Raw genomic sequence first — 137,152 nt, 5'->3', positions numbered from 1 at the left:
ATCAGCGAGCCAAATCTGGTCTCACAGCTGCCAAGATGTTGAGTCCCTGTATGAATGAGCGGTGGCGCAGTGGTTAGCGCACTTCGCTATGTACCCAGTGATGTGAGTTCAACTCCCGGCTTGCATCAGTGACGAGTAATACATTAACCGTCACGTGCCCCTCCCAACGAAAACTTCACCAACCGGTTCTGACCAACGTGGCGAAGTATGGTCAAAGAACCGTCACGTGACCGACACGGCGTTACGACAACTTTCATCCAACGGTGAATTGATATAGGGCCCTAAAGTTTTGATATGGATGTAGTGGACCGGCGCTGTACAATAAGTGTTCACCGATATGTCTCTTCGTTATTGAGCTCGTTCCGCATCAATCCCCTCGGCCCGGTGTAGCCCTTCGAGTCATCACTGAGGCCCCCCTCCCTCCCATACCCCATCAGTTTTATTAAAGGTGAAGTGCGGTTTGCCGTTCAGTGCGTTCGCCAACGGAAGCACTGGAGCCTTGGAGCAAGAGCGGCAGCACCCAAACAATCTATTTAATCGCAACCTCAGTTCGTTTCTTAACGACTCCCAACAAGTAACGCAGTTGCGCTCGCCGTCTTTTGCTGTGGAGGAGGGCCGTTGTCCGAAACGTCGGCATAGTACAGTATATACGTTCTATTGTAACGACACGTGGGTGAGCTGTTGGTTCGTGCATCGCTGCCGACCTCGTCGCGTGTCATTGCGCTCTTTAAATGTAAGTTGCCTCCATGCAAAGCCGCTCCCCCGAGCTTGCTTTTTAAAACGAGCTCCTTCAGCGAACGATATTCCAATCGGCGGCCTTTTTGTTTAACTTCTCAAACAGCAGGTGTCGTCGTGTTTCAGCCAAACGCTGAGAGAGGGCGAGAGATAGAGACCCCGGCTCACGTTCTGAAGAAGCTCCCAGCGCGTGGAGCGAAACGTCGGACACGCACGCCGAACACGACAGGCGACGCAACCAGAGAACGCATCAGAGGGATTAAACAGCAGAGCCGCTAAAGCCCTGCGCGCCAGAGTTTGCTCTCACGCAGATCTCGCTCGGCAGACAACGAGGGGTCAGTGACGCCAGAGTGGTCGCTCCTTTTAGAGTGACCGACTCACTCCGACCTCTCTCCCTGCTGACCCCCCCCTCCCCGCATCCCCTGGGCCCATGTGGTGGGGTTACGGAGTCGGGGTAAGGAAGGTCGGGGAGGAGGGTGCAGGTCGGCCGTGCACCTTGCCCAAGGACAGCCGATAAACATCAAACGGCTGCTTCGCGTAATCTCGCGTGTTTGTAACAAACGGACAGCTGAAGGCAACCGCCATCGCCACCCATCATGCAAGGGGGCCGCTCTCACGACGTCTCAACGTCTAAACAAACGCCACCATGTTATCTTTGTGTTGAGTCGTTTCCCTTATTCGCCCCCCCCCCCCCGAATGTGAATCGTTTCACCCACTCTAAACAGAACCCCGGCGGCAGCGAGATGCCCTCCCCACGCTTCTTGACACCTGCTTCTGACCGAGTTTTCTTCGTCGATTCCCTTCTAAGCCCGAAATTAATCGGCGTTGTTAATTCCACTAAAAGTCTGGAAAATCGATCGGACGACTAAACGTGTGCAGGTACTGTAGAGTACTTGCAAAAAAGAAAACCACGTTCAGCATTTCATATTCAGCACTGGGTGCGTTCGGGTCCAGTGATGCTTCACGCGACGGAGTCCATCTGATCGCAGCTACAATTCGGCGAACGGCGCTCGCATTCAGGCATCGCTGGCCACTAATTGGTGACCGTTGCCGGGTCGCGAACTCGGGCGGCCGGGTTCATAGGGCAAGGTCCAAAGTTTGACGCCGCTGTGTTGTCTGGTAAGTGATGAAGTGAACACGTGAATCGGGTGGTTAACCGCGTGAGACCACCGGTCGGGAGTGCCCTCCAAAAACAAAACATGCAAATTTCCCGGAATGCTAGAGGGTGTTTCGGGACAGCTTCGCAATCCATGGAAACATTCCGGCCAGACTGTCTGAGACGCAGAGGCGTTCTGCTGCTAGCCGTGCCGTGTCTCGCGAAAGGCCCCGGATCGTTTGCTGTCAGTGTCGTGAAGAAACGTCGCCTGTTTTATATGTTCTCTTAAGTCCATAGCGTTTTTGAGAAATATGTAAGGCGACAGCACTCACGAAAGACATTGGCAGCAAATGCAGAGGTTATTTTCTTCAAACGAGATTGGAGAAATATCGTCAGGAACGATAGTAGAGAAAGGAGTAAAGTAATCGTCCAAGACTTGATGGTAACGGTCACCATGACAACCGATAACAAACAACTTCAGAAGATGATTGATGAAATTAACAAAGAGGAGTCCAAAGCTGGGCTCAAGATAAACAGGAGCGAAACATATGACACGTGCACTACAAGTTTCCTAAACAAAATGAAATTATCTTTTGAGGGAAACGACTGGAAAACAGCAGAATATGTACAGCTATCGGGCAATTATCAAAGGCAGATTAGAATCCAATTATGAAATAAAGATATAAACAAAACGAAGTGAGTTAGTTAAAAAAAACTTACTTTGATAACGCAAAGCAACACACCGATATGCTTGAAAAATAAAGATTTCAATCAGTGAATATTGCCCGCTATAATATCGCACCTGGGATTAGCACGGTTGGCTACGTGCGGTGCGAACGAAATTCAACATACAGTACATACGTATCATACGCACGGACACTAACGCAGGCCATAGAACAACAGTTGGAATGCCCACGTGGGGAGATTCATGTTTGGAATTGCACCAAGAACACGTGGCTCAGAGAACAAACGCAAACCAGAGGCATCGTGGTATTAGCGCCACGTGAATATGAGTGGGCTTGAGCAGGACACGCCACGAGAAGGAATGATGGCCCGATGGACAAGACTGGTGGAAAAATGGCAGGGCAACACCGAAACCACCGTGGATATGGAACAAATGAGATCGTCTCCCGTGCAGGCGTGAGACGGATTGTGGCATCGCAGTTCCGCGTGGGATGGCGACTGCGTGAGGAGGCATTCATCCAGCAGTGGATAAACCATGGCTGACGGTGCCGATGTTGACTCCACTGTGCCCCCCCCCCCCCACGTGCTCACCAATGTGCACTCGTGGAGTTGGCCAACACTTCCGAAAACGGGTCCTGAGGTTCAGCTGGGACTCTGGGACTCTCCGAGGCAAAGGGCATTATTGGTATTATGTTTGCGATAGCAGCGACCCGCGACCCTCCTGTCACGACGATCCGTCACTCGGCAGCTCGGCGCGGAGTTTATGAATGTGCAATCTCCGTCGTGAGTGATGCTTCCTGAATTCATCCGCTGATTTATAGTTCCTTTGCATCGGTGCTGCTGTGCGCATGTGTCCGACCGCTGTACTTCATCTTTAAACGATACAGAATCTGAAGCCTCCCTCCGGTGCCTTATCAACACCCAGAGTTCCCACATCACCCGATATAGTCTTCGAAGTATGCTTATAGAGCTATATATGTATACATACACATACTTTGTCAATCCACGACTGGATGAAGGCCTCCCCCACGCCGCTGTCGGTCGTGTCAGCTGTTTGACCATACTTCACCACGCTGGTCGGTGTGGGTTGGTGAAGGGGTTCAGAGTACAGTGCGCTAACTACCACGCAACCGCCCCACCCCACAAACATTGACTCTGAGTGAGAGACAGAACATGTACGGTTTTTGGAAGACATAATAAACGTTTGTTATAACGTCCAGCCCTTTGTCAATCTACTGCTGGATGAAGGGCTCCCCACACCATATCGGTGGTGGAGGTTGTTTTCACCATACTTCACCATACTGGTCAGTGCGGATGTTAACCGCGGCTGGTAATGGAATTCACGTCGCCGGGTTCACATGGCAGTGCGCTAACCACTGCGCCACCGCTCTAAGGCCCTCTCGGGAAAGGCACGCGCTCTGTGGACGAATACAAACTACGCAATCATACGAATGGCCGCTGCTGCCGGAAGCTACTGCCACATGCACGCATCACGCTTGTGGTCACTTCGCTATCGAACGGCCATCAGCTCGTTTAACGAGTTCATTCCTTTATCGCGGCGTTTGATGAGCCGCACGCCCAATTTTAACAATTCATTTTATTGATCTGTAAAGGAGGGCGAGGGTTTCCTCTGGCGAGGGAGATATGGGAGGTTTTATATGCGCGGGAGACATTTACCATTGTTTTATTTTAATTGAGTATCATTTAAAGATTTGGGATTTTTTTCAGTGATTTTTCATATGACACCCACCCACCATAACTTGCTCTCGTAAATCACGCCACGGGGTGTTTAACGTCTGCTTTACAGTTTACGGTCAATCAGCTGTACGGGATGATCACGTAATTTATGTATTTTTTCCAGGCAAGCCTCAAGGCTGCTTCCCCTCTCCCGCGTAAGGAGCGCTTGCTTCTTGTGGGACAGAAGCGGAATATCCAGGGAACACACCACCACCACCACGCTCAACAAGGAGATAGCGCTCACATTTACGCACAGACGAGGTTCACGCAACCCAGCAAGCTGGCTTTTCCCTGCCACCTCCTGGCCACTTCGCAGCCTCGGCGTGTTTGGGAGTTTCACTCCAGATCTTTGCGTGATCTTTGCCCGCACAGAGCGCCCAACTGGGAGTTGTGCGAGTCGCCACGCCGGACTTGCGCAATCGGTCACAGCGCCGCGCCGGCCTCGCACAAAAGGCGTTCTCGTCGCTCGCTGCCGTTAATCGCAGCCTTTATCTCGACACCCCCCCCACCTCCAGCCACTCCCCCCCCCCTTTCTTCTCCCCCACCCCCCCCGTGTGCAGGAAGCCGCCGAGCGTCTGGAAGCTCAAGATGCCACGGGGGTGGCCTCCCCAGCGAGCCGCACATTTGGTGAAGGCTCTCATTACCCCGCGCAATCTGCCCGTGACACAGACGGCCCGATACAATCGCGCGAGTCGCATCCAAGCACTGCCACTTCCCCTTGCGTTGCAATCGATGGACGCGTGCGCGCCGCAGGAATGAGTGGCAAGCTGGACGACACTTACGGATTTTGGGTCACGTGTTCGCGTCGTCTGTGCGAGTAACAACACAGCCAGTGGCTTTTTTGGACGAGATGAGGCCGGGAATTCGATCCCGACCCTGACTATGCCTGCTGTATATTTGAAGTTCGCGAGTTCTCTCTCACAGTGGTGGTCACGTGAACTTTTCTCCAGGTTCTAAACATGGGTTTAGATTATGTGGCCGCTATTATAAATCCCTACGTATGTTAATAGAGCCACTTCGATTAGCTATCACGTGTGGCCAGATCGCCTATGAAAAAGAGATAATAGCTCAGTGGGCTTTAGCTGGTAAAAAATAATGGAGGTGGAGGGGTGTCTGTGGGGGAACTGCAAGGCTGTGTTTCTTGACGCCGAAGCCAATTGCCTTTGCGGCCACGTGGCTGTAATTGTCATACGTCGCTGCTTCAATAAATTAATTAAAACGCCACACGTGCCCTCTACTGCCCACAACGCCTACTATACATCAGTATTTTTGCGCACGATAGCCGCCCATCCAAGCACTATCCAGGCTCCTAAAAAAATCCCGCTTAGCTTCCAAGGTCCAACGGGATGGGGCGCATTCCGGGGTTCTATTATAGGGCAGTGTTCTCGCGGTAAAACAATGGTACCTTCTTTTTTTTAATGAGCGCCAGTCGAGACTAATCACTGCTGCCATTATTACTATTGCCACGATAGGTTTCTCCGACATCACGGTTCATTAGGTCTCATAGCCCGGTTGAAATTACGCATTGCAAAGGAGGTAGGGTGCAGACAGCAGGCGGGACGGGTGCAGCAGAGGTCCCGCCAGATGCTTTTCAGCCTCGACGCGGGTCTGGAGAAAGGTTTGATTTCGGGGGATGGGAGGAGGGCGGGAGGGAGGGCGAGGGGAGTCGTGTCTCTGGCGGGGGAGGAGGAGTGATGGAGGGAGGAGAGAGGCAGGGAGACAGAGAGAGCGGCTGGAGATTTTGGAGGAGAGAGTGGGGGCGGAGGGGAGAGAGATTGGGGGGAGGAGTGAGCCGCATTGGGTAAGTACTAAGACTCGAGAGGGCTGTGGTGGTGGTGGAGGAGTTTGGGGCTCCATCTGGTGGTGACGTAACCGCTCCCAATAGGCAGCGTGGACCAATGGGATCGTGGCCTGGAGTGAGATATTCACTGCGCCGCCCGAGAGTGGGGGCTCAGAGCGCGCGCGCAGGTACACGGAGCAACATCGACGGGGCGCAGATGATCGCGCTGTGACACCCGCGCAAGTGAGTCAGTGGCCACGGGAACAGGATAGACGCGGTGTTGGCAGTAGCAGCAGCATGCAAGACGCCAGCAGCAGGGTGGCCACTGCGCCCTGCGCTCAGGGACCCGGCTGCTCTTACCCGGCCACGCTCGTGGCGCAAAGCGGAGCGCAGCGCGGTCCTGGAGCGGGAAGTCCGGAGCGTAGCCGAGCGAGCGAGCGTCTGGAGGCGAGTATGGCCGGCTTGGCCGAGCTGGAGCTGCTGCGGAGGAGGCACGAGGCGCTGGTGCGGGGCGTCCTGGAAGCCCCCGCGAGTGCCGACCAGGATCAGCATCAGCGCCATCAACATCCTCATCAGCACCACTCGGGGAGCGTGAGCGCACGGCAGCAACCGCTGGAGCGCGACTTCGTGGAGTCGCTCAGAGCGATGAAAGAGCAGCTGGTGAGAACAACTCTGTGTGTGTGTGTGCGTGAGAACAACTCTGTGTGTGTGGGTGCGTGCGTGAGAACAACTCGTGTGTGTGGGTGCGTGCGTGAGAACAACTCGTGTGTGTGTGTGTGCGTGAGAACAACTCTGTGTGTGTGTGTGTGCGTGAGAACAACTCTGTGTGTGTGTGTGCGTGAGAACAACGCGTGTGTGGTGCGTGAGAACAACTCTGTGTGTGTGGGTGCGTGAGAACAACTCTGTGTGTGTGTGTGTGCGTGAGAACAACTCGTGTATGTGCGTGAGACAGAGATGGGTGTTCGCAAAACAGCACATAGCCCACTCCGTCTGTCAGGCTAGACCGCTAGAGGAATCGTTATCTGGAGCGCGGCGGTGTAGTGGTCAGCGCGTCGCGCTTTACAAATTCGACCACCCGGGTTCGAGTCCCGGCACCGGTCGACGTCAGTGGCGAGCGATCTTCGCAGGCCCTGGGCCGCCCCCCCTCGCCAACCCCGCACTGACGGGCGTGGTGAAGTATCGTCAAACAGTTCCCACAACCCACGCGGTGCGGAGAAGTCTTCACCCAGCAGCGGCTTGGCAAGCCGTGAATGACTACGACTATTATTATTATTATTGAAGGGGCCCCTTTCCATGGTATTTTGGGCTACTCCACGCCGGGCAAATTCGTGGTCGAGGTTCGAGTAGCCGCACTGTGCCCCACCACCACCACCATCACCACCACCATCACCACCATCACCACCACCATCACCACCACCACCAAGCTGTGCGACCTGGAGATCCGCGTGCTGTGGTGTACCCGCTCGTGTACCCATCGTGTACCCGCTCGTGTACCCGCTCGTGTACCCGCTCGTGTACCCACTCGTGTACCCATCGTGTACCCGCTCGTGTACCCGCTCGTGTACCCATCGTGTACCCACTCGTGTACCCATCGTGTACCCGTTCGTGCTGCAGGATTACAGTCACCGGCTGTCGGGCGGGAGGGTAGTAGGGGTGGCTGGGAGGGAGATGTAAGAATGTTTCACACTGCCGTGCCACGGGAGATCGAAGCGGCGACCCCTCTCTCTCTCTCAAGTCGCAGTCTGCTGACCGCTCGCTGCACACAGCGACAGAGGCACCGCAGACGCCGCCAATCCCCAAACGGCGGCTCCGGCTCAAGTTAGCGCGGCGCTGCTGCGGAACCCCCCGGGGTCGGAGGGCGCAGCGAAGCTGCGGGGCAAGGGGCGTGGGCGGGTGGGTGGGGGGCAAACTTCGCAGCGCCTCTCGCCCTCGGCTATCGGATGCCATTCCTTATTTTGCACCTTAACGGCCACGGTGTGCGTACGGGGTCAGTGTGTGTGTGTGTTTGTTGGGTCGGTGTGTGTGTGCGCGTCACTGTGTGTGTGTGTGTTGGGTCGGTGTGGGGAGCGGTGGCGCAGCGGGTAGCGCGCTGCGCTACGAACCCGTCGAGCCGAGTTCGAATCCCGCTCACGGCCTCCCCCAGATCTACTCAGCCTGAATTGAGTACCGTGCGCGATGTGTAAAAACATCGCCACTAGAGAGACAAAGGCGGCCGGGCGTGGTGTTGGCCACCCACCTCCTCGTGTGCCGTGCCGGCCTTCGTAGGTGCTCGCTAACGGCACTCGCCCCAACAGTCTGCTAAGGCTATACGGGGGATCTTTGTCTCTGTATGTGGACTAGTTGGGGGGGGGGATGAGGGTATTCACTGCCCCCCGCGTTGACCCCTAGGGCTGCCTCCCCCAGCGCGACCTCGGGCTCCTGTCGCGGCTTCGTCACCTGAACGAGCAGTTCAGCGAGCTCAAGATGGACATGGACAGAGCGGCCGTCAAGCAGTCGGAGACGGACAGCCGGCCCAGCTCCGGTGCGTGACACACGCGCGGACACACGCGCGGACACACGCACGGGGACACGCGCGGACACACGCGCGGACACACGCTGAGACACGCGGACACACGCTGAGACAAACGGATAAAGACAAAGATCCCTCGTGTAGCCTGTAAAAGACTGTTGGGCCAAGTGTTGTTTGCGAGCATGTGTTAAGGGCCGGCACAGTGCACGAACCACATGGTGAGCAACATCACGCTCAGCCGTCTTCGTCTCCCCAACAGTGCCGATGTTTGCACAAGGTTCACATTTAAGGCTGAGTCGACCTACAGGGGAGGTCCATAAATAACGGACACGTGGACAGCGTCACTGAGTCGGAGAGTCCGACTCGCACGGTCAATCCGACGCGAGCGCATTTGCATCGGCGGTTCAATAGCGCAACCCCCTCGCCACACTTTGATCCCCGTACAACACGAAATAAGAATGAGATGCATCTTAGAGAACGTGCGTACATTTCCACCGCAGTGTTCTGCGGTGGCATTACCGATTGCGAAGTTAACACCAGCGCGTGCAGAATGCGGCACGTGCAATGCGCAGAGTGATGTTCACGTGCCATATTTAATGTGCTGCTCCAACGTGATGGGTGCTCGGTGTTTTACATTCTGCACGCATAGCAATGCGGAGCCTATCACGTGAAGGGGAAGCTTCACATTCCTTAGACGAGTATTTATGATTCATAACCACAGCAACTTACGACTAACCACTCAATACTGAATAGGAATAGCAATGCGCATCCCGTTGTAAATCCACTGCTGTATTCTGACGTGCCCACGGGAATTGTTTAACCATACTTCACCACGCCGATAGGCAGCGGAGGTTGGGTGGGGCTGGTAGGACCGGTTTAGATAACAATCGCCACTCACGTTCGCCGTGGCCGGGAATTGAACCCATGTGCGCCAGACACTGCGACACAGCTTGCATGCTTTATTGTATACTGTAATACACACGGCAACTTTTACGTTGAACATCACACGAGCTCTCTGGGACCCGAACCTCGCAACAACAACAAAAAAACAACCTCTTCACCGTAGTTTATTAAATAGGGTATATACTATTAATATTATAGAGTAATCGTAAATGCAGTTAGTCGTCCAGTTAGTCGCATAGTGCATCGTGGTGCGAGATGTTAATTCGGTTCCAATGGCACAGAGGAGGAGTCTGCCTCCGATACACTCCGTAGTCGCTATCGTCTGAGTTGTATTCATTGCGCATCGCCAGCACAAAGGTTGTTGTAGCCTCCCGCGGCCGAGGAGGGGATAATGGGGCACCAGGAGACCGAAAGGTTGTCGCCCGGGAGTTCCCGGACCGAATGCAAGCGGATTCCCCGCATTCATGACCCGTGATCAATGGGGGGAGCCAATTTGAAAATTCAACGCCTACCCCCCCGCTGTAACGCGCGCGTAGGGTGGGTCACCTGCGGGCATCGGCTGCTTGGAAAGGGACGGGGCTGGCTCGCATACAGGGTGCCGACGCGGGACTCCGCCGTAATACACAAGGCAGTCTGGTGGGAGCGCGAGCAAGGCGGGCAGCCGTGGCCAGCGCTCTGCCGAGGAATTATTATAAAACAAAACAAAAATACAAATACCCACTAGTTAAAAAAAAAAATCTCACCCTATCGTGAAACCGATGTGCTAATTGGCGTAGATGCGCACGACAATGAAAGCTGTACAATGAGAGAAATCTCCATCCCGACAGATTACATTTGTGCGGGCGAGAAAAGACCATTGGTTTCAAGTGGGACTGCAAACACGTGTGAACAAACAAGGCACGCAGACGATTTATTATGCAAAGTGGGCGTGCATTCATCGAGTGGCATTACATCTCAATGGCCGGTGACGCTGACATCAGCCTTATTTATATTTGCTCCTCTTGATAGTTGTCCAAGGAACTGATTCGACCACCCATTCGCCCGAACCATAAAAATGTGGAATTTCCCCTTCTGCGACCGAATGGATTAACTGTGTGAATGCGCACTTCTTTTACAGTATCTATATTTGTGTACCAATGTATGCCTTGAACCCAGTGATCTGAGTTTGATAATTACCAACCACGACTAGTGAGTGATACCTGTGACCTTGTCCTGGGCCTCCCCAGGCACGACTCAGCCTTAAATGTGTATGTGTAGTGATGTGTAAACATTATCACTGGGGAGACAAAGGCGGCCGGGCGTGGTGCTGGCCACCCACCCTCCAGTGTGCCGTGCCTGCCTTCATTGACCCTCGCTAACAACACTTGCTCCAAGTATGTTAATGGCTATATGGGGGGGATCTTTCTCTTTGTGTGCATGTGTGTATACTGTACTGTATATGTTGTGCATATATCAGTCATCTCAATCGGTTAATCCATAACACCTGGGTCTGTCCCGTGACCTCTTGCCAAGCAGCGAGCCTCTGGGCACTTAATTCACCTCGCCTGGCACTCATGCTGCGGAAACATCACCACCACCCCTTGGCGCCTTAGCTGCTGCTGTCGTTGTTGTTGTTGTTGTCGTTGTTGGTGTTGTTGTTGGTGCACCATCGCCGGCTGACTCTTGAGCTAAATCGCCCGTGGTGTTGCTGGTGACGGATGCAGGCTACTACGACCTGAGCGACGGCTCGCTCTCCAACTCGTGCAACTCCATCTTCAGCGACTGCCTCTCGGGCTCGCGCTCCAGCCTCGGCTCGTGCTCCCCACCGGGTCGCGCCGCCCCGAGCCCGGCCAGCCCCGCCGCTGTCCCCGCTGCCGCCGCCGAGACGCACCCCGGCTTCACCCCCGAGCTGCCGCTCTTCAGGGGGCCCGGAGAGCACCCCCGGGAGATGTGCGGCCTTCTCCCGGCGGCCGGGGCCACCGCGGCGGCGAAGGCGGTCCCTTCCGTGCCCCCAGCAGCAGGGCCGGGCCCGTGAGAGGCCTCTCTCCTCGGGTAAATGCCTCCCCAAAGTTACGTTTTGAAATGTGTAGAATTTGCTTATTCCTATGCTACTTTGATCCTGTACGCTATTATATTTTGACGCCGTATTTGTGTGTGGTATAATAGACTGAATAGTTACTGTCATTGGGATGCTGCCCTGGTGTGATGGTTAGCACACCAGTTCCATTCGCGGCAGTAGGACAATGGGGCCAGTTTTTTTAAAAATTCCCCACCTCCGTCTCTGTCCAGCCAGCAGTATACAGTAAAATGCATACACCAGTCGCGATCAGTGGCTCGTGTGCGGTGGGATAAAGTGTGGGTACTCCCATCACCTTCCAAGATGTCTGACCAGCATGGAAGAGTAGGCCAAGTGCCCTCTAGACAAGCGATTCCCTCTAGTGGGGGGCCTTCCCTTGGGCAGTCGGTGGCGCGAATCGGACAGAGCAGGGCTCCACCTTTACCTTTGTAGGTGATTGCGCTAAACGTGTTGATGGACTTGCATACGCAGCTCAGTGGATACGGAACAGGAAAAAAAATCTCTTCAAATTTAACCAGTCACAATTATATTCGATTGGTGAGTTATGATTTGTGTCGAAAATATAAACATGTCTAAATAACAGCCAGTATATGTGTCCTCCTGTTTAACAATAATGTAACAATGTTTTTTGGTAAAAAGAAAAAATAGCACTGGTTGGTATTGTTTTTGTTTAGCTATAATCAATCACAGCCGTGACACGCCTGATTCCCTGCCATGGATGCAAACGCGTTTTGTTGTAAGGTCACACGGTAAACGTTCGACTATTCATCATGAGCTCATCTTCCTCCTGTGTACAGAGGGCCCACTTGCACACAGCAGTCGAGCAAATAGACAAAGCTTTCCTGCAAATTGAAATCCCGAGCAAACTGGGTGGTGCTGTGATTTGAGCACACAGCTGCCGATCAGAAGGTTCAGGGTTCAAATCCCGTTGGGGGACAGCGCAAACCTTCACTTCTCTGGGCTATGTGGAATGAGTACGGCCATGTGGGAAGTCGATCGCATCAGTCAAATCATAATGAATAAATAAACTAAATAAATAATAATGAATAAATAAACTAAAGACAGTTGACAATCCACTGCTGGATGAAGGCCTTCCCACACACTGCGTTGAGTCATTGTTGGACCATACTTCATCACGCTGTGGAGTGTGGGTTGGGCAGGGAGGGGGGCCCGGGACAGGTTCAGAGATCACTCGCCACTGGTGTTAGCCATGGCCAGAAATCAAACTCGCGGAGTCTGCTTACGACAGCACCACTGCTGCACCTCCACCCCTCGGTTAAATGGTTAATATTCTACAAATATGTTTCTGTACTCCATACAAGAGTTATATTTATTGCCATTCATCCTGATTATTTACGGCAGCTTGCTAACGTACCATAAGATTCCATAAGGCAGGGAGTGTTAACACAAACTCTGCGGGGGTTGTCGTTGCCGAGCAGGCCTCTTTCTATTTCACGCCTTACCGATGCGCTCGTTACGACTCTGACGCGTGCCTTGGGCTTCGTGCCCCCCTCGTCGTCCACAGGGGACCTGCTGCGGATCCGGAGCGATACCTCGGGGGCTGGCACAGCGACCCGCCGCTCCCTGCCCGACGACCCCACGCCGGGCCCCCCGCCCCCCGCGGCCTGTCCCTCCGCCCGCGGCACCGAGGCGAGCGGCCGTTACGTCTCCGACCTGACGTCGCGAGACGGCAGCGACGTGTACCGCTACCCGAGCCCGCTGCACGCCGTGGCGATCCAGAGCCCGCTCTTCCTGCACTGCCCCGGCGCCGCGTCGGCTCCTCACGACGCCAGGACGTCTCGACGTCTCGGCGGAAGCGCGCAGAGGCCGTGCTCCGGGTTCGTTCCGTCGCCGGGGCCCGTGCCCCTCTCCCGGGACGGTGTCGCGAACGAGAGGGTGAGCGGGTACATTTGCAGCTTGCTTGACCGCAAACGCGTGCCAGGTGCGAGCGGAGGCACCGGAGCGAAACTGAGCAGGATGGAGAGTTTTAACGCCGGTCCCAACATGCCCATCACGAACGGGCGGCTCAAGCCCAAGCATGAGGAAAAGGCGGTGACTCCGGAAAACATCAATCTGGGAGCAGATCCTAAACCGGACACTTTACAAGGCGTGGACAGTTGCAAAGAGGTAATTCCAGAGAAAAACGTGCAAACGATTAATGAGAGTGAAGCTCCGAGGTGCCATCAGCAGAGGTCCGAACCTTCGCCAAGCCCAAAGTCCAAAGAGCAGACGAAGCTCATTGCCAATGTGCTGCCTCTGAGATGTAACGATTCTCCAAAAAGAACCGGAGGCCTCCCCTCACATTTGAGCCGTGTCAAAGGCTCATCGCGCGTGGAGAGGTATGAAGAAGACTCTAAGCCGTCGTCATCAAGAGTGTCCCATCAGGTGCCCAGAGGCATCCATGCCACACCAGGAAAAGGAGTCGAACCGAGGTACAGGGATGCCATGAGCAAGCAGCAGATCGTCGAGGAGCGCTTCGCTCTGCCAAAGGACAGGTCCAGAGCACTGAATGTGTCGAACCACGGAGCGGTCGTCAAAGCGACTCATGGAAAATTGGACAAACGGACGGGTGGACGCAACGTGGTGCCACGGGCCCAACCGAGGGCCGACGCGGGTAACTGCAGGACCAACAATGGGCATGTGCTTCTCAAGGGAAACAGGCAACCGCATCACCGCAGCATGGAGAGCGTGGAGAGCAGACGCAAAGGGAGCGGACGTAAAACTGCCATTAAGAGCAGCAAGAAGTACGGGGCGCACGCGGACTGGAACGGCAACAAGAGGCTCGGCCCAACAAAAGCGAGGCCCCCGAAGGTCGAGGAGCCGCGTGCGCGCAGGAGGGACGAGGACAGGATGCAGAACCCGGCCGCTTGCGCCGAGCGGTGCTGCCGAGACGTCGTGTCGAGGGCCGATGGACGCGACTGCCGCAAGAGCGCCGCTGCCGCCGCTGCCGGTGGCGGCGGCCGAGGCGTCAAACGCTTGGCGCAGCAACCAAAGGGTCACTCCCGGGAGCTCGTTCAATCGCACGGAGCCGCGCACGGCAGAGTGCCGGCGCCGCCGCCGCCCCAGCAGCAGCCGCCGCATCATCGCAGGCGGCCGGCCCCCGCACGCGTCCGCGTGCATCCGCCGGCGCTGGCGCACGCGCGCATGGCACGTGCGTACGTGACGGCCGTGGCGCGGGCGGACAGTGACTCTGAGCGCTCGGAGTACTCCGCCGAGTGCGAGTCGTTCTTCCACGGCACGGTGATGGACACGAGCGAGGATGAGATGAGCGACCACACGACCAACCGCTTTGGAGACGGGGAGACGAGCGCCAGCGAGGGCGTCCCGTGCTCCGAAGTCGACGACGACTATCGCGACGACGACGAGGAGGAGGAGGTCGCCACGGACAGCGACAGCGACGGCGACGCCGGCGGCTTCAGCGTGAGCACGGGTTCTTCCGCCTCGGACGAGGACGAGGAGGACGACGTTGACAACGGAGGGCGGCAGCAGAGCAAGGGAGTGCCCCTCGCGGGGAGACGCGGCGGTCAAAAGGCTCCGGCGGTGGCGGCTCCCGTGGCGGCGAGGGGGCCGGAGGCGCGGGGGGGCGGCGGCGCGCGGGGCCAGCAGCACGCCGCGTGCCGCATCAAGGCGTCGCGGTCCCTCAAGAAGAAGATGATGCATTTCCGATCGGGCTCCCTGAAGGTCATCACGACCGTGTGACTCGTCAGCTCTCGTGGACGAGGAGGAGCCGAATGATGGACTGCTGCGAGCCTTTCTGAGATGGAAGCCGTTGCTTTATTTACCTTGGCACACATTGTTCCACGATTGCATTTTGCACACAGCAAAAACAGTAGTAATAATGAACAACAAACCTTTAATATGACATTACAGTATGCAGTACTTAGGAACATGCAGTGCGTATTCATATTCGTCCGTTGAGTTTTGTTGTAACCCATATGGGCCCTCGGTGCTTTGTCTCACGCAGCCTTTCGTATATATATACATAGTTAGCAATATGACAATCTTATTTAAGATAATATCCCCTTGTATAACTGCACATTTACAAATGTTTATGTTTGCATGGTCATGGAATGGAGTTTTTTTTGTATTGTGTACAAATGTACATTCGTATACGTTTCGCTCGTGCTGTTGTTATGTCGTATTGTAAATCGGTAATCGTGCGTTCTTACGATGTCAAGAAGCCAAGAGGTTAATAAATTCCTACAAAAAAAAAACCTCACTGCATCTGCCCGACATTGGTTGCCTGACGTGATTCCTTGCGGACATTCAGGCACCCTCGTTTAAAAAAAAAACGTAACGGTGAATTCCGCACCCCACCGTACATGGCGAAGACGCCCGGGCCCCGTGTGTGGTTTTGAAGACATTTCAATTATGCACACTCGGCCTGACGCGTCTATTTGCGGCGGGCGCCACAAACGGGGGGGGGGGGGGTGGTGGGGGCCTCGTTAGGGAGGTTGCCACGTGTCCCCCCCCATCGACTCTTTCTCTCTCTCGTGGCCTCCATTCATTTCCATGTCTCTTCCGACTCCCTCAATCAGTTTGACTCTTGGCACGAGCAGACCCATTCCCCCACCCCGCGTGCCATGGCCGACGCAATCTTGGTGGGCTGGCAGTGGTTAATTAAAGTTGCAAAGAAATCGGAGGCATCCCATCTTATTAACGATCGCCTCTCAGGGGGTGTGGTGACACGGTGGTTAGCGCACCGCATTATAAACCCAGCGAACCCGGTTCGATTCCTGGCCACGGCTAACATTACTAGCACCTGCCCTTCATCAATCCGCACTAACCAGTGTGGTGAGATATGGCTAAACACGCACCTTTGGCAGACGTGTTTAGTTGTCCTTTCCCTGCACCTCCAATGAATACGATTGGCTACGTATGGTGCGAAAGAAGTTCAACATAAATATACGGCATGAGGACGCCTCCATCCAGCATTGGAATGGAAAATTGGCTGCATTATTATAAATTACAGTACTAATAATTCAGAAGGAAACGTGTTTTCCATGTCCAATAAGGGTAAACACGCAAATGTATTTTTCAGAAGTAATTATGCACTACTTTGTTTGCGTGTGGGCAACAGAGTAATACGCTGATACAGGTCTGTTTCTTTGCCAAAATAAAGTAACATTTAAGTCCAACATTGGCCCCTCTGGACCAATGTTTTCCAGAAGTATTTGCATAAGCCAAGCAAACCTGACTTTATTATGATTCCACTTTGAGTAATTTGTTCATAGGCTGTGTTCAAAAGGGAAACCCTTTCAACAACTGCATTTAGCTCACTTGATGCTATTAATTACAAAAAAACTTACACCACTTCCACCTGTGAAATGAGCACACTTAATTTTCGTGAAAATTGCAGAAGCAATTGAGACAATTGACTGAGTGGGAAAGTGGCCTTCCTTAGACAGCAGAAGAGTGCTCGAAGGGCAGCATTAAACGGGGGTGTTTGTACACAACTGCAAAAGCAATTTCAATAATTGAACTGTTCCCAATTTTCTCATTGTTTAGATTTACAACTTCAGGGCGTGATACAGAGGGGGTCTATAACAGCACTGTGTTTTAAGAAGGGATTTTCCAGGAAGGGACCCCCAGACTGTTTGTGAAACTGTGTGACACGTGCAAGCGGGTTTTGTTTGCGTTAAACAACAACAACAACAAGGACCACCGCTCGCCACGAAGTTGTGGCGACGTAACCACGGCTGTAGGCCACTGCCAACGCAAAGAATCGTGTCCCGTCCGCTGCGGGCGGTATGGTTTTTGTCGCGTCTTACGCGCGCGAATATCCATTTAAAAATGTTTTTAGTCGGCCGAACGCTGGAACGTTGGAAAGCCGCATTGACGATGAGCATAGCGAAAAGACCTGACCAATAAATAAACGCACGCACGCACGCAGCGCACCGCCCTTCTAAACCTCGACCGGGCCCCTATGTAAATGATCATCGTCGGCACCCCGAGGGAGGGGGGGGGGGTTGGCGAGTCGAGGCCGTACCCCTCGCTGGGGAGGGGGGGAGGGGGAGGTTGGCGAGTCGAGGCCGTACCCCTCGCTGGGGAGGGGGGGGGGTCCAATCTCCGCGCCGCCGTTTCGAGTGAAAAGGAGAAGGCAAAAAAACGAAGGTGAAGCGTTGCGGTTCAGTGGTGGATCAATGGAGCCGCTTTCATTGACTCCGCAGACAGCGTGCGAGTTGCCGCATCAATTCGCTCGCGCGCCAATGAGTGCACAAACAGCCGTCGCACTAACATGGATTACATCATCGTCGTCGTCATCATCATCATTCTATGTTGCGATGTGATGAGGTGGGTAAAGCGGGAGGCCTAATCTTATCGGGGACTGAAAATGTAGCCCCTCGGTTTGCATGATCGCCAGCCGTGGTCTGTCCACTGCTGGATGAACGCCTCTCGTCCCCACAAACACAAAGATCCCCCGTGTAGCCTTAACAGGCTGTCGGGGCAAGTGCTGTTAGCGAATGGCACACGAAGAGGAGGGTGGGTGGCCAGCACCACGCCAGGACGCCTCGAGATCTCCCGTGGCGATGTCTACTACACCACCGCACCAGGTGCTCATTTGAGGCCGAGTCGACCTAGGGGAGGAGGCCCGGGACCGGTTCGGACAATCGTCACCGATGTCGGTGGCCGTGAGCGGGAATCGAACTCGGGTCGCCGGCCTCGTAGGCGCAGCGTCGCGCCAAGCGCGGCACCAGCGCCTCCGACACGGGCGCATCATCTCGGAGGAGCGACGCGTGGCGGTGCGCGGAAAATCGAAACGCGATCAGCTGCTGTGCAGGTGCCGGCTCGACGTCGGCTGTGTTTGGATGGCAGCTGCTAGGATCGCGAGAGACGGCTTTGATGATGATGACCAAGGCGCCTTGAAACGACCCCCTATACATTGGCGAGCGAGCGCGCTTTTTAACGGCTGCGGCGTCGCACTCCACTGAGGGGGGTGGGGGGGGGGTAAGAACGCCTATGGCTTAGCTAACAACACAACGTTGTAATGGCCGGAATACAACGCCATCAAACAAATACACGCGGGTAGCTTGGCGCCAGAAACGTGGTTGTTTTTAGAACTGCTGTTGGTGCCCGGCGTGGGTGAAGTATGGTCAAAATCTCCCAGAAGGGATTCATAGCTGTCAACCCATACGGCTTATCCCGTATTCTTGTACAGGGAAATTTGTTTTTTAGGTCCATACGGCGCACGGCCGTTGGAGTACGTGCAGTTTTGTGTCTGCTTGTGTTTCTCCCTTGTGATGGGAGTTTGTAGGGCACGGGGTTACCAATCAGGTCTGAATTGGTCTCTAATAAGGGAGGGCACTGATAAGGGGTTGACAGGGATGGGGATTGGACGTGTACACACCCTTCCAGGTACAAACCAACGTTTAGCGAGTATTGCGTTAACCACGCGTACCTGTGATGAACATGCAAACAAAAACACGCTCCTTAGAAGGGAAACAAATACCAATGAATAACAATTGAATGATTACCAATCTATATAATTACAATACCCTCCCCCTCTTTGCCTCGAATCACTGCACCAGATTTAATTTGAATTAAATGATGACGTCACCCTGATGCTGCTCTATTTAAGACCGGAAGCAACAGGAGAGCTTCACCATTCTTGCCCGATGAAGCTGATTGTAATTATCAGCGAAACGTTGGACTACTCAAATTTAAAATGCTGTTGATTTTCTCTTCAACACACCGGTGGGCTAAAGAAGTGAATTATTTTGTCCTTTGAAAAACGTGACACATTTTTACTGTTTGGCCGTGTCGGGTGGTGGAGGGTTACGACACATTTATAAATAACGCGATCTGACCCAAAAACCTATATTATGAATAATATGTGGCATAGTCTTTTAAACTAATTGGCCTACACCAGAGACAGCCTTTTATAGGGCTTAGTCTCAACAGTGTCAGATCAGAGAACGCCAAGAGGCGACCAGTACAAACACAATGCCACTGTCAGCGCATTGTGGCTCAGGTTTCGCAGCTACAACGTGGGACCTATTTGGTGTTTGAACATCTGAACATCTGTCTTAGTCAAACCTACTCTTATTTTTTCATACTATGATAGTGGCAACAAAGGTCCCATGTTGACTATTGCAGGTGTACACCAGCAACGCCTTCTCGAATAACCTTCGAAACGCACACACGTGGTGCCCCTATCTGTGACTTAAAATCGAAAGCGTTTATGGGACCTTTGCCTCTTGTGCATTGTCCTTGAGGGGGGGAGCAGGGGGGCGGGGTTATTTTGTTGCCCTGTTCTCAAGGAGCTGATGTGAGGTTGCAACAACAACAACAACAAGTCGTGCGATGAGCAGCAGGGGATATGTTTGTGCCGTTCGATTACATGTGGTCATTTCAAAGCGACCCTGCAGTGTGCCTGTTTTATTTACTCATTCAACTGCAGTGGCCTTTGATTCAAACAATAATAGTGATGATACGGAAACCTGGGAATACCTATGCAGCTTTTTCGTGACTGCATATGTCACATGTCTAGGTCACGGTGGGTTAAAGGTCGACCTTGTTTTACGAAGATACGGGTGTTCGTGCCGCTTCATGTGTCGCGTCACATGTCGACTGCTTGAATCTACGTTGTGGTGACTGAACAGAGAGTCGGGGTCGAATGGAACTTGTGAAGAGGGACCCGCCCACCGCCTGTGATTGTAACGCGGCTTGGCGGTTTTAGCGTTGGCAAAAGTGAATGTTTGAAATGTAGCTGCTGCTGCTGTAGCTGTAGCTGTTGCACTCATCTCGAGATGCCTGTAGATGCGTTTGTTTTGTTAAATAAAAATTGCTCAAGCGGTTTCGTAAGGTCGAGTGGATTCCTTTCACTTTCAGCCACGGTCTTGAACCGCACTTTTGCCAAAGTAGGACTCACGTCTTCCGCGCACATTTAAGAAATTAATAAGATGTCACTTTTGGCCTTTGTAGTGCAGACGTTTGCCGAAATATCTCGTGGTGGCTGTTACCCAGGGTCTGCTGTTTGCCATTCACGATGCACCAACATTTACCCGGGACCCCTGAGGGTACGACAGATGGAGGTATGATCGTGTTTAGGTGGCAAAAATTTTCCCCGTCCACTGTATAATAACAAAAATTGTTTACAATGTCGATGTAGGATTTGTGCGAGAGGGTTACTGGCCGCGTGGAACTGCGTGGTAAAATCCGGCCTGTGAGCGCGTGACAGGCTTAATGGACTTCATTCCCCTTTCCCAGTGTTTTCCTCGGTCTCGGTGTTCCAGGTAACAAAACAGGGGGGCGGCCAAACACACAAAAGCAGCAATCCGGGGAGACACGTGCTCAGCCCTTGGCACATGGGACAGGTGCCTGAGGAGCCACGGGTTGGAGGCAAAGGGCAGCGGAGACCAGCGGGGGGGCAACGTGGCAAGAATTACGACCCTTCCCGTAATATCCTCATCCACGTTATTGATGCTCAAGTTAGGGCAGCTCGGTGTGGCTGTCCCAACATAGCTTCACATTCATAGCGCTCCTCGTGCCCTTCACGGTGGGTTTTTTCTCGCTCCTTGCTCTTAGTAAAACGCAAAGTGTAAACAAATAACTTGATTTGAAGCTTTCGTGACTGCAGGAATCCATACTCTTTGGTTCTTTCGGTAAAGTCACGTAGGTAGAAAAAAAAATGTATCACGACGTTTCGATCGCAACACAAGCAGTCGTCCTCAGGCGGATATTTTTTTCCGCCTGAGGTCGAAACGTCGTGATATATTATTTTTGGTTTTATTTTTCTACCTACGTGACTTTACCGAAAGAACCAAAGAGTATGTAAAGAAAAGTGAATATAGAAAATACAACGGGTGTGGAGGAGCCGCGGTGGTGCAGTAGTAGGCGCACAGTGCTGTATATCCACAAACCTGAGTTAGATTCCAGGCCGTAGCTGATATCCGTGGTGGGTCCTCCCACCCTTCATGAACCCACAACCCCCATGATCCTTGCAGCACAGGGAGGCCTTCATCCAGCATTGGATAGACGAAAGATTCTATATTATTATCGTGCATTGAAATGTGCAATGTAAGGGTAATCACATATGTGCATTCCTTACAATATTGCAAGTAAAAATTGCATCCTGACAGATTTATACGTGAAATTAAATTATCAAAATAACCATTTAGAGCCCTTTGTCAAACCACTGCTGGATGAAGGCCTCCCCACACTTTGTGGGTCATGGAGGTTGTTTTAACCATACTTCACCCACGCTGGTCAGATGTGGAAAATGAAATCTCACAAATGGTTAATTTGATGCTCCAGCGCTCCAGAGTGAAGAGGCAGTGTCCCATTCGGGTGATCGAAACTGTTATCACGATTCAGTGGCTCCCTTAAAATATTCACCATTGGGTGCGGTAACCAATGTTAAAGACGCATGCCTGCCTGCCTGCCTGGTTTGTCTTTCTGAGCCCTTGTGTTCGAGTATGTTTTGTATATGGATTTCATTTATTGGCGATTTTAATTCGAAGCGTGGAAAATACATCGGAACGTTTAATTACTTGCGTGTCTATTATTTATTTGTTTTTTACTAAAGGACCGCACATGGCAGTAAAACTGGGAGCTGTTAAGTGATCCCAGCAGTGACTGGGCAGCAAAAGGCGGTGTTGGTGCTTTTCCTGCCATCGATCGTAGCCTCCATTAAACTTGTCATTTTCATTGGTAAACAACGCCTCTGCCATCGATACAAAGCGACGAGACATTGGCTCCGTGATCTCGTGTCGCGTGGTTCCCTTCGACACGGGACGCTCTTTTCACTCGCACAATGGCCGGCCGTGGCGTGGGCGGTTTCCGACAATAAATATGGCCCCCGTCACCATGCCACGGCCGCCATCAATGGTGCCTGTTTAGCGGCATCCAGCAAGTTTACTCTCTCCTCTCTGTGTTTACGTGAAGTGATTTACGTGATAAATAAACTACCCCCCCCCGCCCGCCCGCCCGCCCCCTCAACGTTTGCCCACCTGCTTTAAATAGATATTTTACTTGCCCAACTCTTAATTAATGTAAACGATAGTGAGCAGTAAAATGTCTACTTTAAAGTTGACACTGTTTTCATTGGTAGGAGATCGCAGTGCATGGGGCCCACGTTTGAACGAGGCCGCTCGCTGTTGCTGTGGGAGGGCCTGTGCCCATGGGGGGCCTGTTGGGACATGCCCCCCCCCCCCCCGCTGGGATATGATGTCCCTTCACCCGAAGAGTCTCCCACGGTTACCGTCCTTCCTCAATGTGCACATCCCCGCCACCGTATTCCTGCGCCCTCATATCAGCTGGCCATGTCTGTCTGTGGGCTTATCCTGGCGTGTCGAATCTGCAGACCAGCCTGGCCTCTCAGGTTTAAAGAAATTGGCTTCATACTATTAAATGTTAAGGAATCACCGGATCTCTACTGACTTTGGATTAAATTGGGACCCCTGGGAAAGTGAGGCATTATAGATGGTCTTTTAGCCACCCACAGGCTTTCTTAAGAGCAAGGAGCTGCCGAGGTGTGTGGTGAGGCTGCTTGTGAGCGGTGAGCTTCATTGGTGTTGGGGTGACGGTACACATTTTTTGTTACGAATAAGTGATTAAATAATGTTGAACATTTGCAAACTGAGTGCATTTCGAGTATTTTTCCTCAGTTGTAACGTCTTGATATTTATTCACTCGTAGGGAATATCCAATGGGTAGCTGTAGGTCAATTTTTAAAGCGAGAATTATTGTTGAAAATGAATCCTCGTCTGTTATCGACAGGGCACTGTCTTCTCTGATAATATTTTACCATGTGTCAAGAGGTGGGTGTGGATATGCACACGTTGCATGTGCTAATGCACCGATCCTCCCAATGCATCCGTTAATGTTTTTTCATCCCCATTATTCTCGCACCCAAATATAATTAGTGATGCACCACTGGACCATAGTAATGACCTCAGAGATAATTTAGGCCATCCTCAGCCCTGCAAGGATGACTTCACGGCATTGTGCCTGGAGTCGGAGAATGTCCATAGCTCGGTGTCGCTGTGGTGGGGTGTGCGCACAGATATTTGTTACAATGCAATTACAACGTGGATTTATATAGCACAGTCTAAATGTGACTGCGTCTCAAGACACTGTGCAGAAACAGCTGGCGCATTTATTTTGAGACACAGTCCTCTCCCCATGGTGTCATGTGGTCGTCCGCTTTGTTGCATTCTTGCCGGAGCTAAAAACATGCAAACGATACGGGCAAAGTCTTCTGCCAACCCCGCTCATTGTCGTTATCGCATTCCGAACTGCAGACGCGTGAAATGGATGCGTTTCCGAATGTGCATGATTAACGCTGTGCATTTGAATGAGAGAGATAGAGTTGGTGGGTACCGGGGTGGGGGGGCATCTCTGTACGTGGGGGGCGAGGATCAGCCGAGTAGAACTGAGCTCGCCTGGGCGTGAGCACGCAATGTGTGGCCCCCTTTTGTCATTGCCACACCGAGTGTCCTCACGGTGGCACCCACGGGGTCCTGTGTCACCTGTATTTACACAGACGGCCGCCGTCGTGTTTACAGACAGGACAACACAAACAAGGGGGCCAAGAGGGGGGTTTTTGGAGCAGCCGGAGGGAGGGCGGCAGATTGGGAAATGAGCAAACAGCCCAGTAATTATTCTCACGCGGACGCACCGACTTTCACAGCTGCTGGTTTCACTGATGGCTCTTTCATCTTAAGAGACGAACGAAAACAACGCAAAACCACTTGCCAGGCGGATCTGTGCCCCGCGTGCATTTTCTGCCTTGGTTTTGTGTTAGCTGACAATCGTGGTCACATTTACTAATGTCGCAATCTCCGCTCATCAGTGAATGTCTGCGTGTTACAAGAGGGACACACAGAGCATTCCTCAGGTGACAATATGGAGAAACGAGGAAGAGGCAGTTAAGAGTTTTAAGAATGTTTTGTCTTTGTCCAGAATTAAAGAGCTGATCTCCTTGGTATATGTTGTCACCATTGTGTGAACATGGTGGTTGGATTCAAAACGGAGCCAGCAAAACATACATTTTCGCACAACTGAGTAATATAAAATAGTAATGTGTAAGCAGACCAATTCCATGTTTTAATCTTCCATCAATGCATATGATGGAAACTGAGCTGAAAATGAAGAAAAATGTTTTCTTTAAAAATAGTATACAATGGTCAATTCCTAATTAAAGCTTTAACAAAAAATGAAAAATGCGTTGTCCACGCGCTCGGCCACGCTCATGGATAAGAATGTGGGTCAAAGATGACACATGGGGCAGTTTAAACATTTTCCAAATTTGCTTGCATAATTGGAATTAAATTGAGCCATTAAGAATTTCCAGGGCATTTTATTTGGATGTTACTGGCTGTGGGCTGCTATGCATGAAATGTAAAACCTGAAACAGATGTTGGTGGCACTCCACTGCACTACAAAATCACCTGCCTATTGCTGAGAGCGGATGATGTTGGTTATTTCAGTTACGTTATAAGTTCACAGGAAATGTGACCGCAACTTGGGCGCCATAAGAGAATGCCAATTAAAGAAGTCGCATATAACACAGATCCAGTAACATTATCCTGTAATAGACTGTCTTGGGTATCGGGTAACATAATAAAAAATGCAACTGTGGGTGTTGGGTTTTGCTCGCGAGGTTGCGGTGACGCACAGCTGCCTGGCCACGCAAACTGTTCTCACCCAGACTCGAGGGTGTCGGGCTCGGCCACGGCAGGAGGCCAGGCGTTCCAGCGCATCTCCAGCAGCTTGAAGTGCGGCGGCCCATCACGCCAGGCCATCGAGTGCAACCAGCAAGCACCGGCTGGGGAGTGTTGATCAAGCCGAGTGACCGGCTGATCTGTGGAGTTTCTAATCTGCAGAGGCTCACGCCTGCCGTTCTTTAAAGAGATGGCCCCGGTCCCGGGAACAACACTCAAACGGCGCTTTGTTCTCCCCCCCCTCTCTCTCTCCCCGCGCTGTGGCTGCTGTGCCACTGCTGGGCCCTGTCGGGAAGAGGAGCCGAACGGGCCTTCTCGGCGGGGTCCGCCCTGCGCCATGGATTCCGCGCGATCTCGTGTTATTTACCGTTTGAAGTGCTTAATTTGCAGGACTGTGTGCGCCGCAGGAGTCTTCAGAAGTCCGTTTTTGCTTGATCCGAAAAACTTAGTTTAAGCCTGTAATGGATTGGGGTGTAATTGACTAATTAAAAATGTTCTCAAGTTAAATGAACAATATCTTTCAAAAAACACACACACGTGCATACAAATGCACACACACAATTTGTACAATTGATACAATTATAGATCCGTTGATATTAAGTAAATATACAAATAAAGTTATAAAAATGAAAAAAAAATCTGGAGTACAATAAAATAGAGGATTTCACTTTTGAATTTTGGGTTCCAATCACTGGAGCAAGCTGCGCCCAATTTATTTCTAGCCATAGGGTGTGGCTGAGGTGTGACTGGCAAATTGGTTTGTAAGTTGAAGCGTCGTGGATGCTGTGGATTACAGTTTATGATCATCTCAATGTGTGGCTGCATTTGCCACCCGCTGTGAAATATATTGCTTGACTCCTAGAGGTCAAGAAGGAGTGAGAAGAGGAAGGGAGGGGCCTGGTGATTAGCCCGAAGTGTTACAACCACTGCTCATCTAAATCTGCCAAAGCTCAAATTAAATTCATGAATATTTAGCTCCTACTCTTGTTGGGGAAATAACAAAATTAGGCCAAAGCCTGTGTCAGGGATTAGCAGTCATATGTTGGATAAACATGTGTACTTGTTTGCAGAGCTAAATGTAATAAAAAATGCTTGTGAAGTCTTAACCTTTTTAAAATAAAATGTAATTCGCCGATTTAGTTTTTTGTTATTTTTGTACTGACCAGTGAAATTTTCAACATGCACTGAGCCACGTCTCCCGTAAGTGCCAAACGTTACTGCATCCTTTGTCGTGCCCTTCACTGGACTGCTGGTAAACGTATCCAAATGAACACGAGTGTCTATACAGTGCATCGCACATCAATAAAGGCGTGTCGGAGTAATTTACATGAAGTAAAAATGAACACTCTTTGGTCAAAAAGTAGAAAATAAGAAATACAAGATATGTTTAGAGCGCGAATAAATGTTGGAGACACGGGACAATTGTTGTGACTCGTTACTCGCATTCGGTGCACCCGAGTGCAAAAGCTTCTTCTACAGAAGCCCTTAAGTGTGGCACATCTCCTGCGAGCTTTCCATCTGCAGACACTCCATCCGTCGCTGCGAGTGGCAATTACGCGGGGAGAACTCTGTTGACCCGCTTGTACAAGGAGGCTGGTGCTGTCGCCCGTCTGACCGAGATCTGATTGATAAACTTTAGACCACCAGCTCGCAATGTTTGCTGGGTTTTTTTTGGGTATGCCCCCCCACCCCACATTTTCTGAGCAGGGATAACAACCGATTATCAGAATGTACGCACCAAAATGCCCATTGTTTGTTCATGTGTGTGTCTGGCTTTGTCAGTAAGGGGGGGGGAGGTTGATGGTTGAAGCTGGAGAGCCACCTCCCTGTGAGCCCATTAATGAGCCAATAATGAGGATGTTTAAAAGTCAGAAATGTTAAGCACACGTTCCCTAAGGTCACCCCGAAGAAATGCCACGTTCAATAAATGCTTCTCCCCAGCTTTGTTTTTTTTGTGTCTGCGTTCGTAAATAAGGTAGGTGGCATTTAATTCCAGATTATATATTCATTATGAAACCCGAGCACATCGAGATAAATCATGACTTATTCATGCATGTGTGCTGGAACACCTGAGCTTGGTCTGACATTAACAGGAGCCCGATTTTGAGGCTTAAAATTTTCTTAAGAACATGAATATGAATCTATTAAAATGCGAGTCTTTATATGAGTCTGCACACGTATACTATAGATATGCTGGATAGTTACCGTGCTGCATGATAAGCACATGGTAATTATTGTCTTTTTAATAATTTCCATAATCATACCTTCCTTCAAACAAATGCAATACATTTTATTTAACTTTTATTTGGCTAAGTAAAGTACATTATAAAGCAGTTGTACCTTGCATATATTCAGACTTTAACGTACACATAATACATTGTATAAATGACAACTCGTATTTAATGAACACCTACATGAACGGCTATTTTATATGCACATCACAGCAATTGAATTTAATCTGTGAACAAATGTAGCAAACTCATGCGAATTTACGATTACCCTAATAATCCCCAGCCCGACGCATCATTAGCCACCCAATTTGAATTACTGATCAGCATGTTCCAGGAGTGAGAATTACGGCTTTTGTGACCGTCTGTCGACGAGGTGTGGGCAGCGCTCACGGGCGGAACTGTGTCCGCACGAAGGGGGGGGGGGGCAGTTCCTGGCTAATGGAGTGATCACGCCCGGGGCGGTCGCGTCTTCTCCACTGAGTGTTGATTACACCAAAGATGTTAACCCCTTGCTCTTCCGTGGAATTTACCGTTACGGGATTTAATTTTGTTTTAATAGGCTGTTTATTTGCCTGCTTGCAATGTATTTTCCGCCTACGTATTTCTTTTAACAGCTAAAATAGAAGAGTTGATGCGATCGGTGTCTGGGTGAACACATTCCATAGAGACATTCTTGACGTTTAAGACAAACATGTACACTTTAGCCTAATTTTATCCCAATTGCGCTATCGGTGGCATGCCGTGCGTAGAAGAATCCATTCGGATCTCTTGCAGAGCAGTGCAGCCATTCGTGACGGAGAGCGACCCACAGAAGCGGACACCTTCGAGATTTGTAGAAATAATTCTCAAGAATGCTATTTCGTTTTTATTGATGCACGAAAGCCTCACTGGATCTTAAGACTTTTTCAGGAATGTCTTGCCGTGGAATGTTTGTCAAAATTCCATTTGTGAGCATTTGGCATCGGCCTGTTCTTTTGTTCCTCTAACACAGCCAATATGGTTTGTACCTGAGTATATGCTAGCCATGATGAGCAATAGTGTCTTTGTACTTCATAATTTGGGCTGAATGCTGTAAAAAAAAAACCCCATCAGACTTGATTAGGCAACAAGTTTCCCTTCATTTCCTCTTTGGGTTGTTTATTTAAAGCGGTCACTGCGGCGGGCGCTATTATTGTGGAGAAAGCTCGTAAATAAAAGGGGGTCCCCGCGTTGTTCCTTCCGCGCGCGGCGTCTCTCGCGACGCGGCACGCGCGCATTGTCCGGGCCATTCGAGGGGCGCCGCTCACGCGATGCTCTCGGCCGCTCTCGTGCGCGAACCTTGCGTTGGAGTTCACGCGACGGCTGACCCCTCCGAAGCCCCCCCACTCCCCCCCCCCCGTGTTGCCACGGCCAGCCTCCTCGTGACCCCCCCCACCACCACTACCACCACTCCCCGTCCCCAAAAAGCGTCGCCACTGCTTTTTTTCCACCCTCAGCCGCCGTCTGAGCAGAGTGGAGGAGGCAGTGTTTGCGTGGGGGGTGGGGGAGAAAAAAAAGCCATTCTTTACTTGTGCTAATTTATGATAAAATGCGGTTGGCTGTCTGAATAGATTGAGCTTATTCTTTTTTCCATTAAAAGAAGGCGGGAGGGGATGTTGAATGGGCGAGAGGGGAGGTGGGGCGGCGGGGGGGTGTTGGCGATTCGTTGGTGTCGCTTTTTGTTTCTGATGGTAATTTTTTTTTCTTCAGCCAGCCACAGCTGGGATGTTGGGAAAGGTCAACAGAAGGTCGGGGCGGGGAGAGGGAAAAATGCAGGAGGAGAGAGGGAGAGGGACGCTGGGTATGGCCTGATAAGGAGTTCCCTCAGGAGCCCATGCTGTGCGAAACTGGCTTTATACATCATCCCTCTTCATCCAGTGACCTCTTCCTGCCCTCTCGGCTAGCCAAACTTCCCAATGGGCAAGGCCTCCAGCTGATTTTGAGAGTGCTCCCCCCCCGCCCCCCCTAACAATCCCAACCCACACGGGACTGCAGATGAGTGAGTGGGTGATGAGAAATAAATGAATCGCGTCGGGTTTATCTGGGGCCAGCCGTTCAGCCACCCATCGGGCACTCCTTGTCAAATGATTTCTGAACGATACATCATTTGTGTCACTTCCCCTTTGAAGCCTGCGACGGGCACGGTGTCGTCTGCTGGCTGGAGGATCGAAAGCTGCCCGACGCTGCTCGGAGCAGCAGCCAGCGTCTGTTCTTGCCCATTTGTCATCCACGGTTGTATTTTCTTCTTAACGAGGGCACTTAGTATAATTGTGTCTGTGCTGAGTTTTAAAAATTAGTTTTGTCGTAATTTGGCAGCCCTGCTGCGGAGGGGTGGTGGCATGAGGTTGGGTTCCCTTTACGGCTGTCTTGCTGAGCATGCATGGGGGCCTTTGGCGAGCGTTGTGGCAAAGCGCAAATGTAAACGACTGCTTTTGCGTTGACTCAACTATACTTTCTGGCATTGTACGACCCTTTACACGTTATGCTTAAGCCGTAGAGGTTTCTTACGGAGACGTGAATTGTTAAATAACCTTCTCCGAGGACACTTAGTGGCAAATTACAAACTTGAATAAAGTTTGTACGTAGCCAGACGATTAGCACAGTCGGCTCCGTACGGTTTGAAGGAAGCTCTACTTGTGAACGTACAAGTGCAGTCGAATGATTATTTGGATTTATATTGCAACTCAAAAAAAGTATCTTTTAACGTCGTAACAGAAAATGGACGCAATGTAGGTTGTCGATGCTAATGCAGGAGGATGTGCAAATGAACGCCTTGCAGCATGAATACCTGAGTTGGAATCCTACTTTGAGCCACTCGCTACGCCTCGCTGTCGAGTTACCATAAACCTGTTGAGCCAAATTCAAGGGCATTGTATCAGGAGATATTTGTTGAGCCCTCAATTGGGAGCACTGATGATGCTCCACAGAGACAGACATTACACCTAACACAATCTGTATACCTCTGTTCATTTACGCATGTACAAAGTGTCTCGCGTACACTGTTTGTCGTGAACACCATAACCGCATTAAACTTCACCCACCTTGTGATACCATCCGTGTAAATCAGAAGTTGAAGTTTTCGGGTATTGCCAAGAGCTTTCCTGCAGGAGCCCCTGCGCAGTCGTTAATAGCAGCATGTTTTTCTGAAGCGGTGTGGTTGTTTCTATTGCACTCATGAAATTATCATAAAACACGTGTTGCTCTCACCCCCTGCGTGCAGCTGATTATTTTTTTTATATATAAAAGGGGTCCTTTACCGCACATGTTAATTGTTATGAATCAAATATCATGCCTTGCCTCACAACCTCCTTCTTTGGCGCCACATCACACGAAATGCGTTGTGAAAGCCATTTCATAATGAGCGGAAAAGACTTGAGTTGGAGGGTGGAGGTTGGGTTGGTGCGAAGGGGTTATATTTTGTAAAACCTCATGAAATAAAAAATGTAAGCCTGGAGTACGGCCGGAGTTTCAGTGAAAGTGCTTTGATCCAACTTTTATATGTTGGTTCCACGCCAGACGTGGCTGGAGTGGCTGGCGAGGGCTGAGTAAAAATTATTTCCTGGAAAATTTGCAGGAGTTTTAATCGTGTAGTTCACGCGCCCTGTGCTCAGACACACGTCCCCTCTCTCCCCGCCCGCCAGATACGAATGCTCCACTTTCTGGCCCTCCAGGTACCCGGCAAAGGTAATGAGGGATTCAACTTTGATGGAAAAAGGGATTTTGCGGTGAATTTATTTTTTGAGTGTGAAAAAAGCGCCCCTTACGTTTTTTTCACCCTTTTTTTTAAATCGGACAACCGAACCATCGGTCGCATTTACAGACGGAACATTTTCTTTAAAGCATTGGCGAGCCAACGAAAAAAACACAAAACCCGACCACAGGAGTTAAATACCCGGCAGTAATAACGTGTCATTTGTATTTATCTAAATGGCAAAACATCCATGTGGCACGTTTGGGGGGGGGAGGGGGGCTCGACGAGTCTTTTGTTTAGGCCGATGTAATTAACTTTGGAATTAGCATGTTAATAGCTTTATTAAATATGATTTACATAATGAGATCACGTTGTTCTGTCGGCTCGTCGCTGCGGCGCTCAAGAGTGCTGATCGCGGCGGTTCGTAAGCCGGGAGCCCGGCTGTCCCTTCTGCCTTGCGGGTGATAATGACGTTACCATTATTAACCATCGCCAACCGTGGCGGCACAAGGACGCTTCCTCCGCCCGCACTCGTGGCAGAAGGAGAGCGCTGCGAATGCTGAAGGGGGTCGGATTGTGTCGCCGACGACGACGGCGTGAATTCTACAGCTTAAAATTGCAATTGAATGTCAAAAAAAGTTGTAATGGATACTCGCACTGAAATCAAAGCCTTTTTGTCATGCCAGTTATAAAATGCAATATGTCATTGGGTAGTTTATGTTGAAATGAATACACCATATCGTACTGTACAAAATAATAATTCACAGCTCCTTTGTCAATTCTACTGCCAACCACTGCACCACCGCTCCACCCTCTGTATATACTTTATTGTAACTACAAACATGCCACAATACATCACTCGAGATTTTTATACGGATAATTTTTTTGTTTCGCTTTCAAACCACTAACTCCTTGCCTGATTGTCCACATGGCGGAAACACATCTTTAAGGATTGAACCCAGACCGGGCTCTGATTGAACCCCTTGTGGCCACATGATTTTGCAGGTCGACGTTCAATAAATGTCGGCTTCAAATCAGGTGTTCACATGAGCCGAGGAATTTCGAGCGAGCGAAAGGTCGACTTGGAGCGAGCGAAGGTCGACGTTTGCCTTTGAAATGAAGGGCGAACCAATTTTCTATGAGCCCCCACCGTGTTAACCTTGGCATCAACTCCCCCCTCTCCATCTTGCGAGGTCCAACATCACAACCAAGCAAATTAACACCCACAGTACACCAGTACGTTACAGAGTACAAATTAGCACACGACTGTAATTAATTTGAATGTATTTTACTCGTAAAGTAAACACCTGTATATGTTACCCTAACTTGTCGAAAACAAGTTGAATTACTTATTTGTAAACATATTTGCGCAAATATTATGATAATCTACATTAACCTTTATGTATACTGTATCTAAACCGTTATTATTTTGGAAATGCATTTCATTATTTCTCAACGTTATCAATTCACGGATAATGAATTTTTAAATGCTGAGAAGGTTAAATGCACTCACTGAAATTAATTACAGGTGGTGGTGGCTATGCACGTAGCCTGTACTCCAGCTCTATGGATACCATATGATGAGAAAACTTCCTTTCTTGTCCGGACCCATAAATATGTCCCCCTATACATTAAACATCTTGATATGAAGAGGACTGCAGAGCTCGGGAAATTGTTGGCACTGGCTCACCACCTGTCTGTGGTTCCTCAATGTTTGTTAGATGCAATTTGCATGAATGTTCATGCGATATGAAACTAAACGTTATTAAAATTAAAACATAAAAAATCGGCAGTGTGGTGGGGGAGGCCCTGTCACATCCATTTAAAATCACAATTGGATGCACGATGTTCCTGTTCAACTGGCCCAAAGTCGACATGTGCCAGTATCGAATAGATCTGACCTCCGTCTCTTATATGGGTGTTCATATGGGTTAAAGCGCACAATTCCTCTGCGATAACGGTCACTCTCCGACCTCTCTCTACCCCATGTAAAAAGCCCCACCGTGAGCGACAGCACTACGTCGTGTGTTCAACTTCTTTCGCACAGTACATAGCCAACCGTGTTAATCGGAGGTAGAGCTATTGCTCTGCGTTCAGTGCAGCCACCAGTCTGACCGCAGGTTATGCAGGGACCGCTTTAAAAACGGCCACACGAGTGACGTGCACTGTATGAGCATTAGCATTTTAGACGTTTCACTGCTGCAACGCGCAGAGGACCGGGGCAGGCAGAGGAGCCCGTGGTGTCATTATTTGTGCTCGTCACGGTGAGCGCGATTGCCACGAGCAGATTTTTTCGGCAGAGTTCAAGGTTCATTCCCTGCGTCTTCCAGAGAACACTGAAGGGCGTTAATACAGCATGCTGATCGCTTGAACGTGAATGCTATAGATCTGGTGGCTCTGTAAGTGTGTTGGTGTCATAACCCAATTGTGACATTTTGAAACCACCCTGTGTAAATTTAAGTATCGACTTTATTCTGGTGGACTTGGGAGCGTATTCCCCCCCCAAAAATGGTTGTGACATATTGGTTCGCCCTGGCTTGGCTATCAATAGAGTGATTTATTGTGCAGCAAATGAAAGTCCTCCGATTGGAGCAGAAATGAAGATAGATAGCAAAAGGCATCACATAATTCGTTGGATCACACATTCTAGAACATGGAAAGATCCTATCAGTACAGTGTTTGGAAGTGCAGAACAAATCATGACTAATACACGATTTCAAATGCGTGCAGCGTTTTTCTAAGTGACAATTCTATGATGAAGACCGTGCCGAAGTGGGATTTAGTTTCTCATTTTTCTGTTATTGCAAGGATAGACGTAATACGGCGTGAAGAAAGGTGAGAGCAAGGTGGAACGTAGCGCAGCGTGCACTCAAATCGCAGCGTTTCGAGCAGTCTTCGCACGAGCAGTTTTTGTCATTTTCATATTCATTTTCTCCTGAGCGAGGATGCTTTCATCCGATGCATATTCTGCAGATGATGTTTTCGTTCAAATGTCATTTGCCCGTAACGTCCGCCATCTGGTACCATCTGCGGTCGTCGCATTAGTTTTTTTTTTAACGTGAACACTTTTTGTGCAGAAAAAAAAAACAAAAGAGCTGCATTTGTACGACAACAACAAAAAAAAATTCGGACAGATCCTTTTGGCAAAGTGTTGGGTCACCACATTTTCAAGAGAGCCGACCGACGCACATATTCAAAAGAGGCTGAGCCGAGGCGTTGCAGTTTCTCGGTCTGCTCGTCAGTCACGGGGCTTCGTACAAACAAAAGTGCACTTTGTTTGACCCAGACGAGTGCTCCCGTGTACCTTAATGGGCAGAACAGCGGGGCCGTTTCTTAGCCGCCGAGTGGCCGCTTTGGCGGAGGCGGCGTGCAGGGTGCGGTTAATAAGCGGTGAGCAGCGCTGCTGCGAGCTGGCTCGGGGAGTCTTGTTTTATTAGCGGGCGGCCGGGCGTGGTAACATCTGCTCCGTCCGGCCTGCGTTTGCGTGGGATAAAGGGGGTGGGTCCCCTGCGCAAAGCGGTTGGGCTAAATGGCGGGGTGTGAGATTTTGAGGTAGTGGGAGCATGTATGTAGAAATTATTTCGTACCGTACGTAGCCAACCGTGCTGTTTGCAGCGTGTTGTGATGATGTGGAGAGAAGGGCAATAAGGCGATGAAAGCGATTGTGAGGCAGTGTGAGTTATCGTAGCTGTCCATGCACTGCCTGGCAACAACCAGGTTCTGTAGTTTGTGCTGCGAGGTAGCCAGCAGATGGATTCTTGAATCTATATGTGCGGAGTATTGCCTGCTCGCAAGCGTGGATTTTCCCTGGGTACCGTTTCTCCCCACATTCCAAATGCTCATTCATGGAATCGTGCAAGCATCTCAATGCTGGACTCTCTGAAAAAATAGTCTCAGGACTCTCTGAGGTTTTCCCAGTTAAATAAAGAGCATTAGTATAAAGACTATGGTCATAGTAAGGCAGTGAGAGTTGCTCGAGGTGCTATTGGCAGTGATAGGGTTTCTCTGCTCAATATTTATCTCGCACCTGTCAATCACTGCGTGTGTTGTTGCTGTGATCTACATACACCCCCCTTTGTCGAGCAATATAAATTTATAGCCGTGCGATGTTTTGTCGGGTTGTACCACGTGTTGTTCGGCGCGGTGTCCGACGTTTCGATTCTCGAGCTGGGAGCTTCTTCAGGAACTGAATTGAACACAGCTCATTCGCTCCCTCCATTGTACGCCGCTGCAGACTGCGGCTGCTGCCGGCGAAACGCGGGAGACCGCTCCGAACACCACCGCGGGATTCATATTCTTAGGTTTTTTCGGTAAAGTCACGTAGGTAAAAAATTAAAATTAAATTAATGAAAGTAAAATAAAATAAAAATCACGACGTTTCGGAGGCAACACAAGCCTCCGTCCTCAGGTGTAACCGTCACAGCACGATAGCTGTATCAAGAGCTATCTTGATACAGCTATCGTGCTGTGACGGAGGTTTGTGTTGCCTCCGAAACGTCGTGATTTTTATTTTATTTTACTTTTATTAATTTTAATTGTATTTTTTTTACCTACGTGACTTCACCGAAAAAACCTAAAAATATGAATCCTTGCAGTCACGAAGGCTTCAAATCGAGAACCACCGCGGGAGCCACCCGAAAACACGTGGGAGAAGCTACACAGCACGACCGCACAACGCCACGCAGGGGCACGCGCACCGATCGTCAACACCGAAATCCGTCCACATCCAACGGTAGAACGAGCGGCTCGCGATCTAAAAGTCATGAGTTCAAATCCTGGTTGGGGGTTGATCATTGAGTCCCATTTTGCGGGGGGAAGTCAACAGTGGTATGTTATTGATCTATCCGCTCCTGTCATAGAAACGTGGAATTGACACCGCTGGCTCGGAGGGGGGGAGGCTGTAAACGGGAGATGAGCGTTGCCTCAATGCTCACGGGAGCGGAATAGCGCTTTGGATTCCGCATCTCCTCCGTTTTGATCATCTCGGTGGGCCGGCCGTGGGCAGTTGATCTCATCACCTTTGTGGAACATTTCTACAAAGTGGGATTTGTGTGCCACTAGCAGCGGCAGCTCTGAAACGTCTCGTCGTGGTCGGCGGCTGCCTTGGCCGGACACTCATCGAACGTCCGGCGAGGCTACGAGCCCGTCAGCTGTTGGGGGCAGATTGCCGTCTAGATTGTTTTAATTAATTATTTTTGATTCAATAGAATGATGGATTTCGGCATAATCAAGGGACAGATTAGTTAGTCTGCCTCCTGTATAATTCACGCATGCATCTCTTATGAGGTTATTTATTTATTTGCTCGAACAAAGAGCGTGACTTTCAGCATGTAATTTCAAGGAGAATGTCTGCTGAAAAAGCGAATACGTTTGCGCTGCGTTTTTGCGTAGCAGATTTTGCCATTTCATTACGGTAGATTGTGCTAAGCTACAAAATGTGCAGGTATTTTCTGCTCGTAAGGGGCGACTCTTATATGCTTAGTAATAGATGTACGCGTTCGTCCAAAGTTATTGTTTGATACCAGAGAGACGATGATTCCGCTCCGCCATAAAAAACGCCCAATGAGAGTGCGTGTCTGCGATGGAGATGGAGCGATGAAATCGGCTGCTGTGCAACTGCGAGGTGGATCTCTGCATTGGAAGGGTCGTGAGAGATGGCGACGGCTCGGTGGGGGAGGCCTTCATCCAGCGGTGAATTGGCTGTGGCCGACGATGAAAGAACTTTATTTAAAAACAAAAAAAATCCTTCCCTTGCACAATCATCTCATACAGTGCACGTGCGTGAGCCAACACGAGCTAAATTGAAAGTAAGCATTCGAGAACAAAGAAACAAGTTAAAGTCTTACTTTTTTGCTTCTCAGTTTGTAAATTCGAATGTGGCCCCTTGTTGGAAGCTGCATATTTCAACCTTTCCCTCCAGAGGTTACGATCCCCAAAAGCTGCGAATCTGTTTCTCAAAGTGCGCCGCCGCCGCCGCCGCCACCACCACCGTCGTCGTCGCGGTACAAGCAACTGTGTTGTTGGAAACCCGTCAGGTCTGCGTCCTTTACCTCTGTCGGGACGTCCCCCCTGCCATGGATAATATACACAGGGCCGTGCCGTGCACGGGCCCCGCGTGCTACAGCGGGCCCATTGTGCGAAAGCGGGCATGGGGGGGGGGGGGGTGTGGGCCTGCGCCTCGGCCGAACAAACACGGGGCCCTCGTGTCAGACGAGCCGTCGGCCTCCTGCGCGCGTCTTTCTTTTTTGTGTTTTGTTTTTAATTTTTGCACCTTCTATTTGTGTAAACTCTAACCCGGAGGAGCTAATCCCTGGCTCGCGGGCCACGCTGGGGTCACGGGGTAGGGGGTGGTCCTTCTTGCGCTCCTCTCGCTCGTGGCCGTGTGTTTTTCTTTGCTCCGTCCCAGGATTATCGTTGATTCGACTTGAAATTGCACGCATGACTGTGTCGAGCAGTATTTTTTTTTTGGAAATCGTGATTTATTGGGTTATATACTGGCATATTTACTTTTAGGATTTGTCGACGTTTTTTTTGTTACGTTTAATGTTACTTAATCCTAAAACAGCTCAGAAATGCTGTGGGGCATTACCAAAGTACACTTGAATAGTAAAGACTCCACGATATGAGTCACAGAAATAGTACTCTATCTCCATTCTATGTGCGCACCAGCCTCACTGACTGTCATTGACCAGCGTGGTGAAGTATGGTCAAGCAACCCCCACGACGCGCGGCAATCAGAGGCCCCCATCCAGCAGTGGAATTAGCACGGTTGGCTACGTACGGTGCAAAAGAAGTTCAACATAAATATGTAAATGTGCTACACTGGATACAATTTACAACAGGAGGCCATTCTGATGGCCGACCGTTGTAAATTGCGAACGTGAACATTATATCCTTTTCTGAATTCTATGCACAAAAAAGTAATTGTCGCCATTATTCCCTCGCGCGGTCAACCAAGCGAGCCTCCGTTGCAAGCGAGACTGTGTGTCTCGCGCGACACGAAGCACCTCCAGTTGGCACGGTTGGCTCCGTACGGTGCGAAAGAAGTTCAACATGCGTACCAGCAAATCACGTCAACTCGTGTGGCTGGCCGTCGGTGTGGCCGAGCGACGCGTCCGAGCATTTTGGCGCCTCGTGCCGCTCCGCGCTCGCTCAGGATCGCTCAGGATCGTAAACGCGATTTGGGAGCGCAGCGCGAGCGTGCAAGGATTGCGTTAAGCGTTCCCCTTCGCTCTAAATCTCTTCTGGCACAAACTCCCCGCTGCGGCGACATGCATTCGATCAGCGGGAGCCTCTAGATTTGTGCTTTGTGGCGGCGGGGAAAAAAAAATCAACATTGCACACGTGCGCATTATTCACAGATGTACAGCAAAAACAATATAACATCGATATTGTTTTGGAAAATGTTTGCGATGGTGTTTTCGTTTTGTTGATCATAATCGGCCATGGCTACTCCACTGCTGGACGAAGGCTTCTCACGATCATGCCAATGTGATAATCCACCCAGTGCATGAAGTGATGTCATCGCCCCTTCTCATGAGTTAATGTCCTCTCGGATGCATTGCATTCCTTGGCTTTGTTTGCACAGTACGTTCATACATTTCTGTTTTGCAGGAGCTATTTAAACCCATGTCTTTTTTGATGAACCGGCACTCCTGGGCTCAATGGCTTCTTACATCATTATGGACAACGAGATACCGGCTGGTGTCGTTTTCTCCAGTAAACGCCACTCATCTCCGCCGCGCTGTTGCACCCTAACGCGCGATTACAGAAACGACGGCTGGTTGATGGGGCCTCTCTCTAGCTTTCAGGACATCGGCAGCTCTGATTGCTCACCCCACGATCATTAGACTGAGTGGGCTATAAACACCATTGCTTTGCGAGGGTGTCAAGGGAAGCCACTCAGCGCAGTGGTTTGAATTTAAAGTGGACTACACCTTAACTATCATCCGGAAGGCGGCTCATTGCGTGGGCATTCACGGTGGTGCCGTACAGCTCTCCGATGTGTTGCCGGGTCGTAGCGCGCATTGTTCGGCATTATGTCCCACGTTCCGCTCCACGCGTTGGGAGCTCCTGCAGGAGCTGAACTTTCTTTCGTGCGGTTTGTCTGTTGACCCAGTGTACCCCGTGACCTTTGCCCGCACGCACGCAGCGGCTGTCGTGCAGCGATCTGCAGTGCGACGCTGCTCTGTCAGTAGCGCACTCCGGCCACCACAGTGGTTTGTGAAGGTACGAGCCTCGCTGGGTGTCTGATGTCATTCTCCTTTGCCTGTACATATGAAATAATGTTGCTAGCCGTTCTCATTATTGTAGTCCTTCATTCTCTGTCCCAGTGTTGGATGAAAGCTCTTCATGTTGGTGCCATTGTCGTCTGCCGCTTGCATTTATAGTTCATATCCTTCCCCCGCATCTCAGATTAGCGCGGTTGGCTATGTACGGTGCGAAAGAAGGTCAACATCAATGCATACATCTCACTGCAGTCATTTTATCTATCTTACGACAATGCAATGCATTGTGTTGGTATTCAAGGTCTAACTTGAAAAACAAGTGCCTGTTCTCCAATGAGCTCGCGTACGGTTTTAAATTGAAATCGTCGATCTATCAAGTAGTAATGTAAAGTAATAAAGCTGTAACAGCTCATGCCTCTTAATCACTGGGGGCTTTATCTTGCTGATCTCATCAAGAAGCATAAACCATCACGCAAACACCGGCCATTCTCGCGGTGGATTTTGGCTAGTCATCGAACAAAGACGATCACTGCATTGTGCGCTTTCAGATGCACTTCTGCAGCCGTCTGGAACGCTCTCCCTTCCGATATCAGGAAGCCACTGGAGCCATCCACTTTTCAATCTAAATTGAAAACTAATTTCTTTAAAACTGCTTTTTTGTTTAGTTTGTTGTCATTTCCCCGCACCTCCGTTTAGCGCGGTTGGCTACGTACGGTGCGAAAGAAGTTCAACATGCATATGTATAGTACACATCGTTAACACTGCCTTGAAACGGCAGTGGACACGGTTAGGGCACAACCCCTCCTGAATACGAGCCGGCGAGCACAAACACGGGCTCGAGTGACATCCACAGAGGAGCTCTCCCCGCCGCTCTTGATGGGCAGCACTGGAATCGATTTGAAATCGTGCAAATCTTCATTGCGTGCCAACAATCGTCACGGTCGTTGGCACACGACGACGATGACGACGACGACCCGCTGCCGGCTCCGACGCGAAGAATACGGAGGAGATCCCGTCTCGGTTGGCGGAGGAGATCGACAAGGTGGCGTGACCCTGTTTGTGGACACATTCTGACTTGGCTCCATCGCCACTCCGTGAAGTGTATTTCCGCTGGATTCACGGGCGACTTTTTCAGGGGAGTTTATTTGGTTTTCGGTGCAAAGTATTCCCTGACGGGGGGGGGGGGGGGTGGCGGGGGGGGGATTCGATGCTGGGAGGATAGTTGTCATCCGCCGCGGCTGAGATGCTGGAAGGGTCACAGCCGTAGAGCGGCGGCAACCTCTGCATTTTTTCAGTGACTCCACCCGAGCAGGTATGGAGCGAGCGGGGGGGGGGGGGGGGGGTAGGGGGGGGTGCCCTTTGTTCTGACTCTTGTCAGTGCGTGTCCACGTGCCCGCGTGCCTCAATCAGCGGAGCGTTTTGCTGCCGCGCGGACAAATGAATGTGCCGTCACTCAAGTGTCCGTTTGTTTTTCCACTGTCGGCGGTCGGTACCGTCAAATCAAGCGTGGTCGGCACGATTATTTTATTATTTACGTTCACTTTTTTTAAATATTCGGCCACCTTTGGACTTTTTTCTGCAACAACAACCAATGAAGCCGCTCCGTCGTCTGCTGCTGCCCGCGTCGTCTCGAATTGCCTTTCTGCAGCTGTCCACGGTGCCCTGTTCAAGTTCAGGCTCAAGATTCTCCTCTCCTGCCTACGACCGACTCTGTCTCTTTGTGTGTGTCTCTCTCTCTAGGTGGTGTCCTTCATTTGACTTTAACGTGACATCGTTCGACGTAAATCGTCAAACCGCGCCCCCCCCCCCTGAATGTGCACGCAGCAACGTATTCGTAGAGGGCATTTTGACACGTCATTAAATCCAAATAGAATTTCATTTGCAGCATGGTTTTCGCCACACGCTTGCAGAATTGGACGACCGTACCACGAGACGCCGGCCCGTCTCGGCCGCCGCCGCCGTAAGGGGGATGCTTTGTAGCCGATCTGATTGATTCGTCGAATGAGGATGAACTTTCGCTTTTAGGGTTAATCACCAAATTATGAAACCGGACTGCAGTGGATGCACTTGCCTGCGTCACAATGTACACAATCCACGTGACTTTCCGCAATTGCTTCGTGACATCACACACAAAGGTAGAAACGTGGTAGTTTTAAAACGTTACGGGCTATATGCAAGGGGTAACCGAACTCTTTCAGCGTTTGGTAGCTTGAAGTTGTTGTAATTTCATTTCAGAGCATTCCATTATTTATTTCGGCCTTGGTTTGTAAGAGCTCTTGTACGACCGCATCAATTTGCACCGAGTCCAATTGCCTTTTCATTGTCTGCAAAAGGCGAGCCACAATGGTGCTGTGTGAGTGGGGGCTTTTCCCTTTTGCAGCAGTAGCAGCAGCAGCACCTTATGAAAATGGACAAATGTGTTAATTTGTAATGCTGTGTTGGTCAAGACGGCCATGCAGCCTGGGCTGTGTGCAGCTGCAACCACCGTGTCCACGAGCCCATTAACCAAGGAAGTAGCAGCAGTGGCGGCATCAGCAGCAGCCAGCCGTGGGAAGTCTGCGTCGCGCTGCATGCGAATGTGCCGCATTGAATGAATGTGCCTCGTGTTGCCACTCGACTTACCATGGTCTATGGGAAGTTAACAGCGTGTCGTTGAAAAGGTCCCTTCGTAGTGGTTGGAGTTCGTCAATTTGTTTACGCGATTTTTTTATGCTGTACATTCTTCACATTTAGAAAAATAATAATAAGGAAATATCCGGCGATGTAAGATTCAGGCTTTGTTATTTCTACAAGAGTGGTGACGTGCCGATTGAACATTCATTCATCTGCAACGGATTCATTTGCCCGCGTAAAAGATGTAAAGAATCCGTGTGAATCTTGCTTATAAATTCACAACACCGCACGCACAGGTAAAGTGCGTTCATTTAAAACGCTACGGTTGATGGGTGTCTGGCATTTGCCACCGAAACAATGGCGAGAGTTTCCATCTGTCGGCTGCTAAGTGATTTCCCTTCAAGAATGTCTGTTTTAGATGAAATATTCCGCCATGGGCAGTGGGGAGAGGGTCACAAGCCATCACGTGCCACCCCCCATCTCCTCCACTAAAAAATTTAGGAGGTCATGCCCCCCCCCCTCTCCCCTCCCCACAGCGTGCCCTTCCCTGCAGTCATCCCATCTTCCTCCAGACCCCGTTTGTGGTTGGTGAAGTTATTTTCTTAGAAGGGGGGGCGGGGGGTGGTAATCTGGGTTGTTACAGCATCATTGCTGTAAAACATCACTGTTACTAATTCCTACTGTTCTATATGACTGGCTTACGTGGACATTTTCATTAAGCTTTTGAGCACTGTTCCGAGTACAAGTGTAGAATAACATACGCATCGTCGTAGAACAAATATCTGTTGAAGTTCAGCCGAGGGGGTGGGGCCACACGTCATGCCTGATTGCGGAGTGAATGGTGTGTTTCTTCCTATTTAAAGGGTCAGGCCGTGCCTGTTAGCTGCCCGCTGCCAGATGCTTTCAGGGTCAAAGGTGTAGATTATCCTGCCAGAAAGGACCGCGCATGCCGAGGAAAGGGTTAATGGAGGAAAGGTTGCGTGTGTGTCTGGAGTGCGTCTGGAGTGTGTGTTTACACTGGTTTAACTTTCACTAAAGTGGGGGCTGGTTGGGGGCATTCCCTCTTGCCAATAATTACCTGCACGTAGGCACAGAAGTGTGCATATCCATCATGTGCGTTATATCTGCGCGTGTGTGTGCACGTTCATAGATGGTGGGCACTTGCATGGTGAGAGTGTAATATTTGTATTATTATGACTCTTTAAAATGTCTTTAAACCTCGCCGTGACAATACGTGGTATTTGGTACATACGTACAAAGTAAAAAAAAGACAAAGATCACGATTTACACTTTGGTGGGAAGTGTTGTTTTTGAGTACCTATTAAGGCCACCATGGTGCATGATGTGGTGGTGTGGCCATCACCACGCCTGCCACCTTTGTCTCGCGGATGCCCAGGGTTGCTTCCGATATCGCTCACTGCTGATGCTATCTGTGGTTGGGAATAAAGCTCTCATGTTGCTGAGTTCATAGTGCAGTGTACTGACCGTTGCACGGCCACTCCTCACAAATGCATGTACATACACGTATCCACGTGTGAATTAATTTTTTTTATAACCACGTGAGAGTCCGTTGAAAAAAGGGAGACCTGAGGTCACAAATAATGTTCAGTACCAAAATATTTAAATGCAAAAAAATTATTCCTGGATCTCACCTGGGTAAAGTGAATGCAAAATGCTCCACAAGCGAGGAGTTACCATCGGGACGGGAGAGACAAAGGTGGCTGGGTGTGGTGTTAAAACCACCTCATCTTTCCATTGTTACTTTGGACATATTTGGAGCTCACCAACGACACTTGCCGCAAAAGTCTGCCCAAGCTTACCGGGGGAATCGTCAAATGCGGTGCACATCCACACAGCAGTGGTGGCTGATTGTTCGGGGATGGTGGGGCCTGGCCCGACTAAGAAAAACAAGAAAATTGAAAAAAATACCAGACGATCCCTCCGTCTTCAGGTGAAGACGGAAGCTTGTGTTGCCTCCGAAACGTCGTGATTTTAATTTTATTTTAATTTTACTTTTATTAATTTTATTTTTTTACCTACGTGACTTTACCGAAAAAACCTAAGAATATGAATCCTCGCAGTCACGAAAGCTTCAAATCTAGAATTAGTTGAAGTACAATTTGACGAAGACAGCGGCTCATAAGTGGAAGTAAACAAGCTGGCGCGCTCGCCGCTGGTAAGCACGTGCGAGAGATTTCGCAATTCGAACGGGTCCTCGTTCCTGCTGTGAAGCGATTACCGTGGACTTCCCGACGTTCACATCCACACAGCAGATGTGCACGCCCGTGCTGAGTGCGCGCTGTTTGTTGTTCTGGGCAATAGCGGGGCCTTGGCCCCCGTGACTGCCATGACCATGCCTTGCTGTGCACGTGCTTGTAGGCTACTACACACACACACACGTGTGTGTCGTGTGTGTGTATATACCGGGCGTTCATGCGCTAATTGTCTACAACCAAGCGACTCTGAATGCGCCTGATCTCATCAGATCTCTCCAAGCTAAATAGGTTCGAGCTTGTTTAGTCAATTTAGTGCGATACTGTGCGGTGTAGGCTTTGGGGGTGCAAATGTTGCAAAGAGTTGATGACGCACCAATGGATTCTTGAATCCACCTGTGCATAGTTTGGAGTGTTATTCCCTCAAGCGTGTTTTCTCTTCTTCTGGTTACTCTGGTTGCGTTGCACGTATGCCAAACGCTCGTCGATGGAGTTGGCTCCACGTCCCCTTGCAGGACCCTCCTGAAAACGAGTCCCTGAGACTCGGTGAGGCTCTCCTCTCCGAAGTTGAAAGTTCAAAGTTGGGATTTCCGCACTTCAGCACCACTAAACTTTTTAGGAGGCGACAATTTGGTCATTTGATAACTGTGCGCTAATTCACCGAATTGATACCAACAAAATGCGTGAATTTCCCCAAACAGAGTCATGGGATTTTATGTTAACACTAATTTAGAAATGTTTTTTCGATAATTACCACTTTAGATGGCATACAATATTTAGTTGAGTAAAAAAAAAACCCCAACAAGCTTCGTTTAAAAAGAAATGTATATTTGTTTGGCAGGAAAGTGGGGTGGGGGTGGTCGTATTATGTTCAAAGAATTTCTACAGGCATCCTCCTCCTCCTCCGTGCTGCGCAGAGCTTCTCACAGTCGGTCCCTAGAGCTCCCGGGCGAGCGCTGGGCATGCGCTGGCTCTGAGTGCAGAAGGCTGCAAGGGCCCACATCGGTTCGCGAGCACGCACGCACGCACATGCACACTCCAAACGCGGACACGCACAGATGTGCGTGCGTGTGCATGGCTCGCGTCCACACCTGAACTCACACGCCGAGTGTGTGCTCGCCAAGGGCTTAGCGCACGCACACCCACGTTTAAGACTCGTGCACAATAACGCTCCTGTGCGTGTGTGTGCGCGCGCTTGTGTGGGTGTTTGTGTAGGTGTTTTTTAAGGGTGGAGTGGTGGTGTGGTGGTTAGCCCACTGCCACGACAAACCCAGCCATCTGGGTTCGATTCCAGCCCCCGGTTAACATTATTGACGAGTGATATCTGAACCGTGCGCGGTGCTGGCCATCCACCTTCATAGGTGCTCGCTAACAACACTTGCAGCAAGAATTTGTGAAGGCTTTACAGGTGATCTTTGCCTTTTGTACTTGTGTGTACTTTTTCAAATTCGTGCATGCACGTGTGAGTGTGTGTGTGCGTGCGTGCGCTCGTGTGTGTGTGTGCGTGCGCTCACGTGTGAGTGTGTGCGTGTGCTCACATGTGTGTGCGTGCGTGCAGCGCAGTGGTCAGACCGATGGCGCGTGCCGAATCCCTTTCCACAAAAACCACCCTGGCAGCTGTCAGCTCGAATCACAGCTTTGGCTGAGACTGTTGCTCGGGGGGGGGGGGGGGGGGGGTGGTCGTGCAAAACACGGAGGAGTGGGGGGCTGCATGGGGAGGACGGGAGAGGGGTCTGCAGCCAGCAAGGCAATGTGGTGGGTCGTAGCGAGAGGGATGCACGTGGGGTGCAGGGGGCCATGGTTGTCGTGGCGTAGAGGGTTCGGTTCGCCGAGGAAATCTCTTTTTTTTGTGTCAGAGTTATAACCTCCTCTAATTGCTTTTCAAGAATTGGCCTCGTTCATTTTCCCCCCATTTAATTGCTTTACAGCAGCTTTTGGACACATTGCGGCGGTGGTTAACTCGTTGCTTGGCTCGGAAACAAACGCTCGTTGAGCCGCAGCCAAAGTGCCGGCGCCTCGCTGGGCGAGTGGTTCAAATAAAATGTTCGTGCGGGGGCATTGCGGCATATAAATGTAGAATGCATTTTTTTCGTCAATAAATAAATGTTCATTCTTGAAAGGCAATGCATCACCATCCCAACTGCAAAGCACCGTGAATGAAAACGTGAATTCACACCCAGATATCGGTTTAGTGCCAGAATTATAATTTGGGTCTTAGCGTGCAGAGTTAGTCTTGGTGCTGACTTCAGGAATAAAATGTGTGTGTGTTATAAAATACAGATGTTCACCACCTTTGAACATTTCCAAAGGCATCTGTGTATAAACATGAATGTGGTGGAGTTTTTTTGTTTCAACCAGAAATGTTGGGTTAATGTTTAGCCTCAGATCTGGGATACGCCACCTCATGTGAAGTGTGCAGTGAGAAGCCCCCCTTAGGTAATACTACAAAGCGGCTGGCTGTTAGAGGCATGTGAAAACCATCCTCCAGGAACCTTTTGGTTCTTATCCAGTGTTTCCTCAGCCACTTTGAAGTGAGCCAGCCCAGTTTGTGTACCGGGAAACTGGCTTTGGCCCGAACATTCCACAGCAGCCTAACCAGGCCCTGCTCAGCTTCAAGTGGGCCATATGCAGCTCCCTCAAGGTAGGCCACGTGGTTCGCCCTGCTCAGGAAGCTGTAGACGTTTAGCTGAGCCACCTCAGAAAAACAGCAGTGATGGCGCAGGGTCAAACGTGGGAGTGAGCTAACCCAACCATATGTTAAACCTGGTTAAATGTTCAGATACGATTACAATTCCCTTTCAGCGATGGATGGGAAAGCGTCTGTTGAAGCGTTGGGGCAAGATACGGAGCATGCTGGGTCCTACCTCGACCAGCTCAACACAGCTGGGTTCTGATTTCCAAATTGTGGTGGAAATGTAGCATTAGTCAAACTCTGGACAGTCCTATGGCCCGAATCCAGTCTGCTTTCCATGTTTGCATAAACAGATGCACAGTAAGTGTCTAATACCCCGCGTAGATATAATTTAGAAGACCTAACAACGGATATGGAGAGTTGAACTTGGGGTCCACCGAGTGAGTTCACGTTGCTCGGCAGTCAACGTCGGAGCTCCGCGGGTAGAAGCACAAACGAGGCAAGCGTCCCCCTCGTAACGGACACGTGGCCTCCGCGGGCGGAACCAAAACAGAACGACCGCCGTAAGAGGATCGTGTGACCGACCACATTTACTTTTTTAAGCTATTGGCTGCAGTTGTTCGCTGCAGCGCCTTTTCCAGTTTACAAAAAAAAGTTCGTGATCAAGAATCCTTAACGGTTGCTGCGCATTTCCTTTCAGCACATATAACCCCACGGTTTTCTATTTAAGCAGCACTGACTCCAGTTACAGACACACTCTTGTCTCCCATTAGTATCTCCAACTCCTCCATGTGATCGGGCTGTTCCAGCCAAGGTTACGTCCAGTTAAATACGCCGTCGTCCAAGTTTGTTTTTAGGCCATTTCGAGGCTCGGCCACGTCGAAAAACATAATCTGGAAGTGGCCGGGAGGCTCAAGGATCAGAAGACACTGAGCCGACACAGCTGAGAAGCCTGGGTTTGAAACCAGGTCTCAGCTGCCTGGGATTTAACCGGGTTCTCAATTGCAGTGATGATCTCAACCCAGTTTTTTTATTTACATAATTTAGGTAAATTGTAGGTGATAATTACCAATATTTGTTTAACTGTTGTATCATGGGCATTTTCTCTGCAGCAGGGCATGTGGGGAATTGCAGTATATCTTAGTGTGGGTAAAAGAGGTCATTTGAAAGGTTTTCTGTATCATAGTGTTCGTCATATCACAAACAGAGATGTCACGGGCAAAAGCAAATAAGCAGAACTCCATTATATCTCTCCACACACAAACAAAAATGCCTCATAGTCCATCATCCGAGTGTCTATCTCATGGGATGATGCTGTTGCTTCTCAAGCAGCACTTTTCACAGCAAACAAACTCTGGACAAATGTTGACCGGTGCAGAATGTGATACCAAAGTACGCACAGTAGTTTTGTGATGCAGTGATATCTTCTTTACGTGGGCCATTCCTTAATGTGGGTGATGCAATGCTCTCTGCAGGAGGTCCGAATGAACACTTTTAGCTCATGACATGGCACCAGTAGCACAATCGGAAGAAGATTTGGAAAAAAAAACAAGTTTTGTAATGATAATGTGGTTTGTCTAAAAGATGGCTGTGGATTTGAGCCCATTGTCCAATATGCAGTGACTTGAAGCTGCGCATTTAGTCCGTGCTGTAGACAACAGCGTGTACAAGACGAGCGTGTATTAGATCATGCTCACGAGTTTACGCAAGAAGACAAAAGTTCCGTTGCAAATGCACACAATGCCCCCATTTGTATTTAACCCGACCCTCTGTTAACGCACTAACGCACACACACACACACAAAAACGTGAAAGTACAAAATTATTTCTAGGCCGGAAATTTCTGAAAGCATAGTGGTGCCTTAAATAATTTGCGCGTCTATTTTACGTCTAAACTTTGTAAGTCGAGCCAGAACTAAAACTGTGTTTCTCAGCCCCGTACCCAGGGGAAAAGGGGAAGTGGGCTGGAGCGGTGGGAAAAATCCGGGACTCACAAACTCTACCCACCCCCCACTACCACCCCCACACGCCCCCCTCCCCGTCTGTGTGTTGCCCCAATTCGGTACCCACACGTGGGCTGTACCCCTCTGGGGCTGTGCCATATCCAAACCGTAGCCGGGAGACTGAATTTATGAATTATTGTAAAAGCTCCGTGTTCTCCTCCACTCTCACTTTAACCGTGTAAATCATTTGGCGAGCTTGCACTCGCAGTGGTGTGCGAAGCAACAGCAAACCCACTCTGGGAACGCGCCCGTCAAGACTGCTACGAAGCAGAAGGGCCGTTGACCGAAACGTCACCTATTTTTAATTTGGAGCTTTCGTGACTGCATGAATTACTCTTTGGTTCTTTCGGTAAAGTCACGTATAAAGAGAAAACAATACATTAAATTAGTATGCTAGTATTTAATGTATTAGTTTCTAATTTAATTTATTATTTTCTCTTTATACGTGACTTTATGCTAGTATTTAATTTAATATTTTCTAATTTAATTTATTTTTTTCTCTTTATACGTGACTTTATGCTAGTATTTAATTTAATATTTTCTAATTTAATTTATTTTTTTCTCTTTATACGTGACTTTACCGAAAGAACCAAAGAGTCACCTATTTTATACGTTATCGATGAAAGCGACACACGTATCGTACAGTATACAATGGCCACCACGTGTGCTTCTATTTTCATTTAAATTGCAAACGACGAGTTTGACTCTCAGCACATTTTGGAATGTTTCCAGAATCATCCGTAATTTCCTGAGCTGCTTTGCGCTGTAGCCAATTGGGTCAGTTCCTCTTCTGAGATGGTATAAAGTCATTGGGCACCACTGGATATATATAGTCCTGCCATTTGGAGTAAATGTGAGTGTGTTTGTTTCTCTGTCAAAATAATGAACGCTTGTAAGGTCATCTTTTGTATTGTACACGTACAGACGTCAACCCACTGCTGCTGTATGAACATCTTCCAATGCCATGCAGGCAGTGTGGGTTTTTCACCATACTTCACCACACCGGTCAGTGTGCGTTGGTGGGTGGGGGGGTTAGTAACAACAAAGGACTTTGCAGCATTGCCCTCCGCTTGCCAACAACGTCTGCAGCTACGCGAGTCGTACGCGTGGTTCTCGTGCAGCCAAAAGCGCTACGCCAGGCTCCAACCTGCTTGGCTTTCGGAACCTGACGGGATCACACGGTACAGTACGTGAACGGGCGCGATTCAGAGCTGCGATTGTATTCAAGAGCCAATCGTGTTTTTTCTAGCAATCTTGTGGTCTCGTTGTTTTTGTGTTGCAGCACATTTTTGTTCCGTTTTGGTTTGTGCCGTTTTGGTTGCCCCCTTTAGCCTCGGCGTGAGCAGTGGCGTGCCGTGCGCACGTCCATCCACATCAGCTGTGTGCGAGTGTCGCCAGCGTGGCTTTTTTGACTTTCGTTCGTGGGTTTTTCCAGAGTGTCCGTATTTTTGTTATGTCATTGGTTCGTCTGCACGGTCTATAAGCCTGCTTTATAAATCAAATATGATCACGTGAGCTACACACGGATCATTTAACGCGCCGTTCCCTCGCGGCACGCTCAAGACGGATTGGCCGCGCGCTCGCACTGGAACGGCGTGCGGTGTCCAGGTGTCGCCGCCAGTGTAAAGATTTCAGAGGAGACAATCCCTGCCCAGCTTAGGCCAGCGATCGGCACAAAGGGAAGGGCAATTTCCCCTAGCGGGACGGGGATTGGAGTCCCGGGCGACACTTCCTGGCTCGGCAATAGAAGCCACGGAGATGCTTTGTGCGGAGCCGCGGGTGACAGAAAGGATGTGAAGCGGCGGAGGCTGGAACCAGCCGTGCCGTGTGTGTGCGCGTGTGTGCACACACACACACGCGCGTGTGCACACACACGCGCGTAGTGCACACACACACGCGCGTGTGTGTGTGCACACGCGTACCCGTGCAGCCGAGCGTGAGTACGCGTTCGTGTATATATTTATATATATTTTTTAAATCACACTTTGCTGAGCTCAGGCTCAGAAGGTCAAAGCGGCAAGCTGAGAGCAACAAACACCACCATTCGATGGTGCGATAGACCGGAATTCGTACGTTTCCTGAACTTGTCGTTGGCTGTGTAAGCATCTCTGAGACAAGTATTTTTAATGCTTCGCGACGAATGGTTGAAAGCTTTACGCACGAGCTCTGTCCCGAATGGGGGCGGGGGACACGGTAACTCTCGCAAAGATGACCCAATGTGAACGAACCTGTACCGTCATGTTGACGTTCTTTTCGGGGCTTGCGTGATTGCAAATCGGCCAAATTGATCAAAGTGTTGCCCAAAAACTTCGAGACAAACCAGATCCAAAAGTCCTGCATGAGCAAATGTGTAAAATGCATGCTGCTCTGATAGCTGCCGTTGGGTTCCTTACTGTGAGTTGAATATTTCCGAAGACAAACGCGTGATGGAAAGCATTGATTGATCTCTTCGCACGCAGGATTTTTTCCCCCAACACATTTTAGTGGGCTTATTTGCTTTGTACTTTGATGCTAGACGTGAATATTAAACAGCCTCAATGAAGTGAATGTCTGGTCACCTAAAACTAACATAATCACTGTCCTCGGTCAATTTAGTTGTGGCAGGGTTATACGGCTAGAACACGTGTGCCTCACAGGTAGAATGACCTGGGTTCGATTCCCAGACTTGGGCTCCTTTCTGTGGAGTTTGTATGTTTTTTCTCCCTTTGTTCTGCACGAGTTCCCTCCGGCTTCTCAGATTTATTCCCACGGCTAAAGAAAATACAACGTCGCTTTTATTGGTAAAAAATTCCCGGCGCTGAAAAATAACCTGCAAATGACCGAAGTGGGATGACGCCCAACAACATCGCCCCCTACTGCGAAGAGTTGGCAGAACTTTACTAAACAAAATAGTCGCGAGGTTTTCTTTGCTAAACAAGCGCAAGTAAAATAAATACATCTGTGCCACCAACCCGAACGTGGGAAAGCATGAGCAATAATTAAACATTTGCGATAAAACCCTAGCAATGACGTGATAAACTAGGGTTTGAGAAAATGTTTTTTTTGCTGGCTTTCAGCGTGTATGTTGAAGTTCATCTTCTTGGTTCTTTCGGTAAAGTCACGTAGAAGGGAAGTAATAAAATAATAAAAATAAAACATAATAAAATAATTCTCACGACGTTTCGGCCACAACGCAAGCAGCCGTCCTCAGGTGAAAACCAGGTCCGTCGAGGCGACAGAGTCTGAATGAAGCAGCACACGAGCTTGGAGCATATATATAAGCTGGGCGCATTGACAAAGGAATTTGCATATCAAGAGGAATTTAGCATATTCATGGGAAATGCAGGAATGTGATTAGTACTGCATATGCATGTGCATTATGCAGAATTAACAGCATCAAAGGGAGCTACAGTTGCTGCTGCTGCTGCAGTTGCTGCTGCTGCTGCAGTTGCTGCTGCTGCTGCAGTTGCTGCTGCTGCTGCAGTTGCTGCTGCTGCTGCAGTTGCTGCTGCTGCTGCAGTTGCTGCTGCTGCTGCAGTTGCTGCTGCTGCTGCTGCAGTTGCTGCTGCTGCTGCAGTTGCTGCTGCTGCTGCTGTAGTAGAAGTTCTTTTGCACCGCACGTGACCAACCGTGCTAGGAGGTGTACAGTGTTTTCTGTGAACGGATTTATTGAAAAACTGACAGACTGATCGGTCGAATTTCCAGGAAGGCACGATTTCAAAAAAAAAAATGTCAACAGGGTTTGCGCACCTGGGATCGGCGGTGCGTGAAGACCAGGTCCGATAGAACAGCGTCTGGGGGACCGTTCCCGCAGCTGTTACTCGACCTTGCTCGATCGATGTCACCTGAGGTAAGTTGATTATTTTATTATTATTTTTTATATCTGCCGGCTGTGCACATCATGGTTGTTGTTTCTGCTTCTTCTATTGTTACTTTGTCCCTTAGTTCCCACCATTTGCCTCTTTCTGTGTCTATTGTTGATGAAATCAAATGTAATGAAAAAAGGAACCCCATGGGTTGCAGTGTAAGAGCAGAACGATTGTACACATTGAGTGCACGTGCTCAATGTGTGGCTGTGGAGTGGTTCGCGCACCGCGCTACGAACCCGGCACGCAGACTTCGATTCCCGCTCACGACGAATGACAGTGGAGACTGTGAGAACCGGTCCTGTTTTCCAGCCTTCATAGGCGTTCGCCTACAGCACTCGCTCCAAGAGTCTGTGCGTTTTTTGTTTGGGCATGTGCCCGAGCACATTCGCGTGTCTCTGTACACGTATTTGAAACCACCAGGTATAAAATACAGGAAGCATGGGGTGCTTGCACAGGGTCAGAGGTGTGGAGCGAGGAAACGTTGAGGGGGGAGTGGGGGTCTAGGGGGCTGTAACAGGAAGGCCTCTCAAATGCATTCATATGCACAGGAAATAGCTCTCACCTGCCCCTCTGGCCACACTTTCACTCACGGCCTCTCGCGTGCATCACAATCCCGGCTGCTAACAGTTTACAACCGTTGCTGCTGCTGCTGCCGCTGCGGCTGCTGCTTTCCATTCAACGGCCGCACTTTTGCACGCGGCACAGGAAGCGGGGCATTGTCTCCACAGTTTCCGTGCCCCCGTTGATGCAAGCCAACGTCGGCTTCCCAGAGCTGGGCCTGCTTGAAAAAAATGGGCACTTTCATTAATACTGATGTCGGTGCCTGCGGTGTCTACAATATTTAAACTGAACTATGTTTGTATTTTACCAGGTAAGGCCCACTGAGCTTTATAGCCATTTTTTCAGAAACGACCCGGCCGTCACAAACAAAGTGGCTTATCATGTGGATATGTGTAGCAGCCAAATAGTCTAAACGTACGTTGAGTATAAATGTGGAGGGGTAAAACCGGAGGACCCAGAGAAAAATCCACGCGACCACGGGCAGAGAGACGTGCAAACTCCAATTATACAGGCATCGGGGTTGGGATCAAACCCACAACCTCCTGTATACCTGGTGAAGTAGTTAACATCTCACAACCGTGGTACCGCCCTAACCAGTGGTACCACGTCTGATCGGGTGGTACCACGTGTTGTTCGCTACAATGTTGGACGCTTCACTCCACGTGCTGAGAGGTACTTCAGGGACTGATTTCCAGCAGAAGCTCCCAGCATGTTCAGCGAAACATCGGACATCATGCCAAACAGCACATAGTACAACCTAAAGAGAAATCGGAGATTTAGCATGGCCACTGCCTGATGTGGGTTGGGGAATCTAGTGTGTGTTTCGCTGTTCTGAACAAATCGTCGAGCTAATTGAGGTGAACATTTTATAGCTGTGAGTTGATGCATGGTACACAGAGTGTGTGTTTAATAAATAGATCATTATATTGTAATGCTGTAATATAATGGTAACAACTGCAGTTATTCAATTTTTTATAGAAAATGTCTGATATTTTTCAAATTGTGGGCAATTTTCGCTTGGTGTACTGTGAATTTTTTTTTAACCAGCAATTTATTCTCTCTTTTGATGTTTATTAAGTGAAATTGCCTCTAGGGTAAATGGGTCAATTAATTGCCTGCCATGAGCTGGTACCCTCTACCAGAATTTTTTATTTGATTTCATACCTTCAAGCGGGCAAATAAAAAACTACGTTCGGCAACAGGGCTTTTAGTTTTTATTTTGTCAATTCGAGCAGAAGAAGAGGGCGAGTTGTTGTTGTTGTTTGAATATGCGTTATTTATCCCGCGGTGTATTTCAGTTTTCCAATGACAACGATATCCCGGGGTGTAAAAAAACCAACACGTAATAATTACAAACATGCATCATTGGTTTGTTTCAAAGGTGGCATAGTAGGGATTTTGGAGAGAAAAAAAGATTATAATTGGAATTTATGGACTAAAGGTGTAATTAAGCCAATTTCATGGCCATTTATCACGCCTCGGTTTAATTGGAGACCTGTTTCCTGTTTTAGCGTGGGAGGGGGCGCCTGCGATGCTTGGAAAGAAGAATTACTGCTCGACCCCCCTCGCTCACCCCATCAACAACTTCATGGGGGTAGCTCATGATGGGGTGGGGGGAGCGAGCTCAAACCAAATGGACACAATCGGGATCCATTCTCTCAAATGAACCCACACTTTGCCCCCATCGTCCCCCGTTCACCTCCACCTCCTCCCCTTCTTCACCCCCTGAAAAGCCTCGCAACGAACACATCGCTCATATTGTGCGCCAGGTGGATATTGGTGCTTTGCGTGACCACGAGGTGGACAGCCTGGGGAGGCCTTCATCCGTCAGTGGATAGATCATGGCAGCGGCGACTGCTGCTGCTGCTTGTGGTGACCGATGCATCCAGCGTTGATCGACACCTACACACTTCACTGTGTGCGCACGGCAATGCGACGGGTTAACGCTAAGCATGGATGACGTTACGAACTGCAAGGAAAAAAACCTGTGAGTGAGTGCAGAATTGGAGTTGCTTCTGTTTGTTTGTTTAGGTGTTTTGCTTTGGGTAGTTGTTTAAAACCAATGTGGGGGGGGGGGGGGGGGGGGAGGAAAACAAACAACGTTAATTGTGCGAGGGGGCTTGAAGGAGAGGTTCTCCTTGGGGTTTTTCGGGATCTTTTTTTTCATCCTGGAATTTGCCGAGGTCTTACTTTTGCAACCGAGTCGCCTCTGGGAGGGCTTTAAAGAAGATACACGGAGGCAAAGTTGCAACTGGAGTGTTCCGTGCTGCTGGCGCGACAGCGCGCTAAATCCCTGGGAGCCTAGACATTCGTCTCATCTGCATCGCCACGATCTCTGGCTAACCATCGAATTTTTGGCTAACCGTCGAACAAAGACCATCACTGCTTCACGCGCTTTCAGATGCGCCTATGCGGCCATCTGGAACGCTCTTCCTTTTGATGAGGAAGCCACTGGAGCTATGCACTTTTTAAAAATATAGATTGAAAACTAATTTATTAAGAACTGTTTTTTTGTTGTGTTTAGTCTTTTGACCTTCATCAGCACCTCCGATTAGCATGGTTGGCTATGTACGGTGCGAAAGAAGTTCAATATACATAGTCTCAGAGTGCACACAAAGTGGTGGAGTTATATTCGGTCGCGAGTAAATACAGAAGTTGCTCCGGCAATGATTGATCCGTTTGCATTGTATAACGAATTGAATAGTGCGTACTTGTATAAATTATAACGAAACGCATGCGTGATACTTACAGTTGGGCGTGAGAAAATATTATTTAAACATCACTGCAAAGTTGCGTTAGGTCTGTGACACCTTTTAGCCATTTCAAATGCGCCACGTCACCGTCGTTTGTCTGTAGAATTGACGCCTTATCAGCCTTGGCAGAAAAATTTAGTTTGTGCCACGTGCGTCTTCTGCAAGATATTAACGGGTCATCGTGGGTCTGGCAGAGCAACAAAAAAAACAGTCAGGTTTGATTAAATGTGATTTAAAATACTTTGCTCAAAACGGGGCCACTGAAAAAAAGAGCCTTTCATTTGTGAGGTCTTTAAACATACACACGCACACGCACGCACACACAATTCTTGTGGCCCAAGGGTGGCTCTCTCAGCGAGGCGTCTGTCCCGGGCACCAGATAATCCTACTCCCTTTTGATTAGGGCAGAGATTGGCTGCAAGGGGCTGTGGGGTGAGTGTGGTATGTGGTTGGAGTGGCAGTGCTGTGAAGGGAGGACTCTTGAACCACAAACGGTTACTGTTGACGTAACCTCCGTGCCAAAGGTGCTGACCTCCCTCTTTTTTTTATCCAAGTCTGCGCACCCCTGTCTGCCCAGGTCCTCATCTTTCTCTTGCCCCACCTTCGCTCGCCCCTTACCAGGACCCTTCTCCCTCTCAGCCATCCGCTGCGAACGCGCGCGCCGCGTGTGCCGATCGCCTTATCGCCCCCCCCCACTTCGTGGCCTCTGTGTGCCCGGTGTTGTCGTCTTCAGATGGGTGCTGCTCGCTGGGGCCTGTGGGTCTCCCGCATTCCAGGCAGCGACGCCGTGGCAACGCTCAAGGGGGAAGCCCCCTCGCTGCGGAGGGAAGCGTGGAGCCGCGTCCGGGCGGCGTGCTGCTGTGCCTGCTTGTGTAGAGAAATGGGTTAACCGTGCTACGGGGGGGGGGGGGGGGGTCATCTTCAGCCAGTTACGAGGGTTCCTCTTCAGCGCTGAGACGATAATTTATTTAAACAAAACGGATGATAACAAATACTTACGCTTCTTCCAAGACGTCTGGCCTGCGTGGGAAAAATACGCCGAATACCGTCTGTCGGGACTTTTAGAGCTCTTTCTCATGGATGCTCTTCTGCCAGCGGCTGCGTGTGCAAGCAATTGCAGGGCTGCGCCTTAACCTTTGTTATATTCGGCCGGTGACGAGGCCCAAGCAGGTAGCACTCGCTGCAGAGATTCCCGGGTGGAAGTCGGCGGCCGCCCCGATTAATAGTGCGGGTGAATTAACGATGGAAATGCGACGCGCCACCAGCTTCACCGTGGACGTTAAAGATGCCGTGGCACGAAGAGTCGGCCATTCCCTGCCGCAATACCTGCAAATTACTCCAATCAAGGATTGTACGTAGCAATAATGTGCCTCCTTGCTGTGAACGCTTGGCAGGACACTCCTGAAAAAGAGTCATGCAAATGTTATACTCATGTTTAGTTTGATTAATAGAAGCAGCAATCAATACATGAATCTATACTCTTTGGTTCTTTCGGTAAAGTCACGTAGGTATAAAATAAATCACGACGTTTCGGGCGCAACACAAGCGTCCATCATCAGGTGGGAAACGTCGTGATTTATTTTATTTTATACCTACGTGACTTTACCGAAAGAACCAAAGAGTATGAATTCCTGCAGTCACGAAAGCTTCAAATCAAGATTAATACATTAATCTGTATATTATTTTTAAACAGTCGAGACTTGCAGCGTTAGTGTTGTTATACGAATACAGAGAACTACTAAAACCGGTCGTAAATCCGACAAGACAAGAACACTTTATTTTCTCTCCAGACCCTTTCGTGCAGGAGCGCAGTGTCTTCAATTAGAGGAAGAAGCAATATAAGTGAATATTTATTCATGGGTGGTGTATCATTTTGGCAACGCTGACGAGGGGGACAGCACCGACAGTGCCCAGCTATTGGCACGTGGCGGCGGTAATGGCGGTAAGAGGACATGGCCAGCCACGGTTCGAAGGTGACACGGGTGCTGCCGCTTCGCGAACCTCACGAAATCCCGCGCCATTTCTTCCTCGCTCTTCCGTGCGGACACATCCAAAGGGCACCTTTGACAGTAGATGATGAAGGGGAAAATATTTGACGTCTTACTTCGTCCGGGCGCGTGTAACATCGCGCGCATTGACGTGTCGTCTCCGATGGCGGTGGTTCAGTCCATTGCAGGCCCCCTCACTCCCGTTGCAAATTCATGAAATCTGCGGTTGGGGGGAGGGGGAGACCGATTGCAATTCTGCAATGGGGGTCGCAGCTTTTGCTCACGTACACGGGGGGAAGGGGGGGGGGGATGCGAGCGAGGGCAGAACGCACGATAGTCACTCATTCTGTCCAGCGTGTTTGGAGTTCCTTTGACATTGGCTGTGTCGTGCCCCCACCCCTGAGTTTTCCCCGGCACCTCCGATTAGAACGGTTGGCTACGTATGGTGCGAAAGAAGTTCACCCCCCCCCCCCCCACCATCTTTTTTAAACATAGTGACGCTGATGGGTTGGTCCATTGTAGTCATGCAGGTTGGAGGCGCTGCATAACTCGGCGCAAGTATTAATGCGTTTTTTTGTTGTAATTAATTTTAAAAAATAGGCAACACGCTCAAAACGTTATCCTCCAACACATTCGTCAACTCTGGCATCCGCTGTCGAGTGTCATTATGCAAATTTAATCGGCTGTTGGCAAACACGGCCGTAGGTTTTTTATTGTGCGTACTCGCAATGATGGCATCTCTATCAATTACCAGAGGTGTCGTAATTGGTGACTTATTGTCATCGGTGACCTGGTGGCTCCCGTGACTGCTGTCATGTCTTCGTGTTGGGCCTTTACAATATGAGTGTGTGATATGCATGGCAGAAGAGTTTCTTCAGTGGTTGTTTTGTCACGGTTTTTTTTATTCACCACAACGTAGGCTGTGCTGCTGCGGAGCTCTGCGATGCGTTTCTGGGTTGAACGGCGAGTTCGGCAAGTTGTCCAACGTTTCGCTCCACTTGCTGGAACTGAAAAAAGTCCCAGCATCTGGAGAAAACGGTGGACATCGTGCCGAACAACATGCGGTACAACCCGAAAACGCATCTGAGAGCGATTTTTTTTCAATATTCTAAATCTCCCTTGTCAAAGAGACGGCTGTTTTATCTGGCTCTCACCCAGTTAATTTAATATACGTGTGTAATTATACGTAAAAATTATTGACAATATTTTTTTAAGTTTTGCTGTCTGACAACAAAAATGCAAAAGTGTAAATATAATGTCATATAATAAAATAACCTCAACCAAAGCCATCACAAATGGGTTTTGGATAAGCCACGGTGATTTATGCAAAGCACGACATCCCTACGTTTATCATCGGCTTGTATTTCAGGGTTTAAAATCCACATTATCACGCCTGAATTTTCTTTACCACTTAATCCATTTTCGCACTCTTGCCTAGCGCACGGGGTTTCGATAATTGTCTGGCGCAGGATTTGCTCTGAACTGGCGTGACTGTGACAAATTGGGCCCTCAATTGAAACGCCAGACAATGGATAATCGGCGAGCACCCCTGTGACCCGTCTGGAATGGCGCTGGGGTCCTGCGGGGGAGACCCGCTGCGCTTTCCCGGGGTGTCCCCTGTGCCCTGCCGGTCAGCGTCTCTGCCCGCAGCACTTTCAGCACTCGCGGGTTCACTCACTCAGACTGGGACGTGCCTAACCGGTGAGGTAAGTGCGCTGTGAGAAGGGTGGGGGGCAGTGGCGGCGGGGAGGGAGGTAAACGGTCAGAATCTGTAAAATTACGTCCCGTCTGGAGCCGTCAACCGGCCTAGTGGACAAGCAAGACGTGGTCGAGCCCCCATGTGGCAGTGATGTCATGCCTGCCTCCCGTGGGTTGTTATTATTCAGCTGTGAAACCGATGCCGCTTCTACTGTCGACCGACTCGAGCAATACATCACGATTGTCAAAACAGGGAACTGCAGCCCCCTTTAAATATTGTTTTCTTGTTACAATGTCATGGCACGGCCGGATGGAAGCATCAGATAATAGCGGACAGAGAAAGAAAAAGGGAGGAATCTCGGATGTCGGCTCTCCTCTTTCCTTCTTTGTCGGAGCGCATTGAACTTTTTCTCTTATTCATTTTACTTGTCACCAACAATGACGCAAAGCCAATAGAAAAGAGATACTGTAATTGAAGTTGTCGCTTCCTGAACAGCGGGTACAAGGTGCGAGAGGGAGCCAGGAATGCGCAAACAAGAAGCACGGCGACCATGTGAAGACGGTCGCACGGTTGCCACGTGACCCCGGAGAACATTGCCAGCTGCCCGGATCTTTGTCCATTTTCTTCCAACGAATGCTGGTTGTGGGTATTTATTATTTAGTGCGTGTATTTATTGTTATTGTGATATATTTGGCACACACCTTCATCACATATGCAAAGGTGTCAAGCCTACAGACTTGAGAAATATCTTTAACGTACATTGAACATTTTTAACCGCATCGCAGACCTGCACCGACGAGTGTGGTGAAATATGGTCAAACAAAACCCCCGTGACTGACGCGGCATGGAGGGGTCTTCATCCAGCGGTGGATTGGCAAAGGGCTGTGGATTAGACTCCGTGTTTCAAGACACGTTGCGCACGTGTTATGTTTAGTCGACTCAGCGATCGCCTTGCACTTTGCCCACGAAAAGCTCGCCGAGTCTTGAGAGGTTATTTTTCCCGAGGAGGGTCCCTGCAACGCTGCGACGTTTGGCCAATTGTCTCTTTTGACGTCGGAGGAAACCAGGGTGGCTGAGACAGCGTGGCTGATTATGATGATGATGAAGACGACGGGGACAATGAAAAAGTGTTTAAAATTCCATTGAAATCGGTGGCATTTAAAGCGTCGATGCATCGTCGTAATAAATAGAAAAGCCATCTGCCGTTAGCTGTGAATAATGCATCCATTGATAGCTATCCATTGTAATTTATATGAATACATTAACCCCCCCACCCCCCGGTCTTTGCACCTGATTGGCTTACAAGTGACGACATAACAATTTTCCCCTCTATTTAAGACCGAAACAGGAGGAGGATATTCCACAACTCTGTGGCTGTCGCCTGATGGGGCTGGTTGTTGTAATTACCGGCGAAAAGCCATGGTACTCGAATTGTAACTGTTGTAGTGGATTTACTCTCCCAACAGAACCGGTCTGCCGAACTTGTAACGAATTTGCACGTTTGGTTTACGTGACAAACCTGACTAATTGCCTCTGTCGGGTGGTGGCAGGTTTAACGACACATTTAGATTTACGCCATGTAACGCAAAAAAACCTCTCTGTCATGGACCATCTGCCTTGTCCCCCCCCCGCCCGTCTCCTGGAGTGACACAGGTGAGTGGCGGGCGTTGCACAGTAGGACCCAAACAACGAGGCCCCGGCTCTCGTAGAAGAGGCTGCCCCCCCCCCTACTCGAGGAGCCCCTCGGCCTCTCCGCGTGTGAGTGCCCTCTGTGTTGGTATAGCAATGCAGACGACCCAACGGTGACCTCCGCCGCCAATCACCGCAGCCGGGAGGCCATGCGAAGGTTTTGGTGGACACACGAGGGTCACTCTGGGGTCACGCCCGCGCTGTGCCAGTTTTTCTTTTCTTGGTGAATGTTACGTTAAGAAAAGGAAAGTGATGGAAGGAGCATTTCCTAAAGCCGTGAAGCTTTGTGGTTTGTTATCACTGTTAAAGAAAAGATTGTTGTTCCTTTCAAAGGCATTGTTCAATATGTGTAAATTATTAAACAGTTTTCTTACGCTGAATGATAAGGAAAAGGTTCCTAATATTGAGCTGATAATTGCAGTTTCACCCTTTCATTTTTGAATGAAAATAGATTTATAGATTTCACTTGCAGATGTACAAACCGATTTCATCTCCACATTGTGGAAGCTAAATTTTTTTTTTCAACCCATGAAGATTTGTGCGAGCGAAAATAATTCTATTTTCCCCTTTGTCTGTGTCCACCACCCATGATGTGGATCTTTAAACTGATGGAAGGCTTTAAAGGGGTAGAAATTAGGAATGAATTGAACCCATCTGGGTTCAAAAATCCGATTCAATCTGAGATTAACTGCGTGGCCCAAAAGGCCCGTTTTTTGATGTCTCACCGGAAACGGCTTTGCATAAGCAAGTAGGCACGCGCGCCCGGACGCAAGCAAAGCGGCGACTTAACAGATTTGAGTCCCCCCGTTTTCTCTGAAGTTTTAATTAGGTTGAGCCAGGATGCTGGCTTCTTCGTTAAAACTGTTTTGACAGATGTTTACCCATGGGAGCGAACAGGAGAATCAACGGTTCTCCCCTGATTTGGTGGGGGTGGGTGGGGGACAGACATAGTTTTCCCAAGGCGAGATCAAGGCTGGAAAGGAAATCTTGGTTTTTTAAGCCGTGCATCCCTTATATTTGCCTAACTTTAAGCCCAGTAGATTAGCTATAAGCCTCTTCAGGCGAAAGATCCTAAGTAGGACCCAAACCATCTCTAAGTGTTTCTTAGAGTGTGTTTATGCCTTGTGTGTGTTTTTATTGCACGTTTAAAAAGACATTTTTTTTCAGCTAAACGTTGAGGTCCATGGAGTGTGCTGCTCAAACAAGCGATGAGGCAGTGCTCGTCTCCTCTTCACATCCCCGACACAGCGGTGGAAATTCCACATTCCTATGGCAGGGAAAGGTACCCGTATGACAATCACCGTTGCCTTCCTCACAAAGTTGACACTGAATCGACCCCGGAGGGATGATTGGCTGAGTCAACCGCCCCAACCAGGAGTTGAACCTTGCAACCTTTCGATTGTGAGCTACCTGGCCTGGAGTAGATTGCTCCTTGATTGCAAGATGCAGAGGGTTCTTTTTTTTAACAATCCATCAACGTGAAAATATCAAAATTTTCAAACTGTATCAAGTATTGTAAGGTTCACATTTATTTACAGAATGTAATTGTCCTTAATAGCGAGTGCCATTATTGCAGCTCAAAATGACTTTGGGAGGAACAATGCATTTTTTTTGTAACAGTTGAGAGAAAAAAAGTCAAGTGCTGGCAATTTGTGAACATAAACACACGCTGCTTAGCAACGACCTCCAAGATATGCACGGTTTGTCATTATAGTCTCTATTTGACTTGCTACTGTTTATTCTGTAACCAGCCCTCGAGGCAATACTATGTCACATTCCCCGCATGTATTCCAGGGAAACTTTCTGGAAGGGGCCCCCAGTGTCTTTGTGATCGTTGCGCGTTGCCCGCTTGTTTTATTAGACCACGTCGGCTCGAACCGACCGAGGACGGCACCGCCGCGGTGTTCATAGCGGTCGCTCTCTTGAGCCGCGAGCGCCGCCGTCGCCCAAGCTGCGACGGCCTCCGTTGTCTGCCAGCTCGTCCGGGTCCAGGTCCACTGAAGATGAGGGCATCTAAGCGGGCTCCCCTTCCCTCCCCGCCCACACCAGCAAACACGCGCTGGCGGAGTGTCGCTGGGCGCCACATTATAAACAGCACGTCGGCTTGCCCTGTGGGGCCAGGCTGACCCGTCCTCGTCGTCTGCGCGCTCAGACTGTTTACGCTGTGTGCGCGGAGCAGTTTCTAACAGCAGTGTCAAATGTTCGCACAGAGCAGCCCCAACCACACCCCCTCTCCACCCACCAATGATTATTTCCGCTGTTTACAGCGAGGAAACCTAAATTGCAATGTAATTTATAGTTCCCCTGTCAGCATTTTATTCATTGACGGTGGTTGTCCCTGTGGTAGGACTGGTTAGCAACCATAGGAATGTGGAATTTCCACCACTGGCAGCCAATGGAGATGAGCATTGTCTCAATGTTCGTTTGAGCGTGGGGACACTTGATTTGTTAATTCACTTTGCATATATGGGAATCTCAATGACTTTAAATGATGCGTTAAGAAACAATAAAATGGCAAGATTTATAATTGAATCAATGAATGGTTTGGGCAGTGTCGCAATGGTTAGCACACCGCACTATGAACCTGGTCTCGTAAGTTAAACTTCCAGCCGCAACCAACATCAGCGGTGAGTGGTAACCGAACCGGTCCTGGCCTTTCCTCCTTCACCAGTCCGCACTCACCGATGTAATCAAGTATTGTCAGTAGACTGACAAAGGATATATCATTTAAAAAAAAAGATACAATCTATTAAATATTGTCTCGGCACATCATGTCCAAATTTGAAAATCAGCTTCCTTGAGGTCCCGTCAAGCCGGCCGGCGCACTTTGTCTTGTAACGTGTCGTGAGCAAACACTCAACCACGAGTGGCCGGAGAGGCACCCCCCCCCCACCGCCCCCCCGGCTCGTCCGGCCTGCTAGAGGACCCCACGGACGTGCTGACACGCGTCTTTGGGTCAGAGGCCCAAATCGCCGCGCCAGCACTCGCGGGGGTTGCGATGAAAGATGCTGTCGCAGAGCCAGCGGCCAAACGTGCTCGCGCCTAAATTGCTCTTGTCAAGAGTTGGGGCAGCAAATTCTCTAAAGAGTCTGTCCATGTATTAGTTTCCCCCCCCCTCCTGATTGGCCTACATTTGAGCAGCTTCCCCGCGCCTCCTGCCCCCCCCCTTCCCCCACCACCCCTGATGCAGGCCGAATCTTGTCCTGAAACCCTTTGCTCATTTGCTCGTGTCCACAAACTGGAGTGGTTCCAAAACAGTCGTCAAAACGGCAGGTGTTTGTGCTCCATAAGCTTTTCAATCTCCTGTACATTTCCGAACCGGTGGGGTTCTTCCCACATGGATTTCTCGTGGGAGTGTCTCTGTGTGCAGTGTAAGTTGCGGCACAGAAAGGACTTGCCGCATTTGCAATCGTATTGGCATCGTCCATTTCAATGTTTCATTGAACACGATGCTCCTCAAAAAGACCCTCACCTCTGTAACTTCCAATTGAAGTTGAAGGTACGTGTACAGTTGTTGAGCTCAGGCCCCAAAATCCCAGGCGGGCAGCAACAAACATACGATCGAAGGTGCAATATGTGATGAGTGAATGCGCTTCTGTAATGGAGCAGGGTTAACCATAGGGGGGGATTCCAAAGTTGAGCATGAAGAGGATAAGTGGAGAATGCCACCCGAGTTTGATTCCCGCCCATGGGGTAATATCAGTGGCCCCGCGATATCTCAACCGATCCTGAGCCTCCTACTAAATTGCCAAAAATGAGTCCTGTAACCTACCTGGTGTGGTGCGTAAGCATTTAACCATTGGGCTCCCCCCCACCCACGAAGATTTCTTATCGAGTCTCTCTCTCTTTGTGCGTTGAGTTTTGTGTTGCTACGGGTGTAAAGGTTGGCCACCGTTTCAATTGCTGCTGCTCTCCAAGGATATTCAAGCCGGTTCAGGCAGTCCACTGTGAAAGGGACCGCAGTCCCTCCGTCATTGAGCGAATGGAGCCAGATGCACCGTCATCAAAGTGCAAGCATTGGCTCGTTATTTAAAATGAAGAACAGTACGTTTATAAGTGTAAAAAATACATAAAAGCTCATGTGCTAAAAATGATTTTGTGTCTCCACAAAACTGCCAGGAGGTGGTAGTGTTATTTAATATGATGGGAATTCAAGGTTACCCTGTACTTGTATATAATCGTAAAAGAATGACAGGTCACTGCTGAAGAGTTGTGGAGTGGTAGAAGGGACATCTGGCGACTCTTGCGTGAAGTAGCAACAGGTGCGCAAATCAGTCTTGGTATTTACAAGATGTGTGTATGCACGTGTGTTGAACTTCGTTCGCACCATACATAGCCAACCGTGCTTATCGGAGGTGCGGGCGAAGGGCAACAAACTAAAACACAAAAAGCAGTTCTAAAGAAATTAGTTTTCAATCTAGATTTAAAAGTGGATAGCTCCAGTGGCTTCCTAATACACTGGTCAACACACTTTTTCTGGCATAAGGTTTTCCAACGGTCTCAATGTAATTTTGGGGTGCTGATTCCAAATCTGGCATCAGTTTTTGTCTATCACATCAGGTTTTTGAGATATCAAATATTGCATTTTCAATAAAAACTGCAGAAGAAAAGTATTAAATAAATGTGGATATCTACATAAAATTATATTATAAACACACTATCCTAAAAATACAGCACCATATTTTAACACTAAAGCAGTCACTGACTCGCAACAACTTGCAATCATAAGTGGCAGAGTTAATTTCTGGTAAAATCAATGAAAATGGGGTATGCCGATAGCATAAAATGAGATGTAATAGAGCAAATCTGAGATCAGATTTGGAATCAGCACCCTGAAATTAGTCTAAAACAGCTGCAAAAGTCCAGGCTAGAAAAAAATGTTTTTTTTGTTGACCAGTGATATCGGAAGGAAGAGCGTTCCAGACGGCCGCAGAAGCGCGTCTGTGAAAGCGCAGGGATGTTCGTGGTTAGCCAACAGCCGCTGCGAGGACGGCGAGCGGAGTTTACGTGAAGGTTTACGCTCCTCGACGACATCGGCAAGGTGAGATGGCGGTGAAGGGTGTTGTTGTTGTCGTGCATCGTTGCGTAAATGAAGTTTCATTGGAAGGGAAATGTCCGCTGCACAGTTCTGCGATAAGCGTCTCGTAACCAGAAGTGTGCTTGTGTGTGTGGTGCAGATGGTTAAAACATGGTCGGTTAAAATTAATGATGTCAAATCATTTCGATTTAAAGCTTTCGTGACTGCAGGGATTCATCTTCTTGGTTCTTTCGGTAAAGTCACGTAGAAGGGAAGTAATAAAATAATAAAAATAAAACATAATAAAATAAAAAAATTTAAGATTATGTTTTATTTAATAAAATAAAAGAATTTAATATTATGTTTTATTTTTATTATTTTATTACTTCCCTTCTACGCGACTTTACCGAAAGAACCAAGAAGATGTCAAATCAGGTGACGTGAAATGGCTGAGTATCTGTCCTCAATGATTCTGCACTTCTACGGTATTCAGGTATCACAGCACGCATGTGAAAATGTGTACGTGAAGCAGGAGAATACCTTGAACAATGGGGTGAGTATCACTTAACATTCTTCTCGAACTAAAATTGCAGGTTAACCTTGAAGAACAATAATCGTTTTTCTAATTTTCATTTGTTGTTGAATTAATTTGGTGAAACCACTTAAAATGTTTCCTAGTTTCTTTGAGCTTTGCGTGATGTTAGTTTCTGGCTTGTATGAGATTAACGGCAGAAGACCACACTGCTGCACAGTGCTGATTATATAATTGATTCGTGCATGTTATTTGTCTTTTCCTGTGGTGATGAACTGGGCTTTGAACTGATCGGTAGACTTGAGGGTAATCAATAAATGTAAGAGATAACGATCTACTCAATAAATCGTTGCGATTTGTTTTACAATTATCTACTCAAACATTTACGCTCATACCGTGTGCACATTTCTTTAAATGGCATCACAAAACCTACAAAGTGTCCTGTTTCAGGAATGCGGCAGTTCATCTCCACAGTGATTTGCGAATATCACAGTTGGATTCAAGAATCGGTGCTGGACTTTATCTCTCGTTTTGGAAGTCTCCCTTTGTATTGTTCCTTATCGGTTCTGCCCTGTCCAGTTTCGCGTGCTCTCTGAACCTATATGGAACATCCTGGTGTATCGCCTGCAAACATCGTAAAGAATAGCTCTTGGCACGATTGATTTGATGACCGTTTCTAATTCATTTGAATCGATGCGTCGTTACACAACTGTTGTCTGTGGTGATCCCGTCTCTGTCAATCACAACCCATGAGGTGATGCGGAATGGAAGGGAACTCGTCACGACGGTCGAGTTCCCACATTCCTTCAAAGAGTGCGCATCTGATTTTATGAGCATTCACTAAGAAACACATTTACGTATCACGATTCATTAACAAGCGACAGTTTGTTGGGGTTGAAAGGTTGCTCGCGACGACAGCTCCAAACCTAGAGAGAGGATGAAAGGGAGATTGATAATGATCTGGTTTATTTTTACTTGTTGCGAGCAGTCGGTCTCCCAAGTTTCAAAATAAATATCTGCCCAAAATGAAACGAGCTGGAAGTTAAACGACCCTGCGATGAGGAGGCAATCTCAGACCGTTCGCATTTATGTTCGTAGTTCTTTTAGGTTCAGTTTAAGCCAAAGAAAATTGATTACCGTTGGGAAAATGAAAAATAGGCCTATTCTCAACATTCATAAAATCATGAAATGATAATGCCTATTATGCGAGAAAGTCATCACTGAATGTTAAATACCCTTTCAGGAAGATCCTGCATTGGGATATTTGATTTATGCCATTTGGATTATGAGAGAAAACCGGAAAAAACTCATTTACGCATAGACGGGAGGTGCACACTCAGCATTCTCATCTCCTGTCACCTCACAGCCACGCGCCTACAGCACCTGGCAAGCCCTGGTGGTCAGGCTCATGTAAGCTGGTCAGGATGTGCTGGGAGACATTAAATAAAAGTAAGCTTTATATATCTATAATAAAGGTTTTTTTGTGTTAGATCGCGTAAATTTAAATTCAACCCGCCACCACCATAAATATCCAATTATTGGCATGTATTTTGTTTACGTGACAAACCTTACTAATTGGCTGTGTCGGGTGGTGGCGGGTTTAGCGACACATTTATATTTTTACGCGCTCTAACCACCAAAAAACCTCTTATGGATAATATTGGTCGCGAAAGCAGACGTGTTAAACCAAGCCTCATATTATTTTCACCTAAATAAATCTTGACGGAACTTAGCGCGGCTGTAATTTTATGTTTGTCAGATTCTCCGTTACTTTCTTGCAGAAGTGCTTTTGCGTTCGGTGATTGCGATCCATGGGGTCAAATCGATGGCTTATACAGTCCACACGTTCCATGCAAGATCTCTCTCTCTCTCGGTCTTTTTGTTTTAATTCGTGTGCTTGGGTCACTTTCTCGCCGTGTTTACAGTGAAAACACGGAGGAGTTGCTGAAGAGAGCAGACGCTAATAAACTTGAGGCACACGAAGGATCGCCGTAATCCATCTGGGTTTAGAGGCATTGCACGCACGCGCACACACTCCGTCTCCAGCCGTCGTAAATCACGCAAACGACTCCCAGGAAGAACTCCAACGAGCACAACGTAGTTTGTGAGGTTATCCTCGGCCCCCTCGCGTCACCTCCACACACAAGGCGGACGCTGCGAACCGAAACTCACCTACGGCGTCAACGCCTCGTCTTGTGTTGAGTTTCTGGATTCAAAATTTTCTTGTTTCTTTTGTAGACTCAATGTGGTTGCTGTTAAACTGGTGAATTTCATATGGAAAAAAATATATATATTAATGCAATGTATCGTGTGGCTCTATTGCCATGCTATTTATGTATGAAAGCTTTTACTCCGATTAGCATGGTTGGCTATGTATAGTGCAAGGAAGTTAAACGTACATACGTACCCTAATGAAGGCCTTGTTCTGTCGGCCATGGGTTTTTTTTACCATACTTCACCAAGTTGGTGTCGGTGGATCCTAGGACTGGTTTAGATATCACCCATCACTGAAGTGAGTCGTGGCTGGGATTCGAACTGAGATCACCAAATTCATAGTGCAGTGTGCAATCCATTGCCGCTCCAGTAATATACGACAGTTCGCCGTGACTCATTCGCACTGCCCCAAATGTGAATGTGAATGCGCTGTGTCCTACAATTAACCATCTCACGGATGAAGCAACAGTCGCTTCGAACTGAATCTAAAACGAGTTGCACTTTCATTGGCCGTACGGAGGATGTTTTCGTAAACATAAATCAATTGTCGTTTGTAGGAACATTTATGCCTTAGCCGTCATAATTCCTCCGCTGATATATCCCGCATAAAGCCACAAGGGAAGGAACGCCCGCGTCCACAGATCATACAACTGGCAGCAACAACCACTTCTTTGTGTGCGGCGGATCGTGGCAAAGAACCCGCGCCAGATTTTTTTTCTTGGAATCTCAAACACAGTGCTCGCGACGCTTACAGCGCTGTAAGTCAATGAGCGTGTCACGAAACTGTTTAACCGTGCCAACCCACCCCCGTGTTCCGAATTACCCTGGCGCCCGTCTAACCGTCGTGTGCCTCCTCTTGATCCGGGAAGCGTTTGGCGAGAACGGGATTATTTTTTGTTACAGAACGAGGCAAGTGGAAGATCGATCTTCATTGCAAAACGTAACCTTTAAATGGAAGTGTTAATACGGCCATACTGCCCAACATAGGGGGTTTTATCTTGTGCGTTTTAATCTCACCAATTAATTTCCCACAATTAACTCTGATTGATTAGTTTGTTCCTCTGGGTTGTGCTGTGCGCGTGATGGCGATGATGATGATTGCACTCGAGATGTTTACACAGAGATCTTTTATTTTTGGGAGTCTTTTTTTCCATTCTGTCTCCGCGCGCGCCCTCTCTCTCTCTCTTCACAAGTGCTTGGCTGGCGTTAACAGTGGTATTAAGATTGGAATTTGTTCATTCCAGCCGAGCAAAGAGGTACAGTCAACACGACCGGCTCTGGTAAATCTTCCAGTGCGAAGTGTTTGGCACCGCTCTGTTTGTTCCCTCTCACAGCTGTGTTTAATCAGACGACCTCCTCGAGCAGTGGGAGCAGGAGGAGGAGGTAGGGTCGCAGTGCCGATACAGAGAGGCCGCCTGAGGAATTAATGCAGCGAAGCAACGACTCAATTGCACCCTCAAGTTCTCATTCAATTTGAACCGGTCCCGTTGTCGGCGTCCTTGAGGTGTGTTGATGATGTTGTTGTGGTTGTTGTTGTGGTTCGTCGTCGGACAAAAACAAATGTCTGCTTCGTCTTCAAGTGGCGCCGGGTCGGATGGATGTCTTGAGAGCAAGAAAGAATATGAAGAATATGAAGCGGAACGAATCGTTTTGGTTTTGTACAGTGGTGTCAATTGTTTGACTAAAAGTTCCAACGACTAAAATAGGCTGCGATGAGAGATTGACATTTCACGCTGTCGCGATGCAGCGTCGGGCAGCGTTGCACAATAATAAATAACCTGACACGTCACTTGTTATTTATTTTTGTGTATATATTCTCATTTAGGGCAGCCTTATTGGCAAACCTATTGAGTTTAGATGTCGAGTGACACAGTCTCAAGCGCTCTCAGGCGTATACAATAACTTCTCTTAGTCAGCCGTCTGGACCTGCCAACTTGAATGCACGTACAATACAGTACGTGCGCGGTTTTATGTTATGCCCTACATTTACTTAGCACAATGTTTTCCTGACGTTTAACAAATGTGCCCACGCTGTTGCTGCAGCCAGCGGTACATCTGTAGGTGAGACCGCTGTTAGTTATGGTCACTGTTAATGTATTTGCAGTGTGTATGTTGAACTTTTTTCGCACCGTACGTAGCCAACCGTGCTAATCGGATGTGCAAGTGTTGTTAGTCTATGGGCAGTGTTGTTAGTCTATGGGCAATGTTGTTAGTCTATGGGCAATGTTGTTAGTCTATGGGCAGTGTTGTTAGTCTATGGGCAATGTTGTTAGTCTATGGGCAATGTTGTTAGTCTATGGGCAATGTTGTTAGTCTATGGGCAGTGTTGTTAGTCTATGGGCAGTGTTGTTAGTCTATGGGCAGTGTATATGTTGAACTTCTTTCGCACCGTACATAGCCAACCGCGCTTGTCGGATCCGGGGTTTGCAGCCATATTTTAAGTGGCCTGTGGCCGGCACACGGTGCTTAGTAAAACGCAGTCCAATTTGGACGTGCGTTGGTTTGGCGGGAGCACGCACCCAAATGGTTGCGAAAGTGCCACTGCGTGAAAATATTCAGTTGCGTGGCTCTCCGATGCCTCGTTCGCTTGCTGGAAAAGCTCCGAGCAGCGCGGAGGGAAAACGCCCGACGTTACGCCAAACAAGGCCGCGCTTACGACCCTAACGCACATCGGGGAGGGATGCTAGAACAGTCCTGGCGCTCCAGCTGTGCTCCCTGCCTGCCTGGCTGCCAATCTGCATCGTGGCCGTATCCTGCGTGGCGCTCGGGCGATGACCCACCAGGGAGGGGATACCACGGGGACTTCACAGGCCCCGTCAAACCACTGCCCCGGGTGGCCCAGAGGTCATGGTGCTCAGCTGGCAATGCTCAAATCCCGGATTCTCTAGTTCGTTTCGTACTGAGGTTCTCACGACCAACATTACCATTCATAATTAAATTCGTGTTTTTAGAGTTCGGTTATGGTGTTAAAATAAGTGTCGTAAATCTTCCACCCGACACAGTCAATGTATCATCTTAGCTGTTAACCTGTGTGTAATCTCCAGTGATACGTCGTACTCATTAACATAGTGTGAGATTAACAACACTGGTCTGCTGAAGCAGTCATAGATTTGACACGTTTGTTCACGTGACACTTATTAATTGGCTGTCAGGTGGTGGAGGGTTTACAACACATTATTGTACACGACATCACCCCAAAAAAACCCAATTATGAATCATGGGTTCTCCAGCGTTCATGGTTTCAGACCGTTCACCAATTTACTGCGCATAAAACAAATGGGTCACATTCAAATTGGGTTCTGCACTTTGGCTAAATTCCAGCGATGAGAATTAAAAATATCGGTTTGACTGTCCCGCACCAAAACATTGCTCTCATGTGCAGAGGGGGTGGGAAAGTGCTGCTCTCGAATGCGTCGCTTGAAGGAATCTCAGAGGTAGTTCTGCGATAACCACTTCCGTGGGCCGGTCTCTTGACGAGATGAGCTGCACTGTCCAATGAGAGATTCGAATGAATGCTTCGTCTCAAGACGTGACACCGATTGCACAATCGAGCTAAAATTGGGTAGAAAAACAAAGAGAATAATACTCTTATGTTTTTTCGGTAAAGTCACGTGGGTAGAAAATAAAATTAAAATTAATTAAAGTAAAATAAAAAAATCACGACGTTTCGGAGGCAACACAAGCTTCCGTCTTCAGGTGGAACCGTCACAGCACGATAGCTGTATCAAGCTTTTACTTCATAGCCACAGCGAGGTGTATCAAGCTTTTACTTGATACAGCTATCGTGCTGTGACGGTTCCACCTGAAGACGGAAGCTTGTGTTGCCTCCAAAACGTCGTGATTTTTATTTTACTTTTATTAATTAAAATTTTTACCTACGTGACTTTACCGAAAAAACCTAAGAGTATGAATCCTTGCAGTCACGAAAACTTCAAATCTAGAATAAAGACAACAATTTAACATTGCAGCTTGCCCCTCTGCTGCACGGCATCCCAAGAGCACGAGCGGAGGAGCGCAGGGCGCGGGGGTCAACCGGCGGAGCGGCGCGTGTCCACTCCGCCCTCTCGGCGGCATGGCGGTCGACTCAGCTGTGTGGGCTCGCTCGCGTCTTACCACCTCGCTGTCGACTCTTTGCATATTTGCCCCCAGATTAACCTCTTTCCTCCCCGTTTTGAGGGTGGCCTGATATGGGCCTGTCATCCACACACTAAGTCTCATTCTCTGTGTTCCTTTTGCATAATCCCTTCTCTTTAAGAAGAAGAAGAAGAAGAAAAAATCCGTCTTTCGTTTTTCCTCACCCCCCCCCCCCCCGGTGCTGCTCAAGCTTTTGGATTAGGGATTGCGAAACGAAAGGCAGAAAATGTCTTGGGATAGAGGGAGGGGGGGGGAGGAAGAGAAAGAATCAGCGGAGGCTCATTGATGGGATTAACTGAATCCAAACGGCAAAACAATGATCGCTTAACAAAGTGCTGGCGCGGGTTTAGTATATGAAGCAAAGGATTGCGTGGAATTACTCACCATTTGTGGCGTTTAGCGCGTTTTAAATCAGCCTGTTTTGTTATAAGCTTCGAATGGCTTTGCCAAATCTTATAGTTGTCTTGCTTGGTATTTCCTCTGTTTTATTTGTACGTGGCCTTTTTTAAAACACATATTCCAAATCCGCTCTCCGTTTCCAAGCCACGAGGTGAAGGTTTCAAAATGTTGCAAAGCAGTGCACCTCCACACCTGTTAAGATACATGTCTGTGGAAGAGATCTTTCACGGGATTTATGAAGAAAAAAACCTTTTCAAGCGGCCTTTTTGTCCGGTACGCGGTAGGACTCACACTTTTACATACGCTTTGTCCCATGCTAAACCCGTACTTTCAAAATCTCTGGGTTGGAGTTGAGCCAAATTAAAAGTACTAAACTCGATGGAAGACGTTTTGCCGAGTTTTTTTTGTGCGTGCAGTCATTGGCGACCGGGTCGAGAACCAGGAACTTAGTATGCTTGAGAGCCATCAACTCGGTTCACATGAAAACCATCAACTGGCTGCCCGCATTGGAACCCAGGGAGCTCAGCGCTCTGACTCCTCAGCCACCTGGCCACACCTTTATTTGTGTTTTTACAAACATTCTTGTTTATATATTTTACATAAATTCTCATTTTATAATGAAAAAAAAAACAAACCTTGAATAAAATTTGTATTGCGATAAAAATGTTTTTTTACTGTTGAGTAAATGTGAATTAAAATTGAATTGCACACAAACGATTCAATAGTCAATGAAATATGTACCTAACTTGTGACGAAATACAAAAGCCAAACGTCATTCAATATCGTTTGGTTAAGCCTATCCTTGCATTTTAAATTTGCCAAGTTGGGCTGCGCTATAAATTGTTTACGAGTCAAGTAATGGCGATGTCTGCTGATGTAAATATATTTGACCTTGGCTCAATTGTCCCCTCTTAAAAAACCTGCCCATCACAGCTGGCAATCGCTCCCCCGTCAGCCTGTCCTTCCACCGCCTTCGCTGTTATTGGAAGCCTCAATGCAGAGCTTTGACCCACAGCGTCCTGATGGCCAGAGGTCAGAGTGACCTCACTGTTCTCTCAGCTGTTCAATTACCCCGCGCAGTATAATCGGTTGGATCGCATCAACGCGAACACCGGCCACTTTTTTTGTTGTTGGGGATTCACTGGTGTAATTTACTGGATAAATGTCACTCATCACTGTGGGAAATATGGAATTACATCCACGGCTTGGAAGGGTATTCTGCCTCCGCCTCGTTGGCTCGGTTTTTATTCAACAGGAATGGCATCTGCATCGTAAGATTGATTTGCAGTGCTGCTTTCAAGACGAGGTTTATTTTCTTACTAAGATAAATCATGGAGCTGAGCTGCTCACCGCGTACAAAATGTCGCATTGGCGTATGGGCTGTACCATGAGGATATGATCTATGTGGGCTCTACCATGAGGATATCCAGCAGCAAACCACATAGTCAGATCTACTATATTGCTATGGACTGTGGCTTTTTAGTTTTTACCATAGCCAGAGCAATACACACACACACACAAAACAAAATTCCTATAGCTATGCGAACTTCTGGGACAATTGCTGTTAGTGAGCACCTATTAAGGCTGGTACAGCACGTAAAGAGGCGATGTGGCAAGCACCACGCTTTTCCACCTTTGCCTGCCAATGTTTACAAACCGCACCACGAACAGTACAGTATTTTAAGGCTGAGTTGACCTATGTGTTGAGAGGGAGGAGAGTACACAATCATAGGTCCATGTACCACTCGCCAACAAATGGGATCTGTGACTCGAACCCAGGTTTGCTGGGTTCTTAGTGCAGCAGTGATCGGAGCACTGCGGCACTGCTCCCTACGCACACACGCACATATGCTGTTTTTTTTTTTGGCAAATCCGGCGTTGAGAATTGGAAGCTTTCTTCACGTGGTGTTGATAAACCAGGCCTCGGGCCCACCCCGTGGAGCCCCGAGCCGCGTGGTGCATTTTTAAACGACATCTTCCCTTTCCGCCCGGAGAGGTGGGGGGGGGGGCTCCTGGCGAAGTTTCTCCTGCGAGCCTTCAGTCCCGTTCCCGACGACAAGAGCGCCCTTCTCCGATACGTTCCCCGGGGTCTGCGACTCGCATTGGAAATGTGAAAAACGCAAAACGTGCGCCGCATGGAGTGCAACGTCGCCTATCGGACTCCCTGAGCGCTCGGTGGTTTTGGCGGATATGTTGAACCGTCGGATACGTGTGAACAACTCGAAAAAGGCATACTCTTTGGGTCTGTCGGTAAAGTCACGTAGGTAGAAAAATAAAACTAATATATCACGACGTTTATACCCACGTGACTTTACCGAAAGAAACAAAAAGGATGGATTCCTGCAGTCACGAAAGCTTCAAATCAAGATCGAAAAAGACAGTTACATCACGCAACTGGACAAAGACACAAAAAGCACAAACTACTTGAACAAGTATTAATGTATGTCGAACTTCTTTCACGCCGTGCATAGCCAACCGTGCTAACATGCTTTTTTTTTATTTTAGTAATAAACGAATTACACGAGTTAACAAATCCATTAGTCAGCGTGAAAAGGTCATATTGGTGAACTGCTGTAGAACATGAGAACTACACCGTACACAGAGATACTGCACGTGGTTCATTGGTCAGGGCGGTTATGTGACTTACTAAATTGCATTATTGCTTTTTCATATTTTCAATCTTGTACAAATCAAGGTATTTTCTAATCTCTATGCCAGTTTACTACGTTTGTGTTCGCCCTTAGTCATACGTGAAGCGATGATGGCGCAGTGGTTGATGCCCTGCACTGTGAACCTGGCCGCCTGAGTTCGATTCCCGGCGGTGGTGACAAATACATTCCACCGCAGTTTTTTATTCATGCGGCGTCGAAATGCAACCATATTTCAAGACTCAGAAACGACAGACAATTATTTAATAGAGATAAAGGCAGTCGCTCATAGGCAGCGTAAAAAATGAAGCTCTTGAGCCTGGACTGGAACAGTCGTGAGAAATGATAGTAGGACCGTTTCAGAGGGCCTCGCTTTTACCATCCAGCAGCGATCAGTGTGGCGAAGTGTGGTCAAACAACCCTCGCGACTAGTATGGTGTAGAGAGCGGCCTTCATCTGGCAGTTTATTTACAAAGGCTTGTCACGTGTGAGCTGTATTGCTTTTGTGACCCGGGTTTTCCTTGAAACATTATTATTCTACGTTATTATTCTAGGTTTTGTGTATATGTGCTTGTCCCCATGAGCTCTCGCCTGGCTGTAAATAAAGATCACCTACCTACCAACCTCACACATGAGCCAAACGTATGTGTCGTTATGCACACAAAGCGGTAGTAGTGGTAGTAGATGCGTTCCCAAAAAGGGGCACACAAAGCGAAACACCACGAGGAGACGGCTGCCTGCCGAGTAGCGCACACAGCACACTACACACAGTACACACACAGTGCACACAGTGCACACGATACACACACAGGACACACACACACTATACACACACAGTAAACACACAGTACACACAGTACACACACAGTACACACAGCACACACACTACACACACACACAGTACATACACAGCGCACACACACGGTATACACACAGGACACACGCACAGTACACACACAGGACACACGCACAGTACACACACACGGTACACACACAGGACACACGCACAGTACACACACGGTACACACACATGACACAAGTGAATTCAAACAGCATAATGTAGCGAATTTTGCATACTTTAGCTGCATTATATCCGAAATCGGACAAACCGCACCCGCATAAAACAAGGGAAACCTGTACGTGCATGGGAAATACCATTTTTCAAACGTGTAATGCCTGTAGACTATAAGATGGCCAATGTAGACGGTGGCTGTATTTGTAATATTAAGAGGGCATCATGAATGGCCCTCCGCCACGTGGTGTTACGTAAAATGGTTTCGGCCGAGCGCAGGTCTCGTTCTTTTCTATTCCTTGTGTCGGCCTTCACCATTGTGCATGGACTTGAACGCGTACATCGGGCAAAACAGGATACGCTCTTGGTATTTTCCCAAATTTATTCCAACTGTGCTATTGGCATCATGTCATGAGACAATGCAAAAAATATTCATACATCCTCCAGAGCAGTCGGTGCCATCGCGTGTGAGAGAATGTGCAGACGATATTTTGTTGTATGTTGAACTTCTTTCGCACCGTACACAGCCAATCGTTCTGAAAAGTTTAAGCAACCTTTACACAGGAGGAGCTACACTTTCCCAACAATATTTAACATTTTCAGTGCTGGAATTTTGCCAAATAAAAAAATAACGTGATGATTTTTTTGTGCCTGTGTAGTCAATGGATAACTGGGCTAACACCAATTACACTTGGCAAAGGTTGGCTGTCCGGAAGGAAACCTATAATATCAGCGGTGCCAGCTCATTGCTCCGATGTCCGAGCGACCAGGGCCCACTTCGGTGATGCCCATGCTCAACGTCTTCTGGATCGGAGACGGTGCCAGATTGAAACCCTTAGGAGGTTCTCCAAAAGTCCGATAGCTTGTCACTGAAAGTTAAAGACGGTTTTGCGACGCCTTCGGGAAATCACCACCAACCCGAAATGTATATCTCTGGAGAACTTTCCAGCATGACAGTGATGTAACCAAAATAAACCACCACACCAAAACAGGGCGCTATGTTGTCATCGTGTGCAACCTGGTTGATCGATTGAGTCAGACTCGCAAAGCTAGTGGGGGAGATGTGTCCCCTGGCCACGTGTGCCTAATGATTCCCCGCAGCCTGACTTGCCGTCTGTGCGTGCGCGAGAGGGGATAGAGAGGTGGCGCTTTGGGACCAGTGGTCTTGGGACAACGTGCTGGGTGGTTGAGGGTAGTAGGCATGTGTTGCAGGCAAAAGGCGGCGATTGTTGGAGGGAGGGGCGCGAGACTGCGAGTGGTGTACAAGGCGTGGGGGAGAGAGTGGAGATTGTGCGGAGGGGCGTGGGGAGGCTGGGTTTGTCCGTGGCTTGGATTGTGGGTCACAAGTCACGAGTCGCTGCTCCTCGAGATTGATGGCATAATTAGCTCTGAGCCAGCAGAAACGTAACTGCGAGGGATAGGAGGCCAAGATTTCCCACCCACCAGCCTAAGAACAGAAATGCCGTGGCTATGAATTGGTCGCTTTGTCACCTCTTGATCCTCCCCTGCATCGCACCTCATCTCTGGCCCCGTGAACTGTGCCCTAACTGTTGTTGGGTGTTTTGTGTGGAGAAAAGGAGGCAAGTGGCGGGTGTGGGGTGGGGGTTGAGACCGGGAGAGAGGGCTTTGGCCACCGGTTAATTGATGGTGTGGCGCACCAATGAAATTAGGCGGTCCTGTCCACTTCCCGGGGGTGGGGGGGGGGTAGAGGGGGAGGCTCCCTCAGTTTCTGTAAATCACGAGAAAACGGCCGTAATGTCTCGTGGGCAGCATTCAGCTGCGATGGGGTTCACGAGGGTGATGAGGCCAGAGTCAATTTTGGATGAAGCTTCAAAACGATCTTTGGTGTTCAGGGCTAAACACAAAAAAGAAGCCCTGGGGGTTGACTTTGTATTCATGACCCCGTTTGAAATCGAAGCACATTGTAACTCAACGCGTGTTGCAGCCCTTGATAACGTTTCTCCCTGTACGTTATCTGAATCGATTGAACGTATTCCTCCTCCTGCGATATAGTTTGTAAAATTGAAACTGAAAATGACCCGGGAGAAAATGCTTTAGAAGACAAAAACCCTCCCGACAACTCACAGTGCTATCTGTTGATCCCTTTGGTTTTCGTGCAACGTGCATACATTACGACGGCCTGTCTGGCGAGATCGGGAACAGTTGTTGTGATTGTGGATATAAGCAGAGGCACATGGGGAGTTCGCGAATGTCACCCTTTCAAGCTGCCCTGCAGTCCATTGCTGAGTAGACATATTCTAATTGGGTTATAGTCGCTGCATGTTTTGCATTTAAATTTGTTTTATCTCCACAACATTGAAGGAATAAAAAAAAATGTTTTTTGCATTACATTTTTCCAGTGCTTATAGTTTAGGTTATATATTTTACCAAGCCTTTCAATAAAAGTCCCTTTGTCTGCTAATGACATGGTTTTCGATGGTGAAATTCTAGCTGTGCAGTAAAGTCAGCAGTTCACAAACATTTATTGGGATGGAGAAATGTGGCAGTGGTTATTGGTTCGAGCACTGCACTATGAACCTGGTGACCTGAGTTCAATTCCCGGCCACAGCTAAAGTCAGCGGTGAGAGATATATGAACTAAATCCTGGGCACTCCTACACCAACCCACACTGATCAGTGTGGTGAAGTATGGTCAAACAACTCCAAGCGTGGAACAACGCAAATGGCCAAGAAACTATTCTATTATTTTATAATTTTCTGTTGACATTTGATTTCTTATCACTATTTTTTACCGTATAATAATTTGTATGTTTTGTGCTAGTATGTTTATTGTGCTGGGATGTTTATGACAGGTATTGTGGGTGAGTAAACGGCTTTTCCCAATTCTTTGCAATGAAATTACAAATGTGGAGATGCGCGCACGCGCGTGTGTGTATGTACGTGTCTTTGTGTGCAGTATTCTTGGCAGACGGGAGCATAGGTGGTGCAATTTGCCAGTCGTATCAGTTAACCCATGACACCTGAGTGACCTCTTGCCCGAGAACCTTCGACGCTTCACGGGGCCTAAAAGTGCACCTAGCCTGGCACAAGGAAAGTGGTGACGTCACTGTCATTTAGTGGTGAACGGTGGCTGTTGTCGTTGCAATCTTTGAGCCTTTCGTTGAAGCAAGCAGGTTCTGGATGCTTGAATCATGAACTTAGTACAAAAAACAGTGGTGTGTGAATCCTGATTTGGAGAGGCAGTGATGTGTGCCCTCTCTGTATGTATCGTCCACATTAGGAGGCTACAGTTAAATCCAGGTGAAAACAGGAGGTTTACCTTAAATATAATTTTACCCCAATTTTCAGTGGTAATAAATGTTGCCCAGAATGTTTAAACTGCCATGAAATTGAATTTAGCCCAACCGTGCAGATCTCTGCTTGCCTGCAGGCCTGGTGTGCGTGTGTGCACACGTGTATGAGTGTGTCTGTGTGCGTACGTGTGCGAGTGTGTGTGTATGTGATTGTGCTCACTCACAATATTTGCCCTAACAGCCTATTGTGGTCCACAGAGGGAGATCTTTGTCCGTGTGTGTGCGCGTGTGGTATTAGTGGGCAATGCTCTGCGCTATGAACCTGGCGACCGAGATTCAATTTCTAGCCGATGATAACATCAGTAGCAATTGGTATCTGAACCTGCCCTGGACCTCCCCTAAGCTGATTCGGCCATAAATGAGTAGTACCTTGTGCTGCATGTTCAGCATCAACGCTGGGGAGGCAAAGACCCTCGGGCGTGGTTCTGGCCACACCAACTCCTTTGTTGCGCGATGCTGGCGTCAAATAAAAGCTCGCGCACAATACTTGCCTCCAGCAGCCCGCATGGCTGCACGGCGGAACGGTGTGTACCCGTCTCTGCTGTGTAAGCGTCTACGAAAAGCACACACACACACACTGGTGGAGGGACAAAATTGGGCAACGGCTTAGCACTTGACCGCACAAGGCGCCAAACAAGGAGGGGCACTGCTCCAGCCCAGCGCCAATTGATGCAATTTTCAAGTGAATGGGGAATGCAGCAGCCCCTTAAGTCTGTGCCTGGGGGCGCCAGCCGACCCAGCGGCGGCCCCAGACAATGAAGCGGCAGGGTCAGCGCCAGAGCAGGCTCCTCGCTCCGTCTAGCGAGGCCTGACCTCGCCGCCGCGTCCTAAAACGCATTCCCCTCCCACGGAGGTGGCGTGACCCGCGGTCGCCTTCACGGCGAATGGATTTCGTCCGGCAAGGGTGAACTTGATCGCGATGGGCGACAGCGCGCGCCGACGTGCCCGATTCAAGAGCGCGTTTCGGTCGGGTCGCGCGATGTGGCGACGTACGGATCCGGGAGACGCGGATGCCGACACATTCAAAGGACAACAACAACAACAACAAAAACACAAAAACAAGGCGCGCAAAGGAGAACGGAGAGGTTAGAGCACGCTCATGAATTTTACGTGAAAGGCAGAGAAAGAGAGGAACGCGCGGATCGGGGATCGCAAATTCGGAGACATGGTCACGTTGACTGAGAAGTAAAGACGTGAGTAGCGGGGCAGTGAGCTCCACCACCTTCCCTTTCTCCTGCCCCGAGGGCATCTCGACCCGGGATTTTCGTCCACGGAATATCTGTACCCCCCCCCTCCTTCTTCTCTCCATCGATTGTGCTTTGCACCGGGCTCTTGATTAATAAAATGATAGTAATTCAACAATAAAGTAAAATAGGTATTGGGCAGAACGCGTCACTGGAACGGACGATGTCCGTTGGTGGTCGTGACTAACGATGGTGCGGCGTGCATGGAGAGAACACGCCAGGGAGGACGACCATCGCGGAGATGGAGCGCTGAGATCAATTCCCGTTGCTTGAGGGAATCGGATTGGGGTGTTGCAAGGTCGTGCAGGATGGCGATGGTGTGGGCAGGGCCCTTAATCCGACGGTTGTATAGATCATGGCCGTCGATTGCTCTCACGGGACAACGGAGGTTGTCCCGATGAGGTTTGTGCTTGGGTCATATTGGTTAATTTCACACGCTTTATGAAGCCCGTCACTGCGAGATAAATATCGTATACGTGAATCGACATTATTAATCGTCGGTTAGTGAATTAAGCAGGGATCGTGCATCAAACACTAGAATTAGCCGAACCAGCAATGATAGTCTGTGACCCTTAACTTACTTGGCTACGCGCTATTGTGTAATTGGCCTAACATTTGAAATTCGCCAAAGTCTGCCACTGTTGTTAATGCCTCATTTGCGCTAGGCAAGTGTTCCAGTTACCTTCCTTCCAGTCCTAATCACGGCGCGTCTTGTTGCCAGCACGGCTAATTTAATAACCACATCCAGCCACTTTAACATGAATGAGTCTATCAAATCGCCGCCCTTTGTAGTCCCGATTCATTAAGTCAAACAAATAAATTAGCTCGGTTAGGGAAAATCACTTTCAACAATTCTTGGCATGTGTTTCCAATTGGCAGTTAATATGGTTTAACAAAAAAAATTCCAACAAGCATAGAGCTGTTGAAGCATGACTGACATTTTACTTGGCGGAAAAATTACAATTGTGGTGGTGCGTTACTCTGCGGGTGCCTAGCTGTAAGTGTACTTTGTCAATCCACTGATGAAAATAGGCCTCCCCGTGTAATGTTGTTCATGTGGGTTGTTTTGGCATACTTCACCACGCTGGTCAGTGCTGGCTGAGGGCGGTTGGCCTGCCTGAATGGTTTCAATTCAACATTTGCCACCAGGAATCGAACGCAGGTGGCCAGCCTCGTAGCGCAGTGTGTTAACCATTGCTCCACCACTCTTTCCCTTACGTGTCCATGAGCCGCATATAACCTGCCCTCCTTATGTGCACGTGGAACAAAGACACTTCTGATATATTCGTATTGTATCGACTGCCTTATCCAGTTGGCTTTCAAACGCTCGAAAATCGAGTGTGGTTTTTGGAAATATGAATCGGATTATTCTTTTCAAATGTCATCAGTTTGTTATCCCTTTATCTGAGACTTACTTGGAGGATTTACAAAAGACCCATTGCATCTCCCGCCCGTAAATGATTTCCTTGTGCGGCCTCTGCCGCAAAATGCCCGACGACACCAAAGCGCCTTTCCTCGTTAGTGTCAGCGGAAAGGTTACGGAGCAGAAGGCCCATGGGCCTAGACGGTGGAGTGAGGTCGGGGAGCTCTCTCCGCTAATTTTGAGAGGCCTTTTGACGTTGCCGGCCTTCAAACGTGTGCCGCTGACCGCGGTCTTTCGCCAGGGGCTCATGGGAAAGGTGCTGGGTCACAGGTCAAGTGAGCTTTGAACTTCAGAAGCGAAAAGGGAGGAGAGGGGAATAAAAAAAAAACATGAAACGAGCAGTGGAGGAGATCAACAGTGGGTGAATCGTAAATGATATAGCCATGTTTTTGGAGACAAACATCTCTTGAAGGAAGGATGACAGCAGCTGTGGTTGTTTGCACAGTCCCAACCTCACTTGCAATAATTTTAGGGTCAGGCCTCGAGATCAGAAGCAGTGGCACCCTAAATATAAAATCTGCAGCAAAAAGATGAAAGAAGAAAAACAAAAACAGATTTGCCAAAGAAGAAAAAACCCCAAACGACTTGGACAAACGTAATGATTTACAGAGTGTTTACTGGGAATATCAGCTCCAGTACAGGGACAAGCATGGCTTAATAAAGACTCGGCTTTGCTGAGCACACACACACAAGCTATTGTTACTGTTCTACTAATCATCCAAGGACGAGACACTAAGCAGATCTAAGGGCCTCCATAAGCCTCCGTGCTGTTGACATGCAGGCCAGGGGAATACATCTGGGACTTGAATAATATGAAGCCACCATGCGTGTCTTTGCAAAAAAACAGATGCAGTGAAGTTGACGAATGTGCAACATTTGTATTTTTAATGCACACTGGACACTATCTTGCTTTTGTCAGCTGTCTTAGTATATATGAGTTTAAGAGCAGGGAAAAATGTAAGACCCAAGTTTTTCCAAAGTATTACACACCTGCCACTGTTTTCCACTTTTTAAAAATATGTTGCTTTTGCTGAGTTAAAGCAGAAATGTAGCGTGTATTAACAACAGGAATTTTTCGTAATCTCATTTTACCAAATCATCTATACCTAAAGCCCCTTTGCCACGGGTATTCTGGCATGCACCTCACTCATTCTCTGCTACGGCTGCTCTTTTACAACATGTTGGCAAAATACAATTTAATGCCAGTGGAAAAGAGATCACGTGCCTGAGAAAACATCCACCATGGAGATGGAGCAATGAAATCAGATGGTGATGTTCTTGGAGAAGCCTTGATCCAGCAGTAGACCATGGCCCATGATGATGGCAATGTCAGCAGACCTTCTAATAATAGTAACAGTAATAGTCACAACTACACTCACGTCATTGCTGCCAGAGGGAGCCTCCACGTAGCGGGTGTTTTGGCCTACTCTTCCACTCTCACCATACGTCTTCAAAGAGGTGTGAGTACCCCCGCTTTACCCCACCACACGCGGCCTGCCAATAGACTAAATGTGGCATGCCCATATCTATATTTTTGGAGTCTGCGTGTTCTCCCTGTGGTCGCGTGGATTTTTCTCCGGGTCCTCGGGTTTTTCCCCTCCACGTTCAGAAACACGCGTTGAGAGTAATTGGCTGCGATACATTTCCACACGATAAGGCACTTCGTTGAGCTATAATTTGTGGCCAAGTCGCTTCTGAAAAAGAGCTGTCTAGCTCCGTGGGCTACTAGTTTAGTTTATATATTGCCGGGTGGAGTATTTACAAAACCTGCCCCATTGTTTTCAACTGCAGCGCCGTGGTGTAACGGTTGGCAACATCGGGCCCACAGAGGTCGCCGTTTCGATTGATCACATCGTAGTCGGTGAAACAGAAGCCTCTTGAATTTCGATTTAAAGCTTTCGTGACTGCAGGGATTCATCTTCTTGGTTCTTTCGGTAAAGTCACGTAGAATGGAAATAATAAAATAATAAAAATAAAACATAATAAAATAATTCTCACGACGTTTCGGCCACAACGCAAGCAGCCGTCCTCAGGTGAAGACCTGGTCGCTGTCTCCCCGACAGACCTGGTCTTCACGTGACTTTACCGAAAGAACCAAGAAGAAGAAGCCTCTTGCTTCACCGTTTTGAGTCCATGGAATAAGCAAAAGGTCCCCTTTAGGGGGGGAGGGGCGGGGTGGTGTGTGATGGGGGGGGGTCTTTGCGTGTCTCTCATGCTCACTCACGGCTCAGGTCACTTTCCCATCGCGGTGCCGCCCCCTGCTGCCCGCTGTAGCAGAGGCAAGGGCTTGCGCACGTGGAGAGAGGTCGCGACGTCTGCCCGCATTTCTGGTGGATTAATAAGTTTCTGTTGTGCGATAATAATCATCGGGAGTGCTTAATGTGTCGAGGAAATGGTTGATGAGTTTTTTTGTTGTTGTTGTAGAAACTTACAAACGAGACGAATCGGCGGTCGGTCGAGAGCCAAAGACAACGTCTTCGCAGTAGGCGTAATGTGTGACCCAAAATATACAAGAGTCTTGAGATTCATCTGCTTGGTTCTTTAGGTAAAGTCACGTAGAAGGGAAATATAAAATAATAAAAATAAAACATAATAAAATAATTCTCACGACGTTTCGGCCACAACGCAAGCAGCCGTCCTTAGGTGAAGAACAGGTCCCTTCTACGTGACTTTTCCGAAAGAACCAAGAAGATGAATCCCTGCAGTCACGAAAGCTTTAAATCGAAAAGTCTTGAGATTCTTTGGGTCTTTCTGTAAAGTCACGTAGATAGGTTCAAATTAATAAAAATAACTTTCCCGAAAGACCCAAAGCATATGAATTCCTGCAGTCACGAAAGCTTTAAGTCAAGATTTAAGAGTCTTGAGATTTACAGCACGTGGGTGTTGGAGTGGTTAGCAAATGAATCCCCCCTAGTTTACGCAGCTTTGACAAAAGCAGACCACACTTTTTTTTGTGTGGCGATGCAAGAATGCGCTCTGGTTTGCCAGTGGCGGTGCCGTATCTGAGATCTCGGGATTACCAGACATCTCTCTCGCGCGTGTTTGTGTTTTCTTACGAATATAATTGTTTATGTTTGATTTAATTTAGATTTTTTTAACGTCACGGTTCTTAAACAATTGAAAATAAACATTCCAGAAACTGTATTTAATTATAAATGATTACAAAAAAACGGATGGAATAGTGAGAATGATATTGCATGAACTAATAACATGCCTATTGATAGGTTGAGACTGATGATGGAATGGCAGCCAAAGGAGAGGAACACGCCTGAGTGGACGTTCCCTGTGGAGATGGAGCAATGGTATCGGCTCGTGTGCAGTGAGGCCATCGTGGTGAATGTAGCGGCCACAGCTGATCACACGATCCCATTAAAATACGTGAGCTTAAGATGACAATACGAGATGGATCCATGCATCGTTACACCCTCAACAGCAAGCATGGTTGTACGTTTAACTTCTTTTGCACCGTACGTAGCCAACTGTGCTAATCGGAGTTGCACAGTTGGTCAGGGATGGCGAGCTGCTGAGTTTTGTTTTCATATTCTTTTCAAACCCAGGAGCGGTTTGGTTTTTTGTTAGATCACACTGGGGGATCATTTGATGTGACATCTTTACCAAATAAGGGGACACGTGGCCAGTCAAAGGCCTCTCCGTGTTGACGCTCCCCGTTCAGAGCCGGGTTCCAGCTGTGGGCCCCCCTTATCCTGCGCTCTTATCCATTTCTTTGTGTTCCCCACTTTCCCTGCTGTGCGTAATCACGTGCCCCCCCTCCAACCACCACCGCCCAGCCTCTCGCCCACCGCGCGTTTCCATCCCCACCTCCCTCTTCTCCCCGCCACTACCGCTGCGCTCCCGACAGCCCCTAATCCGACGCACCTGTCGGCTGGGTTGGAGGCGTGGGCACCGCTGGAATTCGTGCCCCCACCACCCCCCACCACCAACCCTCCCTGCGCACACGACCCCCCACCCCCACGAGCGAGCGTGCGGCCAAGATCCCCCGGTTAGCCGAGGGGCGTTAAGCCTGCCTGAGCCCAGCGACGGGGCCACCTGTTCGCACGCGGAGGAATCTCATCGCGTGCAATTCATCACCATCGCCATCGTCGTCATCGTCGTCGGCCGTGATTTACCCACTGCTAGTTGACGACTTTTCAAAAGCCATCGCCATTCCTTCGAGGTTGACGCAACGCACAAAATCCACGAACGCATCGCATTGCTCCCATCTTCTTTGGCGGACAATCTCTCTCGAGCGTGTTCGCTCCTTTGGATGGCGATTCCGTCGTTAGTCTCGACCACGGGCCATCATCCATTCGAGTGACGCGCACTGCCCAAGCGCACTCGCTCTTCCCTGAACAATCGGCGACGATGTCTCTTCGCTCGTGTTGACTCGCCCTTAAATGCGTACACGGTGCTGTGTGTAAACATCGGAACTGGGGAGACAAAGGCGGCCGGGGTGCTATTGGCCACCCACCTCGTCTTGTGCCGTGCCGGATTTCATAGGTGCTCACTAACAGCACGTGCCACAAATGGCGAAGCCAGGATTTTCAGGTAGAGGGGGCAACCCCCCCAACAATGAAAAATGATAGTTGTTAGTAAGTAAGTACTTGTCCCTTACTTATTAATTATTCGACGCGTGTGCGGCGATGGCGCAGCCATCGATCGAGGATCGAATTCGAGCCGTGTGTGATCGGCATCGCGCTCGCTGAAGGTGAATGTCTTCAGGGAAGTCGTGTGCTGTATACGCAACTGCGCACAATTCTGAGTCACTTATAACCGCTTTGCCGTTACTTATTGCCCATTATGGACTCAGACTCTTCTATCATCTCAAAGAGTCTCTGACATAATAAGATGCTACACAGTGGCAGTGAGGGTCGCAAAATGCCGATGTATTACTAAGAAACCCCGATGATCCGCTCGAAATTAGGGATTTCGATCGGATCATTGGGGGGGGGGGGGCACGCGCCACAACAGTCTTATAGGTGTGTCTGTGTGTACATTGGATATTCACTCCCGAGTTTCCCCTCTCACTTGAATCCCTCCCTCCCTCTCTCTCTCCGCTCTGCCTTTGACAAAATCATCTCCGGGCAACGCGAAAATCCTCTCCACGCTGCATGGGGAGCGTGAGCCATAAGCCTCCTTTAACATTGTTGCTTTCTCCGTTATACTTTGAAGATTAGGTATTTGTATTTTTATATAAGAGTATTTATTTAGCAAAATGAAAATCATTAAAAAAAATAGTGCATTATGGATTATGCTGTTTAAAGGTTAAAGCGATCCCGAATGTAATACGTGGTTTAATCATTATTGGCATTAAAAGTGCTTTACAGTCGCTGCTGGATTTGGAAAGGATTGTTATATTTAACTAAATAAATATATGTATTTACAATAAAGCTGTATTTTGCTTTGGTGATGCATATCTTTTTGAAGGGCGTCACCTTCGATTCAACGCAAGCCAACCCCGGTCGTTCCATTTGGCCGCCTTGATTTTTTTTGTTCTCAAGCCGTTACTTCCATTTTTTCAAAGGAAGCCAGCAGATGGCGTAAGGGTGTCTTTGGCAAAATTTGCCCAAGCACAACAATGGTAATGGAGCAAGTTTTTCATAAATCCTTCCCTACCTACCACAGCCTCTGTCCACCTAGCAAGGAGCGCAGCGGTGGCTAGGAGGTGTAATCTCCCTCGCCTGGTATGCAGGAGGGCTTCGATCCAGACCCTAACGCCTGCTGTATGTTTGGAGTTTGCGTGTCTCTCTCCCCGTGGTCGCGTGGATTTGTCTCTGGGTCCTCCGGTTTTTCACCTCCACATTTAGAAACATGCGTTTAGATGATTTGACTGCAATAAATGTTCAAATGACAACCCACTCCGTTGAGCTATCATTTGTGGGCAGGTCGCTTCTGAAAAACAGCAAAATAGCTCAGTGGATCTTACCTGGTAAAATAAAAAAATAGTTTCGTTGTCGTTAATTATCACTGGGCTCTCCACAGTTAGTCGATCGGCAGGCCGGACGTGGTGGGGTAAAGTGTGGGTACTTACAAGACGTCTGGCCGGCGTGAAATAGTCGACTAAATATGTCCTCGCTGGGGCTCTGCGTTATTCCCTCGAGCGGAGGAGGCCCTCCTGCCAGCAGTGGCGAGAGCGAGACATTGCAGGGGCTGCGCCTTCACCTGACCACAGACCTGCGTGTGACGTCACAAGTCCTTGCGAGTTTCACGACAGCACGAAATGCTGCCATAAAAGAGATTAATCAAGTTTAAGGATGTTTTGCTCCAAAGTAGGTCTTATTTTATTGATGGTTTATGTTCCCAGTTGTATTGAATGAAGATAATTAGTCTGGCAGTGGTAACTTTATATGTTCCCTTTTTTAACAAAAATACTGGCAATCATATACAGTATTTATTTGTACAATAGCGATATATGTAATGTAATAACAATTATCCTTTGCAAAATAGATCATTCGAATTAATGGGCTCGTGGCCAGTTAAATAAACTACGTTATTGTAGTTGATTTTCACTTGCTACAAAGTATGGGGATACAGCCACTTGCACCGTTTCACACGGTTATATCGATTCCTTTGCTCACGATACGACCATCGAATTACTTGTAACAATAATGTGATTTATATCCATTTGTTAAATAATCATAGTTCATGTGAAACCTGCAGCCACGCGAGGCGCTACAATGCAGCACAATACAGCACAGTACAGTACTTAACTTGAATTTAATCACAATTTATTAAAGAGCGAGGCGGACACAGAGTTCCAACTCTGCTGCAGCGTATCACCTGTTAAATCTGTGCAGGATTAACAATAAATTGTCAGGGAAATAAACTGGAGGCTACAATCCAGATTCTAACACGTAGGCTTTTGCGACCAATACTATAAATACTACTAATTGGCTGTGTCGGGTGGTGGCGGGTTTAACGGCACATTTATATTGACGCGATCTAACCCAAAATGACCCCCTCTATCATGGAGAATCCACATTCTAAACTCTGAACCTGGCCTCTGCCACTCTCTGCTCTGGAGTCGTCGCTTGAAACGTTCGCACGCACGCACGCACGCAGATGTCATCGTGATTCACAACCGTTTTGCCAAACCACTGCTTGATGGTGGACTGCCGGGGTTGATTGACCATACTTCACCACGGGTTGATGAAGGGGGGGGAGGGGAGTCGCCCAGAATCAGTTCAGATATCCCCACTGATGTTAGCCATAGCCAGGAATCGAACTCTGCTCCGAGATCACTAACCATATATTTACATTCATATTGTTTTCTGTACTTAAATATTAATATGTTAATTGTTGAAAGCTCAGTGGGCTTTTATCTGGTAAGACGGTCGCTTGTGTTGCGATCGAAACGTCGTGATCTATTATTTTTTCTACCTATGTGACTTTACCGAAAGAACCAAAGAGTAAGAAATAAATAGTTTCGTTTTATTTGTATATTTTAAAAGTGATTTGTTTACTTTTTCCTATACTTTGTACTCGTATCGTGTTGTTGTTCTGTTGTAACGTTCTAATCCCGCCGCTAATGGACATCTGTGAACAATAACTTTTAGCTCATCAGATCCTCCAGTATATGATAGCGGTGTTTGCTATCATGACAATCGTGGTGTGATATTCTAGGGCCGTGTTTTGTACGTGTATCACGTGAAAGGCCTCACCGATTTTCATGTGTGTCACGCACGTGGCACGGGCAGAGGACCTCCTCGTAAATCTCCAGGTCCGCCTGGTGTGCGATCTGACTGGGGCCTTTCCCTAAACAGCAACAACACCACGAGCCCGCTGCCTATTGAGTGGAAATCCAAACAATGGCCAACGTTCCGTGGTGCGTTTACCTGCAAATGGCCATGCTTGAGTGGACAGTGCAATACAAAAATAAAAGCTTATGACGGATAGCCACCCACGTCCGACAGGTCAAGGGTCTGCAGCAGCCTGGAGTGACTTATTTCGTTGTTGGTGTTTTTTTATTTTGTGTTCTAACCCAGGAGGCATCCACGTGGGTTGGGCCGATGAGGCATCAACCTCGGTATCCAATAAATGCTTCGTAGCCCGAGTGATTTTGCAGACTTTTGCAAATCGCACGTGGTGGCCTGAGGTAAATGGAATGAAAGTGCGTAAAGATTACTTTGTGTGTGTTGTACGTACATTAAACAAAGATAAAGGTCCCCACGTTTAGCCTTAACAGATTGTTTGGGCAAGTGCTGTTAGCTAGCGCCTATGAAGGCCGGCACGGTACACGAGGAGGTGGGTGGCCAGCACCACGCCCGTCCACCTTTGTCTCCCCAGTGGCGATGGTTCCCACATCGAACCTTTAATGAGGTAGGCGGAGTAAGTTAATGGACGAGGTATAATGTGTGGCGAGTTGTGGTGTCGCGTAGCGCCGTGTCACGCAGGGTCACGTTTCCGAGTATCGAATGAAGCTTTTCTGTAGTTAAGGGGAATGGCGATGAACCTGCTTACTCGGCTCCCCTACAATAGCCACATTAATTGTACACACATTGCATGGCAATGCTGCTGGGAAGCGCGTGGCGTGTTGTTCGGCTTCGGACATGCCAATTCGAGCATCTTATCAAGGTTGCAGCTGGGATGATTAAACCGGAATGTGGGTGTCACAAAATACCGTAAACTGAAACATGTCAAATCCTGGTCGTGGTGGGGTGGTAAACTTTAATAGCGCTTAAACTGGATGACGCAATAATGATGGTTTAAATATAGTTCAACATCATAACATTACCCCCATCGGAATGTAATAACTTGCCACGATTCATGGATAGTTTATTTTAAACATTGCGGTAAATGTAACCGCCTCTAGGGTCATTATAAAACCATTAAATATAGCACGCGAATGTTCGTGCATCACAGGTGTAATGGGTGTACTGTAAGCTTGAGAATTTATATTGAAGAATCGATGCATCGTTACACCCCTATGAATTATTACAACACTGTACACTCCAACCAATATTAAAATTTATACGAAATTGATGTTCATTGGCTCATTTAGGGCTGCGTGAATTTGTAGAATCTTCAGGAACGTGTTAGCTCGTGGTCAAATGAGAATGGCAGCTTATAATGTCAACTGCTGTATTAATTTGGGGCAGCACAACAAATTGGACGCATACCATGGCATTGCATTCTCCCCAGGACTGGGCCACAGCGTCAGACACCAACTGGGACTCGGGAGTGTTGGTGAGGCCTCACTCCAACATGGAACTCGTCACAGCCTCGTGTGCTACGTTCTGTCATTGCAACGCTCCACAATAGCTAGGCGTGTCATCATACAACCCCCAACGCCCCCCCCCCCCCCATTGATCCTATGAGTTGTCATGGTTTGGGGTTGTGATTCCGTTCAATAATTGATTCCCTGCTTGTCTTGTATGACCGTCGTGTTTGTATCGTCTCATTTATTTCAATCTCGTTTGTACAGTTGTGCTTGCTCAATTAGCCTGCATGGAACATTATCCTTTTGCGTATAACAGTAGTATTTGCATACATTTTCACGAATCGAAAAATCACACAATTCGATGAATTTATCATGAGTCGGCGCATCGTTCTGCAACTAACAAGGTCCCCGTTCCTCGGCTACGTGGGTAAAATTGGCGACCCTTGTGAAATCCATTCTGCACTCCCCTGGAGGAGTTCGGGCAATGAGACGAAGTCCAGTCTGTGGAAAAGGGCATTTTCTGTCAACTGAGAATGTGTTTTTTTCCCCCCCAGTAATGTGTTCCTACATGAAATGTTGTTTACGCGGAATATCTGGCCATGTTTGGGAACGTGACAAGCTGAGTGTGTGCGACTCAGAGGGTGGCCGAGAGGCAGGTTAATAGAGGGGTCACGTTTCGCTGGAGTGACAGCTCAATGAAAACCAGGGACCCCGCCACATTATGCCACAACAAGGAGGATCATTGTGAGTTGAAGACAATGTCAGTTTCTTCATACATACGGGCCGGTTTAATCGCTGCTTAGTGTTTACTTAATTCATATATATATAGCGCCCCTATGACTAAAACGGCATGGGAAGGCCTTCCACCAATAGTAGATTGACAAAAGACTAAATTATTAGGATAAAGTCGATGTGTAATTAGCGGTCATGTACAATGCATGGAATATTTGCTCGAAATCAAATTTTACAGCGTGTAAGGTTTAACTATTGAATATACACGCAGTTGCTGTGCAAATCACGCTTTGACTGTTCCACCTGTGCAAATGGAGTGGAAAACTACACAAATGAAACAAGCAAAAAAACAAGATATACAAGGCAGTAAAAATGTTAAAAATTATATAGTCATTAATTGAATTGTATTCCAGAATGATGACAGTCCATCAAATTGGAGGGGGTAAATCATAGTTTTGACCAGTATTTTGGTAGAGAAGTGTGAACTGAAAGACCTTGCAATATGAATGTTGTGTTGCCTTGCATTTGAACGATGGTTGAGTTGCAAATTTTGTAATATGTTAGAGTCGAAATGATGGTTGCTTGTTTATATAAAATACTGAAGCTGATATTTCACTCTGTAACTTATATTTTCTGTTTGTCACCGTGTGACTGGAAATGGCGAATGTGACTCTGACATAAAGAGATAACCCCCTCTTAAAATGCATGCATTAATTTATCATTGTACGCACTGTTCTAATTAAATAAATATAAAACAATTTCAGCCCTTTGTGACTGCATAAAGGCTTAACGCACCGTAATTGTCATGGGACTTGTTCGACCATACGTTACCACACTGATCAACGGATCATGTGGATTGGTGAAGGGACAATGTCTCGCACCGGATCAGATTGATTCCAGGTCATGGCGCTGTGGCCTGTGGCCATGGCCTGTAATCAAACTCGGCTCGCTTGCTTCAGAGCGGAGTGTGCTTACCAATTTACATCAGACCTCGGGTTAAATATAATTACAAACACAGGAGTATTGTTATCTAAAAGTACAATTACGTTGTGGTTGCACATTGTTAAAGTTGACACATTTATAATTGTAATTGACTCCAGGTCTGCTGCGCATTACTTTTAACAAAATTATTTTAATATTCTTTGGCACCCACTCACAACAAAAAACAACTACCGCCGTTCGCCACTGAGTGGTGGCGATGTCACCACGGCGCTTGTGTCAGGCTGGGTTGCGCCTTGCGGCCAGATGAGGTGTCAAAGGCTCTCGCTGCTGACAGGAGGCCACAAAGACAAAGATCCCCCGTATAGCCTTAGCAGACTGTTGGGGCAAGTGCTGTTAGCGAGTAGCGCCTATGAAGGCCGGCACGGCACACGAGGGTGTGGCGGACCAACGCCACGGCCGGTCGACTTTTGTCTTCCCAGTGGCGATGTTTACACACCGCACCAGGTTCTCATTTGACGCTGAGTCGACCTAGGGGAGACCCAGGTCTGGTTCAAATAGTTGACACTGTTATTGGTCGTGAGCGGGATTCGAGCTCGGGTCTCCGGGTTCGTAGCGCAGCGCACTAAACGCACACATACAACAACAACAGCCATTCGCCACGAAGTGGCGGTGACGTCACCACAGCGCTTGTACCAGGCTAGGTGCACGTTGAGGCCACGTGAAGTGTTGAACGCCCGCTGGCAGGAGGTCACGAGACAGACCCAGCAGGTGCCATGGGTCGACTGACTGAGATCACTGGCCGAAGCACCACCTTCTGCCCTCGACTGTGCCAACTTACGCACATACACACACACACGCACGTGCGCAAGCATTCCCGAAACAACAACAACAACGGTGACCTCAACTGGCAAATGTGTTGAGCGAGACCACCCTTCCGTCCTCGGACAACACCGCCGCTTGCGTGGTGACCCGGGGGCTCTTTGGCGAGAGTCGCGCGGCTCGCACGGAGGCTGCGACCGCGTTATCTTCCCGGGACCACGGTGCCAGCGATGGCACGGCACGGGGCAGCGTCCGTCTACCTCGTCAACCCTAGCGCCTTGCCCCTCGGCCGAGCCTTCAGAGTACCACGCCCCGCTTTGATGGCACCCCTTTGAAGTCGCACAATAAACAAGGACATTTGTTTTTGTAATAAATATAGCGAGTGAAGGTCACTGTTGGCCAGCCGGCTTCGCTAATGAGTGACCTCGTCTTGTTGCTGTGACATTTTTTTGTGTCGCACGATTGTATGTTGCTGGAATTATAATGGATTTTTTTTTGGCAAGCAAAGTGGTCATTGTCATTCTTCTTACTCGATTGTTACTTCGTTGTTGTTGCTGTCGTTTTGTGTTTAACGAGGACGATACATCCCAATACCTGTCAACCTCTTATCAGTGCCTACCTTATTACAGATCAATTCAGATTTTATTGGTCACCCCGTGCCCTTATAAATCTCAACGTTCATCCTACAAAGTCCCATCGCAAGGCAGAAACACAAACAAACAGACAAACAAAAATGTGTTGCCGGTGTTGAAACAGCTGTACGCCGTATGGACCTGAAAACTTCACTTTCCTGTACAAGAATACTGGGTAAACCGTATGGGTCGACAGCTTTGACATCCCGTTACCGTTGTGCCAATGCAATCGTCCAGCGAAGGTCGAGATGCCGTAGACTTGCGCGTACATCGCGCGCGATGGTGACCTCGCCCAAGCGAAATCCGTTCTCGCGACGTGGGTGCTGGGAGGCCGTGCCAGATTATCCTCGTAGCAAAAGTAGCTACACATGTAGTAGCTACGGGCCCCGCACTTTCAAGGGCCTCGCGCTCAATTATTTGAAGCTATCAATTCCGGTTCAGTGATTCTGCACTTGCTCTATTACCATAGTACTATACTGCCGTCAACTTTTATGAACGACTGGGTGTGTAAGGTTAGAGATTTGTCTAGTATCTGGCTGTATAGCAAATGAAAAAATACAATTACTTTACTATGCAAGTAAAAAATGTGTGTTTTAATATAATTTTTTTTTATTTGGGGCCCCTTTATAACATATGCAACAGGCCCCGCACTAGCTTAATCCGGCACTGGTGGTGGGGGGTGGAGGTTGCAGGTCAAGAACGAAAATTCAGAAATTCCGAGATTCCGAGCTGCAGCATTTTGCGGGTCAGAGCAGGTGACAAATGCGGCTGCTGGATGCGTTGGCGGTCAACGGTGTTGGGTTGTTTTTGAACCGTCACATTTATCCTCCAGCTCCCACTCTCATGCCACTCTACTCCCCTCTGTGCACTTTCGCGCACTCCAATAATTCCAAGCTGTCTATCGATGCCGGCCACGAATCTTCCCGAAGTGGGAAGTCACTTCGTTCTCCTCCGCTGCCCCCGTGGTCCGAAGCTTCCTTCCCTCAGCCATCCGTCGACTTCCTCGCGTTCAAGTCCAGGCTCAAGACCTTTCTCTGCTTCCGCCGATGACCGACTGCATCTCTGCAAAATAAATGTACTCTAGGGCGTCTAGATATGCAGTCGTAAGTCCTCATACACTTCAAACGTGTGTCTGATTACGAACGAAGTTCAACATAGTTTGAGACCGGTGATAAGGGGCACTGATAAAGCACGGTTGCTAATCGTGTAAATTGCATTACCCCCCCCCCCCTCCCCTCTGTCAATTCCTTTTTTTTTTACCCAAAAAATATTTTCTCTCTTGTATGCATGTACATATGCATGTTGAACTTCTTTCACACCGTGCGTAGCCAACCATGTTAATCAGTGGTGCGGTGGAGAGACAACAAACCAAATACAGAGAGCAGTTCTAAATAAATGAGTTTCCGATCTAGCTGGTTGAAAGTGCGTAGCTCCAGTGGCTTCCTAATATCGGAAGGAAGAGGATTCCAGACGGCCGCATCTGAAAGCACACGATGCAGGGGCCGTCTTTTTTCGATGGCCATCCAAAAGCCGCTGCGAGGATGACTGACGTTATGGTTAATGCTCCTTGGTGAGTGCAGGATGAGGCAAGCGAGGCACAAGGCGAAGTCAGGAAAGGTCAGGGGATTTGTGGAGGTTGAGGAGCGTATCTCCGCCGTGAGCGGAGGTGGGGATGAATGAGATCGCAACTGGTCGGCGTGATCTGAGCTGGCTTTTCAGTGCAAGAAGTTCAAGATACAGTACGTACATACATCCCTCTCTGATAGTGGTCGCCACATACTCAGGCAGCCCCTTGCCTCGCTTGCCTCATTTAACACGTATCTCACTCAACTTGTCTCGTGTATACTTCACGCCTTGGGAATCCTGTTCACCCCATCACCGTCGTCTCCCCCCGGCCCAATGCCCTCTCTCTCTCTCAGTCGTCGGTCAGACACGTGGTGTCTCACAGCGCTGCACGTCTTGCTCGGTCCATGTCTCCTGTGTCTTGCTCATTCCCTTCGCCCGTGTGTCTAATTCGGTTTGCCCCGTATCTCACTCATCCCGTCTCATCTCACGTGTCCCGTACCTCACTCACCCGTGTGTCGCTCGCCCCACGGTACATCAATCAGAATCGGAATATGTATTTATACTGCAGGAGGAATCCGATGAGCTATATGTATATAGCTCTTTTTTTTTACAGATGTTCAGCCGGGGCAGATCAGAACGTTACATCAACGAACACAATACAACAACACGATGGGAGTGCAAAGTGCAAGAAGATTGAACAAATCTAGGAAAGCCCACAACATTGTGCCATCGGCTCCCTGTCCACTCATTAAACTTCAACCATCAAAACAATGGAAGAAGTTTCTTACGACTGCATTTACACGCCAGCATGTGTGAATAAATCGTCAGCCTCCTACGTAATGCATGTTTGTGGTTCTGCATTCTCAGAGTTAAATAGAAATCCTCAGACTCGTGGGGTCCAACAAAGCGTATTTAAATCCTTACGGTGCATTAAAAACCCAGGAGTCGATTTCCAAATGAAGGCGTTTTAAAATTCCTTTAAGGTCAGTAATCTCCAAAGACTAACAGATCAGAGTCAGGAATGTGTTACCCCTCTGGGTTTAGGGGATGCATCCAGGGCCGATAGACAAAGGTAACTCATTCATTAACGTTGATGGAGGATCATTTTGAGAAGAGACCATTTTGATGTGTGCTGTGACCTAAGCTATAAACACCCGAGTTACCATCTCTTGTTATTTTTGAAAGGGTTGCCATGGCAACTTTATTGCCCCCCAAAAGTAGACCTGGCAAATGGGTTCGCATCTCAAAGGAGAAGATTGTGTCGATTCTGCTACATCGCTTTGCTCATTAGCATCATGCTGGGGCATTGAACAGAATGTTTATCCACACAGCCAACATCACGATCCTCTTCCCTCCTCCTCCCTTCTCCTCCTCCTAATCATTTTGTTTCACATAGAGCATCATGGTTCACAATAATCTGTGATAACTCAGCACATGGACATCGCACCAAATAGACAAAGTACCAGACAAGACATTCAACGTTTTGATGACGAGAATACTTAAGTAATTCGTCACGCTAACTTATAGCGTGAGGCTTATATTAAAGCAGGCTATGTGCAGTGAGTAAAGTTAACAATGTATCGCCATTTGTCAATCCACTGCTAGATGAAGACCTCTCCATGCTGTGTCGGTCGTGGGGATTTGTTTGTCCATCCTCAACCAAGCTGGCCAGCAGCATACGTTGATGTTGTTATCTGTGACAGGGAATCAAACTCAGGTCGCCATGTTTAGTAGCGCAATACGCTAACCACTGCACCACCGCTCCACCCAAGTGCAGCGATTCTCTTGTTTATATTTTAATGTATGTAAAGTACGATATATTTCGAGAAACGGATAAGCCCGTGTGCTTTTGACATCCAAATTGGCAAAAATAGGCAGTTCCACAAGTTAGGCAACCTCGTGGTGTCACGTTGAAGGTAATCATCTCTAATTTTAGAGAACATGGCTTATTTTAGGATTAAGTCGAAGCTGAAAGCACCATCGCCAGCATGGATGAAAAGTTAGTTGGTCCGAGGAAGACCGACACGGCAGTCTTCTACGAACGTTTCCCCCTCACTCGGAAAGTTGAACAAATAATTTCCATTCTAGATTTGAAGCTTTCGTGACTGCAAGGATTCATACTATTAGTTTTTTCGGTAAAGTCACGTAGGTAAAAAATGAAATTAAAATTAATAAAAATAAAATAATAAAAATCATTTCCATCTGAAGTCCAAATCGAATTGGTTCCCATTCTGACTCTGTCATGCACATGTGAAAAGCCACTTCATAACTCACATCAAACCCACATGTTTATAGTGTCTCTAATGTACATCCGAAATCGTGGAATGAACCAAAGGTACTGTACGTGTACAGGGTGCCAGAGCAAAGGGAAATTGTGATACCCCTTAAGTCAGCATCGTACAGCAAGCGGTGTGATATTACAGAGGCTTAAATCCATTGGTTCCGTTGTGAAACTCGAACGCAGGGATTTACTCAATCTGAAACAGAATGCAATTGCAGGCTTTACGCTTTTATCGCCCTTTTGGCAGATAAAGGTGGAAAATGAACCACGTGTAACTGTCTGAACATTGGGTGACTGTTTATAGTTTTCTATATCGGACCATGAATGATGTATTGCCCAAATAAAAAATGCTACCCACAAGCTACTTAATTGTAATCTACGTAAGCAATAATTGCTCCCTCCTGGACCCTACTAAAAAAAGAAGTCATGAGACTCAGCGAGGCTTTCCTGGGTAAAATGACGTTTATAGTTTATTATTAACTTATTAAAAAGGGCCCATTAAAGTAGGTCATGAAATGCACAAGGAGCAGTCGTGGAGTTCGCTACTGACACCACGGTTGCCATCTGAGTTACAAGAGAACTTTCGTGGAAAGCGCAACACCTCGTCGTGCTGGAATAAGATGGAGAGACTCCGTGTACGATGTGCACTCTCTCTCTCGAGGCCTATTATTGCACAACTGCCAAACACAACCTGGCAAGTTTAATGGCCTGGGAAGAGTGACAGATTCCCCTGGACAGCTGCCTCAAGGAGAGCATGATCCTGAGAAAACCAGGACAGGTGACAACCCGAAATGAAGTGTGAATATGATGTGACAAATAACGGACGGATGGTCACGGCACAGTCTTGCATTATATGCAATTATTTTTTTACCACTATTGCTTGAAGCAATGTGGAAAGTATGCAAGGAATGTATGGCACTGTGTGTATTAGGCGTGTAATAAATCGGCCTCCCACATCTCCGTGATTGGATGAATCATCAAGATTTAGAGTCGTGATTCACCTGCATATTAAAAAACCCATGATCTTTCTCCTTAGTATTTTTTCTGGGTTATACTTTTATTTCCTACATTACCATCAGTTCAACATGCGAACATAGTTTGATCATACTCCACCACTCTGACCATTTGTGGTTGCTGAAGGTATGGAGCAATAGATGTCGGAGCAGAGTACGCTACAACATCATACATGTCTGCACCGCCTTCTGTTGACAATGCAGCCCTGCAGCAGCCTCCAGCACCTGTTTTACTTATTATGGGTCGCCCATCCAAGCTCTTTGCAGGCATCAAAACCTGCTTAGCATCTGAGATCGGTCGGACGGACTCCAGAGCGTGTTGCTCATATGTACGCGCGTGCACGTGCGTGTGTGTGCATATCACACACGCACACACCGACTCGCGCATATCGTACATATTTGGCATCGGTGGCTTTGGACGTGATTCCTTCGTCTTCTTCTTCACACGAGTGTTGCGTGATATTTCGTGCTGGGAGTCAAACGGTGGCTGTCGCCAAGGTCCTGTGGGAAAGAGGGTCACGGGTGTCCAAATGTGAATGCCAGGAGCTGCCCCCCCCCCATCCTCCCCCCCACTGTGTGGCAGCTGCCGTGGGAAGGGCTGCTGCTGGTTTACGTGGCTCATCTGAATCCGCTCCCACAGGTTCAAGCAACACAGCCCCAGCGGACACCATGGCTGGTCGCCCTGTCGCCTGGGCCTGGGCTGCTAGGCAGCTGGTGGAAGAAGGGATGTACGTATGTATGTTGAACTTCTTTCGCACCGTACGTAGCCCACCCGTGCTCATCGGAGGTGCGGGGGAAGAACAACAAACTAAACACAAAAAGCAGCTCAAAGGAAATGAGTCTTCAAACTAGATTGAAGAGTGCTCGGCTCCAGTGGCTTCCTAGTCTCGAAATGAATGGTGGGGCAGCACATTGTACATGCCTGCTCTGAGAAATGTAGTAAACGTTTGTCACACACACATATAAAAAAGCTGTGTTTAGATTTAAAAGATATATATAATCACCATATGAAGTACTTTGTAATTTGTTATATGTGTGTGACCATGACGAGGACTGCCAGTCAAAAAACACTGACATTAAAAAATAATAATCTGTAAATGGAAATGCCATCAAGTGGCAGTGAGGACAAAGTGATGCTATTGTTATATAGTACCTGCAAATGTTTCACACGGCCTTAGTTTGACACGGCACTTTACAGGTTTTACACTGAACAAATAATTTAGTGAAATATTGTCTATTAAAACAGTGTCCGTCCCGTCCGTCGGCATTTGATGAAGGAGTATCCTGCTCAAGCTGTTACCTGATACGCACGGAGCAGCTGCTCTAGATTTAACAAGTTAAAGTCTGAAATCTCTTTTGCGCACCATACTAGAGTCATGGAATGTTAATGTTTACCACAGGCTGAGTTATTTAAAATGCAATATGTTGGGTGTAGGAAGGGGGGGGGGGTAACAGCAAAAGCATTTGATGGCAAAAGTTAGGGCTTGTTGAATGTTCAACCTGTGAAATCTTTGAAAAGGAAATATCTCACCCAGGTTTTTTTCCTGTGCGACACATTCCTTACGCGAGCCATTCCTACCCACTGCTTAAGATGCAGAGTAGCTCTTCCAGGGAGCGGCGTTCCCTACTACACCCACTGTTTCTCAAGGGGGTGTGAACCGTGTGTTTTACCTCCGGAATGTATTCTTTGGTAATTTAAAGTTCACACTTGTGTCATTACCTGCTGGGCTTACAACAGCATCCATTCAGATAAAAGGCATTTGATCTTCACGTGCTTTTACACACTTAGACATAAATGCTGTGCATACATACCCTGTTGATTGTGATTAATGGCTTCCACATATCCAATGGTCTTCTCAAACGAATTCCTTCAAATAATTATACCACTTAACTGTTTACAATTCTAAATACGGGATGTATCAAATGTACGATTTTCAAGGAGTTACATTTCGATCTACTGTGCTTCTAGGCTAACAATAAACTCGTAAACAAGCCTTATAATAGGTGTCATTTGAGGGTTAGAAAAATAATGAGAAACACAACGGGAAGTAAATTGCTAAATATTAACAAAGCTAACCGAAAATGAGACGAGTCATTCTAGGTTCTCAGTAGAGGACCTTTAAAGGATAAACACGTGTCATGATTAAATGGTTGGCCTTCCGGGTGCTAATCGGCCACATTTTTAATGAGTGCAATCTCTGGTCCCTATGCACACTGGAAACCTCAAGCTGTCCTTAATCGTAGCAGGGAAAGTACAAATGCATTGGCTGGGCCCAAAAAAGAGAATTCCCAGGATATGCTGTGTCTGGTAAGGTCACATACATCAATTTTGTCATGCATTCCGCGAGTTTACATTCACATCCACCGCATGTCCTCCCTGCAGTCCCATGAATATTGAATCAGGCCCATCTGTGCAAAAAAAAGAATTTGGCAGCTTTCGCTCCCTGATATTAAAATGCAGTCCCGTCTCCTATAACGCCGCGTGGTGTTTTCATGACGTGAATTGGATATAACGCGATCTAGTTAATGGGACTGCGTCGCGCGAGTAGGAATACGCGGTTGTATGGATGCCTCGGGGTAGCATCGCACAAGGCATTGGGATGCTGCTGGATGCTTCTCGATGCTACCCACGCGCCTCAGTCTTTGTTCAGCCTGCGTACGCATCTCTCGTGTTATCGCAGACTGTGCTTTACCCCACACTATATATGATTAATAATAACGAGATTTTTTCATAACGGGGTGTGTTTCACATTACAGGAAAACAGACTGCAGTTCATATTTTCACAGCACAAGTTATTTGTAGGGTGAAGTATTTTCTTGCTTGTTGATTTTGCGTTTTATAATGTTGGGTTTCAAAAAACATACACCACCGCGTTGGCTGTTCAGTTATGAAGCTGTCTGTATTTTGATGAGCTATTTGTGCAAACGCCACGATTTATGGTGCAGAAACTAATTAGCACCGCGGTGCATGCGTGCACATACATTGGACAAGCTTGCAAAAATCCCTCCTAGAACAGGAAAGACTCTTGTAATACTCTTCGTCAGTCCCCTGCTGGTTGAAGGCCTCCCCATTCCATGTCAGTCATGTGGTTTTGTTTTAGACCATACTTCACCATGCTGGTCAATGCAGGCTGGTAAAAAAAATGAGGGGTGGAGGATCAGGACCGGTTCACATATCAATCACTACTGATATTAGCCGTGGCTGGGAATTGAATTGAGGTTGTTGGGTTCGTGGTGCAGCAAGACAACAGCTGCGCCACCACTCCATCTCCCAGTGCTATTGGTGAGCGCATATCAGTCTGGCACAGTGCACAATGGGGGTGGTGATGCAGTGGTAGGCACATATCAATACATCGAATTATGGAACGATCCATCGAATCAGCGATTATATCGATGGGTACACTCGCGATAACCCGCATCACATTGTAGGGAAATAATTGATCATTTATGGTTAATGCAACTTATATGGAATTGATACGCGCTAGTGAACAATATGGTTTAAATCAAGCCGTACAAATGAGAAGATAAAAAGTTCACGAAAAATAACGTACTGTTTTCTTGCATCCTATTGCAACTATGAATCGTGACAATTAATACAATTGCTGGAGGAGGGGGTGAAGGGCTGGCTGAGTAAATCATTACATCATGGCTATGCCGTGGGAGATGTATGCCTTGGTCTTGTGCTCATACTTTGCACCCTGTACTCATTTTATGAAGATCCGCCCGAAAGTTTGTACAGGCGACCAGCTACAACGGCCAAGTGCTGACTACTGCGCCATAGCAAGGAATTGAACCCAGGTGGATGGGATTTTAACGTCGTGAGTTCACGCTGCTCCTCACCTCCAGAGATTCAGCCGCGGTATGATGGTTAGCAACATTCGAGTTACAATCCAGAGGTCGACGCTTCCGTTATGTCTGAAGGAATGGTCGCGTTCTTAACGCCCCCCCCATGTCCACCGATCAGCATAAACAGGTACATGGCGGCTCGTCGACCGGCAGGTTGCACGTAGTTGGGGTTAAGTAAGAGTCAACTCGCTCCTCTTGCAAGGTGTGTGGTCAGTTTCAGTTTTCAGGTTCATTTATTAGGTATAACCCTGTGAGCCATGCAGCTCTTCAATCGGGTGCAACCGCAACAAAACATGAACAAGAAACATCTTAAAGTGACTACAGCAAAATCCTGAAAACAGCAAAGTCTTCCAGAAAAAAACCCACCGTATTTCAACGCTGTGTGCAAAAAATCCCAGTGGGATGCAAGTCAAACAATAACAACCATAAGACAATGTAGATTAAAATCATCAGACTAACTCTGTACCACAAAAAACAAACATGGCTAATCCAGGGTGGAAGAGGACAAAATACCATCGATAGTGGCTCTCTACAGCCGCCGCGAGCGGATGCCCTTCCGCCAGCAGTTGGCGTGAGCGAGACACTTGCAGGGTTGCGCCTTTACCTCCCCACCCCCCCCCTCTGAGCGAGCGTACAGCACGCATTGTGATCCACGTTGTACACGAGCAGAGTCATTGTCGTGCGCGCGCCGTCACGACGTTGCGCGCGTGAACAACGCGCGACTGTGTCTGCGCTAGGGCGCCGCTGCGGGTCCCTTTGTCCCGGGGCAGCTGGGGGTGTCAACCCGCAACCGGTCGGGGCTTTTGACAAAACGGCAACGCACGGGCGCTGCTGCTACGTGTCCCCCCCCAGCTTGCATTTTTGCACGTCCACGTTTCATTAGCATATCGTGATAAGCTACCACCCCCCCCCCTCACGCCGGCTACTGTATGGAAAACAAAATACAGACCCGATCCAGGCTTTTAAATATTTATTATAGATTTTTTTTTAGATAAATACTTTGAGCGCATTTTGCCTCCATTCATTTTGGGTAGCTGTCTTTGTGGAGTTTTATTTTTTGGGGGGGGACATTGAGAAATGGTTTTGAATGTTATTTTTAAGCACAAAACTTTACTTCTCGGCCCCCATACTGTCATCTTAACATTCGCAATGAGTTCGGGTTAGATGCCCTCTAATAGGCCCTTCAGTGGCATATGTTCCCGTAGACCATCCCATAAAGCACTTCTCAAGCCACTTGACATTATGAAAAGTGTTTTTAAAATACTTCAGTTGAAGCCCAGTATTCTTAAGTGTCTCAGGAATTTTGTTGTTTTTTTCCCCTTGTTTAGTTTTCTTTAGGTTTTGTGTAGTGCCTCCTATTTGTGTAAATTCTGGTTAAATTTAGATTTATTGGAGTGGCAGAATTGGTCACATTTGAGTTATTTTCTGTTAATTCCATCGCCGATGTTATTCATTGCTAAACAACACGCCTTTGTGTATGTTTTTTTCTCTCTCTCTCTCCCATATGTATCAGTTTCCAGGTTGTGGTCACAGAGGCTTTGTGCCTCTTGAGGAAATGATATTAATCACTTCGTAAATGCTGGCTGGTTAATGGACACGAGGGAGAGAGAGAGAGACACACACACAGCGTTCGGCAAGGGAAGGAAGGAAGGATGTTGATTGAAAAGTCTGTTTGGGGGCGTTGTGGTAGATTTTGAGGGAGAGGCGTTTGTTTGGGTTTGCGTTCGGGCCGGGGGAAGCACGGATGAGTACTCTTAGTTCTTTCGGTAAAGTCACGTAGGTAAACAAATGAAATTAAAATTAATAAAAAAAATAAAATAATAAAATCACGTCATTTTAATTTCATTTTAGATTTTCATTTCATTTTTGAAATTAAAATTAATAAAAAAAGAAAAAAATCACGTGATTTTATTATTTTTTTTATATTTTAATTTCATTTTTTACCTACGTGACTTTACCGAAAGAACTAAGAGTATGAATCCTTGCAGTCACGAAAGCTTCAAATCTAGAATTAAGCACGGATGAGGGGTTTTTTTTAGGGGGAGATGAAGAGGGATGGAGATGGGGTGGAGAGATGCCGGGTGGGTGGGTGGGGTTGGTGGGGGTGGATGCCGGGTGGAGGGATGCCGGGTGGGTGGGTGGGGGTGGAGGGATGCCGGGTGGGTGGGTGGGGGTGGAGGGATGCCGGGTGGGTGGGTGGGGGTGGAGGGATGTGGAGAGGAGTGGAGAGTAGTCAGCCTTGTGGGTGGAGCCAGCCCTGAGTCACACTCTGCTGCATTCTTTCATGGCTTTTGTTCTGCGCCGGTTTAATTTCGTCGTCGGCTACAGCAGCCGAGCGAGGTGCGGAGGAGGAGGAAGGGAGGCAGGCGGGGTGGGTCCACAGCTCTCGCTCTCTCCGCTGTCCGTGTCTGGTCGATCGCACGGAGAGGCGCCGCATCGTCTGATGCCAAGGTATCGTCGCTGTTTGTTGCTTGTCGTGAAGACGGCCAAAACAAAAAAAGCCATCGAGCAGCGCAGGAGAGGAGAGATTTGAACGGGGACACGCGCAAAAAAGCGGGAAACGCGGAATCGACACGCGTGGCCGCCCGGGACCTCGCTCGGAGCTTGGCGGGGCTTGTTTTGAAACTCAGCTGCCGGGGAAGGAGGGACGAAAGGGGTGGGGTTGGTGGGTGGCAGCAAGAAGGGGAGGGGGAGGCAGCAGCAGCAGCCAACTGCTGCTGCTGCTGCTCGCCGTCAACGGCAGCAAAGAGCCACAGGACAAACCCGAAAAGTGTGTTTGAAGGAATCTGTCATATTTATGTTGGGTAAGTTGACGTCGCCTTAAAGCGAGTGGAGCATTAGCGCCGAGACTATTCTTGGACTTTGCGTGCTCAGCGAGGTTGCGTGCGTCTCTTCTCGAGCGCTTTTGGTCGAACTTGTGGCATGCAGCAGAGCGAGACCGCAGAACGCGACATTCTCATTTAAAGACAAAAGTAATGTAAGTTACAGCAGTACATCGTTTTGAGGCCAGTAATGGTTTAACCGTGCTTTGTTTAAATCTGGTTTAACATTTGTTGTCGCTCGACGTCGACTGCTGCGTCTTTCTCATGAGAATGTCTACGACGTACTGGTTGTTCATGGGGGGGGGGGGGGCAACTACGTTGGCTACTTAATTTCACAATTATTTGTATGCGCAGTGTGTTTAGCTGCAACTTGTATGAACTCCACGTGCTCGTCACGGCTAGTAGACTTGCACAGCAGCAGCAGCAGCATAAGCAGCATTCAAAACGCGGATTTTATTTTAGATGTAAAGTTTTACCTTTAAGTGTGTTGTTTGTGACACGTGCTGTGGATCGGTCGATAGCACCATTCGTTAGGGGGGGGCAGTACGCTGTGTGTGTGTAGCTGATTAAAGCCCCGCCGCTGGGATCTTTCGGGATGATGAGACTGCTTCTGGATGGCCAGGGTTCAGATCCCTGACCTCCAGAGCCAGGGTCAACATGCAGCATAGGCCAGCAGGTTGATGTTACCCACAGCAGCTTGTAACTTACGGGTGTGCGCCGTCTGTTATAAAGGAATCCTCATTTATTCACTTAAGATAACTTTTCGTCGTGGCCGTACATACTCGTGCAGGGGGAGTCGTGGTATAAACAATGGCAAAATTAGAAAATTATATATTGTAAACAATGTAATTATCGTTTGTGTCAGTCCACTGCTGGACAAAGGCCATCATCCTATGTGACGTGTCGGTCATTGGGTCGTCTTAACCATACTTCACCACGCTGCTTGGCAAGCAAAATTATGGACATTAAGAACACGTTTCCACGTGAGGACTATAGAGTCACGGTTAAAGGGCTGTAAAATCACAGTTTAATCGGTGGTAACATCTCGGCGTCGCTGTCTGCTCTAAGCGAGTGTAAATACGCACTCAACGCTTGTGGTGAGGGTTAAAGAGGTAGCCGTGCTATCTGACGGTCGGTGCTTTCCATAGAATGTGTTCTGAATCACTTGACATTCTTCGGAGTACCATGCACATTGGTGTCACGTGTTTATTAGGGTAGTATTGTAAAAAAATTACTTAACGAGTCACTGATAAGATCAAACATTGCTATCCGCATTATTTTGGCCTCAAGGAATGTATTGGTCATCCACCTGCAATGTGTGAGTCAAGACCGGATCTTGGCCCATGGTGAACTTTATGGGGAGGGGGGTGGGAGGTACGATTTAGGGTTTCCGCAGTCGGATTTCATAAAGAATTGACAAAGGTCACAACGCACAGTGCTGCTCGGAGCCATATATGATGACTACGTAGGTGTCTGGAACAACTACGTCAAATCACGCTCAATCTTTTTTAAGATCGTGACCCATCTGGAACTCTTAACTGTGGTCAGGTCGCTTCTGAAGAATAAGTTAATAGCTCAATGGACTTTGCTTGTAAGTATGCCAATGAGCTGTAAAGCTCTTTTTCACAGGTGTCCAGTAGGGGCACGGGGTAAGAAGGTTACAACAACAAAAATACAAAAACACGATAGCAGTGCAAAGTACAATACAGGTAAACAAATCACCCAAACACATACAGACACAATTAAAGCATCCTACCAGGCAAAGCCCACTGAGGTATTAGCTTATTCTTCAGAAGCAATCTGGCAACAGATGATAGCTCAACAAAGTGACCCATCATTTGGACATTTATAGCAGCAAAATAATCTAAAATAATCTTAACGCAGGCGCGTGATACGCACATCTCCGTGATATCGTCAAGCAACAGCGTTGCGTTGCAGGCCGGTTAACGAATGTGTTTCTAATGACTCAAAGTGTACTTGTGATGTAAGAGTTTTCCTGGAGTGGTAAAGGGGACGTGCTTTGACCTGTGCCCCGCCAAAACAAAAAAAGTCTTTCCTCGCACGTGTGATGCATACTGCTGCTGTCGAGGGGCGAACCTTTTTCAAACTTGTTAAATACGGATTGAGGTTTGGTTTTAACGCATTGTTGCGTGGTCAATAAGAAAAACAAATGGAGAAAAGTTATTTTATTTTACGTTGACTGTGCACACAGTGATGAGTACATGTTTTCATGTAATCCGACTTTTGTGAACATACGGTTGATTTGTTTTCCATACGTGTATTGTGTGCATATACGTAACGTAAAATGCAAATGTATTTTAGACATTTAAAAAAATATATTTCCACGAGCATAGTTATGGATTAATGCCTCGCTGACGCATTGCATCGCTGCGTTTGTGTTGCGATCGTAGCCTTCTCACGGCCCACCTGTTATGTATTTTCGTGTTAGTATCTTAAACACAACTAATACCATCATCTAGGCAACAACACCTAATTCGAGTCCGAGACATCGCACCTCTTGGCTTTGACATTGTTCCTCGAATACACTGTTGGAACCGTCGCATCAGAACATCAACAGGCCTCTTGCGCATATCTGCAATATTAAAGAGAAAAGCAACAGGAGGGCGACTGTCCACGCAACCCGTATTATGGGCCAACGGGGGAGGTACGTTGAGCACCTCCGATTAGCGAAATAATTTCAATGAACATACATAGCACAACTGCACAAACTCTCCTGTGAAGCCCCTCTGGTATTGGCTAGAAGACTCATGACGCTGTCATCTAGCCACTGAACGTGACGCTGTCATCTAGCTGCTGAACGTATTGCTGCCATCATGCGCAAGGGTAGAATATTCGCTGGAGAATGTCAATGTGCCCGGGGTATGCGCGAATTGTGTGGACGGACGTTGGACCTGAGAGCGACAGGATGGGGGGGGAGGTGGATCAGGGTGGCCCAGTGGGAACCCAGCCGGGCCGTGCTTATCATCTGCTGAGATTCGCGTGGTGACGCCATGCGTTCATAGATGAGGTGGTGGGGGGGGGGGAGCAAAACCCCCATTGTGTGCGCAATCTGTCAAGCGTTGTTTAAGCCCGATAACTCTGTTTTCTCGGCGCTTCGACATAGGACTTCCCACTTAGCCATTCCCCAGTGACAGCGGATGATTAATGCGTGCGACATGTGGCGTGTAAGGTTAAACACGACGTCTCCCGCCCACTATTTATGTTGGTTTTTTTGTTTCTTTCTGAGGCCACACAACCGCAACAACGACGACAACAACAAGACAACAACGAGATGGTTGTTGTCCTGCATTCCGCCTCGTGCACAATTCAGAGAATTTTTTTTGTTATTGTTGATTTGATTTAATAAGCGCCGATCTCGTATTGAGCTGTGACCTCGAGAACACTGCTGCTCATGCGTCACGACAGCCCACCACGGTCAATATTTGCGGTGAAGTTTTTTTCTCTTTCCCCCCCAATGGCTCTCTTCCAGCGAGATCACCGCAGCCCCCCTTGACGTCATCGTTATCTCTCATGATTGTCTGTGTGCTGATGGTGCTGCAGTGAGTTATAGGCGGATAGAGCTCACTTAGTGACTCAGGTGTGATGTCCTGACACAAACTCCCTGCCTGGTGTATTGCTTTGTAAAACGTTCCACCTTTGTGGAAGTGTGTGCGTGGAGTGCGCAGCGCTGTGGACCTGGCGACCCGGGTTCGTCGATTCCCGCTCACGGCCCAACACCGGTGACGATAATCTGAACGGGTCCTGGGCCTCCCCCTAGGTCGACTCGGCCTCAAATGAGTACCTGTTGTAGTGTGTAAACATCGCCACTGGGGAGACAAAGGCGGCCGGGCTTGGTTGCTGGTCACACACCCTCTCGTGTGCCGTGCCGGCCTTCATGGGTGCTATCAGCACGAGCCCCAACAGTTTGTTAAGGCTATAGGGAGGGTCTTTGTCTTTGTGTGTGTGTTTGTGTGAACGAGTATGCATGATCACGTGCTTGTTTACCCGTGGTGTGATTGAGGGCGGGCATTCCTGTTGCCTCGCGGGCACCACGCCCTCGGCATGTGCAGAGTGATGGACAGGAATTTGTTTCTATAATTGATTGTGGAATTTTCAAAGGTCTGTGAAATGTTAGACCAGCAAAGTGTCTTCCTGCCATTGTATTAAATCCATTACGCAAACTGGTGTTCACACCGGCAGTGGAATGCTATGTATTCTAGGGTGTGAAATGTTTAACATTGCAAGCTAATTCTTACCATTTCTCCTCCAAGTTATTGACAGTGTAACGCACCACGGTGATTACGTATCACACGTTTGGGAACTTGCAGCATGCAAAGTAGCTTTAACTTATATCGTGTATAATGAACATCCCAGTGCGCTGCTGGATGAAAACCTCCGCTTTCTGTATTGGCCATGTGGGTTATGTGGCTTATGTGACCATACTTTACGCTGGTCAGTGTGGGTTGTTGAAGGGTTTACCTCGGACAGATGCAGATACCACTTGCCACTGATGTGAGCCATGGCCTGGAATCGAACCGAGGTCACCGGATTCATAGCACAGTGCACGAACGGCTTGCACGACCGGACCCCATCCTTGTGCACTTGCAATGGCTGCAATATTACAGCCACACGGGGCGATCAGGTGTCACGTGCTGGAAGGGGACCGTCGTGAACATTTACATGGCTCCTCATCTCAAAGTAAAAACATGGACATGCAGAAGGTCCCCTTGAGAGCAGCTGCATGCTTTTAAAATAAAGGGGCACTCTGGCAATCTTGTGCCACGAGTGCTTCGTATGACACAAACTTAAAAGGGGACGCGTTGAGCCCCACGAGGACGGGGAGAAGGGCCTCGAGCTCGGTCAGGACCCCCCCTCGCGCGCAGCGATGGAGAAGAGTTATTTGGGAGAAAGGGCACACGCAGGAGAAGGAAGGGTGGGTTTTGAGTTCCCATCAGGGCAAGGGGACTGTTGGGGTGAGGCGAAAGACTCGATTAGGCGAACCAACACAAAAATAAGTCTGAAACAACTGCGATTGACCCACCACGGTGGTACAAGCAAGCAAACGTATTCCTAAAATCGCACACATTCTTACACCAACAAAACTCTGCGAACTGATTATAAAATAATATTAATTCCACCAAAACCCAGGCTGTTATGTAACGCCAGTGTGTTACACAATCTACGTGACGTGTACTGACATTAATGAAGCGTATAGGGATATTCAGGGAGGATAGTCCACTGGTTTGATTCGATTTCCCAGCGCCGGAGGCTTTTGTCCACCAGCAGCTTGCGTGCGGTGGAGTAAAGTGTGGGTCCTCCCACCTCTTCCCAGACATTTGGTTAGTGTGAAATGAGTCGGACAAAGTATCCTCTCGAAGCGCCATCTAGAGCTCGCTCTCTCTCTCTGGTGGAGGCCCTTCCACAGTCTGTGGTGTGAGCTGGAAATTGCAGGTCTGCACCTTTTTACACATTTACCTTTCACACGGCATTTGTTACGACCTTTTAACGGGCGTCGATGTGAAAAAATAAAAAAACCAGCAAAATAATAGCGTGAGGTGTTGGAAGTGCAGTTCGCCGAGGCAGAGGTGTGGCAAAGAGCTGCAGACAGTGGATTCCTTTCAGGCAGCTGGCTGTGTTTTCAGGTCACTGTTGTGATATCTCTTGTGCTGTGCATATTCTAAATGCCTTACCCCACAAAAGTCTTCGCACAAAATGCACACTTATGAGACCGCACTGTATGTTCAGGGGGGATCGCTTTGGTGGCGCAAGCGCGTAGAAGACAGCGGAGGCACGCGAGAGTGCAGGGATTTGGTGAACTTGATTGTGACACATCGAATGGGATTTCAAAGGGATTGCAGCAGTTCGCAAACAGTGTTTGTAAGAAGGGAATGTTTATCCATTACTATTTTATTTTACAGTTGCTGTCACTTAGCTCTGTTGGTACACAAGCAGAAACTTGTCACATTAACGCTACCTGATAAGAGAAATATAAAGAGTACACTGACGTTTCGGGTCGAGGCTCGTTTTCAGAGCAGCTAGAGGGGCCGAAGTACCGACTGGTCATCTGAGATTGTGAAAACTGGAAATGGTTACAATTGAAAGGTTTTGAAACGACATGTGAAAGTTTGTTTTCTTTAGCAGATGCTGTTTTTTGAGTAAGCCCTTTAAAAGTCAAATCTATACAGTATACACAAACTCGTATGCATTGGAAGTTAAACGATCAAACTTCCCATGGTGTGAAACTGCATTCTGGGAAGCATCCTACAACGATTGCCAAGGGGGATTGCATTTGTGCAGTTGCACATTTAGACAGCCACTACATCATCAAACAATTGAAACGCAATTCATACCAAGAAACTTTTTTTTAATAAACATTCACATAATTCACCCACACGGGGAGGAGGGGGGGGCAGAAAAATAACTCGTTCACAATTTAATTTCTGCAGAGGAGCGTTCCATCCATTTCAGCGAAACAACATTCCACGGATGGGTCATTGTGGAGTTCGGATGGATGTTCTTTCCACACAGATGGATGGCACCTGCACCTCGGTCGACTGACCTGCCCGTGACCTTTACTGAGAAGTAATAAGACAAGGGGGTGGGTGGGCACCACAATGTTGTCTCAGATATCCTCCTCTTCGTGTCTCGGTTATTTCACTCTCCTGCTCTGACCATTACTGGACATATGTACCAAAGCATTTTTTTTTCACATAGCCATCCACTGGTCGCTTGCTGGTTGAAACGTTGACCGTGATGCTAGCCCCTTACCAACTCTAACTTTATCATAGCGATTCTGTTCGTCTAATTGCAAGTTAAAATGTATTTTAAATGCAGATAAACCGAGTTGTAATTTCTTGGTAAAGTGCCTTGCATACAAATTTACACCAATATATCCATTACATGTACAAATTGTTTGGGGATAATGCATTGGCAGTGGTGAATAAGCACACATAAGTACAAATAATCTCTTATAAGCACAACTATCCGATGATATATATAAGTACAGTATTTACTTTGAAGGCAGTGTTAGTTTTTTAAACAATTTACATGTACAGCCCTTTTGTGAATCCACTGTTGAATTATGGCCTCCCCTCGCCATTATTGCCCTGGGGGTTATTTAAGCACACGTCATCATCCATAAAGCAGGTTTTTTTTGGGTTATATCGCATAAATATATAAATGTGTCGTTAAACCTGCCACCAGCCGACACAGCCAATTAGTACATTTTGTCATGTAAACAAACCATACTAATTACGCGACTAACCTTATTAATTGTCTGTGTCGGATGGTGGCGGGTTTAACGACACATTTAGATATTTACGCGATCTAACCCCAAAAAAAACCCTGTATTATGGATGATATTGGTCGTGAAAGCCTACGTGTTAAACATACACCACCATGCTGGTCAGTGTGGGTTGGTGAAGATGGTGTGAATAGATGTCAGAGCACAGTGACATGACAACAACTGACTTGGCTGCACTGCCCTCTGCAGCAGTCTCTAACAACTATTTATGCATGGTGGTGGCCCATCCAAGCACTCTCCAGGCTCAACCCCTGCTTAACCTCCGAGATCTGACAACACTGGGTGCACTCTTGAGTCATTTTGGTTATTGGCCCCGCCAGTAGTATGCAATCACTCCATAACAACGGGGAACGTGCCGCACGGAAGTTTGATATGAGACGCATTGTGAAGAATGCAGGTCTAGGCTCTGTGAATACGCGGTTTTTCAAAGTTTCAGTCGCGAGGGGTGCCCGCCCGTGACCCGTGACAGTGCCTGGTTTCCACATATGCCAGTCGCCAGACACGTGCATTGTGTAACCAATGCATTTATCATTTGAATGGTGAAGATTGGTGAATGTGGAAAAGGGGGGGGGGGCGTGCCATGGGGGGCATGGGGAATTGTTTTGGAAGCTCTGATGGCAGCTGTTGTCTCTTCAAAACAGCAAGGAATATGTGGCCTACTTGATCGTGTCCATTAAATTGTATTTCACCGGAGCTACAAAGTTTTACCAGGTATATCATGTTCTGCCTGGAGGGCTAACAAAAATGAACAATTGAGATGTTTTGTGCATTTGTTTTTCCGTTTATCAAAATTGAGTTTCAAATCATCATCATCATCAGCTGTTGTTCTCATTTACTGGTGAATTCATACCTCCCCACGCCATCACCTTCCCTCTGGCTCATGATGCCACGATCCACTCTGCTCATGCACCGTCAACTTATCTCGTTAATCCATCTCGACGATTGCCATCCTCTCGGGTGTATTCGATCCGGTAACTGACATTTTCATTACCAGGCTTGTCCTGATTCGTGCCCCGGACTATGAACCGGGCAACATTATTTTTTACTCCTCCTTAAGTCGGACATCAGTGACGAGTAGTTTCTCTGAACTGGTCCTCTGTCCCTGTTTCACCAACCTTCACTGACCAGTGTGGCGAAGTATAGTTAAGCGATCCCCTGACTGATGTCAGCATGGATAGGCCTTCATCTTCATCAAGTTACAGCTGTAAATCAAATCGTAAAATACTAAAATGAAAGCAACATTATTGTCCGGTTACTAACGTTTCCTTTGATAAAGAGATATTCTACCCACGAAAAGCTCTCACGTGGCGTTAAATGAAATATGTAGAGTTGTAAAAAACACATCAAAGGATCTTGCTGGAGTGTATTATAAGCGTTTGACCTACATCTTTCGCTGATTGTGTAATTTTCTCATTATTCGGCTTCTGCTTTGCTCTGAAAGCACGAGTTGGCAATTTTGCGTCAAGGGCGATGCATGCATTAAGCAGCAATTAGATCCGATGTCGCCTATGTCAGTGTTTTTTTTAAATGCCTCTGGAGATTGCTTTGTGTCTACAGATGCTCAACATGGAGCTTCGTATGACAGCTCTAACCATTCACTCTGGTGGGGAAAAAATTAGAGATGTGGACACCATAAAATTGCCTTTGTATTAATATTTTAACTTCATGAAAGGCATTTTCTGAGTTCGATAAATGTTGTTTTTTTTTGACGTGTGGAGCTTTTACTTTTATATCTTACGATTTTTTTTTATTTCCCAGGAATTTCGAGTCTCACATTGGCATTATTATCTAAAGCAGCATCAGGAAGTGGTGGTTCTCATTACAATGAACAGAAAACAAGTGAATAGTGGCACAGTGGTTATTGCACTCCGCTATCAACTGAGCAATTTGAAATCTATTCCTGGCCGTGACTTACGTCAGTGATGAGTTATATCTGAACCTGGTTCTGGATTCCTCACTTTGCCAACTTGCAGCAAGGTATAGACAAACAACCCCTGTCACTGACGCCATGGGGAGGCGTTCATCCAGCAGGTCATTTACAGAGGGCTGAAATATATTTATTGTTATGCATTTCCAACAAGTCTACAGGAGCAGGTTCTGTTGAGCTGAGCTTACACATATTTTTTCTCACATTTTTAGAGCGTGACCTCTACTGGTCTTAACTGGTCTTTGGCAAGAGATGTGCTGTCACCGTTTCAAATTTCTTTCATAACTTGGGCAAATAATTAGAGGGAGCAGTTGAAACCGCTTGCACTGTCATCTCCCCCGCACAATCGCCATGGCTGCCTAACAAATACAACAACTCACAGAAAATGAGCGCAATACCCAGTCCGTCATAATTATGTCCGCGTAGTTTTCTTGCTTGTTCTAGCAGTGCGACCTCTTTGCGAAGATGACTTAATTGGGGCCTGCCGAGCCTCACGGAATCGTAAAATGTTCCGGTTGGTTATAAAGAGTTCCCCCGCGACTTGACGTTTGACCGTGACGAGCGCGGATCCGCCGGACGCTGCCCCGCAGGATGTGCGCGAGGAGGGCGGCCGTGAAGACGGCTGCAGAGTGAACCGAGCAAGGGGCACTATGAGCCGGCGGGGAGCGGGGGCTCCCGCCTCGGGCGCGGGGGGGGGCAAGCAAGCGTCCGAGCAGTGCTACGTGTGCGTGGTGCTTCCAAACGACGAGTACCTCACCCTATCCAGCACCGTGAGTACCTCTCCCTCGCCACGTCCCCATGGGTATCTCGCCCTCAACACCACTGTCAGTAACCCCACCTTCGTCACCATCATGAGTACCTCACCCTCAACACCAAGGTGAGTATCCTCGTCACCACCACCACCACTGTTTATACCGCACCACATTCCCCCTGAGTAACTCACCCTCACACCGCCCCCCCTCCCCCCCCCCCGAGTACTTCACCCTCAATACCACCGAGAGTACAGCACGTTCACCACCATCACTCCACCCTCCACCAGAGTACCTCATCACCACCACCACCACCGCCACGGGTGCCTCCGCCTCTCCGCCAGCGTGTATGTATGTGTGTGTGAGGCACGATGGCCATTTGCTCCAGTCAACATCGCACCATTGTTGTTGGCCCACAGCTGAAGACAACAGGACATGAGATATTTGTGGAGGTGTGCGACACCCTTCACGTGAAGGAACCGCAGCTCTTTGGTCTCAGTGTCGTCGCAAGTACGGCAGCTCCCATGCACACGCACACTCGCACGCGCACTCACACGCACACTCGCACGCACACTCGCACTCACACGCACACTCCATAAAATATATCATAATTAAATATATATATATATAACCCACACTGTCAAGCGAGGTGAAGTATGGTGAAACAACCCTCGTGGCCAGCGGTGTGAGGAAGGCCTTCCTCCAGCGTTGGATTGTCAGCGGCGTGTAAATTATTCATCGTATTTTTTTATATCATTAAAAGTCTAAATTTATTGCGCATAATCAAATGTAAAAGGGACGCAGATACGTGTGCTCTATGATAGCGGCTTAGATAAAAAACAAACCTAATCCCATGTGCGACCGTTGCTCCTCGTGTTGAACCTCTTACTCGCTTGTCGAACGATTTGCTGCAAAGTTTTGCACACTTCACTTTGATTTCGTAATTATCGAACAACCTGCCCCCATCACGCCGCAGCCTTCCTCTCCCTTGAGGGCACTGTCAAAGAATTTAATTTCTGAAGACCCCAGCTCGGTGCTCAAGCAGTGCTCACCCTCATTACGCCCGGAATTCCGCCCTTAATTAAAATCTAGGTTGTGGGTGTTGGGGGGGGGCGAGAACAGAAAAAATATTATTCCGCGATATTATCAGCCAGTGGGGGTTCCATGGCTCTGGGACCTGGCGTGAAATCGTCTCCTTTCATTCCTCTTTCAAGTCAGCCTCACACTGAGCCTGGCCGTGTGGGAGGATGGCTTTTTCACATCTTAATAACTGTATTTGTGCACAAAAGCTTGCCGTCTCAAATGTAATTATGCTTGGGGAGCGTTTGCCAAGATGTGAAGTATATATAATGGTCTTGTTATTTTTTTTGGCGCTTAAATCGCTACTTGGGGCATGTCTGTTCATGGCGGGATATTGCCGTGCACATATAGGTAAACTTACAGAATTTTTTTACAAGTAAAAAAAAATGTCATGCATCGCAGTCGATCAGTAGGTCGCTTGTGGTGCGGTGAAGTATGGATACTTATAACTGCAAAAATGTACGACCAGCGTGGAAGAGTAGGCCATCTACCCTCGAGAGGGACTTCCTAGAGCTCCCTCTATTGGAGGTCCTTCTGGCAGCAGTGGCGTGAGTAAGCAATTGCAGGGCTGCGCCTTTACCTTTTATACGAGTGCTAACGGTGCGAATATTTTAGTTGTCCTCTATTTTCCGCGCTGTCATACCAACACTGCACTTTTTTCTCTCATGAACAGACAACGAACACATATTTATGGATCTCGAACAAAAGTTGACAAAATACTGCCCGAAGGAATGGAAGAAGGAAAGCAGCCGCGTATGTATGACGGATCATGTAACATTGTGTAAAAAGACACACTCAAAGCAGTATAACAGCCAGATTCAAATCAGCACGTGCTAGCTTGTGACGAACCCACAGCGCAGCCACTTGGCCCGTTCGTTTATGCATTCCGTGCACAAAATGCAACTCTTGAATAAATTCCCATGCCATGCCATTGACTGTTGGTGTGTGCGTGATTTTTCATGTGTCCGTCTGCCAGTCCTTATCAATGGGCAACCCCTAGGCCAGACATCGCCAACACTAAGTGCCGTATGCGTCTGGAAATTTCAGTCACTGACGTAGTCTTACTTCTGAAAGTGTCAGTCCCAGTCTGAGAGGGGACAATGAAACATTCGAATGTACTATTACATTGAAGTATGTGTGCGGTTTTTGTTGATAATGTTTCGTGGTTTTTGTGTGTATTTTTTTTAGGGTGCTGATTTTGGACCCCCTCTGACTCTCTTTTTTAAAGTACAATTCTACGTCGAAAATGGGAAGTTGATCAGGTATATTATGATAATTGGATGGCTCTAATTATTTATCTTTGTCACATAGTAATGCATTATACAGTGGTAACAAATATCATGTCACCACCACTGCAGTCATCGTCATTGTTAGTTTTACCATTGTAATCATTTAATTTCATAATGTGCCTTCCCCTTGCAATGAATGCTTCCTAAGTAAATGTCTACACATGACACTTTACACAGTATTATTCATTTTTAGTGACGAAAACTATATTTTTAATCGTCGGTGGACATGTCTTGCTGTGGTTCACATCCAGGGCGCAAGTACGCAGCTTCCGTTGGCTGTTTCTTCACCCCATGTCCATTGCCTTATCTTTTCCCTGTTCTCCAAGTGACAAGACGACTCGCCACTACTACTACCTGCAAATGAGGAAGCAGGTGCTGTCGTCACGGTGCCCGCAGAATGAAGAGGCCTACTTTCTGCTGGCTGCGTACGCCCTCCAGGCCGACGTGGGAAACTACCGTAAGAGCAAGCACGTCAGCGGCTACTTCCAGCCCAAGAATTACTTCCCGGAATGGGTACGTCGTCCCCGCGCGGTCTGAATTCCAGCGCAGTTTGCAATCGGTTCCAAACAACCATAATTAATTCCCGCCCACACGTCCGATTAGCAAGGTTGGCTACGTACGGTGCAAAAGAAGTTCAACATACTAACTCATCTCCGCTGATCTTCTAGGAAAATTATACAACACAGTGCAGTTTGGATGTACAGTAAAACCTTGGATTGCGAGCATAATTCGTTCCGGAAACGTGTTTGTAATCCAAAGCACTCGTATATCAGTTGTGATCACGTGACGCTCGGCAGACAAAGCGTATACAGGTACTACTCGTATTGCAAGACCTCGCTCGTTCATCAAATTTATATTTATAAAAAAAATTTGCTCGTCTTGCAAAACACTCGCAGACCAAGTTACTCGCAATCCAAGGTTTTACTGGATAACTTCTAAATAGAGTGGCTACACCTCAAGACACTGTACAAAGAGCGAGTTATATGCATTATGGGAAACCGCCAGGTGATGTACATATGTATTTATGTAATGTATCGATCGGAGCCGAGCATTCAAACGTGCATGCTTAATGGGTTAAATGAAGCTTCATCTCATATACCTTTGTATACAACAGTTGGTATGTTTCCCGTCAAGGTTGACGAGTGAGCCAGTGGACGGCTTCAGGAGTGGCCCGGTGAACATCTGAAATGCTGCCAGTGAAACTATCAAAGCGGGTAGTTGGCATTACTGTGTGGTCCATGGTATGAGGCCGGGGACCACAGTCACACCGGGCTACTCTTCATTGTCCACTGTTGTACTAGATAGCCACATCAGCTGTGCGATGTTCTGGTGTGGTTTTATACAGACGATACATTTTTGCGGAGTAAATTAAAACGGTGAGGAGGTTTTTTTTTCTGTGGGATTTGGTGATTCGGTTGATTCCACTTCGCTGCGCAGGTTTTCCATTCCTAGTCCACCTGTAACACCGGAAGTGGCAGAGGTGGATCTTCAAACATCCCAGGGGGGGGGGGGGGAGGGGGTCAGTCCCCAAATTTAAAGCTGAGAAAAAATTTCCCTACATTCATAATAATAAATCACCTGGTATAAATCAATACAATTAAACATTTTTAGCATCTCAAGGGGATGCGATCAATCCCATTGCCGCTGCCCTTGGATCCGCCACTGTCAAGCGGTGCCGCGGTTTGACGTTTGCGGTCTCTGTAAACGCCACGTCGGTGGCACGGCTATGCCCGCGGCGACGACGACGATGACGACGGTGGTGGTGGCGGCGATGATGTTGTTGTAGGTGGTGCGGAAGCGCGGCATGGAGTACCTGCTGCGGCACGTGCCCGGGGTTCACCGCGAGCAGACGGGGATCTCGCCCGAGGAGGCCGAGCTGCGCTTCATCCGCGAGGCGTCGCGCCTCGACGACGTCGCGGTGCACTACTACCGCCTCCAGCGGGTGAGGGGTGGCACGGCACGGCACACCCCGGCACACCCCGGCACGCCCCGCCAGCCCCGCCAGCCCCGCCAGCAGCGGGGGACGGGCTCCACCGTGGTTCGACAGATGGGGGGGGGAAATATAACAACGACAACACTACCACCACGTGAAATGCACATCGAAAGATTAAAAACGGCCTGTATTATAATCGTCGTGTGCCATGTTCTATCAACTGCTGGATAAAAGCCTTCCTCGGCTGTCGCCGTCTGTCATGGTGCTGCGAGGCAGCAATCCATTTGGCACCTGCGCACGAGCCGATTTCATAGTTTTGTCCCCGCACTTGATTTATTCTTGGCGCAGTATCACAAATTCAATGAAGAAGGATTTTTTAGCAATCATAATTACAGCCTTACGTCAATTTCACTGCTGGATGAAGGCCACTTTATCCAGCAACTTGTCAGTTGTGGTCGGTGTTTAACCACAATTAGTGAAGGAGGGGCCACAGGACGAGTTCAGATATCATTTCCTATTTTTGTGAGTCCTAGCTGAGAGGTAAACTCCGATGCCCGTTCAGAGTGCAGTGTGCTAACCGCTGTGCCACCGTTCCATCACCTAATATCTTTCGTGCATATTAATTTTTATAAACGGTAATTATTATTGCAACATATTGAGCAATTGTAGAATATGCAGCAAATCAATATCCATCAAATACGCCTTGTAGTTTTGTAATGTATTACCATAATAAATCCATATATTCGTTGCAATCAAATTACGGTTGCCTAAATGACAGCGTACTATTTTTTTGAGTGCTGCTAGAACATTTACCCCCCAAATTCCAAAATTCAAGGGAAATCCATTTCAGTGAAAAGGAATGCTCCACGTTGGGTTTTGCAGAGCACCTCCGACAGGTCCCAGCCGTTCCATCTCATCCATCGGCATGTGCACAGTCCACCGATGGAATTAAATCCTGTGGAATGAAAGACTTCCTCGAGTCCCCCTACTCAGTTCTCCTGCAATAAATCAGGGTGCCGTTAACCGTAGGAATGTCAATAATGTGCTGCGCCAATGCCACTAAGCCTTTGAGATGGGTTAAGAACGGATAAGTAATCGGCGGTCTTTTTAAGTTAACCCCCATGACCCTACGCCTCCCCCCCCACCCCACCCCAACTTTTCCTTCCACAGCCCTCCCGCAAACTATCTCCAAACGAGAGGCAAGGATGCCCTCTTGGCAGTATGCTGCCAATATTGTGCCCCAATATTATCGTAACATTTTCCGAACGCTGCGTTTAATAAACAGAAATGTTTACCAAACCTCCTCCCTAAATTGAGTAACTCCCCAAAAGAATGTAAGTAAAAAAATGCCTATAATTTCTGACACTATAACTGAACTCCCGTGCGCATTTTACACCTCTCATATAATTCATGCCCTGTCACATCAGTTTTTTTTAGAGGTAGCCAAATAAATGAAAAAGATGAAGAACAAGAAGATATATTTGTAATTGCTCTGACGTTTGCGTTACCCTGGGGGTTTTACATGGGACATTTTCAGTTGTATAGCCTCCTGGCTCAACTCCTAAACATTATCCATTGTCACATTCTTTTGCAGAATAAGAAAGAGTCTGAAGCCTCATTGTTGCTGGGCGTGATGCTGAAAGGAATTCAGATTTACCAGGTGAGTGCAGGTACACATGATGATGAGTTGTAAATCGAGAACTTGACTGTATTTTAGTAGAGATAATCTACGTATGTTGAACTTCTTTCACACCGTACGTAGCCAACCGTGCTAATCGGAGGTGCGGGGGAAGGACAACAAAAATATAATTATCAAGCTTTGATATCAAGGATAATTAACTATTTTCAGTGTCATTATGATGTAGGTATTATACTGCAATAAATACACTATCTTCTTAACCCTGATTCACACTTATATTTCTTTCTGTTGGTGGTGGAGCTAAGTGTTAAACATCTTTAATCATGTGTAATTAAGTCATTATTTAGTTATGCCAACTTAAAACGTTGTATTAAAACTATTTAGTTTGCCATTTACACGTTTCTGTTTGGTACGGTAGTTCGCGTTAGGCTCATTAATCTTTAAAAAAATGTATTTTAATAATTTTGTTAACACTTTACAACATCATTAAAGTCGCGCCAATAAACCTTTCTGGGTTGTATCCTCCAAGTTGTACCCGTTCATTATCTTGATAAAGTATCGATGCATTGTGAGGTTAATATTCATCTTACAGTTTATCGAATATAAACAGTTGTGAAGATTAGCTGCGGTGGTTCGCACACTGCCCGTTGAACCCGTTGTTCCAAGTTCGATTCCTAGCCCCATCATCAACCCACACTGACCAGCATCCATTGTGGAGTGAGAATGGCATTCATTTATATATTTTTTACTTATGATGGGGGCCAGTAATCGCAGGTGTCACAGGTTATCGTGACATCCCCTCTGTCCTGTCTCATCAATAGCTCACTTTTAGAACCGTGCCGAGAGACTTGTTCCAGCAGAATGTCAGGAACAAATTGCACCGCTGCAAAGAACTTGAAATTACTGCACTATGTTCCTTCTTTTGTCTGGAAGAAACTGAATGTTCCACTTAAGATACCTGCGTGTGTGTGCGTGCGTGTGTATTCCTTGTTGTGTGCCCAGGAGGCCGGAGAAACCAGACACTTACTTTATGACTTTCCCTGGTTCAATGTCGGAAAGTTAACATTTCTGGTAAGTGGAAATAAGACGATGTTATGCAGTATGTGCTAATTTTTTTTGTATATATATGAAAGTCTGCATAGCTGTAAATGTTTGCCGCCTTGGTCAGCTGGTGGAATTGTACAGCGCCTTCCTTTTCTTGTGAGACAAATGCAGGTTTTCAGGGAATGAGCTCCTTATATACATATATATATTTTTTAAAATCAGGAATGTACAATGCCTGACATATATAATTGTTGGAGGTAGCCAGGTGTCTATGGGGGCTAATAACATGTTGGAGCACTAAACTTGTGCAAATTATATTACTTCCCACAAATATTCGTTCCGGAGTGAACAGATAGTCTGCAGGAAAATAAACACTCCTGACACCAACGCTGCTGTTTGTGGTGCAGGGTTCATATGTGGGCTCTCAGGGGGAACAATGTAAAGACAATTTTCATGAATAAAACAATGCATTCGGTAACATAAAGGTTGTAAATCAACAACTGTGCAGCTTGGTATAAACAAGTCGTGAATTATTCATTTGTCAATAAATTGGGCATTAGGTGCTTGAAAAAATAAATACAAGAGTTGGAATGTTGGCTTTTAGATTTAACAAAAAAATGTTCTCTTAAAAGCCTTGTGGTGTAATTCAGTAAATCTCATATCAGTCACAAGTCAAAGAGCCTGCCTTATTTACAACACGTTTTTGACATTCTTGAGGTTTACAAAGCAAAATAAGAATTGACATAGCAGGCTGGCAGGAAGAGGTAAATAATACATCCTGTTGGGTTACTTTTAGCAGAGTGGAAACGTATATGTCTGGAAGTAATTAATCAAATATTACCGTGAAAGCCCCTTTTTCTTGCCTGACAGGTTATGCTAAATGTACACACCACTGTGTAAGTGTTCTTAGAGGCTTATTTGGTTTAAAAAAAATCTATGTAAAGTAAGCCTCGTAACATTTGTTTTTCAAAACAGAGAAACGTAACGCTTGGTTGGCGGCGCAGATAGCTTGGTAGCAAAGACACTTTTAGACCGATGCTTCACGAAACTGCCAAGAAAAAAACACAGTCAGCGTTATTGCACCACTCAGTGCAAGTTAACTTTTGAATCGGGAAGGGTTTGTTTTCACACTTGATCCAATACCTTCAGGATTTTATTGGATTAATTCGTGGTACATTGGCACTGCGTGCGGCTGTAATATCCTAATTGCTGATGAAGCCATGGAGATGATAAAAAGGTTGAAACTGGCCCAGGATTTGCCTCCTTTAGCAAATGCCACTCGAATACCTTGGTCCAGTTGGTCACGAAGCTCATGGACATTCTTGAAACATTTTTTGTGAAACGATGGTCTTCCTCTCTGTTCCTCATTTTCTACGGTTATGTAATAATAATTCTATAATGCACGACTTACCTGCGCTCTAAGGGGAGTTGGGAGGTGATGTATGATTCACCACGGTAGATGTTGTCAATTGGCTCTGGTAGTGTGTACTTGTGCGTATACACACAAAGTCCGGTCTTAAAGGTTCGCAGAATTACTACGCACGGTTTTGCGTTCATACTCTATAATCTTCCTATGTTTTCGGGTCATGCTGTGCGTTGTTTGGCACGATTTCTGACTTTTCACTGCATGTGCTGGGAGCCTCTTCAGGAACTGAATTCATGCCCTGTTCCTGAAGAAGGGTTGGTGAAGGTAGGGAGCATAGATGTTGGAGCATTGGAGAGTTCAGTGGATTTCGCTACTCTACTGACCTCCGTTGACAACGTAGCTCCTCTGCAGCCTCCAACACTTGTTTTATGTGTGGCGGTCACCCACCCGCCCATCCGAGGGACTGTCCAGGTTCAAACTTGCTTAGCTTCCGAGATCTTGACGCGATTGGTCGCGTTAGGAAAACGAGAGCTAAAAATGAAATGACAGTCACGATTGTGGTCTTGGCGGTGTTGGTGATGTTGCGCTTTGTTCACGCCGCGATATTGTCCAGGGTAAGAAGTTTGAACTGGAGCCGGACGGGTTGCCTTCTGCCCGCAAGCTCACCTACTACACGGGCTGCCCAACACGCTCGCGCCACCTCTTGCGGCTGCTGAGCGAGACGCACCGCCTCTTCCTGAGCACCCAGCAGCGCCTGCTCAAGCTGCAGCGCCTGGAAGACAAGGAGGGTGAGTGAGTGCAGGAGGGGCAAAGTGGCAGGCGGCCATCGTGTGCAAAGCCAATAAATACCGAGAGAGCCATGAGCATGTAAGAATAGTTACTCTTTCTGGCAATAAAACATTTGTGTTAAGATGTTAAAACACCAAACGGAAACCTTTCGCAAGGAATCATGTCCGTATTAACCACATGCACTTGTGGTGAACAGGCAAAAAAAACATGCTCTGATCATATATAGCATTGTCTTTGAAACTGATTGGCCTACACCAGAGACGGCCTTCGAGAGACACGAGCGTCCGCCCACTGTCTGTTTTGGCTGAGAAGTCGAAAAAAAAACTGTGCATGTGATCTTATTATGGGGCACATGGAACGGGAGATTCGAAAGGACAAACTGTTCACAGTGACCTTGGACTACGTTCGGTCTATAAAAATACTTGTCATAGCACAAGATGTGTGTGTGTGCGTGTTTTTTCCCTCCATCGGTATTTATAATGATAGCGCCCCTTTGCCCAGCAAAGTCTAACTGAGTGTCAAGACTTTTTCAGGAGAGTCTTGAATCTGAATATCTGGCCGATGGCATGTGACAGGAAACCAAAATGCCTGGAGAAAACCTACAAAACTCCACACAGATGCATTTAAGAATGTACATTTGCTTTACGATCATTTTCTGGCCAAATCTGGAGTGCCATGTTCAGTGTTCTGTAGTATATATTTAATAAAATTATAATTTGCTGGTTGGCACAGATAATCAGATCTCGCCAAAGATGTTATACCACTCACCACTGATGTTATATCACTCGCCACTGGTATTATATCACTCGCCACTGGTGTTATCTATAGCTGGGAATCAAACTCAGGTTGCCAGGTTTATACAGTGCATTAATTCTATATTTGAAGCTTTCGTGACTGCATGGATTCATACTCTTTGGTTTTTTCGGTAAAGTCACGTAGGTACATAAAAAAAAAAATGAATGAAAACAACTAAATTAAATCACGACGTTTCGGGCTTAAGCGGTTATGCTTTCGCTATGTTGTCCCCACCTGAAGAAGGACGCTTGTGTTGCGCCCGAAACGTCGTGTTTTAATTTAGTTTTCATTTTTTTTTACCTTTACCTACGTGACTTTACCGAAAAAAACCAAAGACTATTATACAGTGCAGTGTCCTAGTCATTGCTCCACCACTCACCTGATTGCCCCTAGCCACGATGCAAATTCACATTACACTGGCAAAGTTAAATGCCACTGTTTTGATTACAATGTGTTATTTAGTTATACAAGTTTTAACTAAACCTGCGCATTTCACTCTTGATTGTACGCATTTGCTTGATCGTGTATTAAATTATGCACCATCACTGTGTTCACGTATTTTATTAAAATATATTGCATTTGTATCAGTAATTAACATTGTTGTGGAGTAGTTTTCCATTCTAATTTCTGTCATGTTCGCTAATGTGCACACATTTGTTAATCTGGTTTGACCCGTTTTGGATTTTTATTTACTGTGCTACTGACGGATCTTTTTAAAGCAGGGTTGTTGTCGAAAAAGCTGACTAATTGTTTAATGTCAATATTGTCCATTCGCCAGGTATGCATTTTCACTCGGGCTTGGCACAAAGATAAAATCATCATTGTTTAGTTACTGAATTTGACATTCCATATTATTCACAAGAGAAAAATGCTCTGAGCGGATTGTAAATATCTGTATTAAAGGATAATAATGTATTTAGATTTTTCAACTTAAGTAAAAGTTACTGGATTCTACAGGAATATTTCTAAATGCTCTAGAGCAGGGGTCCCCAACCCCCGGGCCATGGACCGGTACCGGTCCGTGGCCTGTTAGGAACCGGGCCGCACAGCAGCAGGAGGTGAGAGCGGTGAGTCCGCACGTGGCCCGCCCCCATTATTTTATTATTAACCACTTCCATCCGTGCCTCTTTCCCGCACTGCGCACTTGTAGCAGTCACAGTGTTGGTAAGCCCACAAGCTGACCCCTGGCCAAAATGAGTAAAAAACAAACGTCTCTGGAAAGTTTCCTTGAAAAGGGAGAAAGATCCAATGATGACCCCCCCCCCCTCCCGGTCCGTGAAAAAATTGTCTTCCACGAAACTTGTCCCTGGTGCCAAAAAAGTTGGGGACCGCTGCTCTAGATGCATCGGAAAGGCTGATAGAATTGTGTATTTCCCTGAATTTCTATACATTGAGAATATTATCTTATTGCAAGGATTCAGAATAAGACTCAACCTAAAATAACTCATATCTTCTAGCTATACAGTGAAGCTTGAAGTTTAGTTAATTTGAGAAAAAAGACTTGAAAGTAACTTACAGTCACTCTCTGCAGTGACATGTTTAATAGGCAGTGTGCCACAGTGCTGTCATTTAAGTGCACATGAAAGGCAATTTAAAGTCGTGTTTTTTTAAATAATTGCTTGTGTCAGGGAGTCTGCGGCATATGGATGCAATTATTATTCACAGCTACAGGAGAAGGCGTGTTCCAAAAATGAATAATAATGGAGGAAATATCATATTTTTTGACAACGTAGCCATTCTAACTAATGGAAATAAATTACAGGAAATGAAACAAAAGTTGAATAAAGAAGCCAGCAAAGTTGGGCTCAGGATAAATATGAGCAGAATGAATGTCGTGTATAACAGGAAGCAGCATATCCGGCCCGTGTAAACACAGAATTTTTTTTGTTTATATATCCGGCCGTTGTTGCGCGTGCAGCCAAGTTGCGCTACCGTGAGTCGTACATCAGCGACACGCTGGAGCTGGAGCTCGAGACCCTGGAGGGAGCGCCGCGGTCTCACGGCGGCAGCGGAGGCACCGGCGACAAGCGCTGGTCGGGCCACTCGGGCGCGAGCCGGGCGAGCACGCACACATCGGGCATCGAGGCAGACACGCGCCAGCGTCTGGCTGACAGGGGCAGCACGGACGTCCTCCAAGCAAGGTGACGCGAGGACACGGCGGTTGATTGTGGAAGATCAGGGTTGCCACCGTGGCATGGTGTGACACTGAAAAAAAAAAGTGTAAGGGCGCAGCCCTGCAATTACTTGCTCAAGCCCCTGTTGGTGGAAGGTCCACCACTAAGAGGGGCTCTAGAGAGCCCCCCCCCCTACCCCCAATTGTTTTCACACTGTCCAAATGCCTTGGAAGATGTGGGAGAACCCATACACCTTACCCCACCGCGTGCGACATTCCGATTGACCAAACGTGGTGGATACATTTATATTACTGGGTGGACATACGTGGGTGGGAGGGGGGGCAGATTAAAAACAAACTTGCCCGAGTTTCAATGGCCGTGAACCAACTTGCATTGACCAACATAGTGAAGTATGGTCAAATAACCCTCACAAACAACCCTCACGGCATGGAGAGGCCGTAACCCACCGTCATCGTCACTGTTGATTATTTACACTGCATCTCCCATGCAGTACATCCAGCAGTGGGCTGACACAAATGGCCGTACATAAAAGTTTAAAGTGAATTACGCTTGGCTAATGGTAACGCAGAGTGTTGTTGCGTGCTCTGGCTCAGTTGGATTTGAAGCGGTGGAGGTCTCTGTTGACGAGCCACAGCAGATGGTTTTCAGTGAGGAGATGCAGGACCTGCTACCCAGCCTGCACTCTGGCCAAGGTGAGGTCAATCCCCGCGGGATGTGCTCTCAGTGGCCATCTGCTCTCCATTATACTGTGCGCCTTTCTTTCTGGCCAGCAGGGAAAGTGCTCTGTGCGTGTTCTATCAAAGTCACTTTCAACAGGATTGATACCAGCTGAAGGGGTCAAAGCTATGCAGTCAACAAGAGAAAAATGTCCTGTATATATTCATGCTTGATTTTCCTCTGACAACAAAAACACCTGTACGCTTTTCCTGACGGAGGTAAGCAATGGAAGCCTAAGATAACAATCTGTTTGTAGTGGTAATGCCCTGGTTACATATGTGGATATATATTTAAATAATAACAGATGTATTGTTTGAAAAGGTCCTCCGTTTTTTGTGTGTGGCTAATGTGTATTATTATTATGTGAGGGCAAATATGCTGGTGAACTTTCTTCAGAACTAAAATTTCAACCCATAAAAAATATATAGTTTTCTTACACATTCTGACTTAACCTGGAGGGAGGCATTCTCAATTTAAAGTCTTTAGTTATGTTTTTACGTACGTTGATGTTGCCCTAAAATAACACTCGCAACCATAATCTGTAGCAGTGTAAGAAAGTGTTCATTGCATACCGTTGAGCGAAGGTGTTTTTGGTCAATGAAGACGACTGTGGCCCTGGTGTGTGTCCGTGTGCCGGCTTGACAGAGATGAGTGTGTACCAAGAAGACCTCGGCACCTTGGTGGCTCCGGCGGCGGTTGGGTCCACCGCCGTTAAACTGCGTGGCACCAGCACCGACTGCCTGCCCCAGGTACGCAGCGCTTAGCAGAGGAGCACTGCGTTCTTCAATTGGCACATTTATATTGAGATTAGTTTTTTACGAGTCACTTTGACTTCTGTGTGCTCTTTATTAGAATAGAACAAAAATACTTTCTAGCCCTTGGTGAGTCCACTACTGCATGGAGGATGTCCCCACTCCGTTGCGGGTTATGGGAGTTTGTTTGAGCGTAATTGACCATGTGATCAATGTGGATTGGTGAAGAAGGGGGAACCCAGGACTGGTTTAGATATTGCCAGCGATGTGAGCTGTGGGCAGGAATCGAACTCATGTCACCGGGCTCACGGATCGGCGTGTGAACCACTGCACTATGTTTAATCATAACATTAGTATATAACGAGAGGGATGTCGACATACACGTATTTTACATGTTTCATGTATTAAGTCATGAGCCTGCTGATCAGAAATGGGCAGAGATAGATGTTGCCCCATGTTTCACCCAGGCAACCGGAGCGCTTATCACTAAAACAACAAACATACGGATTTAACAATGCTCAAGTTAAAAGAACAAATATACTGTTAAGAATGAAAAAGAAATAAAATCTTGTCAACAATTATCATTGTAAATCTAGACATATCAGTAACTGTTTCGATGAGCATGGGTTTCTGAAATTGTATACTTTAGTTACAGGGAGTTACTTAGTATTATTTAAATGCGCTAAATACAATCTCATTTCTAAATGCACATCATTGAAATCCTTTTAAAACGTAATTATATTGAACCTCTGCCGTTACAGGGTTACACTTGTAATTAGCATTTTATCACGCTGTCATGTCTGTTATTGAAAGGCTAACAGCAGTGGCGTAGCGTGGGTTGGCATGCGTGCTCATAGCAAAACAATTAAATGTCCCCCCTCTGAGTAGCCCAGCGCCCGGGCCCTGGTGCAGTTACACCGTCTGCACACTCAATAGCCGTGTCAATGATCGATATATTACACCGTTCTGTTATGTCGAATTTTCTTTTCTCTTATCAAAATACTGCAATGCCACATTTCTGTATGTCATAAACATCCTAAATACCAATCTGTCAAGTGACTACACAAGGTGTCGATTTGCATTCTGCATTGACAAGTGGTTCAATGATGACAATGATAAAGTACAGTCCTTTGTAAATCCACTGCTGATGAAGTTCTTGCCAGGCCATGTCGGTTGTTGGAGTTGTTTGACCATATTTCACCATGCTGGTCAGTTCAGGTTATTCGAAGGTGTGCCATGGACCGGATCAAATATTATTCACCACTGATCTAGTAGTTGTGGTATTTTCCACTCTGGTTTTTTATTTGTGTCCCGTGGCTATTTGGTAGTATGCACTTACATGAAAACACTTTGATTGAAAAGAGGATTGTATTCACCGTACTGTGAACAATCTTGAGACAATTAATTTCCCAAAGCCACATGCTTCTAATGGGTACATTCAGCACCTTTTAAATTATATTTAGCCATAAAAATGTTGATTTACGTTGGTGAACAGTGGTGGGCATTGATTCTTTTTTCAGATTTTAAATTCCAGAAATATAATTTACAACATACTTCAGCAGTAAACCAAAATGGTGGCCAAGACTCTGATTCGTAATATAACCACATAACAGATGTTATTAGCCTTTTGTTCTGAAGCCAGATACTATTTGTGCTCAAATGTTTTGTTTCCACAGAGCTCAGATCTTGTGCCAAAAGCCAGCTGTGTTTCTGAGCTGCTGTAACCAGACCAACATAACTCAATGCCATTGATTTTATTCAGAAAATGAGATATTTTAAGAATTTAAGAAAGATCATCTTAAGAGGGGGTCTGCCAAAGGCAAGAAAAAGCTAAATTGAGGATTTTAAAAAGTGAACAAGAAATCTGGTTCTGAAGGAGCTCTCGAACACTTTTACCTTCCCTGCAGAAATATTAAACATCTGTGTTTGTAGTCGACAAAGAAATATAAAGTATAAATAGATATAGATTATTTTGAAAAACGGATACCACATACATTTAATGTAGGTCAAAATGCATACACTAAAACTACAAAAATATACCCAATAATCCACGACCCCCTTAAATATCAAGTTTCGCTCATCAGATAAGTGCAAAATTTACTTATTTTGCTATAAATGCAACTTAACGCAGTCCATGAACCCCGCAGCTCATTTTTCTTATTAATATTGAGACTCATTATCTATATCGTCTAACAACTGAATATTAATCTTGAAGTTTGGAGGTACGCCGTTCAAAGCTAACACAACAAATGAGCGTGCGATTGCTTGACGGAGGAGGCATCTGCTGACGAAAAAGGTGCCTTCTGGCCTGACCTGGACAGGTGGTGACACGAGCGCCCAAGCCACGCGTCTCGAGCGACCGGCACAGCCAGAGCCTGGACGACGTGCGGCTCTACCAGGGCGATCGACCCCTTGCGGTGGCCGTTGACCCCGACGTGTCCCAGAGCTACACGTTCGGCTGCTCGCTGCAGAGCGGCAGCGTCACCGCGGGCGGCTGCCACGGGGGTGGCGGCGGCGGCGGCGGATACCACGCCGCGTCGAGGGGGGAGAGGCCTTCGGACAAGTACGGCTTCGGACCCTTGCACCGGCCGTGCCTCGTCAAGCGCGCCAGCAACTGCCTCTCGCTCGACTTAATTGGTGGCGATGGTTTTCTGGAGTTTGTGGTTTGACTTGATTCATTAGCATACGATGATGCGTTGTGGATTTATGTTGTGTTTAAAGGCCACTGGCGTGGAAGAGTAGACCAGAATACTCTCCGGCGAGGCTCTTTAGAGCTTCCTCTCGTGGAAGTCCTTCCACCACCAGTGGCATGAGCGAGAAATTGCAGGGGCTTCACCTCTACCCAAATGCCACTGCTTCTCGAATAGCTGTATTAAAGGGATGGTGCTGTGAAGCAACAAACAAATGTGATGAACAAAGAGGAGTTTTTCTACAGTATCTTATGAAAAAAACTAAAATCAAACTTGCCTATTATAAGCAAGTGTGTAAACATTCCGGTGTTTATAATAATTATAGGATTTTAGTGTAGAACGCAACTCTTCTGGCAGTTTTGACAAATTTGTATGGTAATATATAAAAGCCAGACTTAACTTGCAAGTGAAGTATAAACACACTTAATGTTTAATAATATTTATAAAGGAGTACGTAAATGTGGGAGAAAAAAAATGTATGGGCAACGCGTGGTGTTAATTTGCGATTACAAATGAACTCAGAGTATGTACGCTTAATTATATTTGGACAAAGTACGTATTGATATTAATTGTATTTATTTACATGCAGATACCATGACATTAATCTTAATTATTTTCATGATGTGAATGTCTGTATTAGAGTGGCTGGCGTTGAGAGCTGAGAGGATTTTATTCTCCTTTAAGCACGAGAAGTGTCAAATATTTGCCCAATTGTTCGGAGCAACAAATAATGTGTGCTTTGATGCATATGGTAGCACAATGATGGGTTCTGCTTCAAATTGTCAGAAGAATTGCGAAGTTGAACGCTATTTCATGCACCGTTATTTTCTACCAAAAAAACCCAGTAAAAAGTATTTAATTTGTACCGAAATATATATATATCCCACAATTGAAATGTAACTTCACGAGGCTGCTTGTTTGTGGGATGTAGTTGAGAACCTACGGCAACCTTTACCTGACATGGATTCATCAACCCAAAATCAAGGGATTGTTGTATTTATAAACTTTACGAGCAACTTAATTCGTGCCAAGTATTATTCTACCGTCAATTGTAAATACAATGAAATGCAGAGGGAAACATTGAGATGATACATTAGAAATTTATTTACAGAAGTAATTACGTGTATTGTGCATTCGTGGAATGTTCCTGTGGTATTTACAAATTTGCCAATCGTGAAAGAATCTCGTTTTCCCAATGTCATATGTGCGCCACCTAGTGGCGTGTGTAGGTAATGACACGTGGTGCAGATAATTCCAAGAAAACAACACTCCTTGAACGCAGGTAACGGCGTCGGGTGACAAATGTGTCTAAAGCCTTTACACAAGAGGTAATTGTGTTAATAGCGCGTAGTGCTGAACTCTGCACCTCACTCGCGATGAATTGTTGACCTTCATTTGAGCAGGCAGGTTTGACACATTCCTAAACCCCATGTTATTCCATGCCATTGCAGTCTGGCAGAAAGATGCACACTGCCACCTCATCCAATGAGTGGCTGCATTCCAACCTTTATTCTGCAGTGCTTCAAAAGCACAGACTACAGTTGCTAACAAAAATGCCGCCCCATGCTGTTTAATTCACAATCAAAATCAGCCGTGATCGATTCATCGCTGTGCTCTGTTTATAGGTCACTTGTAGCATTTTCATCAGTTGTGCACATTTCAAATGCATGGTTATTTATACACGAAATACTATTTATTAAATCCTGATAGAAATCGATTTAAGCTGTTAGATGCTGTACATTTTGCTTGAAATACCTATATTGTTACCAACGTGTGCCAAAATATTCAGCACTTCCTAATGTGTACATTTAAACGTTATGAAACAATATACTATGAATGCAGTACAGTCAGTTTAAAATAAGCATTCATGTGCCTCGAATAATAAAGGCGTATGAAATAATGATCTGGCTCCCAAAGGGGTAATGTATTTTATAAATACTCGCCACAATGTTTTTAAGACTGGATCAATGATAAAAATAATACATAGCTTCACAAGACATCGCCAAGATATGAAAAAATAGAATTGGTAAATTACAGTAATTATTTTGGCAAAAAAACTATCTTTTTTTAAATAAGATGCCTGATGTTTTTGGCCGACAGCTATCCATCCGTAATTACCATGAGTGTAATTTCTGAAATGTTAACATTACGCTGTTTTATTTTTTGATTTAAAGCTTTCGTGATTGCAGGGATTCATATTCTTGGTTCTTTCGGTAAAGTCACGTAGAAGGGAAATAATAAAATAATATATATTTTTTATTGTTTTCTATTTATATTATTTTATTATTTCCCTTCTACGTGACTTCACCCAAAGAAAGAACCAAGAATATTACACTGTTTTGTACAATAACCTACAGCCATTTGTCCATCTACTGCTGGATGCAGGCCTCCACGTGTTGGTACAACTGCCCTGTATCGTGGTAGATTTGTATCACACTACTTGTGGATGCGTTCTTTTTCCAAAAAATAATTATTATTGATGGAATTGACATTTTGACGCTATTCAGCTTTGAAAGTAAAAAAGGGACATGTTTTGTAAACACTGTCACCGGTTTCTCTTTCTCATCATTTCTGGAATTGTTTCACCGAACAATCTTGTACTCATCAGTCATTCCGTGGCCCATCAGATACGAATGCCAGACAGCAGGAGAAACCGAGATAACCCTACGGTAATTTGAGCGGAGGGAAATCTCTGTAGAGCCTGGACTCAAAAGTAGGAATTGCCAGCTTTGGCAAACCCTACTTTTGGAGGGTTTGAGAAACCCTGATAGAACTTGCCAGGCGTCCTGTGTATGCCGGGTTGTGTGCGTGTGGGTTACGGCCATTTGAACAAAGTTTTGAAATGTGATCAACGTAACCATGTGAGCAGTTTTTTTCTTCTTCCCAGAGCATTGGCTTCTGGTAACAGTATTTTAAACTTGTCAACAAGAACAAATTGTATTTCAAATGTAAAATTTGTAAATTACCTTTGTATTACAGCACCACTTTTGTACGTATAAGTGTTCTATTATTATTCATTCATTTACACTTTGCAATTATTAATACACTAGGCAATTGTTATCGTTTTGTCAGCGTCCACTATGCAGTCATGTAACTATGCAAGCATTGTGTATACAATCAGGTTCTTGCAATTGCAGTGGATTTACATTTTAAAGAGTTGTTAAATCAATGTGATGGTGTTATATTGCCTCACTCGGTGGAGTGTGCAGCCGATGAACTGACACCGTGGCCCATGGAACCAGAGGGGGCCCAGGCACCGAGCTGTCAGTGGGGGGAGACATTGGACAGGAGTTGTGGGGGGGGGAGGCCCCCATTTCATCCTTTGCACAAGGGCCCATGCCAACCATGCTACGTCACTGGGTTTCGTTATAATATGACAGTAGTTGTGTGTTTTGTGTAGAAAGAAATGACCAACAATAAGCTTTGCTGTCCGCGTGTACTTTCCCATGGAGAGACGGTGCTTAAAATAAACTTATCCTGTGTAACTTAAGTCTCGTCCACGGTCCATCTTTCTCCTCTCACCCTCTGAGCACAGTTGTGGTTTCAGTATTTATTGTTGTTGACACTTTCACTGAACAACGAGTGTCGCCAATAAAAAATTATTTTGACTGCCCATATGACCTTGGCTTTTCATGATTAACTTTAGTTTACCAAAAGCAGGACACATCCCTCGAAGGAATAATGTCTGGTGCTTGAGACTCGTGGTGGAGTGGCAGCCATGAAAGGGAACGCGATGATGCCCACCACAGCGTAACTGCACGAGTCCGCATGATTTCAGCAGTAAATGAAACAGCCATTGATTCAATGTGTGCATTCCTCAACATAGACGTCAATGTGGCTGCAATCATTGGAAAGATGTTATTAA

At 47.5% G+C, this 137,152-nt stretch overlaps 2 protein-coding genes and 3 long non-coding RNA genes across 5 annotated transcripts; 4 read left to right on the top strand and 1 right to left on the bottom strand.

Moving 5' to 3' along the window:
• The first annotated feature begins 631 nt into the window (after positions 1-631).
• On the top strand, positions 632-5,836 carry LOC133346935 (uncharacterized). The gene is made up of 3 exons (XR_009755668.1): positions 632-733; positions 842-1,854; positions 4,813-5,836. It is a non-coding gene; the product is annotated as an uncharacterized LOC133346935 (long non-coding RNA).
• A 136-nt stretch (positions 5,837-5,972) lies between these two features.
• DACT1 (dishevelled binding antagonist of beta catenin 1) lies at positions 5,973-15,789 on the top strand. Its single transcript, XM_061559504.1, is given in 5 exon segments — positions 5,973-6,692; positions 8,421-8,553; positions 11,148-11,419; positions 11,421-11,475; positions 13,026-15,789. Coding segments are annotated over 5 exon segments (2,997 nt in total). The 5' UTR covers positions 5,973-6,329; the 3' UTR covers positions 15,200-15,789.
• Positions 15,790-25,532: 9,743 nt separating this feature from the next.
• On the bottom strand, positions 25,533-53,171 carry LOC133346934 (uncharacterized). Its single transcript, XR_009755667.1, has 3 exons — positions 52,880-53,171; positions 52,525-52,619; positions 25,533-25,623 (listed from the first exon to the last, which is right to left on the bottom strand). It is a non-coding gene; the product is annotated as an uncharacterized LOC133346934 (long non-coding RNA).
• On the top strand, positions 52,377-63,849 carry LOC133346933 (uncharacterized). Its single transcript, XR_009755666.1, has 3 exons — positions 52,377-52,624; positions 62,501-62,615; positions 63,195-63,849. It is a non-coding gene; the product is annotated as an uncharacterized LOC133346933 (long non-coding RNA).
• A 14,194-nt stretch (positions 63,850-78,043) lies between these two features.
• Positions 78,044-136,777, top strand: LOC133346896 (FERM domain-containing protein 6-like). The gene is made up of 16 exons (XM_061558726.1): positions 78,044-78,107; positions 78,862-78,869; positions 106,586-106,708; positions 116,900-117,079; positions 117,478-117,568; positions 118,812-118,891; positions 119,327-119,400; positions 119,754-119,940; positions 121,214-121,369; positions 122,955-123,020; positions 124,002-124,070; positions 126,023-126,197; positions 128,912-129,120; positions 129,697-129,820; positions 130,491-130,594; positions 132,919-136,777. The coding sequence occupies exons 1-16, from the start codon at positions 78,044-78,046 to the stop codon at positions 133,264-133,266; spliced, it is 2,058 nt and encodes a 685-aa protein (XP_061414710.1). The 3' UTR covers positions 133,267-136,777.
• The last annotated feature ends 375 nt before the right edge of the window (positions 136,778-137,152 follow it).

This window comes from Lethenteron reissneri, chromosome 25 (assembly GCF_015708825.2).
Source record: "Lethenteron reissneri isolate LAM-NWPU_2019-01 chromosome 25, ASM1570882v1, whole genome shotgun sequence".
In the NCBI taxonomy this organism is placed as follows: domain Eukaryota; kingdom Metazoa; phylum Chordata; class Hyperoartia; order Petromyzontiformes; family Petromyzontidae; genus Lethenteron; species Lethenteron reissneri.
The sequence above is the reverse complement of the archived record's forward strand: the minus strand, read 5'-3'. Positions and strand labels throughout refer to the sequence as shown.

Coding starts and splice junctions, on each gene's coding strand:
- LOC133346896 (XM_061558726.1), top strand. CDS start 78,044: ATGTCCGAGCGACCAGGGCCCACTTCGGTGATGCCCATGCTCAACGTC. Junction 117,569..118,811: donor TGGTCTCAGTGTCGTCGCAA/GTACGGCAGCTC, acceptor TCTCATGAACAG/ACAACGAACACATATTTATG. Junction 121,370..122,954: donor ACTACTACCGCCTCCAGCGG/GTGAGGGGTGGC, acceptor ATTCTTTTGCAG/AATAAGAAAGAGTCTGAAGC.